This window comes from Magnolia sinica, chromosome 17 (genome assembly GCF_029962835.1).
Source record: "Magnolia sinica isolate HGM2019 chromosome 17, MsV1, whole genome shotgun sequence".
NCBI lineage: Eukaryota > Viridiplantae > Streptophyta > Magnoliopsida > Magnoliales > Magnoliaceae > Magnolia > Magnolia sinica.
In genome coordinates this window covers 24,713,519-24,857,697 of record NC_080589.1, presented here as the reverse complement: position 1 = coordinate 24,857,697, position 144,179 = coordinate 24,713,519, and the positions used below count along the sequence as shown (strand labels likewise).

Genomic DNA, 144,179 nt, shown 5'->3' with positions numbered 1-144,179 from the left:
TTGCATGGATGGCATGTAGTGTTGACTTAGATGTAAAAATGCATACAAGTTAGAGTCGCTACTAGCCAATGAAACTTAGAATCTATGGCCAGCTAAAAACTATAAAATTGCTTCAAGGGTTGAGAAATTGCAACTTCCCAACTTAACTGACTCTTGCATTAGTCTATGGCTTGAGATTTTAAAGGCCAGGCGATGGAAAAGTAAGGGCTTAAGCACAATTTTTCTACTCGCACAGCATATGATCTCTACTTTATAAGGTTTTATGAATATATATATATATATACAGTATTTGACCAAGTAATATATTTACATTGGGATTGTGGCTGCCAAGTCGATAAGCTCAACGTCAGCCCAAGTCTCAAAGATTAAAAAGAAAAAACTAAAATGAAACCAATGCGAAGATGCCTGCACTCAACATGATTGAGGGTAACTAATGTAAGAAATTTAAAAGGCAAATAAGAAAAATCGGCTGTAATTGGATTTCCTCTAGTGGCATTTCGAGTTTTTTTTTTTCATAAATGATAAGAGCAATTTTAGATGATAAGTATACTTTTTGGCGCCGATAGGAATTTTATTCCTCCCAGCGCATTGTTCAGTGAGCATCTTCGGCAAAATACCCGTATCTCTCTCATTAAAGATCTATTTTTGGTGATCTTAGGCTCATCGGAAAGATAAATACGATAAGCTTTCCTATGAGACTAAAATTACCAAATTTGAGGTCATTTGATCATTGAGAAGTGGGGCCAAAGTCTTTGATGGTGTGACATGTTGTATGCAAAGTCAACTTCAGTAACTTTGACTGGATTTATTTTGATACTCGCCGGAGCTAAGTGATCTTGGGCTCGTTGGAAATATAATTTGATGATCCTTTCAATGAGACATAAATCACCTTACTTAGAGACTGTTTGATCTGCCACACTACCTTGAGAAGATTGAATAGTAAGGAGAGCGGGTCCTGGGACAACTTGGATTGGGTTGGGGAGTTTCTTGTAGATTTTTAGGAATTCAGATTCCCAAGGTATTCAGTTTCAGGTTCTAAAGCTTTTAGTGTTTAGGGTTTCACATTTTAGGGGAATTTTGGCTCTATGGTTCCTAGGGTTAAGGTTTTAAGGGAATTTGGGCTATAAGATTCCTATGCTAGTCACTCAGTTTTGGGGAGGTGTCTAAACTATGAATGGAGAAATAAGAAGTGAATCGAGCAGTTGCCGTGTTGAATGACAAAAGCTCCGGGGAGGATATTATCCATGCATAGAGCATGATATGGTCTTGAGGTGGTGAATCGTGTGGTTAAGAGGAAGGAGGAAAGGAAAGAAAAGGGTGGTTTGGCTTTAAGAAAGAGAGATAATATAGATGGCCCAAGTAAGGTTGTAGGCAAAGGGGATGAGGAAGAGGAAAGCCATAGATTCTACTGGGAAGCCATAGCTCCACATTAAATTGTGGAGCTTTTTAAAATATATATATATATATATATATATATATGAATTCTTATTTTTGACAGGTCGAAACACTAAATTAATATATGACTTATTTGGAATGTTTTAATGGATGGTTTCAATCATGTTAGTTTATGTGTACTGTGGAAGGATGGTTAGAAATCAAAATATCTTTTTCATTGGTCTACAGAATCAAATGCCACTTTTCTAATGTGATTCCACGTTCAAGAAAGATGACAAGATCATAAATTATTACAAGATCCTTAAATGTTTTTTAAGAAAAAATTCTTGAAAGATTAAAAAAGAAAAAGAAAAAAGAAAGATACGAATCCTTTAACACTATCATGGCATGCATTTCTCAGTCTATATTGATGGCAAAAGGATGATTGTTAAGTTTTTAGTTTTTATTTATATTTTTCATATTTTTAATAAAATCATAAAAAATACTTATGATTTACTATACGATTTGTGATTCTATACGCCGTTATTATGATTTGCAATATCATACAATTTCATACGATTTTGACAACATTGCCCATAGCGCAGAGGTAGGTAGAGAGAGAGGGATGAAATGTACAGCACGTGTTGCTACAACTAGTAAGATCGGCGGTATTGGGGATGGGCTTTGGGCCACGTGAACATGGTTCGGAGAGGGTAGGTGGAGAGGAGTTTGAGGTGTAAGCATGAGCGTATCCCTCTCTATGCGAAAATATCAAGTTAAGCTTTTATGGGATTATCATTTTACATTCACACATGCGGAAAATATCAAGTTAAGCTCTCATGGGATTATCATTTTACATTCACACATGCAAGGAGTGGAAGAAGCTACGATGTGTCTTCGATGGTGCTTAAGGTGTTAGCCTCGCACATAAGCTTATCCCGATCTGTGTGAAAATATTTGGTTGAGGTGCTCGTGGGATTGTCATTTTATATTCACGGGTTCAAGGAGTAAACTCTATTTATCACTCATTTATTAAACATATTGATATTCGTCATCATTTTATCCAATAGGTGGTTGAAGAATGATGCGTGACTTTTAAGAAAATCCACACAAGTGTGAATTTGGCTAACACTTTTGAAGGCGGTTCATGTAGAGAAGTTTAAGTTTTGTGGGACTTCTCTAGGTCCGGCAAAGATAGAGTGAAGACGAAGTGTGCACAAGAAGCGATAATTATAGAGATTTTATGGAGACGAAGTAGAGATGAAGGATTGAGCAAGACAAATGAGCAATAGAGTGTGAAGATTGAAGACATGGTGGAGATTCTTGTCTAATATCTTAAATTTGTCTGTAATAGAGTCTGTCGATGACATCGACAGATCACTTGATTCCATTGATAGATGATTGATTTATCGAGAAAATTAAAAAAAAAAAAAAAAAATCTTTGTTGATTGTTGGATAGTTTTGGAGGTTGCTACTTGATGGCATTGAAGGTTCTTCGATGTTATCGATTGGTCCTTAATGGTTGTCGATGCCATTGAAGGTACCATCGAATGCGCGCGCAGAACTGCATAAGTGCACGATTTGTTTCCTATTCCGGTTATAGTAACATATATAAGATGTAATCGAGATTAGGGCAAGAATAAGGGTTCTCGAAGATGTGCTTAAGGGTTTGAGAGGGTTTTGAATGACAAAGGCTAGAGATTTTCCTCTCGGAGCTTTGATCGGTAAGGTTTCTTCTCTTGTTATTTTGTTTTTCATAGTGCATTCTTGCTTTTTGCCGTGGTTTTTTCTCACGATGGTTTTTCCACGTAAATTCAGATTTCAGATTGTTCTCTGATTGGATTTTCTTGTGCGATTATAATTGCTTTGTTTGGTTCATCTCTGTGTGCTTCCACGAGTCCCAATAAGTGCTATCAGAGCTAACATTGGGAAGTAGATTGAATATAAAGACAATGTATCTATAGCGTCTAACATGAAGTTCAATGTAAAAAAATATTCTGGGAAAAACAATTTTGAACTATGGAAGGTGAATATGAAATGAATCATATTTTAGCAAGGATTTGAAAATGCACTCCTTGAAAAGCAATCGGAAACTATGAAAGAAGAAGAGTAGAACAGGTTAGATCAGAAGGCCAATATCTCAATCCACTTATGTTTAACGGATGAAGTCCTCTACAATGTTACAAGAGAGAAGATTGTGGCCGATATATGGAGTAAGTTAGAGAACATCTATGCGAAGAAGTCTCTTGAAAATCTTTTGTATGCGAAGCTATAATTGTTCATTCTGAAGATAATTGAGGGGGCTGACATTGAGGCCCACATCAATAACTTTAATAGGCTTGTTTACAAATTTTTATATCACACCTCAAACTCGTGAACCGGGCTCACAAAATTTCCAGTCGCCGAATCCGGTGCGAACAGCCTCCGTAGTACCCCATTCTCGGCTCCTAGCTCCCATGCACCGGGTTCAGATCCCAGGATCATACAAGGAGGTTTTTCAGGGTGATTCTTTTTTGTAAAGGAACATAACCACAAGTGTACTCAAGTCACAAAACATCATCACCACATATCCACTAATATAATCTTGAGTACAATGCTAAAAGAAAAATACATGATATAACAAAACTTCAAAAGATCGAGCACATGCTCTTGCCTCAATAATGTTGCGGTCTAGGATAACTTGTATATAACGAATGTAAATAAGCTTACTATGGAGCTTAGAGAGTGCATGTGTGTGTGCACAATGCATGTGCTAAGCATACAAATGTCAGAGTAAACGGAAATGATGGAAGGTTAAACTGGCAAGTCCATAAATGATGTTAGTCATACCAAGGCTATGCAATGCAAGGCCTATATGGCCGAATGTCATATGATAAAGATGCGATGCAAGCATGCTAATCCTCAACTAGTCCATATATCAGAATAGTTCGTCGTTGAAAATATCACCGGGGTCTAGTACACTCTAACACTGGCTGCCGCCCCATCGCATGCATGACCAAGTGAGTGGAAGAGACATTATTATCCGCCTTGCTAGTGATATGTCAATGCCCACCCGTCTCGTCGATAGCGGACTCATTTACAAGCGGGTTAAACTCAACCTAGCTTACAGCCCCGTACCCTTGGGCGGATAAGGTCACACCTCTTTTCAACCGACCACGACACAGTGGGAGACGCGGTCTGCTATTATTTGGCACTCGGGTGCTTATGTTATCAAATTGGTCTCGACATTGAAGCATCCTACTAGTACCGCAAGGGTTTAGGGACTTTCATCCAAAGACATCCATAACGCCCTAATGGTAAAACTAGGGTTGAAAGTCGGGCGAGTTGGGTTGGGTTGGTGCTCAACCCTAGCCCAACCCAAGGTTCTTGTACCTCAACCCCAACTCAACCCAACCCAACCCAACCTCGGGTTGGGAATTCTCAACCCAAGCCCAACCCAAGTGGGTTCGGTCAGGTTAGTCAGGTTGATCAGGTAGATACATGCTAATATTTTAATGATTCCATTAGTTTATTATATTTCAATACAAGTTTTATTTTTTATATCTATAATTTTATTAATCATATACGTACTTATTTATCATAAAGAACTTCATTTATTCTAAACAAACAAGCTAAAATAAATGACAACTACGTATTTAAAAGCCGTGTTGTGTAACACACAATCTATTTGCGAGAGAGAAATCCAGCATTTCTTGTTAGCTTGAGTCATCGGAAATGATGTGGACCAGTGAGACCCGACAGCACTGAAATTTCTTATGTCTTCAACGCATACAATCCACACTCAATTATAATCTATAAGTAACTTCTATATTAATCGGGTTCAGGTTGGGTCGGGCAACCTAAGACCTCAACTCGAGCCCGACCCAAGTTTTATCGGGTTGGTGTTTGTATAGCCCAAGGCTAAGATCGGACTCTATACATCCTGCCCAAGCCCAACCCAATGTCGGGTCGGTCATGGGTCGGTCGGGTTCAACCCACCCAACTTTCAGCCCTAGGTAGAACAGATATTTTCGGTATCCAATCTGGTCATCCATGATATGCCTGTGGAGGCCATAACCCTGATGTCATTAGGTCATAAAGTGATCATGACATATAATATGCAAAATGCATGAATTATACCATCCAAGTTATGCATCAAACATTCGCGTACCGCGTGATCATGTGGGGCAACCTTATCTCATGTGGTCCCCTGAGTATCTCAGCCCAAAGGCATATGCTATGATCAATTATCATCCACAAAATGCATACAAATGATGCGTATGGGTATATAACTACGCCTGATATCTTTATACCAAGCATGTTCTTAGTGTGTCCTATCAGGCCAATTACACTAGTGTATTATCAGACATATTAAGCAATAATCGACCTTAATTGCCACATCATATACAGAGTGGGAACTGAATGATAAGCCCCACTAGAAATATAGAAGTCTATGCAGTTTGGCCCACGTTAGACTAACATCGGCTCCTCATGTATCCTGCAAGGCCTGAATAAAATATATATAACAAGGCGGGGTCCGCTGGGAGTGACCCAGATGGACACTCACATGTACAACACGTGTGTTACCAGGCTACCAATCTATTTGGGCACATGACCTACTAATGATGTCCTAAAATAATCAAATTATCAATGGCATTATTATAATTACTTTAGTAGGATGATCTACACCGTCCGATCATTACTAACGTAAATCGATGGTTATAAATTAGTGGTTAGTTATTAGAATGTGATCCTATGCTCATGGCCCATTTAAGTATTGGATTTCATCATTTCAAGAAAAGTATATCCACCAATGGACTAATACAACCATAGTGTCAACATTACAAGTGTACACTAATTATGAAAATTTAAATTGATTTACTAATCAATTCCAAATTATGTACATAAGCATTGTTTTAACTTAGTATAATAGGGAACCTAAATCTAAGATGTCAAACATGGCCAAGGTGGTCCCACGAGTGTGGCCTAAGTGCTGCCAAATTGGCAACACTACCTGAATCACGAAATAGGTTAGTTATTTCATCGATTCTTCTACTTGGATACCTAAAACAGGTTAGGGTTAGGATTTCTTACCTAAAAACGGAATCGAAATCGCTGGTATAGCGATGCAGGCAGGATGATTGGGCACGTGGAGTGGCGGGAACGAATCCTAGCAACTATCTCTCACTCTCTTTCTCTTCTCCTCACTCTTTCCTTCTCTTTTTCTCTCTTCTCTCTCTTAGGGTTTGGAAATTCGTATGGAATGAGAGGGGGGTGGGTTAAGGCCCTTATACAGGCCCAGAACTGATGTCATTGGCCCCAGGGCCATGGTATACTTAGGTTATAGCCAAAAGTTATCTGTTTCGCGCTAACGGAGCTCATCTGGAGGTCCGTTTCCTATATGCGGTGCGAAAAAAGTTCGCTGGCAATGGATCTATGCTAGGTTAAAGTTTCGGTCCGATCGGATTTGTAAATCGACCGTGGAGGACTAGTTTCAGTTCAACAGCCATCGTCACTCGATCAGGGCCACAAGTACACTGACATGTGTAGGAAAATTTTTCTAATCTAAGGGTGTAGTTGGGTCAAAATCTGACGATCTGAAACCTTAAATTTGGCCTACAAGCGAATGACCCAATTCACTTAAGTTTAAGTCTATTTTCTAAAGATATTCGCGTTTCTCACACACTTCGCTCAAGGCTCAAGTTGTGCGTTTCTGGATACTATTTGGACTTAATTCCTGAGACGGTAGTCAAGCCTAGTAAGGCGGTCATAATCGTATAGTTTCACGGTAATCGGACTATTGACGCACGGTCTAGGTCCAATACGGAGTTTCAATGTGCTCCCGAGAGCAACTAGGTTTTGAGATTGATCCTAGGTTTTTATGTAATGTAGAGTTAGCGATTCTACTGGTTTTAGGTCTTGCAATTCGTATAGAAAGCAGTTTAAGATAATATATTAATTAATTCAGTTTAATACTTAATTAATTTTCGTCTAATTTCTAAAGGATTCGGTCCTTAGTGATTGCTGCCTGAGGTGGTACTCGGGTCTTTGTACGGATTTTTTCGAGACGTTATAAAGGTGGGATCCGTTGGGAGTGACCCAGATGGACACCCACATGTACAACACGTGTGTTACTATGCTACCAATCTATTTGGGCACATGACCTACTAATGATGTCCCAAAATAATCAAATTATCAATGACATTATTATATATAATTACTTTAGTAGGATGATCTACACCATCCGATCATTACTAACATAAATCGATAGTTATAAATTAGTGGTTAGTTATTAGAATATGATCCTATGCTCATGGCCCATTTAAGTATTGGATTTCTTCATTTCAGGAAAAGTTTATCCACCAATGGACTAATACAACTATAGTATCAACATTACAACCATAGTGTCAACATTACAAGTGTACACTAATTATGAAAATTTAAATTGATTTACTAATTAATTCCAAATTATGTACATACACATTGTTTTAACTTAGTATAATAGGGAACCTAAATCCAGGATGTCAAACATGGCCAAGGTGGTCCCACGAGTGTGGCCTAAGTGCTTTCAGTGGACGGTGCAGATTCAGTGTAAACATCATAATGGGTCCCACTTGTGAAACCTAAAATTCCCCTTATCGCCGACCTTAATGGCATTTATAATTATTATTTTCTTTTATTTGTTTTATATTATGTATACACTATTAAGGTGGGCCCTAAGTGGATGATCTAATCCATCCACCATCTTGGCCAGCTCGAGTGGGGTTCAATAGACTGTGAATTGGGCTATATGGATGATCAAGAACTCCAAAACATGCTCTAGAAGGTTTCAACAAATGGGCATTGTTCCCCTTAGTAAGGCCTACTTGAGACTCAAATCTGTCTCAAAATTTGGTCCATGACCTAAAATTATCTAGAGGAAATGGTGGACGGTGTGGATTAGACAGATATATCATGGTGGGTCCGACGGATGGGGTAGCCCAAGGAGGCTTCTGCCCATCACGTAGCAGGGCAGCAATGCTCAGCATAACCTCTTCCTTTTTCTTTTTTTCTTTTTCGGGTGGAGTGGGTCCACGAGTAGATGATCCACTCCATCCAACTTATCAGCCAACTCTCTTGACCGAAACAGTCCAAGATGGAGCAGGTTCGCACACAAACATAACAGTAGGCCTTGGGAAGTTTCAACAATAACACCATCACCACCACTGTTTTCTATGGTGTCACCCAATCGAAATCAGGTTCCGGCTCAGATTTGGGCCCGAGCCCTAAAATGTCTGAAGAAGGGGATGGACGGCCTGGATAAGATAAATACATCACGATGAGCCCACAATAAATTGTCAACAGTGAGTTCAATCCCCACTGTTATCATATGATGTGGCCCACGTAAGACTTGGATCAGCTTGATTTTTTATTTTTTATTTTTTTATTTTTGGGTCCCTCGCTTAAAATGAACTAGGACACAACACGGATGGCTTGGATACGACGTACGCATCATGGTAGGACCTGTGATGAGCCCCACCTCCTTGGCCCCTCGTTGATGACAGCAGTGTTGTATATATTCATGTGGTGTGTGGGGTCTAACCAAACCCAGTGAGATCCACACAAGGGACAATCGGATCACGTACAGGTCACAGTGGGTCCATGGCATGTCCCACAGGTCTTTGATCAGGCTTACATTTGTATGGTCCCTCCATCCATATCTTTGGGACCTTATGAACAGGTTGAAATGGAAATAAACATCAAGGTGGGCCACACAAGGTGGTCCACGCTGTGATAGTGTGTGGGGCATGCTCTCCAACAGCGTGGCCCACTTGTGGGCCCCACAACACCATGAATTTAAAAAGAGAAAAGAAGGAAATGAAAGCAAGGAAAGGATCCGGCCAACGGGGTGGGCCCCTGCCACTATGGGGTCCATCATACACACCATACATAATCAGGGTGGGTCCCACCCTTGTGGGCCCACCAACATGGAAAATCATAAAGGAAAATGGATGATTTTGATCCTCCCATGCACTCATAACAATGGATGATCGGTTGAATCATCAGATCGGCGATCGGATGGCCCACCAAGCTCCTCTTCACTCCTAATATTTTTTAATCTCACTTTTCTCTTTCACTTACTCTCTTGATCCTTCATAAGCCTCTCTCAAGCTCTCTTTCTAATCTCTCTTAAACACTATCTCTTTTCTCTTAATCTCTCTCTACTCTTTCTTTCTGTAACGCCTTGAAAATCAAGGGTCGAGCATATGCTCAACTCCCGAGTTCCAACGCATCACATATGCAACATAAATAATGATGATTAAATGTTGTCCATATTTGTGCATTAAACATGAGTGAGATTATACCAAATTAATATATTATACTCTAGAGGCGATTAAATTAAGTAAGCGGAAGACTGTGATAGATATATAAAGTATATAAGTGGATATAAACCCCAGAATATGATCATGTCACCAAGCTGAATAATTACATGTATAGTTCCAAAATATTCAAAATGATAAAGTCTAATGTCATCTAATTCATATCCCTGTAACCCCGATGATGCAACTCCATGTCTACATAGACCCGCCAGAGAGTTGCAGGTAGAAGAACTCCTCCTCGTCATCGTAGAAGATCGGCTCCAACTCATAAGCCTCGTCATGATCTGAAACTACAACAGAGTCTGGTTGGTGTTTTAAAACACCATCCCGGAGCGGGAGTGAGTGATCAACTCAGTGGAGCTATAAGACAAAGGTTAACATGTTATCAATTCAGTCAAGCAGTAATGATAAAGCAATACAACAAGCATTCCTAAGTACTCTGGTTAATGTAAGGATGATATGTATTAATTATGTATGCCCTCGCCTGCACTCCCTCTGCGATATCATCTCACGGTCGCTAAACTCCCACTGTGCTCAACACCCACGCCAAAGGCACAAGCAATGCGGTGTATGGTCGTGTTAGCCAAGTTCTTAATTAGACTTATTCATATAGCAGATTTGGGAAGCTAAGGTACCTCTTTTTATATCATTTACCGAAAGAATGATCTATCTAGGGTCGTCAATCCTAGTTAATCACATACGATAGGCAAGTTCGCGAGTTTACATTATAGGTTGCTACGGGAGGCTTAATTCACACTCGAGGTCACTACGAGAGGCTCATTACCTGATCGTAGGCCTATTTTATACTCGAGGTCACTACGGGAAACGTTCGTCACCTTAGCGTACGCCGACAGATCGAATAGTGTCCCATACCACTGTATTCGGCTCACGAGTTTAGGTTGCTCACTGGTCACTATGGGAAGGCTCGTCACCCTAGTGTAGGCCGACAGCTTGACCACAATGTCCCATACCACCATGTCCGGCGTATGAGCCTTAGCGGATCGTGGTACCAAGGTTGAAACGGGTTTTACATTGGTAAGTGGTACCTTAGATTCAAGCAGTAGCGTCCATACACGGTAAACATACATTAGGTCAATCGGGTTACTTGACAAGCTCGACTGGTATGAGCGCACGTTGAATTAATCGACATAGAGCGCATGCGCACTCCTTGTGGCCTAACCACTGTCGATAATCACCGAATGACTTGGATTCATCAAACGTATCCGTCATGGCGAAACTAGTTCGGCCACTGATCGTAAACCATTACCGATTGTCTGGACTATATATTAGTCTCAATCATACTCAAACATAATAAGCATTCATATGTGATAGTCCAAGCAGCATGTGACAACCAATTTAAACATAAATCTCATTTGAGCATTTTAACAAACCCATAGTATACATGTTATCATACATAGGCATTTCATTCATAAATCACGTAGAAGTAAGATAGGTTACATAAAGGAAACTATAACTATAGATAAGGGAATTGAGAATCCTATCTCAACACCCTCATTAAATACATTTCAACAAGCATTTTCTCATTCAGGCATTTTATCAAACACTTTGACTACACATATCACATACATGTAATAAATTAGTCAAAACATATATTATAGCAAATTCCTCCCACATAGGAGTTGTCACACCTACAACAATCATGTATTCTCAATCAACAATCATGGCAAGCACAAATCATAATTTCATATTCATACAAACATTTCAACAAACACATGTAATGCATTATTTTCAACATATTTCATATATATGTGTAATACGCGGAAACATCGTATCTAAGCATATTTGATAGCAATCAAGTCAGTCATAAATCATTAACTGACATTGAAAGCCTTGAAAACCATAACCTAAACATTTGTAGTCCGCACCTTTCGTCGATAAACTCGTATCGAACTTAGTTCGAATACTACGCCTTTGTCTACGGCACAACGGCTACCTAAATCATGAAATAAGTTAGCTATTTCACCGATCTACTTATTTGGATACCAAAAACAGATTAGGGTTAGGATTTCTTACCCAAAAATAGTTTCGGATTCGACGGTGTAGCGATACAGGAGAGATGATTCGGCACGTGGAGCGGTGGGAACGAATCCCAGCAACTATCTCTCACTCTCTCTCTCTCTTCTCCTCACTTTCTCCTTCTCTTCTCTCTCTTCTCTCTCCTAGGGTTAGGAATTTCGTATGGAATGAGAGAGGGGTGGGTTTAGGGTCTTATATAGGCCCAGAAGTGGTTCAAATGGCCCCAGGGCCATGGTATACTTAGGTTATAACCAAAGGGCATCTGTTTTAGGCCAACGGAGCTCATCTGGAGGTCCATTTCCTGCATACGGTTCGGAGAAAGTTCTCTAGCAATGGATCTATGCCAGGTTAAAGTTTCGGTTCGATCGGGTTTGTAGATCGACTGCAGAGGACCAGTTTCAGTTCAACGGTCATCGTCACTCGATCAGGGCTACAAGTACACTGACATGTGTAGAGAATTTTCCTTGATCCAAGGGTGTACAGAATTTGATGGTCTGAAACCTTAAATTTGACCTGCAAGCGAACAACCCAATTCACTTAAGTTCGAGTTCATTTTCTAATGATATTCACGTTTCTCACACACTTCCCTCCAAGCTCAATTTGTGCGTTTCTAGATACTATTTGAACTTAATTTCTGAGATAGTTGTCAAGCCTAGTAAAGCGGTCATAACTGTATAGTTTCGCGTTAATCGGACTTTCGATGCGCGATCCAGGTCCGATACGGAGTTTTAAGATGCTCCCGTGAGCAACTGGGTTTTGAAATTGATCCTATATTTTTAGGAAATGTAGAGTTAGAGATTCTACTAGTTTTGGGTCTTGCAGTTCGTATAGAAAGTGCTTCGAGCTAATTCGCCGAGTAATTCAGTTTAGTACTTAATTAATTTTCATTTAATTTCTAAAGAATTTGATCCTTAATGATTTCTGCCTGAGGTGGTACTCAGGTCTTTGTGTGGATTTTTTCGAGACGTTACAATCTACCTCCCTTAAAGAAAAATTTCATCCTCTAAATTAGTACATTTTCGTACTCCTCGAGAATCTGAGGGCAGTTCTTTCGGACCTCGGCTTCTGTTTCCCAAGTAGCCTCTTCCTTAGTGTGGTGCGTCCACAGTACCTTCACAAGCGGGATAACCTTGTTATGCAGCACCTGCTCCTTCCTGTTTAGGATACGCGTCGGTCGCAGTACATAAGTGGCATCCTCACTTAACTGTACATGCTCCCATTTGATAATGTGGGACGGATCAAGAACGTATTTCTTCAGCATTGATACATGAAATACGTTGTGTACGCCGGCGAGTGGCGTGGGCAAAGCAGGGTAGTACGCTACCATACCCACTCGGTCTAGTATCTGGAATGGGCCAATGAATCTCGGCGTGATCTTTCCCTTCTTGCTAAACCGAAGGACTCCCTTCATTGGGGAAACCTTAAGAAACGCATGGTCCCCAACCTCAAACTCTAGCGGTCGTCGCCTCGTATCGGCATAATTCTTCTATCTGCTCTTTGCTGCCAAGAGTCGACGCCTGATAATGTCGATCTTCTCTGAGGTCTCCTCTACTAACTTGGGGCCAATCAAACTCTTCTCGCCAACCTCTGCCCAGCAATGCAGTGCTCTACACGGACACCCATACAGTGCTTCGTAGGGAGGCCATGTCAATACTCGCCTGAAAGCTGTTGTTATAAATGAACTCAGCATAGGGAAGACGTTCATCCCCACTGTCCTTGAAATTAAGTACACAAGCTCGCAACATATCCTCTAACACCTGATTCACCCGTTCCGTCTGCCCATCCATCTGTGGGTGGAACGTGGTACTGAACTTTAGTTTCACACCCATTGCTTCCTGGATACGAGTCCAGAAAATAGATGTGAATCACGTGTCTCGATCCGACACGATCTCCATAGGCACTCCATACAAACGTACTATCTCCTTGATGTACAGCCTAACTAACTCGTCTGCGGAGTCTGAGACTTTAATCGGGAGGAAATGAGCCAATTTCGTCAATCGGTCCACGATCACCCAAATGGAGTCATGCCCCTTCCTCATCTTTGGTAACCCTGAGATGAAGTTTATAGAAATGAAATCTCATTTCCATTCTGCTATGGGCATGGGCTGAAGCAGTCCAGGAGGTCGGCGGTGTTCGGCCTTGACCTGCTGGCACGTGAGACAACAAGATACATAGTCTGCTATGTGGGCCTTTATATTGTCCTACCAATACAAGCGCTTCATGTCTCGATATATCTTCGTCTTACCAAGATGCATCGCCATCTTCGAATTGTGAGTAGCCTTGAGAACTTCCCTTCTCAAGTTATAAAGATTTGGGACGCATAAGCAGCCACAATAACGTAAACCCCCATCCATACCAACTCTCCATTCCGAGTCTTCACTTTCACTCACCTGCTCTCTCATCATGGCCAATAGTTCATTGTCTTTCTAAGCTGCAATAATCCTGTCATCAATGAGTGGTTGCACACGAACGTGTGCGACGCTCTCGAACGGCTCCTCTACCGTAAGCTTCTGCTCGAAGTCTCACACAAATTCTACCATGTTCCACTCGTTTATCATCAACAGAGCCGCAAATGTTATCATCTTCTTGCGGCTCAACACATCTGCCACAAGAATAGCCTTGCCATGATGGTAGGAGACCTCGCACTTGAAGTCCTTCAAGGTTTCCATCCATTGTCGCTGCCTCATATTCAGGTCCCTCTGCGTAAATATGTACCTAAGGCTCTTGTGGTCACAAAAGAGCTCGAACCCCTTTCTATAGAGGTAATGTCTTCAGAGCTTCAATGCAAAGATGACGGCTGCCAACTCTAGGTCATGTGTAAGGTAGTTTTCCTCATGTTTCCTCAACTGTCGCGATGCATAGACAATAACCCTGTCCTTCTGCATCAGAATGCAACCCAAACCAACACGAGACGCGTCAGTGTATATTGTGTATTTGACCCCCTTGCTTTGGCAATACTAGCAAGGGGCGAACGTCAGCTTGTCCTTCAATTCCTGAAAAGCTGCTTCTGCCTTCTCATTCCAGGCAAACTTAAGGTCCTTCCGAGTCAGCTGAGACAACGGTTTGGTTATCTTGAAATAGTCCCTAATGAATCGACGGTAGTAACCTACCAGGCCAAGAAAACTCCTCACTTCAGTAATTGAACCGGCCTGCTCCTAGTCCTGAACTGTGGTCGCCTTAGTAAGGTCCATAGTTATTCCTTCCTTGGACACCACATGTCCCAAGAACTTGACCTCTTCCTTTTAAAAGTCATACTTCTTGTACTGGGCAAACAACTAGTTCTTCCTGAGCGTATCGAAGACTGCTCGCAGGTGTTCCTCTTGATCTACCCGACTCTTAGAGTATATCAGGATGTCATCTATAAATACGATGATGAATCGGAACAGAAAACACCTGGTTCATCAGATCCATGAACACGGCTGGTGCATTCGTGAGTCCAAATGACATCACCAGAAATTTGTAGTGCCCAAAACTGGTTCTGAACGCTGTCTTTTGCACATCTTCCTTCCTGACACGCAACTGGTGATACCCTGATTGTAAGTCGATCTTTGAAAAATATTGTGCCCCTTTCAACTGATCGAATAGATCATCTATCCTGGGCAAAGGATACTTGTTTTTCACTATCACATGGTTCAACCTGCGATAATCAATACACAATCGCAGTGATCCATCTTTCTTCTTCACAAACAACACAGGTGCTCCCCAAGGAGATACACTCGGTCGTATGAAGCCTGCAACCAATAAATCATCGATCTGTCTCCTCAGTTCCTCCATTTCACAGGGAGGCATGCGATACGTCGGTAGGAAAATGGGCGTCGCATCAGGCACAAGGTCGATGGTAAAATCGATCTCGCGTTGAGGAGGTAATCCAGGTATCGTCCTGAACACATCCGTGAAATATCGAACTACAGGTGTGTTCCCTAGTGTCGGACCATCAACATTCTCCAGTAAGGAAGTGTAACAACTCATGTGGCAGGGCAAATTAACCTGAACTGAAAAGGTAAAGGCCATGCCCTCAGGTGCACGGGTTGTCCCCACTCTGGTATCACAATCAATCTCTGCCTTCATCTCGATGAGTCAATCCATACCGAGGATAACATCGGAATGGTATAATGGGGCAACGATCAGGTCAACGAGTACCGTCCTGCTTCCTAAGTCTATCGAACAATCCTTACAAATCTTGGTAACGTCTGAAAAGGTCCCTGTGGCAGTAAGGATTCTCACCCAAACCATAGGACTGGTTTCCAACTCTAGTCGCTTGACCGTCGCGGATGATATGATAGAGATAATGGACCTGGTGTCCACCAATAAGAAGACTGGTGTAACTTGGATATGTGTCGTGACTTCAAAAGCCAATGGTGTTGTAGTGGCTGCCTCGGATGCCTCAGCTGCAAGTGAGTGTACTCGAGCTTGTTGAGAACAGTTTGGCTGCGGTACTATGGGCCGTTGAGGTGGCCTAAATCGAGGTGCAGGTGGCCTGTAGGAAGGCTGTGCAGGGGGTGCTGATCGTAGAGGTGGAGCCGAGATAGCTGGCGGCATCTGACAATTAATCTTTTGAGGGGGCATGAAGCTGTTGTCCCTCATCCTGGTGAAGCAGTAAGTGTCAGAATAGCCTAACCTTTTGCAGTAGGTGCACGATACATCAAGTCGCCTCGGCTGTGTCGATGGAGCCATAAGCCGAGGAGGAGAATTTGCACGTGGCCTCTTGCCGAGGAACGGTCTACTCGGTAAGTCTGGTCGAGGCCTAAGAGTCATAAGTAACGTGTACGGGATAACCTATCCCCATCCTACTCAGCTTGTAGGGACATGCTCACTAGCTCAGCATAGTTGTTAATGCTAGCGCAACACATCTTCGAGCGGATCTCGGGCCGCAAACCCTCAGAAAATCGCCGCATCCTCATCGGCTCATTCGCTAGGATCAAAGGGACGTATCTGGCCAGCTTCATGAACCTATTCTCCGCTACAGTCATCCCTCCCTATCGGAGGTGAAGGAACTCTCCCTCCTTCTCATTACGATAGGTGAGAGGGAAATACTTCTCGTGAAAGCGTGTCTCAAAAGCCTCCCATTATCTTACGTAACAAGTCACAATTGTCTGCAGGATGCTGTCCCCCTAGAGACTAGCCTCCTTCTCGAACATGTAAGTGACCAACTCAACTTGCTCTACCTCAGTGCAGTGCAGCGGCTTCAGCATCTTAGAAATGTGGTCAAGTCAAATACTCGGCCTCCTCGAGTCTGTGAGTACCCGCAAACGTGGGAGGCCGAAAGTGCTGAAATCATTCAAATAAGCCGCTGGCACTCATATTCCCAGCAGAGTGCATAGGTGATGCAGGCAGAACCACACTCATATTTTGGGCAAGGGCCCCTGCTATGGTGGTCCAAATCTGCTGCTGCTGCTGCATAAGGAACATCATCTGCTCCAACCTGTCAGGAGGAGGAGCCTGACGCATGTGGGGCATCGACGTGGATGCACGGTTCTTCTCCGGAACCGGTGGTGCAACAAGTGTTGGCCCATTAGTGGGGCCAGTGGCCGACTGAGAATCCGGCATAGTTTCGTGATTCAGGCCCAAACTGGGGTCCGTATGGCTATCGCTTAGGGGAGGTGCCCCGTTAATCGAGTTACCAAGTGTAAGACGTGCCGTACTCCATGTGGTCTTAGGTGGCATTCCTTATACACAACATAGGGTGCAACCCGTGTAAGATTTAGCATAAGATACACTCATCCACACATCATTCACATTCCAACTCAAAGAAGCTTCATACATTTCATTTACCAAAATTTGTCACAATACATGAGATATAGTTTTACATAAGTCATGACAGAAGATGCATGTGGTCTACTTTAAACAAGCTTTAACTACTAAACATACTAACAACCAAACAAGCCTACTAAGGCTAGTACAAAGGAGGACTAACAGCAAAGCAAACTAAAAGATGACTACACATGTGACTAGTCATCTGAATCTGGTGATGGAGGAGGGGCGCCCTTATCCTGCATACAGCACATGATAGCCTTCAAGGTGCGAGACACCTTCTTGAATTTCTGTTTCATGAAGGTCCTATTCTCTTTAAGCTTGGCCTAGGTCTCACTGACCTCCTATCGCAGGGCAACCTGGTCGTCCTCGATTTGAGCCAAGCGGTCTTCTACAGCAGCTCGATCACAGTGGTGCTCATGTGTGGCAGGAGGAGAGCCCCCATCAGAGTCTTGGGCCTCCTCTTCTTCCTCTTCCTCGCTTTCTTCCTCTATCTCATCTCCGCCTTCTTCATCACTCTCTTCCTCTTCACTTCCCGTCTCATCCTCACTCTCATTGTGTCGGGCTTGACGTTGTCGTGGCCTAATATTCATGTTGTTGAGAGTAGTGTCATTGATGAAATAGATCAGCGCAAGCCTTTTTGAGCCAAGTGTATAGTCGAATTCACGAGCAAGCTTGCATATAAGTCGGCCGAATGGGAGTGAAATATCTGTCCTAGGAGAGCGTGCGGTCTGAATTATCTGTAGTAGTATATACATGGGCAGGCACAGCTTGTCTCCTTACCCAGCTCGATAGAGGAAGTCTACCATTAAACACGTGCATTCGAAGCGATTGCTCCATCTAGGATACACATTGTGCGTGAATATGTGGTAGAGTAGGCGGAAGTCATGAGTCATCTTGGTTGCTAGGAGGCAGTTGCCTTGACTCCAATGGACCAGTCGGCTACAAAGAAATCATGTACGGCGATCTCTTTCATGCACGCTCCTGAGATTTCTCTCGCTGGCATGTACCTCACCAAGTGGCATCCCCATGATTCGGGCTATCAAGTCCACATTGACAATGGCTTCCCGTCTTCTCACGGGGATAGAGAACTGTAAAGGCTCCGGCAGTGGGTCTCGTATATGTGCGTAGAAGGCTCAGATAGTGCCCTCATTCGCACGAGACTTGACCTCAAATATGGGATCCCACCCGGTGTCTAGTAAGAGATCCATCGCCGGATAAAACCTAAATAGTTTCTCATCCACATGTGCTTCAAAGAGGACCCTACGGCCTTGAAACCTTCTATGTGTCATATCCGCTGGGGATCGAGATCCCGCTTCGTCCTTAGCTCCCAGTCAACGCTTGTGCTAGCCTCGGCGCCTTTCTACCGCCTTGAACGGCTAGGGCAGCTAAGCCCGGCTTCATCCGTGGAAGCCCTCTTCTTTCCCATGAGAGAAACAAGTGTGGAAAGGGAAAAAATAGTGGCCACAAGCTCAAAAAGAGCCATGAGAGTGAAATAAAATGGAGGGATAGGATGGGTTGTTGGACCTTGAGATTTTTAAGACACAAAGGAGGGTTTGTGTGCTCAAATGAGAGGAAATGAGAGAGGTAGGAGATGGGTTTGAAGGATATGATGGAGAATGAGTATGTAGTGAAGAAGAAGAAGATAGTATGAGAATAGAGGGATGATTTGAGAGAGAAAAATGAAAATTTTGGAGGTTTGGAGAGCTTGAAGGGGTGGAAATGAAGGAAAGGGAGCAAATGGGGAGGAAAAGGGGGTCCCCACACGATTTTGTGGGCCCCACACACGTGTACACTGGCTGGCTCGACTGGCCCGTTGCGGCCCGATAAGCCCGGACGAACCGGACCGTGAGGCCTCGCAGTTGGGGCGATGCCATCGCAGTGTGCTGGACAGGTGGGCGATGGCTCGCCCCAAGGTTGATGGTATCCCCCTCCCGAGGTGCCAGAAATGCGCGAGGTCCACCTTGGTTCCCCCCGATTTATACCATTTAGGCCTCCAAGTCCGTTTGAGCCGTTTTCAGAGTCCATCTCGCGTATATTCACATGTTCCGGTCATTTAAGTGTGGAATATGCTGAATCCTCATCTAAACCCATCGATTGACGGTCTAGAAAAGAACTGGGATCATCTTGCATGATCACAGATGCATATGGGTCCCGTTTCAACGGTTAGTTTCGCCTGTCGGCGAAAGTTGGAATCCTACGACTGTTTCTACATTTTATTGCCCCCTCCTAAGTCGAAGCACGTCAGTGTACATCGTGTTACCATAACCCATGTCCAGTTTAATCCAAATCATGCTTTGATACCAACTTGTAACGCCCTGAAAATCAAGGGTCGAGCAGGTGCTCAACTCCTGAGTTCCAACGCATCAATTATGCAACATAGATAATGATGATTAAATGTTGTCTGTATTTGTGCATTATACATGAGTGGGATTATACCAAATCAATATATCATACTCCATAGGCGATTAAATTAAGTAAGCGGAAGACTGTAATAAATATATAAAGTGTGTAAGTGGATATAACCCCCAGAGTATGATCATGTCACCAGGCTGAATAATTACATGTATAGTTCCAAAATATACAAAATGATAAAGTGTAATGTCATCTAATACATATCCCTGTAGCCCCGGTGATGCAACTCCAAGTCTACATAGACCCGCCAGAGAATTGTAGGTAGAGAACTCGTCATCGTAGAAGATCGGATCCAACTCGTAAGCCTCGTCATGATCTGAAACTACAACAAAGTCTGGTTGGTGTTTTAAAACACCGTCCCAGAGTGGGAGTGAGTGATCAACTCAGTAGAGCTATAAGGTAAAGGTTAACATGTTATCAATTCAGTCAAGCAGTTATGATAAAGCATTACAACAAGCATTCCTAAGTACTCTGGTTAATGCAAGGATGATATGTATTAATGATATATGCCCTTGCCTGCACTCTCTCTATGACATCATCTCACGGTCGCGCATGCTAAACTCCCAATGTGCTCAACACCCACGCCAAAGGCACATACAATGTGGTGCATGGTCATGTTAACCAAGTTCTTAATTAGACCTATTTATACAGTAGATTCAGAAAGCTAAGGTACCTCCCTTTATATTATTTACCCAAACAATGATCCATCTAGGATCGTCAATCCTAGTTAATCACATACAATAGGCAAGTTCACAAGTTTACACTATAGATTGTTATGGGAGGCTCGTCACCTCACTGTAGGCTTAATTCACATTCGAGGTCACTACGAGAGGCTCGTCACCTGATCGTAGGCCTATTTTATACTCGAGGTCACTACGGGAAAGGCTCGTCATCTTAGCGTAGGCCGACAGCTCGAATACAGTGTCCTATACTACCGTATTCAGCTCACGAGTTTGGGTTGCTCACTGGTCACTATGGGGAGGCTCGTCACCCCAGCGTAGGCCAACAGCTCGACCACGGTATCCCATACCACCATGCCCGACTCATAAGTCTTAGCGGATTGTGGTACCAAGGTTGAAACGGGTTTTACATTGGTTAGTGGTACCTTAGATTCAAGCAGTAGTGTCCATACACGGTAAACATACATTTGGTCAATCGGGTTACTTGACAAGCTCGACTAGTATGAGCGTATGTTGAATTAATCGACATGGAGCGCATGCGCACTCTTTGTAGCCTAACCACTGTCGATAATCACCATACGACTCAGATTCATCGAACATATCCGTCGTGGCGAAACTAGTTCGGCCACTGATCGTAAACTATTACCGATTGCCTGGACTACATATATGTCCCAATCATACATAAACATAATAAGCATTCATATGTGATAGTCCAAGCAGCATGTGACAACCAATTTAAATATAAATCTCATTTGAGCATTTTAACAAACACATAGTGCACATGTTATCATACATTGGCATTTCATTCATAAATCATGTAGTAATAAGATAGGTTACATAAAGGAAACTGTAACTATAAATAAGGGAATTGAGAATCCTATCTCAACACCCTCATTAAATACATTTCAACAAGCATTTTCTTATTCAGGCATTTTATCAAACACTTTGACTACACATATCACATACATGTAATAAATTAGTAACATATATTATAGTAAATTCCTCCCACATAGGCGTTGCCACACCTACATCAATCATGTATTCCCAATCAACAATCATGGCAAGCACAAATCACAATTCCATATTCATACAAACATTTCAACAAACACATTGAATGCATTATTTTCAACATAGTTCATATATATGTGTAATATGCAGAAACATCGTATCTAAGCATATGTGATAGCAATCAAGTTAGTCATAAATCATTAATTGACATTGAAAGCCTTAAAAACCATAACCTAAACGTTTATAGTATGCACCTGTCGTTGGTAAACTCGTATCAAACTCAGTTCAAACACTACGCCTTTGTCTACTGCACAACGGCTACCTAAATCATGAAATAGGTTAGCTATTTCACCAATCTACTTATTTGGATACCTAAAAAAGTTTAGGGTTAGGATTTCTTACCTAAAAATGGTTTCGGATTTGACGGTGTAGCGATACAGGAGGGATAATTCAGCACGTGGAGCGGTGGGAACGAATCCCAGCAACTATCTCTCACTCTCTCTCTCACTCTCTCTCTCTCTCTCTTTCTCTCTCTCTTCTCCTCACTTTCTCCTTCTCTTTTCTCTTCTCTCTCCTAGGGTTGGAAATTTTGTATGGAATGAGAGAAAGGTGGGTTTAGGGTCTTATATAGGCTCAGAAGTGGTTCAAATGGCCCTAGGGCCATGGTATACTTATAACCAAAGGGCATCTGTTTTAGGCCAACGGAGCTCATCTGGAGGTCCATTTCCTGCATATGGTCTGGAGAAAGTTCCCTGGGAATGGATCTATACTAGGTTAAAGTTTCGGTCTAATCAGGTTTGTAGATTGACCGCGGAGGACCAGTTTCAGTTCAACGGCCATCGTCACTCGTTCAGGGCCACAAGTACACTGACATGTGTAGGAAATTTTTCCTAATCCAAGGGTGTAGTTGGGTCAGAATCTGACGGTCTAAAACTTTAAATTTGGCCTGCAAGCGAACGATCTAATTCACTTAAGTTCGAGTTCATTTTCTAAAGATATTCACATTTCTCACACACTTCACTCAGGGCTCAAGTTATGCATTTCTAGATACTATTTGGACTTGATTTTCGAGATGGTTGTCAAGCCCATTAAGGCGGTCATAACTGTATAATTTCGCATTAATCAAACTTTCAACACATGGTCTAGGTCCGATATGGAGTTTCAAGATGCTCCCGTGAGCAACTGGGTTTTGAGATTGATCATAAGTTTTTAGGAAATGTAGAGTTAGCAATTCTGTTGGTTTTGGGTCTTGCAGTTTGTATAGAAAGTGATTCGAGAAAATTTGCCGAGTAATTCAGTTTAGTACTTAATTAATTTTCATCTAATTTCTAAAGAATTTGATCCTTAATGATTTTTGCCTGAGGTGGTACTCGAGTCTTTGTACGGATTTTTTCGAGGCATTACACTTTCTCTCGTAATCTCTTCCTAATCTTTATAATATTTTTCTCTCTCTCTTAATCCCTCTCTATTCTTGTTATAAAATGCTAGAAATGAGAGAAAGTTAGGAAGTTTTTGTGGTAGAGATTTTTTTATAGGGAGGGAATAAGGAGAAGATGGAGGGGTAAAATGGAGAGAAAAAAATAAAAGAATGATGGCTAGCATAGGTAGGGGTATGGGTTGCATGAGAAAAGCATGAGCTTGTTTGACTAATGGGGAGAGAGTGACATGAGTGATGGATGGGTTGATTGATAGATGGATTGATAGATTGATGGATTGATTGATTGATGGATTAATTGATTTGACAACATATGGATTTTTGCAAGTGAGGCCCGCGTGCATTGCGCGGCCCATCTCAGATTGTGCCAAAATTATAACTTCTAATCTAAGAGTCGAATGGGACGTGCCGCATGACGTTGGAATTGTAATGCCCGCACGGTCGCTAGGGTACAAGTCTTAGGGTATTGTGGTACAAAAATAGGGTAATGATCAAAACTTGTCGATTTGGTTCACATGGCACATGTCGTTGTTTAAGTAGAAGTGTACGACAGGTCTCGCGAAGTTATGGGTCTTATATGTTGCATGTGGATGAGATAATGAAAGATGAAAACCAAGCATGTATCCTGTTGAATTCTCTTACAGAATCATACGAGTTGTTCAAAGACTCTTTGTACACCGGTAGGACAACCATTAGCATTGATATCATTATCTCAACCCTTCAGTAAAAGGCGGTGAGAAAGAAAAGCGATTACATGGGCACTTTTACAGATGCACTGGTTACAAGGGAGAGACATTCTGAGAGGGATAGTGGATCTTCACGATCGAGATCTAAATTCAAGGGCAAAGGCAAAGGTAAGCTAAAGTGTTGGAATTGTGGCATGACAGGGGACATGAAGGATTGTCAAAATCCTAAGTCTAAGAAGGAGAAATTAGAGGGCTCTTTCAAGGAGGTTAATGTTATGAATACAGTGAGGAGGCGAGTGGTAGTGACATATTGACCGCATTAAAATTTGGAAATTTAAAGATGAATAGATTTTGAATATCGGGGCTTCGTATCACATGACCCCTCATAGGAGTTGGTTAATCAGCTATAGTGAGTGTGATGGTGGCTATGTGTTTATGGGCAATGACAATGCCTGTACCGTGGTTGGTGTTGGATTGGTGTGGATCAATATGTTTGATGGCATGGAGCATATCTTAACCAATGTGAGACATGTTCCTGAGTTGAGGAAGAGTTTGGTATCTCTGGGTGCACTCGAGCCACTTAGGTGCGAATTCATTGGATTCAACCGTGTCCTTAAAGTTTCAAAGGAGGCACTTATAAGCATGAAAACATAGATGAATAATAACCTTTACAGGTTGATCGGGAGCACTTCATCACGTGGAGTTGCAACGGCTGTAGTAGATTTCACATCTGCCCACATGTGGCACACGCGCCTAGGCCACATGAGTGAGTGGGGTATGAAGGTACTTTCTGACCATTATTTGATTCCAGATTTTAAAAGTATTGATTTTAGTATATGCAAGTATTGTATATATGGTAAACAGTCATGGTTGTCTTTAAGTTTTGAAAACACGTTTGTAATGTGATTGTGGATTATGTGCATTCTGATGTATGGAGTTTGCCACACATGGTTTCTGGTGGATGGTCGTCATGGTTCATTACGTTCATTGATAACTATTCCAGAAAGGTGTGGTCCAAGGTTTTCACCAACTTCAAATAGTGGAAGGCAATTGTGGAAAAACAGTCAGGACAATAGGTGAAAGTGTTGAGAATAATGGCGTAGAAAATTCACTGATGGGGAATTCAATTGTTTTTATAAAGATAAAGGAACCGTGAGGCATGTGTTCACAACCCCAAGTTTAGGGTTGCGATGTAGTAATAATCTCGGTAAGACCAAGGTCGAATCCACAAGGATTGAAACTTGTACGTTTCTAAAATTAACTAGAAGAAGATGTGAAACTAATTTTGAAGTATTTGAGAGAGTAATTGTGAATAGAGTAATTATAACTAAGAATTTAAAGGTGGCAACTAGGGTGCCAAGGATCCACTTGTAGTGATCAGGGAGCCCTCTTTCTTAATTTAAGTAACACAATTAGAATTTGAGTATTACCCTATCCAATTGGAAAATATATCTATAAAACCAAATTTGAACTTCCATTGACCTAATTCTCAATGAAGGAAAACTATGATAATTGGCAAGGATTCCATCACCAAACTATATCAAGGAGACAATGGTAAACAACAGGATTTACCAATCTCATAATCTCAAAGTAGGAGAATTGTGAAGATTAGGAAGGATTACATCACCACACCATGCTCAAGGGTCAATGGTGAATAACAAGACTTACTAATTTCACAATCTCAAATCAGGAAAAGAAGATACTCAAAGCTATTGCAGATCTACTGTAATTTGAGTCACAATAAACCATTGAAAACTGAAAGTATTCATTAAATATTAAATTAAAATCCATGGAGTTCAACATAAACATGAATCTAAGCAATAGAAACATCCCATCATGCTACAAACTTCACCTCTTAGCCCTAGTTAAGAGGTTTAGTCAACCATAGGCATGATTGGATCTAAAACTCTAGAAGAAATCATGAAAACAATTAAAGAAGAAGAAGAAAAACTCCTGGCGACGGCTTCTCCACTCTTTTGCTATACTCCTTAAACCTTAGAAGATACCTAGGAACATCCTAGGGAGTCCTATTTATAGTTGTGGAACTCCAACTTTCGCACCTAGTTGGAAAACTCTAGAAACCGTATCAAATTTACGTAGTTTGCTAAAATAGACTTCACTCTGTGTAGTTTTCCAAAATAAACTTCACTCTACGCAATTTCACAGAATGACTCAGAGTTTTAGAATATGATTTTTCATGATGATTTCAAGATTCTTTTTCTTCACTTCAAATCTTTGATTCTTTTCATTCCTCACTTGGTTTTCTTAGATCTTTGGCATGTGAATTTTTCAATCTTAGTCTTCTAAGATTTATCTCTTACCTTGGTGATTCTTGAGCATCAAATCTATGTTTTCAGCACCGTTTTTAATCCAAACTCTTCAATTCACTTTGCAACACAAACATAAGTAAAATAGAACATTAAGCATTATCATGTTCATAAAACCAAGATAAAATGGGGGATAATATGTAATATTTGACCCTCAAAACAATCCCTAACCAGCATTTTGCTAGTCCCGAGGAAAGTATACGAAAAATATTTCGAGAACCACAGGATAATTTCTATAAGCTCAATTGGTTTTTTTTTTTTTAAATCTAGATAATAGAATTCTAAAATACATCAATGTTGTGCATTACCTTCTCCTGAACTCTAGCACTCGGTAAGTTTCATAATCAAGTTCAAAGTATTAATCCTCCAATTAGATCAATTCTAAACATTGAGTTTCATGAGTGTATAATGAAGTCTAGACTTATCACAATCAAAGGTTCAATTCTTCACTTTCATAATAACATTAATAATTAAAAGAGCATTCAGGACAACTAAAATCTAAACTGAAACTTGCCTTATAGTTCATCTTTTAATTCCCTCTTTTATTCTTCCAGCTTTTTATTTTTCCATCGATGGCTTTCACGTTATCTCAACCTTTTTAAAGATCTTTAATAGGTAGCCTTTTTCGACGACAACTATTTTTTATCTGAGTATTTTCTTTTTTCTTTCTTTTCAATTCTTCCCATTGAACATGATGGACAAATTTCCCAGGTTGGTTCCTTCCATGCTTAACAATCATCAAGTTAACAATTTAATATCAAACTGATACTTTAATGTGTAAGTTAGATGTGACATGTGAAATCATGACTCAATCAATGTTTAAAACTTCTAATCGAGGATCAATGACTTAATTTTGAGATCTCCCAAGTGACTAAAATTCAAGAGACATAAGGCATCAACATTAAGTATCTTATAATTCTAATTCATGGATTAACTTCGAGGTCACTTAAATTTACAGAAATTTCAAAAAAAATTCTCAATTTTTCACAACTTTGCCCAAAGACTAAGAAAACAACTGATTAGCCTGCCTAATACATACATCCCAACCTAAAATCTACATTGTCTTCAATGTAAAAGAGGTAAGCATTCAATGTAAATGAGGCAACGAAAAGAAAAGGGAAGTGGTGGAAAGGTAGTACCTAAAGGAGGAATTCTGTGGGTTTTTTTTCAAAATATCTCAATGTGAAGATGGGTTAGCACAAAAAAAAACCATCAGAAAGCAAACTTTCCTAAATAGCAAAAAGCAAACTATCCTAAACGGCGAAAAGAAAACTATCTTAATTCTAAATTCTTTGAAAGCAATAAACCTATCAAGGAAAACAGGGGAAAGTTACTTAGTCATGCCGCAAGTTTCCTCCTCCGGCCAGTATCTTGATAAATTTCTCATTAGGTTTCATAACAAGATCATCTAAAAGACTTTTTTTGCAATAGGCTTGAATGCCCTGTGAAAGTGCCCTGGTTTGTCAATTAGCATGAGCATTGAGTCAGATAGACAAAGGAGCCCTCATAGGAAGATTGATTAAGCGTCTACCTCAACAGGATGTGTGCCCGAACTCATCACAGGTAAATCTTAGCCTCACATCCCATGTCCCAAAACACCAGGTAATTAAAACCTTTAAAATTGCATAGAACATCCTAAGGTTTTTAGTTAGAAAACTTCTTTTCAAACTCAAGAAAATCCATAAGTTTTCTACCTTTCTTGATTTATCGATACATGTCTTGATAAAATCGAACCCTGTTATCAATGTCCTTGAAGTCACTCGATATTATCGAAATGAGGACTTAAGATGTCCGGCAACCATAAAGATCTCTGGACTAAATTATCGATACATCGATGGACCTCTCGATATCATCGAATTTTGAATCTCGAGTCCATTGAGTCGACTCGATAAAATCGACATCTGGACAGTTGTGTCCAAATTTCCACTAAGGCAAGTTAAGTGATTCTCGATAAATCGAAGGGCTCCTCGATATCCTTGGAATTTAAATCTCGATGATATCGTTAGACCTTCGATGATATTGGATTGGGACACAAATCTATCCAATAAGTTTTCAAGTTATTTTTTTTATCGAGAGTTACTCGATAAAATCGATATTCAAATATCGATCATATCGAGGCAAGGTCGATGTCATCGAAAGTGGACATAAACTGTCCAGCAAGCTCGTAGGAAAATTCCTTGGAATTATCGATGAATTGACACTGTCATCGATATCATCAACATTCAAATTCCGATGATATCGAGTGATGTTCGATCATATCTTACCTGAAATGTTTCAGAGGCAAGTGCTCTCACATTTTCAAATGTCGAGGAATCGAACCTCATGTCGATGAAATCGGAGTTCGAAATTTGATTACGTCGACGCATGTTCAATTTCCTCGACCAGTTGGCAAAAGGTTTCAAACGCGTTTAACAGTTGAGTTTGTACCATCAAGCGGCCAGTCGATGCTATCGAGAGTATACGCTCGATGATATCGAACTCTGTAAAAAATATGACCATTTTATATCTGTTGGAACCTTTTGCCTATTTAATGAGAGCTTGACCTTGGTTGTTGGTAGAGAAAAAAGAGAGTGCTTTTGAGTGTTTAACCCCAGATCATATACCTTAAGACTTTTCTCTCATGGAAGTTCATCCTCCAATCCACCCTCGTCATTGACATTCAATAGAGTGGATTGGGGAATGAATTTTCGCATTCAAGGATCCCATAGCTACCATCTTAATGACAAATCATCAAGCTGAGATACCTTGAATGCATAGATGATTAGAATCACTCTATCTCCTTTAGAGGAAAACATTTAATAGAGTAGGATTCCATCATAACCTTAACCCAACATGCCGCCTTACATTGGTAAATCATCTGAGTTGTCGTTCAAGGGAGCTGAAGATTCTTCATCATCAAAGGAGGAGATCTTCATCAACATGCTGAATGGGGCTCATCTGCTTATCTGTAAGTCATTAGAGTCCAGAGAACCCTTGTAATCATTCCTTCTGTAGGATTGAGTCTAAGGTGTTTCTCACCCCTTTCAAGTCCTCATAGGAGGCCTCCGACAGGAGTGTACGTGGTGGGTGCTTTGTGTTGACCCTTACTCTGTGGAGAGCATAAACTCTTAGGTCCTTGTGTAGGTCTTTGGCCTATGTGGTCTAAAATTTGGGTGTTGTGTGTTGACCCTTGCTCATGAGAGCATAAACTGGTAAAGTTCCTTGTGTGGATCCTTGGCCTGTGTGGCCTAAAACTCGGGTGCTGTGTGTTGACCCTTGCTCCTATGTGGGGCATAAACTTGTGTCGTGTAGACACGTCAGAGTCAGCCTAGTATAGGTTGTACTGGTTTAAGGTGAACCTGATTTGAAACTTTCGCTTTGAGGTGAACCTATTGTGAAACCTCCATTAGTGAGATCTGGTACACTCAAGGGTTGAGTGCGTCTGCCAGAAGTGGAGTAGACAAGTAGTCAAACCACTATAAAAATGACTGTGTTTGAGATTGCTATTGTCTTCTATTGCTTGTGTGATTTTCTTAAATGTTTTCATATTTGATTATCTAAGATCACACCTCACACACAGTCACGTCCATCATAAACTATGATTTACATCTTGTTTATCTTTCAAATAGTTTTATGGCTGGATCCTCTATTTGGCTTAGAAGCCATTAGAGTTACTTTGAAGATATCTTGATACATGCATATTTTCTCAGGATAAGATTGATAGGATTTTAAACTTAGCATAAAATACTAAAAAGTCCTATTCCCCCCCCCCCCCCCCCCAAGGACATATTGGCATATTCCCACTTCAACTAAAGCGGTTATTACGGTAATTTCAATTGGTATCAAAGCGGGTCTCTCTTAAGGGCTTCACCACTTAGAGAGTGATCTTGACTGAAGTTGGTAATATGGCCAAAGGAGAGGGCTCATCGGTCACTAGACCTGCAGTATTTGATGAATCAAATTATGCAGAGTGGAAGGCTAGAATGCACTACTTCCTGAGATCTTTGGATCATGATGTTTGAGATATTGTGGAAAGAGGATATGTGCCACCAACTGATCAAGTAGTACTTGAAAATGGCACAACTATCACTAAACCAAAATCCGAAGATATGTGGACAGCATTCGATAAAGAAAAACAAACCTCTAAAGCTAAAGCTATGAATGGTATCTACTATGTTGTGTCCCAAGAAGTTTTCAATCAAATCAGTATGTGTGGGACAGTCAAAGAAGCATGGGACTTGTTGGAAACAACCCATGAGGGAACAAGCACAGTGCAAAGATCCAAATTACAGCTCCTAACATCACAATTTGAAAGTCTTAGAATGGAAGAGGATGAGACCTTTATGGAGTTTTTTACAAAACTGAATATCATTTGTAACTCCATGGGTGGATTAGGAGAAAAAGTTCCGGTCCCAAAAATTTGTAAGAAAATACTAAGATCATTACCGGAATGGTTTAATCCCAAAGTAACAACCATTAAAGAGTGTAAAAACATAAATGAAATGAAAGTAGAAGAACTAGTAGGTTCCCTACAAACATTTGAACTACACTTCAAACAAACCCCTAAATCCAAAACTACTGTCCTCAAAACTACAAAGAATATAACAAATGAGGACATTGAAAGTGAAAGAGAGAATGAAGATGAGGAAATGGCCTTGTTGGCACCATGATTCAGAAAGTTCTTTCAGAAAAATTGTAGCTGTCCATTTAAAGGAAGACAGGTGGACAACAAACATTCTACAAGTAAAAGTGGTAAAAAGTCTAAGGAACCACAGTACTATACCTATCGAAAGTTTGGACACCTGTCCACCAAATGGCCAAATAGGAAAACCAAAGAAAAAGCGATGGCAGCCACATGAGATGACACGGAAGAGGCAAACTCAGAATGTAGTGACTCAGAAAGTGATGGAGACCAGAAATTTCTGAAAATTCTTATGGTCTCTACTGCCTCAAACATTCCCATCGAAACTGAGAACATTGAAGAACCGCAGGCCACTGAATCATTTCCATCAGATAATGAGGAAACTGAGAAAGAAGAAGAAGAAAAGGATAAACTACAGGATGCTTACAATCAACTCTACATTCATAGTATCAATATCCTTAAAAGACTTGGAATAATTAAAAACAAAAGTAAATTGTTGTAAAAAGATTTTGATAAAACATTGGAAATCAATACACATCTAATTAATGATCTACAACAATACCATTCAGAAAATGACAGGCTCGAAAGAATCAATACTTTTCTTAAATCTGAGTCTGAAAAATAAAGTAAACAGAATGAACTATTAAAAGATAAAAACATGTATCTTCAAAATGAAAATCACACACTTCTGTTTGATTTAGAGAAAGCCAGAAAGTCTGTTGAACTAAACTATAAATTTTCCCAGAGTGGTGAAAAATTAGAAAAACTGTTAGGGATGGGAAGACAAGGAAAAGACAAGAGTGGCTTAGGATACGATAAGTTTAAAACAAATGCAGCATCAGTAGTTGAAAAATCTACTGCTTAAGGAAGTAAAACAAAGATTACTCCTATTTGTCATTTGTGTGGTAATTTTGGTCATTATAAGTTTGAATGCATATTTCCTAGGAGGACACAACCCAACTCTAGTCAAAAGCATGCAGGTAAATTCAGACCAACCAGAAAGACAATACAAGAGGTCAGGTGTCCACCTAGGAATATGGATAAAGGAAATACACATCCATCACCACCCAGAATGACTAACAGAATGAAGGAGTTATTAAATCAAGTGGCTGAATTAAACAAGAAAACTAATGAATTCGTGAGACAAGGAAACATGATTTAGTTACCCAACTTGATTAAAGAAATAAAAACTACCATAATAAAAAATCCTGTCACAAAATGGGTAGCGAAAGGAAAGAATAATTGCCTTGTTACTCACTCAAATCATATAACAGGAAATGATGTTAAATGGTACCTGGATAGCGGATGCTCAAGACATGTCACGGGTGACAAATCCCTTCTCTCAAATTATTCTGATCTTAATGATGGGATAGTCACCTATGGAGATGGAAGCACTGCTAAGGTAATTGGACAGGGAGTTATCAAAGGAATAAATATGCTCAAAAATGAGAATGCCTTTTGTATTAAAGGATTGACGCATAATCTTCTGAGCATTTCTCAAATATGTGACAATGAGCATGTGGTTACATTCAACAAGCAGGAATGCGAGATCCTAGATCTGTCAGGTAAACCAGTAATGAAAGGTTGTCGCACAAATAACCACTGCTATATCATTAAAGGCAAAGGAAGGGCTGATCCATATGCCTAGAAACATTTAAGCATGAAAAAACATGTCTAGGTCATGCATCTAGATCTGGATAGTTGTTGAAAAGATGCAATTTTTGATGAACTTTTAAATGATATATCTAAGGTTCCTCACCTCAATCTTTTTGTATATAAACATCCTGATGTTTATAATTTTGGATTGTACAATTTTGTACAAATTTCGATGTGTATATTGTTCGATATGAAGATATACTACGTTATACAAACATGAAAGATTGTCGAAATGCTGAAAATTTGAAAGATATACATCTTCGATATGTATGTTGATGAATCGTGAGGATTCTCGATTAAATCGACTTAAATCGATATCATCGATGCCCCTTTGGAATCAGAAGAGTCACATAATCGAGATTGTTCTCGAGGACTTCTTCGATAACATCGAATGGGGTCTATCGATATCATCGAAACCATGTTCGATGATATCGAAGTTTGCTGCTCAATAAAAGGCGGACAAGCAGAAAAATTTCATTTCACTTTCAAAAGTCATTTTCTCTCATCTGCCCGTGTCTCTCAGTCGTTCTACATGAAGCTTCATCTGAGAGTCCTATAAGGTCATCTAAATCTGGTAATACCCCTTCTATTTCCTCCTTTCCTCAAGATTACATCTTGTGTTTTTTAGGTATTTTTAGACTTTCGAGAGAAGTTCTGTCTGCAAAACCCTAAATTCATCAAATCTCTCTTTATGAGTACTGGTAAATGGGTAGGGACAAGGGCAAAATGTCCGGATCTGGAGAATTTTTGAGATCCTCCAGGCAAAAGGTCCTTGTTCCAAAGGAAAGGGCAAGGGCGCCTGAACATGGGACTCCTACTCGCCATTGAATAAGACAGACATCACGTGGCAAGTCCCAACTTGAAGCACCGGCACCTCCTCCTACTAGGGCGAATCTGGCACTGGCCAAATACACTGGGAGAAAGCTAGTCCATAAAAGGAAGATAGACAGGGAGTGTCTAAAACTATACAATCTGGAATCCCTATTAGCCGCAATTGACTGGCTGCCCCTCCTCGACTTTGGCAGCCCGTTTCACTATGAACGAACCTACAACTTCTTTGCTTCCAGTCACTCTCCAGTGGTTGAACCCCCTTCTATCACTGTTTCTGTTGAGGGCGACGATGTAGAGATTACTCCTGAATCTATTGCACAAATCTTTGGCCTCACTCTGTCTCCCATCGGTCTCCCTGACATGGACCTTGAGAATGTTGAAACTCGATGCATGGTCACAAAATTTCTCTGCCATGGTCGTGATATTCCCTAGCATCAAGGCAATGCACTAAAAGAAAAATTCATGGAATTGAGGTATCGTATTCTACATGGCATCTTCGCCTCCAACGTATATCCTCGGAGTACCAATCGTGCCGACCTTACAGGATTCATGGCCATGGTAGTATATTCTGTCATAACTGGGATCAAAATCTGTCTTCCTACTCTAATTGTTCATCAGTGAGTGTATGCGATTCACACTTCTCGAGATGTCCATTTACCCTATCCTTGGATTATTCACACTGTGTGCAATGCGATCGGTCTTCCGACAACAAACGATCTGGAACTTCCTCTTCACCACTTCAACAAGAACAACATTAGAAGGATGGATTTAAAGTTCCACCGATTTCCTGAAGACCTACCTGAGGAAGGGATTCACGAAGAAGGTGAATGTGGTGAAGGGGCTACACAAGCCGAAGGCACCAGAATGGCCGAAGGTGACCCTCTCGCATCCCAACAAGCTCCGTCTCCATCCGACCCCGGGCATGCAAAAAGGTTCAAGCTACATCAGGATCGGATTGGAGCGACACTGTAAGAAGTCACTCAGCTGAAGGAGTCAATCAATGCCAGGTTCACTGTCCTGGAGTGTTTGGTGCACGGGGTGCAGTAGTCGGTACAGCAATTGGTGGATTTGATCACCTGCTGACGCGACGATACAGCACCATCTTCCTCTGCACCTCCACTATAGTTTAGACAATCTGTGTGCTGTCATATACACCCTATTCTCATCTTAGCGTATGGGCATGGGTATCTTTTTGAATGCCCTACGATTGTATGCGTGTATGTGATGGATTACTAACCTGCATAGTCTGACAAGTTCTTTTTTAGATACTTATATGCCTATGGCTGGGCTAGATACTTGTGTTTGGTTGCCCATGGATGGGCTATTTTTTTTTTGTTTGGGATGGATGTTATACTACTGCCAACCTTGGGCAGTACATATTTTGTATAATTTGTTTCATGGTTGTTTATAACTTCATATATATTTACTTCCATGTTTATCTTGGTCGCTTCACATGAGTTTCTCTCTGTTTCCCTGTTTTATCTGGTTTATATTAACTGAGAATGCCTCCTCCTGCATATTCCTTACCTGGTTTGTGATGTTTGATCTTTATCTTCATACTATTAGTCATCACACTCTTCTTTGAACTGGTATGCATACATGAGATGTCCTTTTACATCAATCTACTCTGCTTATGCTATCTGAATTTTGGTTCTCCCAATTGCTTCAACTTCAGTCAATATCCACTGTTATATTTCCCTTTGCCAATGACTGACAAAAAGGGGGAGAACAAATCCACACCCCGAAGAGAAAATTGTGTGTTTGTGTTTGTGAATGATGGTACAGGTGTTAGGGGGAGCAGCTGTAAGAAGAAAGGGGGAGATTGGTGTTAGAGCATATCAGCTGCTAAATGAAATAGTCATCTATGTGTGTGAACTAGATAGCTCTGTAAAATTGTGTAAAGTTCATGTACACACAATTTAGGGTGTTAGTCTAGAAGTTGTTTTAGGGTGTTTTGGTGTTTTGTCACGTAATCGACAAAGGGAGAGATTAAAAGTGCCCTGGTTTGTCAATTTGCATGAGCATTGAGTCAGCTAAACAAAGGAGCCCCCATAGGAAGATTGATCAAGCGTCCGCCTCAACAGGATGTGTGCCTAAACTCGTCACAGGTAAATCTTAGCCTCACATCCCATATCCCAAAACACCAGGTAATTAAAACCCTTAAAATTGCATAGAACATCCTAAGGTTTTTGGTAGAAAACTTCTTTTCAAACTCAGGAAAATCCTTAAGTTTTCTATCTTTCTCGATTTATCGATACATGTCTCGATGAAATCAAACCCTGCTATCGATGTCCTCGAAGCTCACTCGATATTATCGAAATGAGGACTTAAGATGTCCAACAACCATAAAGATCTCTGGACTGAATTATTGATACATCGATGGACCTCTCGATATCATTGAATTTTGAATCTCGAGTCCATCGAGTTGACTCGATAAAATTGACATCTGGTCAGTTGTGTCCAAATTGCTACTAAGGCAAGTCATGTGATTCTCAATATATCAAAGGGCTCCTCGAAATCCTCGGAATTCAAATCTCGATGATATCGGTAGACCTTCGATGATATCGGATTGGGACACAAATCTATCCAGCAAGTTTTCAGGTTATTTTTTTTGATCGAGAGTCACTCGATAAAATCGATGTTCAAATATCGATCATATCGAGGCAAGGTCGATGTCATCAAAAGTAGACATAAACTGTCCAGCAAGCTTATAGGAAAATTTCTTAGAATTATCAATGAATTGACACTGTCATCGATATCATCGACATTCAAATTCTGATGATATCGAGTGATGCTCGATCATATCTTACCTGAAATGTTTCAGAGGCAAGTGCTCTCACATTTTCAAATGTCGAGGAATCGAACCTCGTGTCGATGAGCTTGGAGTTCGAAATCCGATGACATCGACGCATGTTCGATTTCCTCGACCAGTTGGCAAAAGGTTTTAAAAGCGTTTGACAGTTGAGTCCGTACCATCGAAAGGTCAACTGATGCTATCAAGAGTATACACTCGATGATATTGAACTCTGTAAAAAATGTAACCGTTTTATATCCGTTGGAACCTTTTGCCTATTTAATGAGAGCTTGCCCTTAGTTGTTGGTAGAGAAAAAAGAGAGTGCATTTTTATGTTTAACCTTAGATCACATACCTTAAGCCTTTTCTCTCATGGAAGTTCATCCTCCAATTCACCCTCATTATTGACATTCAATAGAGTGGATTGGGGAATGAACTTCCGCATTCAAAGATCCTGCAGCTACCATCTTAATGGTAAATCATCAAGCTAAGTTGCCTTGAATGCATAGATGATTGGAATCACTCTATCTCCTTTAGAGGAAAACATTTAATAGAGTAGGATTCCATCGTAACCTTAACCCAACCTGCCGCCTTACATTGGTAAATCATCTGAGTTGCCGTTCAAGGGAGCTGAAGATTCTTTGTCATCAAAGGAGGAGATCTTCATCAACGTGCTGAATGGGGCTCATCTACTTATCTGTAAGTCATTAGAGTCCAGAGGACCCTTGTGATCATTCCTTCTGTAGGATTGGGTCTAAGGTATTTCTCACCCCTTTCAAGTCCTCATAGGAGGCCTCCGACGAGAGTGTATGTAGTGGGTGCTTTGTGTTGACCCTTGATCTGTAGAGAGCATAAACTCTTAGGTCCTTGTGTAGGTCCTTGACCTATGTGGTCTAAATGTTGGGTGCTCATGGGAGCATAAACTGGTGAGGTTCCTTATGTAGATCCTTGGCCTATGTGACCTAAAACTCGGGTGTTGTGTGTTGACCCTTGCTCCTGTGTGGGGCATAAACTTGTGTCGTGTAGACACGTTAGAGTCAGCCTAGTGTAGGTTGTACTGGTTTGAGGTGAACCTGATTTGAAACCTCCGATTTGAGGTGAAACTGTTGTGAAACCTCCATTAGTGAGATCCGGTAAACTCAAGGGTTGAGTGCGTCCATCGAAAGTGAAGTAGACAAGTAGTAGAACCACTATAAAAATAACTGTATTTGAGATTGCTATTATCTTCTATTGCTTGTGTGATTTACTTAAATGTTTTCATATTTGATTATCTGAGATCATACCTCACACACAGTCATGTCCATCATAAACTATGATTTGCATCTTGTTTATCTTTCCAATAGTTTTATGACTGGATCCTCTATTTGGCTTGGAAGCCATTAGAGTTACTTTGAAGATATCTTGATACATGCATATTTTATCAGAATAAGATTGATAGGATTTTAAATTTAACATAAAATACTAAAAAGTCCTATTCACCCCCCTCTAGGGCATATTGGCATATTTCCACTTCAACTAAAGCAGTCATTACCGCAATTTCACCCTGGAGTATGATTTTCCAGAGAAATTTGTGGACCTCAGCATAAAGTTTCCTTTTAATCTCCTAAGGTGTCCAAAGTACATATGATTCACTTAAGACAGAGAAAGTTTTAGAGTTAGTGCAACATAGTGAATCAGAGACTACAAGTAGATAAAATTCAGAGAAAATCTCAGTAGGTGATGTAGTCTCAACATATTCCGAAGTTTCAGGCTTCGGTTCAACTTTCAGCTCATCCTCCCTTAATGGTAAACATTCAAGATCTGTGGAAGGATGGGCTTCAGAATAAGGGTTCTCTCAGTCAATAACAACCACCAAGGTATTGTTTTGCAAGGCATCCATTATTTCTTTTATCATGGGATCATTTGAATCTATAAAATATGTCAAGCGATCTTTCAGAGAGTTGAGATAGTCAGTTGAGAGATGCTCATTTTTTACATTAAGGTATGTGCTTGTAAGACCCGTACCCTAGACCGTATTGTTCTGTAGGCTTCTACGGTCCTCCCAGTCGAATTCTGGCGACCCGCAACCTGTAATCAGCGATTGCTCACGACCCTAAGTCGCATCCTATATATCTATGTCGACTCGACTCGAAACTTGTATCCTAGTGATCGCACTGTCGCCACAATTCAAACATCGCGTCTCACGCACCAATGCAATACCTAGGCCAAGAGTTGTGGGCCCGCATTTATTTTAAGAAAAACGCCGCATGTTGCAAATTCAAATAGAATCTCTACAACCCATCACATCAATCAATCACTTCAAGTCAAGTACACATCCCATCATTCCCCTTACCACACCCATACCCTACCCACCTCTCTCCCATTCCCAAAGTCAACTCTCTTTCTCTCCACCCATCTCTTTCTTACAACACTATCCCTCTCTCACATACATCACTCCATCCCATCCCATTCTTCACCAAATCCCAAGCCTCATGAGAGAAAATTTCCAAGGAGAGAAAGTTATTGTGTAGCCCACTTCCTACCCCCTCATCTCACCATCCGACCCTTCAAACTTCATCATCCACCCTTAAAGAGAGAGCTTAGGAGCTCAAGAGATCAAGGAACCAAGAAGATCCAATGGTGGGTGATCTAGAATTCCTACCATTAATCTTGATGATTTGAGGGCCCGCAGGTGGTGGGACCCATTTGATTTATGTATGTTTGATATATATATATATATATATATATATATATATCTATATGTATGTGGTGGGCCCCATGTAGGACCCACCTATCTGAGATGCAGATTGGCTGGAGTACCCACACCAGCTAAATAACCAATGTGGTGATGTCAGCAAGTTCTGTGGGACCCACCTTGATGTTGTGTAACACCCACCATGATGTATATTTTATATCTGTACCGTCCGTCTGAACGGTGCTGTGCAGCGTACACCATGATGAATGTGCTACATGGGCCCTCCCCGATGTATGTGTTGTGTATGCACACCGTCGATCTGGACGGCCCTGCATAGGCCACCCCGTGATGTATTTGTGGCCCATCCATGAGGCCCACCTTGATGTATATGAGGCCCATTGGCGCAGCCCATTGATGCGACCCACTTGATGTATATGAGACCCATTAGCGCGGCCCACTGATGCGGCCCACTTTGATATATTTTGTGGCCCATCTGTGAGGCCCACTTTGAGATATTTGTGGCCCATCCGTGAGGCCCATTTTGATGCATTTGAGGCCCATGAGTGAGGCTAGACATGATGTATATGTGGCCCTTGAGTAAGGCCCATCGTGGTGTACATTAGACTCTTTATGTAAGGCCCATTATGTTGTGTATGAGGCCCTGCGTGAGGCCGTGGGCCCACCATGTGCTTGGCTCTATGTGGGCCACCCCTTGGGAGCAATATTGGCTAAAGGACCACATTGATGGGCAATGATGGTTGAATGTCCACGTTGTGACCTTCCCTTAGGCCTTGATAGGCCCATTCTCATTATTCTCTTAGTGGATTAACCCAAATCTTTGCACTCCATTGATGTTGCATGATTCATCCTCATCGTAGACTCCGTGCTACCAAAATTGATATATTCACGGTCGAGAGTTAATTTTCATATTGTGGTTTAGATCAGCTGTTCATCTATGGACCCCACCTTGCATGTAGGCCAATTGTCGATGCCGATTATCGCTGTCGGTTATCGATACCGATTATGAGTATGCTTAGCATATCATCATGATACATACCCATACACATCATCTGTATGCTTGATATGAGATGTGGTTGACCATTATATATGTCATTGGGTAGGTTATTATGGGACTCCCTGATAAGCGGAGATTGTTTCATATGAGTGCACGATATGCGCAAGATTTATACATGACTGGATTGTATGACTCATGCATCTTGCATTGTGTGTTGTGATTACTATACGCCCTAGCGACATCAGGGCCATAGCCTCCACAGGCATATCGTGGATGGTAGAATTGAATACCGAAAATACTGTTATTAGCATCGGAGCGTCATAGATGTCCCTGGGTGAAAATCCTTAAACTTGACGGTACCGGAAGATGCTATAACATCGAGACTGTGGATACATGAGCTTCCGAGGGTCGAATATCAGGAGGCCGCATCTTCCACTGTATCGTGGTTGGTTGGAAAGGGGTGTAGCCTTACCCGCCCGAGGGTATAGGGCATTGCTAGGCTGAGTATGACTAGCTCATAAATAGGTCTGCTATCGACATGCCGGATAGGTATTGGCAGGCTATTGGTTAGGAAGATAATGAGGTTTCTTACGCTCATTTGGACTGCGCACCTGAGAAAGGGGCAGTGTCATTTAGAGTTTACTAAACTCAGACAATTATCCACTGAGAACTGTATTGATATATGATGATCCAGAGATGAGCTAGATTGATATGTCGATTGATATGCTTGAGCTACATCTTGCACATGATATTGGCTATGTAGGTCTTGTATCGTATGGCTATGGTGTGGCCGATAGCATTCATATCTTGCATCGCATAGCCTTGGTACGGCTGATTGCATTCAAGGAGTCATCAGCATGATTCCGCATTACTCTGATATTGCATTCTGAGTACGCTCATATTGCACACACACTTACACCACCCTCTAAGCTTTCTATAAGCTTATGTACGATTGATGCGTGCAGGTAACGCCAGGACACAGCCGTAGCTTAGTCGTGGCAAGAGCGTGTAGTCGAGCTTCAGGAGTTTTTGTTATTATTATCATTGTATTTCCCTTTATACACATTGTACCTTAAAGTTTTTTAATCATAGTGGATTTTGTGATTGTGTCTTGGTTATTGTTCGTAGATTATGCTTATGGTTTTGCTTATTACAAATTAAATTCATGTTAAAAATCCTCCTCGTATGATCCCAAGATTAGAACCTGGTTTATGGGTGTCGGGAGCTGAGAATGGGGTACTATGGAGGTTGTTGGCGCTGAATTCTGCGATCGAAAATTTTGTGAGCCCAGTTTCTGAGTTTGGGGCATGACAATGATGATATGCCCAATGATTCCTTCGTCTTCTCTTAGAATAGAGGAAAACATGATCTCCTGCTCTTCACCTTGGTGAGAGTCAATTGTCACTGGATACATCTTACCCTGCCTTGCATAGACAAGTTGTGGATCAGTAGGCGCATTGATATGAAGACTCTGTTCATTGTTACTACTCAGTAGAGGCATTATATCGTCAAGTGTTGACGGCTCAAAAGGTGGCCTTAACTGAGTGGTTTCAAATTCCAAAGTCATCTCGGGCAACTTGTCCATCTCCCTAATCATATTATAATTTAAATCAGGGGAGTAGTCTGCACACGCCTCAAAAGAGTCATGCGGTTCACTTGAAAGGGATTCTTCCTCCACATGTAATTCAAACGTGTTAGATGGGTGGAGTAGATCATTATGGTTGACAATGTCCTATATCTCGTGATCATTTTCCTGAACCATAATTGAAATCGATTCCAGTGAATCTTAGACTGTAAACTCATGATTCTCATCCCAATACTTATTATCTTCCAATTTAGTACAGTTCACAAGTGAGATGAGATCACTTTCTTCACACTGTTTTCCTAAGTTGAGTTTAGGCTCGAATAAACTAGCCTCTTCCTCCTCATTGAAGTTAAGTGTGTCATATGATTGGAGAGTGTCAGTATCATTATATTTGAAAGACACCCATGTCTTTTGATCATTCCTTTGGATAGTCATCGAGATCGACTTTTCGAGAAATTGAGCCGTATACTCGTTAACACAATCCAACTCTTCATTTTTAATTTCAGTACTCTCCACAAGCGAGTTAGGATCACTTTCCTCGCATTGTGTTTCTAGATTAGGTCAATATTGTGATAACCTAGCCTCTTTAACCTTATCAAGGCGTAATTCAATTGCTTCCAATGATTTCATCATGCCTGCGATAAATTGGTTGAACTATTCTTGATAATCCGTGAAATTCAAATGTGAATCCTCTTGGATCGTTGCTGGTTGGATTTCAAAGGTAGAGGATCCAAGAGAATAGTCACTATAATCAATTGTTAGTTCATTTCTCCAATGTTGATGTTTCCACTAATCATAATCGTACGGGTCTAGGTGGGAGAGTCTGATGGTTGTTGGTACATATTATAACCCATAATATAATCTCTCATTGTTTTCTTCTTGTCTGATGGGTGATAATAGTTCTCACTCCCATAATTATAATAACTTCACTAATCACATACTGTTTTCTTAATCCATGGGGTGTAATTATTTTCCTGTCTATGATCATGTAAGGAGTTCTTAACTGGTGGAGCATTGTATTCTGGTTGATTCTCGATGATGGTTTCAGAAAAATTTTGAGACATAGGTTGTTTCCTAACATAATCATTTGACAACCCTTCACAATTTCTCGCATTCTCTAAAACTAGCTCAGCATATTGACGTTTCCACTCTTGCATATACATGGTGAAACCCTAATCCGGAACCTAATCCTAAAATATAATAAAAGAAAAATCCTACAGCAATATGGAAAGTATGTAGAGGAGAAGTCAGAAGGAGTTTACTAGTTTAGAGAGTTCTATGTTAGGATCGTACAAAACGGAAAACAATGTTAGTTTCTAAAAATAAATCAGGAAAAAAAAAATGGTAATCTAAAAACAAAACAAAAAGTTAGTCCTAAAAATAAAAATAAAAAAATAAGAAAGTTTTTAAATCTAGAAATAAAAAGAAAAGTTAGTTTCTAAAAACAAATTAGGAAAGTTTCTAAATATGAAAATAGAAAGAAAAGTTAGTTTCTAAAAACAAATTAAGAAGATTTCTAAATATGAAAATAGAAAGAAAAGTTAGTTTCTAAAAATAAATTAAGAAAGTTTCTATAAAAGCAACCTAGTTTCTAAAAACGAAAAAGGAAAATTTCTAAAAACAAATTAGGAAAGTTTCTAAACCTATAAAAAGGAAAGTGAGTTAGCTTTTTAAATTTTTTTTTTTTAAAAAGAACTAAGAAAGCAACCTAATTTCTACAAAAAGGAAAAAAAAATGAAAGTTTCTAAAAATAGAAAGTAAGTTTCTAAAAAAAAAAGAAAAAGGAAAGTAAACTAGTTTCTAAAAAAGAAAAAGAAAAAGAAATTAGTTTCTAAAAATAGATTAAGAAAGTTTTGTAAAAACAAATTATGAAAGTTTCTGTCCTAAAATTAGAAAGTAAATTAGTTTCTAAAAATAGAAAAGGAAAGTTTTTAAACCTAGAAATAAAAAGCTAAATTAATTTATAAAATAATTCAGAAAAAATCCTAACCTAAAAATAGAAAGTAGAAAAACAATAATCTTAAACTAATTACAAAACTAGTTAATCTCAAAAAAACACAACCGTTAGTCCCCTACAATGACGCCAAAAACTTATTCACAACTCCAAGTATAGGGTCGCGATGTAGTAATAATCTCGGTAAAAGCGAGGTCGAATCCACAGGGACTGAAACTTGTACATTTTTTAAATTAACTAGAAGTAGAACTAGAAGAAGATGTGAAATTAATTCTAAAGTATTTGAGAGAGTAATTGTGAATAGAGTAATTAAACCTAAGAATTTAAATGTGGGAACTAGGGTGCCAAGGATCCACTCGCAGTGATTAGGGAGCCCTCTTGCTTGATTCAAGTAATACAATTAGAATTGGAGTCATATCCTATCCAATTAGAAAATATATCAATAAAACCAAATATAAACTTCCATTGACCTAATTCTCAATGAAGGAGAACTATGATAATTGGCAGTGATTCCATCACCAAACCATGCCCAGGAGACAATGGCAAACAACAAGATTTACCAATCCCATAATCTCAAAGCAGGAGAATTGTAAAGATTAGGAAGGATTCCATCACCCTGCCATGCCCAAGGGACAATGGTGAACAATAAGACTTATTAATTTCACAATCTCAAATCAGGAAAAGAAAATACTCAAAGCTATTACAGATCTACTGTAATTTGAGTCACAATAAACCATTAAAAACTGAAAGTATTCCTTAAATATCAAATTAAAATCCATAGAGTTCAACATAAACATGAATCGAAGCAATAGAAACATCCCATCATACTACAAGTTTCACCTTTTAGCCCTAGTTAAGAGGTTTAGCCAACCATAGACATGATTGGATTTAAAACTCTAGAAGAAAGCATGAAAACAACTAAGAAAAAAGAAGAAAAACTCTTAGCGACAGCTTCTCCATGATTTTGCTCTACTTCTTAAACCTTAGAAGATGCCTAGGAACATTCTAGGGAGTCCTATTAATAGTTATAGAACTCCAACTTTCACACCTAGTTAGAAAACTCTAGAAACTGCATCAAATTTATACAGTTTGCTAAAATAGACTTCAGTCTGCACAATTTCCTAAAATAGACTTCATTCTATGCAATTTCACAAAATGACCCAGAGTTTTAGAATATGCTTTTTTAGGACAATTTTAGGATTCCTTTTCTTCACTTCAAATATTTGATTCTCTTCATTCCTCACTTGATTTTTTTGGATCTTTGGCATTTGAATTCTTCAATCTTGGTCTCCTAAGATCCATCCCTTGCCTTGGTGATTCTTGAGCATCAAATCCATGCTTTTAGCACCCTTTTTAATATAAGCCCTTAAATTCACCTTATAACACAAACATGAGTAAAATAGAATATTAAGCATTATCACGTTCATAAAACCAAGATATAAATGGAGGATAATATGCAATATTTGACCCTCAACAGCATGACATTATGCGTCACACATCAGGGCCCGATGCATTATGAGTAATGTTGGGTTGGGTAAGGAATGTGAACTAAGGCCATTAACACGGCTTGCTATTTGGTGAATCAGTCACATTCTACGACTATTGATTTTAAAATTTTGGAGGTGTGGACTGGTTAACAGATAAACTACTCGGGACTACAAGTATTTAGTTACGATGCTTATATCACATACCGTCAGTTAAGAGAGATAAGTTGGACCAAAAGGGTTAAAATATATAATTTTATCGACTATGGTGGTGGTGCAAAGGGGTACTGGCTATATGATCGGGTCACATAGAAAGTTATCCTTAATCGTGATGTCAAATTCGACGAGGGATCCTTATTTCATAAGGATGAGCAGAAGTGGAAAAGTCAATTATGAACGTTCAGATAAATAGAGATGAGACACGGGCTGATATTGAGATGCAGATAAAGGTACATGAGCAGGTGGATCAATCACCCGTGAGAAGAAATCCACCAAGGGATCATAGGTTACCAGAGAGAAACAGGGATAACTCAAATATTACATTTGCCCTCATTACGGATGAGGGGGATCCGTCTACTTTTCAGGAGGCTCTTGAAGATGTAGATGCTAAAAAATGAAAAATAATGCATGACGAGATGAACTCTTTGTACAAGAATGAGATGTGGGGTCTGGTAGATCTTCCCGTCAGGTGTAAAGCGATTAGGTGTAAGTGTATCTTTACTTTAGGAAAAAACATGATAAGTATAAAGCATGGTTGGTAGCAAAGGGATATGCTCATAGATGTGTCGATTTCACTAAAATTTTCGCGCATGTGATGAAGCAAGTATCTATCACATTTGTATTGGCGTTGATTGCCCAATACAATCTCGAGCTAGAACAGATGGATGTGAAAACTACTTTCTTGCATGGGAAATTGGAGGAGCAGATTTACTTAAAGCAATCAGAAGGTTTCAAAATATAAGGGATAAAGAACAAGGTTTACAGGTTAAAAAGGTCATTGTACAGCCTGAAACAGTCACTTAGGTAGTAGTACAAGAAATTTGATTCTTTCAAAATGAGTCAGAGATTTACCAGGAGTGAGTATAATCATTGTGTCTATTTTAAGATACCGAATGATGGGAAGTTCATTATCTTTGTATTGTATGTTGATGACAAGCTCATTACCAATCATAGCATATCTGAGATCGACATACTAAAGGCTCATCTATTAGGGACATTCGAGATGAAAGATATGAGGGTCGCAAAAAGAGTTTTTGGCATTGACATATATAAAGATAGGAAGAAGAGTAGGCTATGGTTATCTCAGGCGGAATAACTTAGGAAGGTATTGGTGAAGTATGTGATGGACAAGGAAAAGTCGGTCAGCATTCCTCGCGTGGCTCATTTTAGGCTTTCTTCTTAGCAGTATCCTAAAACAGATGAAGAAAAACAGGTTATGTCTCGTGTGTCTTATTTGAGTGTGGTTGGTAGCTTGATGTATGCCATGATCTGTAAAAGATCGAATATTTCATATACGGTGGGTGTTATTAGTAAATACATGGTTAACCCCGGCAACTAACACTGGGAGGCAGTGAAATGGCTACTTTGATACATTTAAAGTACGCAGGACTATGTCTTGACATTTGGAAAACATGAGATAAATTAATAAGCTATGTGGATTAAGATTACGTGGGCAGTGTGGATAATAGAAGATCGACTTTCGATTACTCGTTTGTGTTAGAGGGTAGAGCGATCAGTTAGATGTCGAAGTTTTAATTTATGGTGGCTCTTTCCATAACTGATGCTAAGTATATAGCAGTGACATAAGCATTCAAGGAAGCGATTTGGTTTAAGGGAATGATAAATCAGTTGGGGCTTTAGCAGGAGACCGTGACAATTAATTGTGACAACGAAAGCACGATTAATTTGACAAAGAACTCCGTTTATCACTCGTGTACTAAACATATTGATGTTCATCATCATTTTACCCGACATGTGCTTGAGGAATGAGGTGTGACTCTTGAGAAAATTCACACAAGTGTGAATACAACAGACATGCTTACAAAGGTGGTTCCTGTAGAAAAGTTTAAGTTCTATGCGACTTCTTTACATCTAACAAAGATAGAGTGAAGATGGAGTGTGTACGAGAAGTGATAATTGTGGAGCTATGATGGAGATGAAGTAGAGATGAAGGATCGAATACGGCAAAGGAGCAATGGAGTGTGAAGATTGAAGACATGGTGGAGATTGTCGCCCTGTGTCTTAAATCTGTCTGTAATAGAGTATGTTGATATAAAATCTGTCAATGACATTAACAGACCCTCGATTCCATTGAGAAGCTGTCGAATACATCAATGGATGCTCAATCCCATCGAGAAAATTTGAAAAAATCCATGTTGATTGCTGAACAGTTTTGGAGGTTGCTACTCAATGGCATTGAAGGTTCTTCGATGTCATCGATTGGTCCTCGATGGTTGTCGATGCTATTAAAGGTCCCATCGAAGGCACACGCAGAACTGCGTAAGTGCGTGATTTGTTTCCTATTCCAGTTGCAGTAGTATATATATCAAGTGTAATCAAGATTAGGGCAAGAATAGGGGTTCTCTAAGACGTGCTTAAGGGTTTGAGAGGGTTTTGAAGGGCAAAGGCTAGGGATTTTCCTCTTAGGGCTTTGATCGGTAAGGTTTTATTTCTTGTTACTTCATTTTTCATTAAGGTATTCTTCCTTTGTACAATGATTTTTTCCCGTAAGGGTTTTTCTACGTAAATTCGAATTATTCTCTACTTGAATTTGCTTGCGCGATTGTAATTACTTTGTTTGATTCTTTATCTGTGTGCTTTCGTGAGTCCCAACAATCTTAATTGTTCGATAAATGGCTAGAAAAATGATTCGTCCAAATTGATCATATAAGAAAATTGGCTGATCACTAATGTATTATCCATCATGTGGGACCAACTACTTGCACCTCTCAAGAATTACATTCATCAGATGACCTTCACAAGTTCATCAAATGCTAATTAAACGAATGTTCAAGATCAACTACATTATGTGGGTCCACCTTGATTGAGGATGACTTTCAAGCATCACTTTGACTAGACGATTCAGCCATCCGATCAATGGAGCTACCCTGTCTGCTCTCCTTTTCTGTGATTCTCTGTACCTCAGATGCATTGGTGATCCGGGCCGTCCAATCAGTTGGATGTACTGTAGATTGGCCTTGGCCAAAATTATCCCGATTAGTGCATTCAAACAACCGTTCAAATCCATTCATTCAATACCGTTGATCATCTACAATGTAAATTTGAGCCCACGATCCATCCATGATGGTCCACGGGATGAACGCTTTGGATCACACATGAATGAGCAAAAATTGCTTCCGAAATTAATCCTTTTTGTAGCTATACTCGGCATAGAGTTGTACACGAACCGAGTTAGCTTGGTTAGCTTGCTCGACTCAACTCGAAAAAGCTCGATTCGACTTGGTTCGAAACTGAGTTCGAGCCAAGTCGAGTTGATTTTTTTAGCTCGAAAAAATTTCAAACTAAGTTCGAGCTTGCCTGAGCTCGACTCGACTCGAATCGAACCCCAACTCGAATCGAACTCGATTGAACCAGTTCAATGACTCGGTTACTTTGACATTGATGTTGCTCACCAAGTGTTTAATGAAATGACTCAATGAACTGTGGGTTGGTGGCAAGGAAGGTACGTATATGAAACAAATACCATTCTTTCTTGATTTTGAAGTTGCCTATAGGGTGTTTGATGAAATACGTGTAACCAGCAGCTGCTGGTGTTTTACATATAGTAAGAAATTGAAAGTGGACTCCATGTGTTAGTGAAAATGTTGCACAAGCTCGTTCTTGGCTCAAACTCGGCTTGAACTACCTAAGTTGCTGACCAAACTGAGTCAAGCTGGCCAGTTAGGCTCGAGGTCGGAGTTGAGCCAAGCTGAGCCGACTTCGAGCTTGGGCATCAATTCGGCTCGGTGTACACCCCTAACTCCACGGATGATGATTAGAGTCCCGCCGAAGTTGTAAGATCAGGATCCAACTCGTCGCAACATGGGTGAGATTTAGTACGTCATCGGGTAGGTCTTCTTATCGGTTTGGACATGCACGGAAAACATATCAATGGTCCACATTCATTTTACAACCACGCTCAACAGTCAACGGTACTGAACGATTATACCTTTGGACGGATGGGATGAAATACGTGGGAGGCGTGAATGAAAATATACTATTTATAAGTACAATTTATAGGTATAACAACAACCGTCGATATGTCCGAGTGGTTAAGGAGACAGACTTGAAATCTGTTGGGCTTCGCCCGCGCAGGTTCGAACCCTGCTGTCGACGATTCTTTTTTCTCTCTTTCTTTTTTTTCCTTTTTTTCTGCGTTTCGGGGCACCCTTGATGATGGATGTTACCCTGACCGTGTGGGGCCCGCCATCATCTGTTTTTCCAGCTTTTTGTAAGGACGCGAGCCCAAAATTTAAGCAGAACCAAATCTCAGGTGGACCACACCACTGGAAATGGTGATGAACGACCATTAAAAACTTTTTGTGGGCCACGAAAGTCTTGCATCAGGTTGATCTTTGTATTTTCCATTCATCCAGGTCCTCTTGACCTTATCAACAGGTTGGATGGTAAATAAACATTAGGGTGGGCCCTAGGAAGTTTTTTAATGGTAAGGCGTCCAATCACCACTATTTCATGTGGTGTGGTCCATCTGATATCTGGATTTGCTTGATTTTTTGGACTACGTTCTAAAATGGGCTGCAAAAACAGATGGAAGCGTGGATATACAGCACATCATCAAGGTGGGCCCCACGGTAATGGTAACACTCCACTCCCGTCCATCAAGTGGTAGCTCTCACGTTACCCGTACATACAAAAGATATTCCTGATAAAATAAAAGCCTTAAACGGACCACACCAGTGGGAAAAATGTAAAATTTCACCCGTACACCTGTAAGTTTGGGACTAGGCTGATTTTTCTATCTTATCTTCACCCTAATGGGTCACACCTGTTGAATGGACTTGATGAAAGATAAACATCATGTTGGCCCACACAAAAACCTATGGTTGGTATTCCATAGTCAATTTTCCATTCGGTTTGACCAATCTGCTTCTTTTTTTCTTTTTCTTTTTCTTTTTTTTTTTGCATTTGGCTGATTTTTTGTCACAGGATCTAAATTATAAGTGTGAACCTGATGGGCGGTGTGGATTTCACATGTACAATATGGTGGCCCAAGGATAATGTGCGTTTTAGGCACTGCCTAAAATATGGGTTGCAGAGGATTCCCATCCATGTGGATGACAGTGACCATGGAGATCTAACCTGCTGGGATTTGATTAGGCCACGTTTTGCTGTAAGAAATGCGCTGTGTTTGAAAGTTGTTAGGTTATCACTGAAATGACCCCTTTTTAGTACGGCTGAAAGTCAGGTGGGTTGGGACGCACCTGGTTGGTGCTCAACGCTACGTCCAACCCAAGGTTCCTAACTTCCCATACCTCAATCCTAACCTAATTTTGGGTGGGGAATTCTCAACCCAAGTACAACCGAATAGGGCTTCCCCGTGTTGGTGGGGTGGATATATGCTAATATTTTCGCTATTACATTAGTCTATTATATTTTCAATACACATCTTACTTTTTAACTTATAATTTTATTAATTATATATGTAGTTATTTATAGTAGAGAAGTTCATTTTTTCTAAACAAACAAATTAAAATATAACACTCTTTTAAAAGTCGAGTTGTGTAGCACACAGAGAGAAATCTGGCGTATTTTCTCTGGCATATCTTGCTAACTTTAGTCATCTAAAATGATGTGGACCAATAAAACCCAATGGCATTGGAATTCCCCGTGCCTTCAACATATATGCTCCGCACTCAATTATAATTTATAAGAAACTTGTATATTGATTAGGTTCAGGTTGGGTCAGGCAACCTGAGCCCGATCCAAATTTTATCGGGTTGGTGTTTGTATAGCCTAAGCTCGAGACTGAACCTGATACATCCTGCCCAAGCCCAATCCAATGTCGGGTCGATCATAGGTCGGTCGGATTAAACCCACCTGACTTTCAGTCCTACTTTTTGGCAGCTCGTGGCCTCATCAAATTTTACCATGTCAGGACACCCTGCAATCTGCCCAATGTTCAGATGATCCCAATTAGGGATGACATGGGTCGGGTCAATTAGCCCGGTCGGCCCCACTTCAAAGACAAGTTTGGCCAAGCTAAATGGCTAATGTGCCAGATTCAACTCAGGTAAAGTGGTTCATTTGAGTAAATGGAGTCAAGTAAATGTTTTACCTCCGTTGGAAGTCCGGACCCTCAACATGTGTCTCCCTGCTGGGGTGCACATGCTGAGATGGTTCCATAATTTAAACAGTCCATCTATAAGCACACTTCACTGAAGATCTTAACCTTTGATTTCTTAAGTTGAATGTGACCACTGAAAATATTCTTTCTTAATTTAAAATTCATCTCACCACGAAGTAATTGTCACATCATCCGTTCAGCCATACACTTCCTACAACCATCTCCGAAACATAGAATCTACAATATGGATGGTTGTGGTCTTATCATCTCAGAATGTGGGCTCGATTGGGAGACATGCTGCGATACTAAATCACAACGAAGGTTTAAATTATAGTCAGTAATTGGCACATACCAGATATGAACTGGCTTTGACCATAAACAACATGGATGTATTGGCATGATATGGGCCCAAAATGTGGAGATGTGACCCGAATGGTGAATAATGGGGAACATAACAACCAATTTTCCATCCTTGGCCAAATGGAACTAACTCAATTGAAATCTCCTTCTCCTTGTGGGTTTTGATAGAATGCTGACCTCTTATTATATATTTATATTACATGAAAGAGAACTTGATTCTACGGCCACAAGCCGTCGTCTTTATGCAAAATTGCAACCATGCTGTCAAACTCATTTGTTGTTCACTCAACCATTGAGACATTCACCAATGATCAAATTGATAGAAGGTGCAGAAAAGTGAGCCCTCAAGATTTAATGGTCAACAGGATACGAAACCTTTACAAAACTGAAGATGAAAGGTCCAGATCTAGCGGTCCGCCTAACCACTTTCGGAGCGGTCTAATCACCCCTCTGATTCTACAGTATAGATGGTCCCGGATTATGATCTATGGCATAGATCGTACAAAGGACAAGCTAAATGGATAAATTTCTATGTATCATTATTCTTCTTTTTACTCTCATTATTTCTCATATCTTTTCACGAGAGAGCCTTATTCTATTTATAGGAAAGAATGGGAGTTTGGATGGGACCAAAAATTATTCGATCTTATCACCATCTTCCCATCTAAATCCAAATTCAAACTTGAATTTGAAATCTATCTGCTAACGGAAGAAGCCTAAACTCATGGGACCCACCCACTAATGATTGCCCACTAGTCGGCCCCACTGTCCTATTTCCAATATCTCCCACCCAATCATATTATGGGATAGGTACAAAAATTTGTCCATCTAACTCGCCTAATAACAATCAAAAACCAAACATCGTGATCAAAAAAATCAGAGTCGTGGGACCAGCTGGATCACCGTAATCTTCTCACATGTGTTAAAGTACCAAAACGACCACCTAACTAGTACTCAATAACCCAAGCTTTGCAATACCTGTCCTAGTTCGCATGACTACACCGGATAGAGTTAACTCTCGATCTGGAGTACTCGGCCAACATACACACTTATCTAACTTATCGAGTTATTCTGAAAACTCTATTTTTCACAAACTTCGACTAAAATCAATTTAAAGTAATACACACACACACACACACACACTTGTAAGAAAGAATATTATTTGCAAAAGTGTAATAAAAACAACTTGATACTGCCAGCGGATAAGTCTTCAAGTGCATATTTATAGTTTTAGAAACTTAGTGTAGCTGTCACGAGATCTTTCCCACGCAGATGTGTAATTTAGAATCAATCAAGCTGCTTTCCTAACGTAACTGAGTCTGGCTAAACGAGGACCTTTCGTCATAGTACACTAAAGTAGCAACACTCAATCTCATCCTCTTATATACAAGAGGATGGTAGTTAAGGACACAAAGAGTCACCTACGGGACTGGCTATTCGCACATTACAATGATTAGATCGAATCAAAGCAATCTGTAGGTAAAAGGTCCCAGCACATGGCTACAATCCACGTTGTAGAGTAGACAATACTAGGTATATATCGGGTCTATAATACGCGGGTTATTATACATGAGGTATGACTCATTTCATAACCTCACAACCTGGCTATTAATTCAGGCTATAACATTGATCGCATGAAAATGAATGGTACGATTATGTTATTCGACTTGATCAATCTCATCTTCAATCTTAAAAGATTGTAGGTGGATACGACTCACTCATATCATTATCCTTTATTATTCACAATAAAGAGAAGTTCATACCTCAGTGTATGAACATCGTCCCAAATGTACCTCTCTTGTACATTCAAGGTTGGTCAACCTGTATGAGTGAGTGACCAGCCTGCCGACAAAAAAATAGAAATCCTACATGATTTCATGAAAAATGTTGATGATCTACTTACCTAGTTTATATTAGTACTTAATACTGAATAAATGGAATGCGTTATTCATTAATGAAAGATCAAAGGTACTAAATACTAGCATATTACTTAAGCTTTCCTCAATCTCATCTGTCTGACGTGAACCTGAAATAGATCTCTAGCTATAGGTTTCATCATGAGATCAACCATCATTTCTTTTGTAGAAATGTAGCTGAGGGTGACCTTCTTATCTCTCACTTGATTACGGACGTAATGATACTTGATCTCAATGTACTTGGACTTCTAGTAGTGTTTAGGGTCCTTTGCCAAGTCAATGGTAGAAGTATTGTCTATCTTCAACGATATAGGTTAACAAACGCTTGGTACAACACCCAGACCTAGTAAAAATCTGCGAACCCATACACACTTCTAAACTGCAGCACAACATGCAATGTACTTGGCCTCCATAGATGAAAGAGTTGCGGATGTTTGTTTCTTACTGGATCATAAGATAGCTCTCCCTCCGAGTAAGAAGATATATCTTGAAGTAGACTTTCCTTCATCGACGTCATTACCCCAAGCAGCATTAGAATATCTGTAACGCCCTGAAATTCGAGGGTCCAACATAACTCAGCTCCCGAGTTTCAAAACATCACTTATGCAACATATTGAATGATGGATGTATGTTGTCTGTATGAGTGCATAAAATATGGAATAGATTAAGCCAAACTGCAAACATAATTCAGGGATAAGTGAAAGACGCAAGCGGAAGACTTAAAGAAACATATGTGTACATGTGCAAGTCCCTGAAATACGTATACTCTGTCAGGTCATAATTACAAGTGTTGTTTCAAAACATATGTATCAAAATGACATCATCTATTATAATTACAAAGAAAACCCAGAATCCCCGCATATCAGGACATAGCTCACATGAACCCATCTGAGAACTGCATAAAAGAAAACGCGTCCTCATCATCCTCATACTCCTGCTCTGCCTCAGGGGTCGCGTCATCATCTGCATCTAAGATAGAGTCTGGTTGGTGCTGAAACATCGTCCCAGAATGTGGGAGTGAGTGATCAACTCAGTGAAACTATATAGTAAAAGTTAACATGTTATCAAAACAATCAAGCAGTAATGATAAGGCAATATAATCAAACACATCCTAACTACTCTTGTTAATGCAAGGATGTATGTAGAAATGATGCATGCTCTTGTCTGTACTCCCTCAGCGTCTTCATCTTACGGTACACATGACAACCTTTCGCAGTGCCAACAACTCCAATGCACATGCAATGCGGTGCATGAACATGATTACCAAGTTGTTATTAGTTCTTTTCATACAACAGGATTGGGAAGCTAAGGTACCTTCCTCATATCACTTTCTAAACAGTGATCCATTATAGGGTCATCAGTCCTAGACAATCTCATACGATCATAGGGTTTTAGGTCGCTGCAAAGGGCTCGTCACCAATCAATGCATGCCTATCATACCTTAGTTACTATCCTAAGGCTCGTCGCCTCAATGCAGTAGCGAGGTATGCTCGAGGTCACTACAAAGGGGTCTTCACTAATCAATGTAGGTCGACAGCACGAATATAGTGTCGCATACCACCATAATCGGCTCACGAGTCTGGTGTGCTCACTGGTCACTACGAGGAGGCTCGTCACCCCAGCGTAGGCCGGCAGCTCGACCACGGTGTCCCATATCATCATGTCCGGATCATGAGTCTTAGCGGATCAAGGTACAATGGTTAACGGAATTGCATTGGTAAGTTTGGTACCCTAGATTCAAGCAATAACGTTCATACATGGTGTACATCCACCGGGACAATCAGGTTACTTAATGAACTCGACTAGCATGAGCGCACGTTGAGTTGAACGACATAGAGTGCGCAAACACTCCGTGTGCCCAAACCACTGCCGACAACCCTAATACGACTCGGGTTAGTCAAATACGTCTTACGTGGCGAAAACAACCTCGGCCACGAACTCAAGGTTTGTTACCGATTTCCTGGACTATTTCATAGTCCCAAACATCTTCAATTATAACGGATATTCATATCAACAATTTGGAACAGTAATGGAACAACAATTCTAATCATACAATCTTAAAGCATGTGATGAATATCAACTTAACATGGATTTACACATAAGTAGTACTTGAAGTTAAACTACAACGAATGTAAATAACATGTAAGAAATCATACACATCAATAGGGTAGTTGAGAATCTCTTCTCAACGTCTATAAAGAGGTTAATGTAATACACACTTAACTATTCAGACATTTCTACAAATACTTAGACTACATAGTCCAACATACATGACGTATGTTGGTGATAACACACATTTGGACAATTCCTTTCGCCAAGGAGTTGACACACATACAACTAGCACAAGTACACGACAATTAATCATGGCAAGCACATGTTCATATTTTATACGTATACGATACTTCCTACATATACATAAAATACACAAATCTCAATATAACTCATATATATCAGGAACGCAAAATAAATATCACAGTTGGCATGTGAAATTGCATCCACAACAATAATAAACCATTACCCAACATTGAAAGCCTTGAAAACTATAACCTATACGAATATAGTCCGCACCTTAAACCAGAAAAACACAATAGATCTGATTCAGACGATAAGTCTTCGTCAACGGCGACTAGAAAACCTAAGGCAAGAATAGAAATGAGCTACAACAACACTTAGACAAGTCTAAGCTCTAAAACAGGTTAGGGTTTGATTGACTTACCCAAGAATAAACTTAGAATCGCCGGAATAACGATTCAAAAGTGACGGTTTAGGTATGCAGAATAGCAGGAAAGAATCTCAAGATGATTCACCAGCTTCTCTCTCACTTTCTCTCTCTTTTCTTCTCTCTTTCTTAACAACGGTCTGGATACCGAACCATGGGTCCCACTTGCCAGAATTGAAAACCCTTGCGTACTGTGCCAATACGCGTACGTGCAGCCACCTCGCACATGTGTGGGCATCCAAGCTACTCATCGGGCTAGCCCACTACCTTGTAGATGAACTGCCTCAAATACAGCGCTAGTTGGCTCATGAGGTGGGCATACGTGCAAAAATTGATGGACGGATTAAAAGAAGTCAACTGCTGTCCACATCCAATGGAAGCGAATTGGGTCCTACCCCCGCCTGGACGGAATCGGTCTAGGCAGGGCTCTGTGGGGCCCACCCTGATGTATGAGTTTTATTCAAACCATTCATTCATTTTTCTGTATCATTTTAGGGTGTGAGCTAAAAAATGAGGCAAATCCAAGGCTCAAGTTAGCATGTTCATGCAATGAACACCTACTACCCGTTTCATAAGTTGAATGGCGTGATTTCTAGGCCAGCCATCCGCAAAGTGGGGTCCACCATAATATATATATACACACACACATAAATGTAGTGTGCAGAGGTGTACACGAACAGAGCTATCTCGGTTAGCTCGCTCGACTTGACTCGAAAAAGCTCGATTCAACTCGGTTCGAAGCTGAGTTCGAGCTGATTTTTTGAGCTCGAGCTGGCCACAGCTTGACTCGACTTGAATCGAACCCAACTCGAATCGAACTCGGATCGAACCAGTTTGCTGACTCGGTTACTTTGATATTGATGTTGCTGAAATGACTCAAAGAAGTGTGGCGAGTGGTAAGGAAGGTATGTATATGAAACCAACACCCTTTTTTTATTGACTTTTATATTGCTTAGAAGTTGTTTGATAAATTACCTGTAAAACCATTGTTGTTGTCTCAAATACAGTGAGATTTTGAAGGTGCAGTCCAGGTATTTGTGAAAATGCTGCAATGATAAACTCGGCTCGACCTGGCCCGATCTACTGACTAAATCGAGCCGAGCTGGCCAGCCAGGCTTGAGGACCGAGCCTAGCCAAGTTCGAGCTAAGGTCAGCTAGGTTCAACTCAATGTACACCCCTAATCATTACCAATGTTGCTTCCTATGGTGTGGTCCACTTAAGACTTGCATCTGCCTAATTTTTAGTAATTTTGTTTTAAAATTATATGAAAAAAATGGATGTATGGTGTTGATAAATCCGGAGGCAATACCTAATCCACATCGGGATGATACACGGTTTTGCTGGTGACCTCAACAGCAATGTTAAAACTCTGTGAGTCCCACCATGATGTAAATGTTTTATCCACACCATCCATCATTTTTTTCCAAATCATTTTACGGCATAAAATCAAAATTGAGGCAGATCCAAATCTCGGGTGGACCACACCACAGGAAATCAATTTTAAGGGTAAGTTCACAATTAAAAACTTCTTAGGGCTAACTGTAATATTTATGTTCCATCCTACTTATTGACAAGGTTAATCAGACTTGGATGAAAGGAAAAAAATAAATATTAGCTTGACCCAAAACTTCCTCCTGAAACATTTTCAACCACAAGCATTCAATCCTCACTCTTTCCTACGGTGTGGTCCACATGAAATTTCTATATATCTCAAATCTGGGATCAGGACATGCATGAACAGGGTGGATAAAACGTATGCATCATGGTATAGGCCACATAGCTTGGCCAGCAGTTAGCTGCATGCTGTTGGCGTCACCAGCCAAACCGCGTCCGACTGGGCAGGCAGAACGGGGCGCGGTTTGGCTCGTGAAGCTGCCACAGCTAGTGGCTATTGGTAGGTGATATGAGGGCCCTACCAAGATGTATGTGGATTATCCACACCGTCCATTCATTTTGAAAGATAATTTTACTTTCTGATATGCAAAACGAAGTAGATATAAATCTTAGGTGGATGACACCATGGAAAACAGTAGTGATTGAATGTCCACCGTTAAAAACCTCCCAAGGCCCACTTTAATGGTTATTTGACATCTAACCTGTTGATAGGTAATAAATACGCGGATGATGAGAAAAAATATATATTAGATTGATCCAAAACTTTTGTTGCCCCAAGAAGTTTTTAATGGTGGGCGTTCAGTAAATATTGTGCGGTCCACTTGAGATTTGGATCAACCTCATTTTTGGACTCATACCATAAAATGATCTGGAAGAATGGTTGGACGGCATGGATGAAACACATACATCATGGTGGGGCCCACAGAGCACCTCCCACTAGCCATGCTAGTGGCAGAGGGAGTAGCCAATCCCTTTCCGGCGAAACGAAGTCGGGAAAGAAAACGGTACTCAAAAGTCTCAAACAGCAGCTTCATTCATTTCATTCCTTCTATTTCTCGCTCCCTCCTCTCTATTCTCTCCCTTCATAAGGCCCTTGATTTTGTGTGCGCGGTGGGGCTCCACCATGGCCCACCATGAGAGCTTCGTGGTGGTCCACAACATAGCGAAGAGGCACAACATCGGAACCATGGCCCGCAGCGCCACGGCTTTCGGTGTCTCCGAACTCATCCTTGTCGGGCGAAGAGACTTCAATGCGTTCGGCAGCCATGGCTCCACCTCTCATCTCCGCTTCCGCCACTTCCATTCCCTCTGCGACGCTCGTCTCTACCTCACCAACGTCTGTTTCCATCTCTCTCTCTCTCTCTCTCTCTCTCTCTCTCTGTTAAATTACATTTCAATTGAAGGAAATCTCATTTGGGTCCCTTTTTTTCAGGAGAGAGATTGTGATATCTGCGGCGTTGAGATCGCTGATGGAGCTGTTGCTGTGAGTAAGCATCCTTTTAGGAGGAGCACTGCTTTCCTTCTTGGAAATGAGGTAAAAGTTAAAACTCCACATATGTTCGATGAAATGACTGTGAGAAACTTTGTTTGAACATTATTCATAAGTAATACGATGAAGGAAAAAAATACAAGGAATACTAAGTGAGCTTCTATCCCCCCATCCAATAACTTCTACTGTTTAAAAAAGTGTCTTTGTATACAAAATATCATAAGAGAATTGAATTTTAAGCACAATCTGTTACATTTAGTTTCCTTATTTGATCCAGTCGCTACTCCAAATTGGATGCAAATATGAGGCAAACTGAAAGATGTAAAGAAAGAAACTCATAAAACAACTGTAACTCTAAACAATCATGCGTATGAAAGCTATGTATGTACAACTACTCAAAATTGAAGCTATTGCCATGTGTGATTAAGTTGGATCCCATTTGGCTCTCTTCTTGTATACATGATAGGAAAGGTAGCAGATTTATAATTGAAGCAGTGGATTGTAGTGACTCTTAACTTTCCCTGGGGTGTCGGAGGCATTCTCTTTGATGAAGCGGGTAACATAAAGTCCACATTTTCAGGTTCAGCTAGAGCTGAATCTTGGTCTGGGGCAGTTGTTTTTGCTATCAGGGAGGCAGTGCGCATCATTCACAACTAGTTCGGTCAGATGTTCACCGTTATAGAAGTGCCAGATAGAGCTGCTTGTTGCTGGGCAAAGGGGTCAAGGACCATCCTTGGAGTCTAGATTATATTGTAAAAGAGCTTAGATTGTTGGTTGGGGCGCTCAAAATTGTCTACTCCTTCAGTCAAAGAGTCTAACTAGGTGGTGCTTGATTTAGCATTCTCTGGGCTATTGCGTCCCTTTATCTGTATTGGGAATTCTTTACCTTTTTTACTTTTTTTTTTTTTTTTGAATGATGAAGCAATTTATTAGGCAAAGCCAAAGAAGACAAACAAGAAAGAAAGCAAAAATAAACAGAAAACAAAAGAAAGGCTAAACAAAAGCTACAAATCTAAAAAACAAAAAGTAACAAAACAAACTAAAAACTATAAAGAAGAAGAAGAAAAAAACTAAAAATACAACATCCTGGCTCAACTCGGGGACCCCAAAAACCCAAAAAGACACTGAAAATCATGGGGCCTGATCTCTGAAATACAAAAGAATCCTACCGACTGAAGACCTCGTGAAGGAACCCCTGAAATTCTGAAAGCAATGGTTGTTCCTCTCAGCCCAGATTACCTGTAGGATGGCCAGAAACAAATACTCCACTTTTTCTTGCTCACCACCCCTCCTGCATCTGCATGCCATAAATGGAAAAGACTCAATCGTGGGGGACATAACCCAAGAACTTTCACCATAGTGAAAGCCCACCGCTAGATCTTAAAGGTGAAGGAACAGGTGGTCCACAGTTTCAGCACCGCAAAGGCATAAGAGACAAACATTAGGAAGGAGCATGCCTCTCTTCCTCAGATTATCTATCTTCAGAACCCGTTTCCTCCCAACTAACCACACAAATGCATTGATTTTATTTATTTATTTATTTATTTTTTTGGGAGGGGGGAACATCATAAGACCAGACTGCACCTGTATGATATTCACTCAAAGGAGGAGATGAGGAAGCAAGAAGATGGTAGAAGGATCGCACCGAGAAGTGCCCTGAACTAGCTAGATTCTAGATCAGAGAGTCTTCTCAATTCAGGGAAGGAGAGAAACCCTGCAAGCGAGAAAAAAGATTCATAAAGTGAATAAAAAAAGGTTCCTTCTCAGCGAAGGGAGTCAGACTCCACCAATGCTTTCACCCGAGAAACATTATGTCACTGAGATGTCCAAATTAGGACTGATAGCAGCCAAATAAGGGAAAACAAAAGAGAGAGAAAGAGGGAGTACCACACCATGGATCCAACCAGAATCTAATCCTTGAACTGTCACCCAAAGCAAAGCTCAATTCCAAAAGAACTTTAGGGGCCATTCTGGCTATACCTTTTCATAAGAAGGAAGCACGATGCAAAGAGGAAGATTTAGTCCACCACCCTTGGGGTTAAGACCATATTTAGCAGAAATAATTGAATATCAAAGACTATAATGCTTTATTGACCAAACCTCCAAGCCCCTTTACCCAATAACGCTTTGTTGACCAAATTCAACCATTTAATACCAGCTCCACCATCTGAAAAGGAGGAGTAAACTTCTTTCCAATTGAAAAAGGGAAAACTTCCTAGAATAAGATCCCCCTTGCTAGAGAAAATCCGTGTGGAAATTATCAATAGGGTAAAGGACCGACTTTGGGCAACAAAACAAAGACGTATAATAGACAGGAAGGTTGGAAAGGGAAGCTGTGATAAGGGTGATCTTCCCCCCAAAGAGAGATGCTAACTCTTACATCGAGATAGTTTTCTCTCCACCTGTTCAATGATTTTATCCCATAGATGAAGTGGAGGCTTACCAATACTAAGTGGAAGGCCAAGATAAATTGTAGGGAGAGATCCCACACTATAACCAAAAGTTTCAGCCATGCGGGAAATAGCCTCATAGGGTAAATTTATCCCAAAGAAAACACACTTGGATAAGTTTTCTTTTAAACCAGAGATCACCTCAAACTAACATATAGACATTACTTAGAAAGTCCATCACCGACTCATCAGCTTCACAAAATAACATGGTATTGTCAGCAATCTGTAAATGACAAATAGGAGTGGGGAAATTTTCAACCCAAAAGCCCTTAAACAGACCTACTTCCCGCCCCCTTGAAAACAAGCAACTGAGAGCTTCAGAAATAATAACAAATAAAAACGGGGATAGAGGATCCCCTTGACGAAGACCACGGGAGGCCCTAAGAAATCTAAGTGGCGATCCATTAACAAGGACCAAGAATATAACAAAGGAAATACAAGATTGAATCCAAGACCTCTATTTATCTCCAAAGCCCATTCTAATCAACATGTAATCTAAAAATTGCTAGTCTACATGATCATAAAGCCTTTTCCAAATCAAGCTTACAAAGGATCCTTGGCCTACCCGTCCTATGGTAGGAATAAAGGCATTCGTGCGCAATAATGACAGAGGATCCCTCGGCCTACCTCTTACTTTGGATCTACATTGGATCTCACCTGAATTGCCCCATCTATCCTCCTGTGGAGAAGTTTGGTTTCAAACTCTGGTTCGAACAAGAGGAGTGCGACTTAGTTTTTAATAAATCTCATTAATCTCAAGAAAAAGAAGGAAAAGAAGAATAATAAGAAAGTGGGTTGGGGTGTGATTGCATCGAATCCCCCATCTTAAAAGGACTCGACTTCATCCAGTTTGTGGTGATGCACTCTTTGTAAAGTTCCAGTTTGATGTGTTTAGTTGTCCGTAGAAATCCATGTGCCAATTTGGTTTCGGGTTGTGAAACATTCATGTTATGTCTCACCATTAGGTCGTAAAACTTCCACTTGCACTCCTTGATAGTCAAATTCTCTTGTTGTAGGCTAAGAAGTTCTTAGAATGCCTTAGCCTCATAATTTAATGGCAAAACCATTTTTCAACTTGCCTATATCTCATCCCAAATCAAGATGGGTGGAAGGCGAAAACGTCGCAAATCTCTCACAACCATATGGCAGCAATTGATTTTTGTAGGCTCTCGGCCAGTCATGAAAAGCACCGGGTTCCAAATTACCCATAAAATCTACAACTCTGCTTTCATCCTTTTGGTTGGGTCTTCTATGTGATGAGGTTGAACTAGCTCTACATAATCACGATAACTATGACGAGGGGCTATGGGTTCCCATTGTCTGGGATACCCAAGGTAGGTCTGTGCTCATATCTGTGGTTCTCATCATCTTTGCTCAGTGTCTAGAACCCGACTTGCATATGAGGATGATTTCCCGACTCTATATATAATCTTTCGGGTCATATGATCATGGTGTGCTGTAAAGGCTGTTATGGGGCTGTAAAGGCCTTTTCGTAAACGTAATGGTGGCAACCGTTATATGTTACGGGTCATAAAGGCCGTAACAACCGTTACAGCAAAAAAAAACCGTAACACCCCCCCAAAGCCGTAAAGGTCTGTTACTGGCCCGATACAGGTTTTTCAGAATTTTTGTCAATAAAAAAAAAGACTGTAACGGTTGTTACGACACCCGTAATGGCCGTTGCACCTCGTATCATAAAGGTAACAGTGGTAGCTGTTACGCCCACCATTATTGTTACCAGTGTTTTAAATATCAACGATATCGGCTGATATATCCCACGATATATCTTGTATTTCACCTGTGTGATACGAAATGCATAGGTAGTGCCGATATATCCCACCTATTCGATCCGGTGAGCAATTTTTTTATTTTTGATCCATTTTCGTTGTTGTAAGTCACGTTAAATCCGTGTCAAATTGTTACAAATCTATGATTTTTCATGTTTTTCATGAAAATCATGGATTTGGTGCTTCAATTTCAAGATTTAGGGGATATGGGGAAAGTTGCGGAAAATTGGGAAAAATCAAAATTTGTCTATTTCTCACAAATCAGTTGTAATCTTTGTATCCAAACACAAAATCAAACATGTAACTTGATATAGTGATTTTCTTTTGCTTTTGAATGTATTGCTTGTGTTTCCATACATGTCTTCTTACGCTTATAAATTCTATGAATAGACTTTAAATATACTTGCATTAGTTCAGTTGGACAATGCATGTATTAGGACCCCATACAAAGGAAACCCCTATTATGTGTACCTTTTTTTTTTTTTGTAATGTTTTGATTTTTAAGTGTGTATTGATGTTTTTTTCAACAATCCTTGAAGTTTCCTTGAAAAATTCGATCAATTTCCTAATGTTCCCATGTTTCCCAACAACAACGATACACTACGTGATACAACTGATATATCCCATGCGAGAACCAATATATATCCATATCCCAAGGGTGCATTACATTACGCGATAACGATATTTAAAACATTGACTGTTATGGAATACCTTGCATTGGATGCATGTAGCTAAAATGAGGACATTGAGATGGATGAGTGGCAAGATGAGGAATGATAAAATTAGAAATAAATGCATTTGAGGGAACTTACGAGTAGCACCAATAGGTAATAAGATGAGGGAAAGTAGTCACATTGTTTGAATTATCTTTGATATTATTGAAATATCTTCGATATTATCGTTATCTCCAGCTTGGCGATATCGATAACTGTTCACAACCCCAAGTGTAGGGTCGCGATGTAGTAATAACTCGTGAGAACGAGGTCGAATCCACATGGACTAAACTTGTACGTATTCTGAAAAGAACTATAACTAGAAGAAGATCTAAATCTGAATTCTGGAATAAAAGAGAGTAATTGTGAATAATGTTTAAAATATCAATTAAAGGTGGGAACTAGGGTGCCAAGGGTCCACTTGTAGCTATCAAGATGCTACCTTACTTGATTCAAGGAACACAATTGGAATTGGAGTCCTATCCTATCCAATTGGAAGATAAAACAAATTAAATCAAATCTGAACTTTTCATTGATTTAATTCTCAATGGAGGAGAATTGTGAAGATTGGAAGGGATTCCATCACCCTACCATGCCTAGGAGATGATGGTGAACAACAGAATTTACCAATCTCACAATCTCAAAAACAGAAAAAGAAGATATTCAAAGCTATCACAACATCTATTGTAATTTGAGTCACAATATATCATAGAAAACTGAAAATATTCCTTTAATATCAAACTAAAAATCAATAAGGTTCAATAAGAACAAGAATCAAAGCAAAATAAACATCCAAACATGTTACAAGCTTCACCTCTTAGCCCTAGCTAAGAGGTTTAGCCAACCATAGATATGATTGAAACCAAATCTCTTAAACAAAGCATGAAAAATAAACTAAGGAAGAAGAAAACTATATGGCGGCTGCTCCACCCTTGTGCTATGCTCCTTGAGACCTTTTCAAACCTTAGAATGTGCTTTGGAGCATCCTAGGGAGTCCTGTTTATAGTTGTGGAACTCCAACTTTCGCACCAAGTTGGAAAAATCTAGAAACCGCCTCAAATTTACGCACTCTGCGCAATTTTTCAAAAATATGCTCGGAGTTTAAACCGCCTCAAATTTAGCACTCTGTGCAGTTTCTGAAAATATACTCGGAGTTTTAGAATATGCTTTTTCAGGGCAATTTTAGGAATATGTTTGTTTTCAGGACAATTTCAGGATTCCTTTTCTTCACTTCAAATCTTTGATTCTCTTCATTCCTCACTTGGTTTTCTTGGATCTTCGGCATGTGAATTCTTCATTAATGACTTCCAAATCTCCAAATCTTCATTTAGTAATCTTTTGAGCATAAATATTCCTTTTAGCATTAATTTCACCTTTAAGCTCTCGAAATCACCTTGCACATGACAACATGCATAATTAAATCAATTAAGCACTATCATGTTTATAAAACCAAGGTATAAATAGGGAGAAATATGCAATATTTCACACTCAACAATAACACCGGTAGCAATATCGATAACACTGGTAGTATTAGAAATTCCAAGCATTAACAATGTATTGCTAAGTACCGCCAACGAATTGATATTGCCAATATTTTCAAATGTGTAAATTCCAAGCATCGCTTGTATTGCTAATGTATTGATATCGCCAATATTTTTGACTATGTAAATTTTAGGTGATGCTTGCATCACAAGTGCATCGGCGATAATTCAATAATATCACCAACGTAGAGATATCACAGAAAGTTTGTTTATTTAAAAAATTCTATTTCAAATTTTTTTATAAGTGCATTGTTGTATGCAGTTTTCAATTTGTCGTTGCTAATATTGATAATATCTCAATACTGTCATTATCGCAACATGCGCGATATCAAGGTCATAATCTTTTGTTTCCTTTCCTGTTGTTGATGATTTCTTTGCAAAATATCATGAGTTGTCGATATTCTGCAATATCGATGGATGTTTGGATGGATGATCGGATGGTTAAATGGAAGTAGACTATTTCTTACGACGACACATGCTTTTAAGCCCCCATTAAATGGAAACCTATTGCGTATACATTCTTTTTGCAAATTTTTTATTCCTAAATATGCAAATATGTGTATTTTAGCATCTCCTGAAGTTTCATTGAAAATTCTACCATTTTCCCCATGTTTTCTCACATTTCTGGCTATCAACAATATTATCGGTGATTTCGATATTGTTTCCGTATCCCCGACCAATGAAACTTACAGCAATACCGATACTTCGAACACTTGGATGATTTGGTCATGTGCAACAAGGACCAAGAACCGTGCCAGTTAGGAGTGAGTTGATACACATTGAAGGCTCTAAAAGGGCAAGGGGAAGGTCCAAAAGGATGTGGATGGAGGTAGTAAGAAAAGACTTGATGACCTATGGTCTAACCGAAGGTCTTGTTCTTTACAGAGTGGAATAAGGGAACAAGATTTATGTAGTTGACCCCAATTAATTGGGAAGGCTTAGTTGATGATGATGTTAGCCCGTGCCTTAGTTGAATTTTTCCTACCATCCTCTTCTCGGGCAATCATCCCCCTGTTCACAATGCCTATTTCATTTGAAACCTGCCCCCTACCATGGTTCAAAATCGGCATATTGGGTATCGTATCGTTCACCACTAATACAGTCCTGAATTCCCCCATATCGGGCCATTTCCGACCAATACTGGCTGATACAGCTGTATTATCTTTCACAGACAATGCCAGTACATATTGAGTGATATGTACTGGTTTCAAACAATACTTTAGACCTTGCTCCATTCCCTCCATCCTCTCTGAAAGTTGCTGAAACATCACATCAATCTGATTTTCTCCTGCCTTCATAGGGCTGTACGACGTCTTGCTTCTTTCTTGAATTGGTTGGGTTAGAAGTTAGAACAATCAGGTACTCTCATGACACTGGGTGTAGGCACACTCAGGCTAAATCAGTTGTATTGGGTTCATTAGTTTGGAGAATTGAGAGTAATGGGATTGGTTATAGGCTGATTTATTTATTTATTTTTTATTTTTTGAGAACAGGGTTAGAAAACAATTTGGGGCAGAAAGAGGGGTGAATATGGGGCTGCTTTGGATGCAGTCTATGGACAGGTTGGCAGCAGGTTTAAAGGAGTGTTTATGGAAAACAGGTTAAGGTGGACTGATTAAACGCAGAAACGGGTTAGGTATAGGAGCAATTGCTGCGCAGATTTCAGATGCTATTTGGCTCGAATCTTTGCTGACATTGGGGCTAGGCTGGTTGCAGAAAATACTGAGAACAGTTTTATGGACAGATTCTTAGATGGTTTATGTGACTGTGTAGGGGCTGGAATTTGACTAATTGGGTCTCAGGTATGCCAGAAAGTTTGTACAGATTATTGGACCGCAGTTTGATGGTGATTTTGGGTTTATGGTTAGAAACAAGGATGTATGTGGGTTAGGATTTAGGCTGGAGTGGGTTTGAAGGGCTGTGATGTATTTATGTTGCATGGAGGATACGATCAGTAGGTTTTGGGGTGTAGTGGTTTCCGTTTGGGTTTTGGTTGTGAAGAGGGCTATTAGGGTTGGGAAAATGAGTTCTGGTCTGGGTTAGGCTAGGGACTAGGTCGAGAAGAGAAAATTTGAAAAGACAAACAGATAGGATCTGAATTTGCTCTGATACCAAATAATGCATCAGACTGAAATAGCAGTGGACTGAGAGACAACTTACCAGATCTGGGAATATTGTCCGGAAAAAGAAGAAGAAGAAAGCTTAGAGAATGCCATCACATGCAGGATGAATAGATCCACGGTAGTCTAGCCATATGCTCGAGTTCACTTCAATCCCCCCTCCAATAATTTCTACTTTTAGAGAAAACACTTAGCAACTTTTTATTCAAATTTCTTAAGAGAAGTGAATTTTATGTATGCCATGTGTCCTTATTAATAGGCCCTTACACATGGAGTTTTCTTATTTGATCCAATCTCTACTCCTAATTGGATTCAAATATGGACTTTATGGACAAACTGAAAGAGATAAGAAAGGAATCTCTTAAAACAACTATAACTCTAAACAACTGTGTATGACAGCTACACGTGCGATTACTCAAAATAGAAGCAATTTCCATGTGTGATTAAGTGGGGGCATAATCTGGCGCTCTTCTTATACACATGTTGAATGTGCATGTGTGGGATGGGGTGTGACTGCCTCAGTTCATGTGAGATCCATACCATTCGTCATGTGGTGCGCTCTGTCAACATTCTTAACAGGTGGGCCACACCCATGGTATTAGAAATTTGTTATGTTATGGCCAACGTAAAGGGCATTAATGGTTACCCTTGTTACACAATAGGGGGGTGAATACGTCCGTTGTGGACAAAAAAAAGGGCTGTATAGGTCTGTATCAGCCAATATGCCCTGCATGGCACCGTTACGGAGCTATTATACCTTTACAGGCCGATACGACCATAAATGGGCCATTAAAAAAATTATTTTCAAATTTTCTCTCATTTTCCACTTCTTTATTCATGTCAAACATTAAAGTAAGCTTAGAAACTAAGTTTATACATGATGTAGGATTATTTTGAGAATCAAAACAAAAATTGTGTGGGATTCATCTTTCATAAAAAATAAAAAATGTATGGGATTCGATGGATTGAAGTTGCGCGGACCATGTTAGGAAATATCGAAAGTGGTAACTATCACTTCCTTTTTCATCTTCTTTTTGTTGCACTTATATGTAATGGGTCCTAATCCACCAAATCATGCTCGGTGTGTGTTTGGAGCATAAATAGTGATTATGTAACGGCCTATAATTGTATGATCAACTCATCATTACTCATATCATATGTAGACATAAGCTTAATAATATATTGATATTAGATTTTAGAAGCCTAAATATGGGTGTTTTACTATTTTAGAATCAGCCTCAAGTTAATAGTATCAAACAGCCTTGGACAACGTTCTCACTAAAGAATGGCCTGTTACACCACCAAATACTTATTCAAAACTAGGAAAAAAAAAACATATTTCGGAATCTCATATTTTTCTAAAATTTTCCAATATCCTTATACCTTTTTTCCTTCAAAAAATAAAAATAAAAATCGACAGTTATAGGGCTGTAATGGCTGTTATGAGGGCTGTAATGACCATTATGGTCCGCATCATAATGGTAAGATGGCCGGCCATTACACCAGCAGTTTTCCGTTAGCGAATTTCTTGGCTACACCTGTATGAGAAGAATGAATGGTTAATTATAAATTGACTCGCAGCTTATACTCAAGTCACACATGTTGCCTCTCTAATGAGTGACGAGCATGCCACACTTGAAGTGAACACCTTATTTGAAGTTTTGGGTTTTGATGATGCATCAATGCTAGAACTTTGAACTTCTAGTTGAATCACACCACCAATGGGAGTATCACACCCCCTAATTGATCCAACTTAGGATTAAAAGAGAAGGATAAAGAAAACTTTATTTTCATTCATTAATGCCAAGCCACATGGCATATATAGATTTTAGATAATAGCTAAAGAAGACCCTAAACCTACATATGGCCCTACTGGCCTAGAGTAGTAGCTCCACATATTGTTCCATACTAGCCTAAGTAATTTGCTTAAGCCACATAAGCAAACCCAATTAGAGTTTGACGCCTAAACTTTGTTCCACATAACCAATGGAAGACATCAAAATGCTCCTAAGAAAAGAACTAAGTCTCCTTTGTTCAAATTCCAATTTAATGGGCGCCTGTGCTCTATGTCCATTGTCAGGGGACCAGTCAGTTTTGTCCATGTCCAAATAGGTACATGTGAGGGGGTCCATGTCCAAATGTATCATTTCTATTCAACATACATTTGTCAAGTTCCGAAAATCCTCAACCTTGAATAAGCTGAAAATCCTTGCTGGATGCGATAAAAAATGTGAGCTTGAGAAGAATTGAACGGTAAGAGCAATTTTAAAGTTGAGCTGGTTTTTTCCGATACATGGATTTGATGCCTCATACTGAACAATTAAGCCTGCGAACCTAGCGTTGGCATTCATTCAATGAAATGGAGGCAGGCTGAATGAAATGTGAATCAGATTCAATAGGAGCTGCACAAATTAGAGAATGTGGAACATGAATTGAACCCATCTGTGAACCTAGCAACTCTGATTTGAATTTCCCATCTTGATAGTTTGGTGTTTGGTGCCTGCTTCTCTCTAGAAAAAAACGTGAGGAAAATGTGAATAATCCAATTGTGAAGGAATCTTATATTTTGAAGGGCTATTTGAATAAACCCCTTCCATATTTACTCACTCGTTTCATACAACTACCTCTTTCTCCATTATGATTATGTTTTTTTTTTTCCCGGCAATATCAAATTGAATGAATTCTTATTCATTTCTGTTTGTAGGGAACTGGCCTTTCAGCTAAGGAATCTGAAATATGTGATTTCTTTGTTTACATTCCACAATATGGCTGTGGCACTGCATCGTTGAATGTAACAGTTGCAGCTTCAATTGTCCTACACCATTTCGGAGGTATTATTCATACACTTAATGCAATATTATCAAATTATAAGCAGATGTAATACGTCCTTTTGGTTTCTATCTTACACTTAAATCTTGAGCACATTTATGACTGCACCTCAGGTTTAAGGGTCTGTTGTTGACCTCCCACTTCCTGCTCAAGATTCACATGGGGCAAATATGACATATCCAATCAAATCACAAATGCCCTTCTCTCTTTTCGCTAAAGTCTGCCAGTATTTCAATAACATGGAAATCATTGATGGACCTACCTCTCTCTGCCGTTCGCATGGCATAATGATGCATGAATCGGGTCTGTTCATCTAGTGGGACCTACCCATGGATGGCCCATGGCTAAAAAACCACTCCCATGGGATGATCCTTGCCATTACTTTTTTGCTTTATGAGGAAGGAGTTCACTGAAATTTCCATTGCTGACCTTAAGAGAGATGAGGGACACTAATCCATAGCAAAGTTTAAAAAAGCATCAAGAGACCCGTTATAATAAGAATGACCACTCTCTGTTGTGTTATCAATGAAAAGCACCAATGAAACAAGTAAATGGTCATCTTTTTTCCTTCAAAATAATGGCCATCATTTTCTGGTGTAGCTAATGAACGAGAATCGTTAACTGTATGCAATTATATAAAACCCTAGGACCAAATCATGCCCAAACAAGAATAGAGATTCTTCTAGTTGAAAAGAAAGGAAAATCAATTCAATAACCAGCGAATAATCGAAGCTCTCACCAGTTTTGATGGCCTAGATCATGCGCCCCACATGTGCAAACATGCAATTGTGGCTTGTAGAGAAGATTAAAAAAGTCCCAAAAACTGCTGGACATTTCTGTTTATTGAGCTTTTGTATGAAGGAAAATAAAAGAGAAGCCCTAACACTAATTTGAGCCTTCCATAAAGCAAAAACTATGGGCTGGACGCTAGAATTTCATCCCTACAATCTTATTTTAATGAAAAAGACTAAAATATCGCTATATACTTAGAAGTGTTTAAATCTAGGTGGTAGCTCAATACAATGGGCGTTGTCGTTAATCTGCTTCAAGTTCGTGCATGGGCCAATCTTTTTCAGCTTTAACTTGTTGTAATTGCCCACCGCAAACCTTTCTTTCCACATGTAGACCCACACTAGAACACCTTTTTTGAAATTCACCTTCCGATGTTGTCTATTTGCCGCAAATCTTGCAAAGGACAGAAGGCTAACATCCTGTGGTTGCAAGTTTTGCCCGGAGCCTCTATCATGGGTTTTAATACTATTTTCTGATTATCTTTCATGAAGGTGTGTGTATATTTCCAACCATTGTGAATGGTCTACCGATCATACTGGCATAGTCAACCTAATAATATGTGGCGCACATCCATCCCTTGGACCACGTTGCATCACACATTGTTATGATATGTTTTACTGATTGTGAAAGACACTAAACAACGACGAGAAACCTTTGCCTCACTCTCTTGCTTAAACCAAGCAAGTTTATATGGAACTGGATGCATCTACATCTTCAACAAGAGCTTTTCTATTGCCTCTTTAGAGATGACATTTTCGCAGTTGCCACTGTCGATGATCATCCCCACAGACTTTGCCATTCATTGTGCAACTCATGTAGAAGATATTAATCCGCAACCATTCATCTTAGGCGATTTGGGTGCAAGAAGAGCCTTTTAGATCACCAATGTCTCTGAACCATCACCAAATATTCTGTCGTCTCCACCATCATTATCATAATGTGCACCATGTGTTCTCTCCGTGATTTCATCCTCATTGTCAATTGACCTTTTCTCCACAACTGCTTTGGAGCTACTGGCCAAATTGACTTGTCGCTTCCTGCATTCGGAGGAAATATGCCCAATGCCGTTGCATTTGTAATACCAGATGTTATTCTGATATGTTCGTCTTGCTGCCTCATCGTTCAAAAATCGTGACCTCGACTATGGAGTTGCATTTTTGGCCTGAATCGAATCTCAAGCAGGCTTACTACTGCTACCCGGAATACCCGTGGATCGATTAAAACTTCTATGCGACTATGCCTGGTTTTGTTCCTCTTTTCAACCAAGGTGGCTCAACCTGCATGCTTCTGCGACAGTAAACACTAGCTGAATTCACAAATAATTTGTAGTAGTGGGCTGCAACTCATCCATGAAACGAGCATTCAACTGCTCTTCTGTCTTGGATAAATTATTATGAGCCACCAGATGATGGAACTCTTCCGTGTACCCTTCTACGGTCATTACCTTTGTTGGATATGCTGTAATCGTTGAAAAAGAGACTGCACATAGTCGATAGGTAGAAAGGCCCTCCATGAGAGACTTCATCTTCTCCTACGTTTACATCTTGGACTTTCCACGCCTTTCTGAGGTGGCTTTAACCTGTCCCACCACGCTGAAGCTCTACCTTTCAACTTCATGGCAATTATTTTTCTTTTGTTGCTTTGTCCACATCTTTGTAATCAAATATTCTGTCCACTGCATCAATTTAATCCAGAAAATCGTCCTTGCGTATACTACCGTGATATTCATGGACTTTTGCCTGCACTTCTAACTACCTATTCCGATCACAATAATCCCCCATTCCCGCTTGTCGCGGCTCTACAAATGGAGCTTCACAATGGAACAGGTTAATGTCATTCCCACTAGACTCAATTGTCATTGTCTTCTTTATTCGTTGCTAATAGTGTAGTGAGTTGTTGAGAGATGGCTTGCATTTGCTCTTTAACATGGCAAATCTCTCTTCTACTGGATCCGCATCTTCCTCATCCTTTCTTTGTTCACCATGACCTCTATCTCTATGCGGTATCCTTGTAGGATAAGGAGCACATGCAACCGAAACAATAATGGAAGTGTAGGCTTTGATACCAAATTTGGTATAGCTAACGAATGAGAATTGTTAACTACATGCAGTTATTTCAAACCCTATAACCAAATCATGCCCAAGCAAGTATAAAGATTCTTCCACTTGTTAAGAAAGGAGCATCAATGTAATAACCAGTGAATAATCGAAGCTCTCACCAATTTTGATGGCCTAGATCATGCGCTTCACTTGTAAAAACACGCAATTGCGCAAATCCTAGTCCAAGGCTTGTAGAGAAGATTAAAAAAAGTCCTAAAAGCTGCTAGACATTTTATGTTTATTGAGCTAAATAAAAGAGAAGCCCTAACACTAATCCAAGCCTTCCCTCAAGCAAAAACTACTGGCTGGATGTTATAATCTCAGTCCTACGATCTTATGTTAAAGGAAAAAGACTAAAATACCCCTATTTGTAAGTGCATTGGATTGTCAATTGGCGTAAAGTCAGTGTCGTCAAGTCAGATGAGCCCCAATCGAGTTGAAGATATCAAGAGTTGAAAACCAAAAGCTTGCTAAGTGAAGATTCAAAGCTTTATGAATGTGCCTTGATAAGTCTTCACTTAGACTATTAGGATCTCAAAACCTTTTGTTAGGTGGTCTAAACGTTTATAGACATTCCTCAAACCATCTAACCAAAGTGTCTATTAGATCAGGATGAACCTTGTGGAAGGAAGTGCAAAAGAACCAAATTTGAAAAGACCATCAAAATGCACAAAGTATGTTGCTGTCAACCCATGGACAACTTTCTCGACCGGTCGACAAGTCAGGTCGATAGGTTGAAAGCCATGGTCGATAGGTGAAAACAGCCAAAATCAGGACAAAGAAAACATATGATCCTGAAAATTTTGACCCCATGGATGGACTATTTCAACAGGTCAAAGGTCAACTTCGATCAGTCGAAAATGAGGGTCAACATGTTGAAAGTGGCAAAAATTGGACAACAAGAAATACCTTGTGCCACTGAATATTTCGACAGGTCAAAGGCTCGGGTCGACAGGTCGAAGGACCATTTCGATCGGTCAAAGCCTCGGGTCGATAGGTTGACAATTAGCCAGTGTGTTACCGTTTTTCACCTATTGCAACGCATTTATAAATATTTCTTTGACGGGCTTTTAGGGGAGAGGGAGTAGCACCCAATAAAGCACATAGAGTGTTTTCCACTTCGATCTTCACCTCTTTGCTCTTTATTCCCTTGAGTTTAATGGCACATCATTGAGTATTCAAAACTCGAATTGAAGAATGAACTCAGGCTTGCATTAATGGCTAACATAAGCTCAATAGACAAATCGTTTGGTCATATATAGCCATTTAATGCTTAGATTTGGTGATACCAACATTAGAACCATGAACCTTAAATACCTTTAGAGGAACACCATTACTTCTCCCAAATATTCGGCACACTATACGCACATCTTCTTCTTGGTAGTTGATCTTGGGAGCATGGAGAAGCGCATGTAGAGGAGTTGAAGCTACACCATCCGGTGTTGAATCGGGGCTCATCCAACTAGTAAGTGTCTAATTTTTTTGGAGTCCACTGTTGATCCTCTTTGAAGATTGGGGTCGAGAAATTGTGACCCAATCTTGAGTGTAATTGATGGGGACATCAGAGGACCTACTTGAGTGTACTCGAGATGGAGGCGACCACCTACATCAGCGCAATTCTCTGTGGATGGGAGTCGAGTTCTAGATGGGGCTCGCCAGGCCATTTTGAAGACCCCACATGCATTGGATGTGCATCAGGAAGACTCCACTTTGGGATGATGCATGTGGGCTGTTTAGGAGATCGTTTTAGTCATAGGGTTTTTATTTTATGTCGATCAGACCGTTGGATCTTGTCGATTAAGTCATCAGATCTGGGCCCGTTGGGAGAAGCTTAGGAGAAGCTCTCTTGTGTGAATGAATCTTTTTCCTTGTGTTTTAGGGTTTGTGAGAAGCCTTCCATTCCAATTGAATTGTGGAAGGGTAGAGGCTTGTTTGGTGGTGGATTCCTCAAGGTGCATTCTCTCTCTCTTCTCCAATAAGGTATTCTTCTTCTTCTCTTGTCTTCCTCCTTCCCCTTTCCTTACAACCTTCTCAACCCATCAAAACCCTATCCAATCCACTCTCTCTCTCTCTCTCTCTCTCTCTCTCTCTCTCTCTCTCTCTCCCCTTTAACCTAGCCACGTGTGGACCCGCACGTGTGTTGGCAGCCACGTGTGGGCCCTCGTTTAGCGTTTTCCCTATTTGATTTCCCTCCAAACCTACTTAATCGCTAGGTCTTTTAAATCCCTAGAAACCTAATTCCCTAAACCTCTATCCATGAATTCAAAAACCTAATGAGAATCTAATTTATTTTGTGAAACTTTTCCTAAACCAAAATTTTTCTTGCATCATTGTCTATCCACATGGTTATTGCACTACCCACGCTAGATTGGAAGTCCCTACTTCCAAGTGGGCCACTATTGAATTATTTTATATTTTCGTGCACCACATATGTGATAACTTACGATATTCATGTTATAAATATGAATTTCTGAATCTATTATGTGGATATGTTTGATTTTACTTGATTGCTGAAATTAATATGTAATTGATCTCTCATCTTGCATCCTATGATAGTTTCCAATTCCATCATCTTACATTAAATTTGGTATTAGAGCTTAGGTCTAGCGTAGGGCAGGTGTTTGACAAAATTCCTATACCCAAACTAAAGCATAGATTGCACATTGAATTTTATGATTTGGCTTGCTGAATTTTTTGATTGGGTATTTTGAAAGTCCTATATTGTTGGAATTTTCAAATTTAGTGACTTTAAGGCACCTAGTTGCTGAATTTTCAGTTTTAGCCTTATTAGAATCATTCTAGGGCTATCCATATGGTTTTAGGTACTAAGGGTCATCATACATAAGATATATGTGAATTATATACTATTAAATCGAGCGTAATCAACTCTTATTTTTGTACCGCATTCATCATATAGTACACATACAACTAGGGTTTCTCTCATTTGGGTCGCTTAGCGTATGTAAACGCGAACATATCGCGGTTTTGGTCTATTCCACACCACGAACCCAGATCAGATTGTCGAGGCTCTCGGAAAGATTAATTGCTGTTTGACAACCATTGAGATGCATAATAGGACCAATGTTGCGCAATTCACTGCCAGCAACCAACGTGTCACGCGGCTAGAGGTTGCCTCTTAAGGTACCCCCGTCACCGGGAAAGACAACCATTCTTAGGCCGGAGAGCCAATGGATGAGGACCTAGTTGAGCAGGGTCCAGTCATAGTAGAACCCATTAAAGGTCGTAATAGAAACCTTGGTCAAGGAGTAGGTCATGTAGGACCACGTGCCTTGTACAGAGTCGCGGGATCGTTACGACCCCGAGGAACGAGTTATGAAGAGCGTTAAAGTCGATGCTCCTAATTTCAATGGTCACTTGAACGCGAAGTATTTTCTTGACTGGCTAGCTGACACGGACCACTTCTTCAAGTGGCATGACTTGTCAGATCGTCGTTGAGTGAGGTTCTCTAAGATGAAGTTGATGGGTCAAGTTAGGTTGTTTTGGACCAATACAAAGTGGAAGGCAGAGCAGCGTGGAGATGAACCCATTACATCATGGGTTGAGAGATGAAAGAACTTCTGAAAGAAAAATACGGTCCACTCTCCTATCGTGATCGCCCTTTGGATCAGTGACAGTCTTTGAGGCAGGGGTCGATGCCTGTATCGGATTACATCGAGAGATTCGAGGAGTACATGATTCGATGTGATGTCGATGAGTCCCCTATTGTGACCTTGTCTCGTTTAGGACGGGCCTGCACCTTGAGATTAGGCGTGAGCTCATCCCTCATGATGTTGGTACACTAGAGGAGGCCTACCTTAGGGTAGAGGAGCTTGAACGATATCTAGTGCAACCAACCATGAAGCAGTTTGGGTTTTGTGATTCTAGTGGCAGGGTTGCTCTTCAGGGAGCCAAACCTAACCCTGGGAACTAGACCAAAGCCCTAACTAGTGCTCCCACCTATAACAGAGATGTTAAATGTAAGGGTCTAGTCAGCACTGGTTCGAAGGGAAGCGAGAACATGCAGTGTTACCATTGCAATGGTTTTGGTCACCTCGCAAAGGAATGCCCGAACAAAGAGAGAGGTAAAAGCTCTTATGATAGATGAGGCAAATGAGGATGTCAGGATAATTGCGACGTAGAGGAACATGAGCCAAATACTGGTGCTAGTGATGAGGAGTTTGATGAGCAGGAGACTCTCACAGTAGTTAGATGCGCTTATGCCCAAGCTAAAGAAAATGATGATTGGCGTAGAAACACTATCCTTTACACTTATACAAAGTGTGGGGAAAAGAATTGTAAAGTGATCGTGGATAGTGGCAACTGTGCCAACGCGATCTCTACTAGCACCGTGAGTCGACTGGGCTTGAAAGCCGAGTCTCACCCTCAACCCTACAGAGTGTTGTGGGTTGATGAGTCCTCCATTCCGATCTAACACCGATGTTGTATCCCCATCCAGTTTGGGTCCTATAATGATTCTCTGTGGTGCGATGTGGTTCCCATGGATGTCGGCCACTTCATCTTGGGTAGGCCCTGGTTATTGGACTTGGACATTACAATATTCAGTCACTCGAATATTTGTACATTCATGTTTAAGAGCAAGAAAATTAGATTGAGTCCTCTTCCACCCAAGAGTATACCGGAAAAGGAGATCACCAGAAGGGTGATTCTAGAACTTTGAGGAAGTCCAAACCTAAGTCTTTTCACACCATTAATGCAAAAGAATTTGAAAGAGAGACAGGGAGGATTCAGAGGTGTATCCCCTCGTGACCAGAGAGGTTACCCCCCAGGTTAGTGTAGGGTTGCCTAGTGAGGTGATTTTGGTAATGGATAAGTTCAGTGATGTCTTTCTTGACCTCCCGGATGAGCTTCCACTTATGAGGGACATCCAGCATGCCATTGAACTTGTCCCCCAGTCGACTCTCCCAAATCTTCCTCATTACAGAATGAACCCCATGGAGTCTACGGAACTCGAGAAGTAAGTTGATGAGCTTCTTAGGAAAGGGTTCATTTTGGATAGCATGAGTCCAGTTGCCGTGCTCACCCTTTAGGTGCCCAAGAAGGATGACATGTGGTGTATGTGTGTGGATAACAGAGTCATCAACAAGATTACCGTTAAGTACCGATTTCCTATACCGTGTCTTGATGATATGTTGGACATGATGGCTAACGCCACAATTTTCTCCAAAATAGACCTCAAGAGCGGGTATCACCAGATCCGTATTCGCCCAGGTGATGAGTGGAAAACGGCATTCAAGACGAAGGATGGACTGTACGAGTGGCTAGTCATGCCTTTTGGGCTGACCAATGCCCTAAGTACATTTTATGCGGGTAATGACCCAAGTGTTGAGACCCTTTATGGGGAAGTTCCTAGTTGTGTACTTTGATAACATCTTTATTTATAGCATGACTAAGGCATAACACCTCTACCATTTAAGGCAAGCGTGTGGGATCCATGGGTAGAGAAGTTATATGCCAACCTCAAGAAGTGTTCGTTTTTGTCTAGTAGTGTCATCTTCTTAGGTTTTATCGTGTCATCTGAGGGTATGTTTGCGGATCCCGAGAAAGTCAAAGCCATAGTCAGTTGGCCTAAGCCATGTAATATTCATGAGGTGCGTAGCTTCCACGGCGTAGCCACCTTTTATATGGCTCATTAGAGGGTTTAGTTCCATCATGGTTCCCATTACCAATTGCATTAAAAAAGGGGAGTTTTAATAGGCTAAAGCAGCCTCTAGGGCGTTCAAGGAGATTAAGGTCAAGATGACCAAAGCTTCTGTAATGCGACTTTCAGATTTTTCCAAGGCGGTTGAGGTCGCTTGTGCTGCGTCTGGTGTAGGTATAGGTGGAGTGCTTAGTCAGGAAGGGCACCCTGTCTATTTTTTTTAGCAAAAAACTGAATAAAGTGAAGCAAAAGTATTCTGCATATGACAATGAATTCTATGTGGTAGTGTAGTCATTACGCCATTGACGACATTATTTATTATCGAAGGAGTTTGTCTTATTCTTTGACCATGAGGCTTTGTGCTATCTCAACTTGCAAAAGAAGTTGAACCCGAGGCATGCCAAGTGGGTCCAATTTCTCTAGGAGTATGGTTTTGTGTTGAAGCACAAGGCCAGGTTGAGAATAAATTTGCTGATGCGTTGAGTCGCATTACTCCACTCCATAAGCGTCGAAGTCACTAGGTTTGAGCGTTTACACGAAGATTATCCTAGTTGCCTAGATTTTGGAGAGGTGTACGTATTGTTGTTAGATGGTCAACTTATGGGTAGTAGTGAGTTCGTCCTAGTCAGTGAGCTTTTGTTTAGAGGTGATAGATTGTGTATATCTCGTATGTTCCTCCGTGACTTTCTTGTTTGGGAGCTTCATGCTGGTCATCTTGGAAGTGATAAGGCTATTGCCCTTGTAGAGGAGCACTTTTATTGGCTAAGTCTCAAGTGAGATGTGGCTAACATTATAGGGCAATGTAGGACTTGTCACCTAGTAAAGCAGAGGAAGCAGAACACTGGTTTGTATGCACCTTTGCCAGTCCCTCGCGCCCCATGGGTTGATATTAGCATGTATTTCATGCTCGGGCTAACCGAGATGATTAAAAAGTACGATTGCTTTTTTATAGTTGTGGACCGTTTTTTGAAAATGGCTCACTTTCTCCCATGCCACTAACGTGGCTAAGATATTATTTGGGGAGGTAGTTCGTTTGTATGGTTTGCCGAAGACCATTGTGTTAGATCGAGATTTGTGGTTTATGAGTTATTTTTGGAAAACTCTATAGCACATGATGGGAACTAAGTTGTAGTTCTCTTCTGCATACCGTCCTCAGACTGATGGTCAGACAGAGGTTGTCAATTGAAACTTAGGGAATCTGCTACAATATCTGGTGGGATTCCATATTAGTACTTAGGATGCGGTTTTGCTCGTTGTTGAGTTTGCATACAACAATTTCATCAATAGGTCCATAGGAATGAGTCCATTTGAGATAGTATTTGGGTACAAACCTAGAACGCCTATAGATCTTATACCCATGTCTGTTTCACATAGGTTATCTGAGTCCGCAGAAGCATTTGCATGACATATTCATGACTTGCATAGTGAGATCAAGAAGTGCATTAATGCTAGTAATCAATATTATAAAATTTTTGTAGATACATATCATAGGTTTAAAGAGTTTCAGGTGGGTGACTACGCCATGGTTTGCATTAGGCCCGAACGATTCCCATAGGGAACCATGAGGAAATTGCTTGCTTGCAGTGCAGGTCCATTTACAATTTTGACTAGAGTTGGCCCTAATGCGTATGTGGTGGATCCTCCATCTGACATGACATTAGTACAACATTCAATGTAGAGGATCTTGACAAACCCATATATCCATCTTCTAGCTCTCCTGCAAAACTTTCTCCTATCCTAGATGATGGTGTCCTTGACCTCGTCTCGAGCCCATGACCTTTACCAGACTTTACTTCCCACCCATTGCCTTATCTTCCATCATTACCTGGTCGGAAAGAAGAGATCGAGGATATTCTGGACCACTAAGTGGTCTTTACCGTCTTTGAGGATATCCAAAATTACTTGCAAAGTGGAAGAACAGGCGGAGTCAGACACCACCTGGATTACAGAGGCAGAGTTCCAGCGCATTGATCCTGACCCCCTCGAGCATTATCATAGCTCTACTTTGCCAGTGGCGAATTTCTTCTCAGCCGGGGATAATTGATGGGGACATCAGAGGACCTACTCGGGTGTACCGGAGACGGAGGTGACCACCTACATCAGCGCAACTCTCTTTATGGATGGGAGACGAGTTTCAGACGGGGCTCGCCGGACCATTTTGAAGACCCCACATGCATTGGGCGTGCATCAGGAAGACCCTACTTTGGGATGATGCATGTGGGCTGCTTAGGAAACCGTTTTAGTTATAGGGTTTTTATTTCATGTCGATCTGACCGTTGGATCTTGTTAATCAGTCCATCGGGCCACTAGATCTGGGCTCTTGGACCTTTTGTTAATTTTACGATTTAAGTGCTTTAGTTTTCTTATTTTAGATGATGGGCCATTTAACTTGAGTGACATAGTTGTAATTATTTTGAAATTTCATTACAGAAGCACGTGGGGGTGACGTCCAACCTTAGTGGAGTTATCGAGAAGAAAAAAAGAGAGAATTCCAATTGAATTGTGGAAGGGTAGAGGTCTTGGTAGTGGATTCCTCAAGATGCATTCTTCATTTTTCTCTTCTCCAACAAGGTATTTTTCATCTTCTCGTCTTCCTCCTTTTCCTTCTCTTACAACCTTCTCAACCCATCAAAATCCTATCCAATCCACTCTCTCTCTCTCTCTCTCTCTCTCTCTCTCTCTCTCTCTCTCTTTCCTTTTACCTAGCCACGTGTGCACGTGAGCCCATATGGGCAGCCACATGTGGCCCTCGTTTGGCATTTTCCTCTTTGATTTCCCTCCAAACCTACTTAATCCCTATGTCTTTTAAATCCCCAGTAATCCAATTCCCCAAACCTCCATCCATGAATCCAAAACCTTAATGAGAATCTGATTTATTTTTTTTTGGTGAAACTTTCCCCAAACCAGAATTTTGCTTACATCATTGTCTATCCACGTGGTTGTTGCACCGCCCACGCTAGATTGGAAGTCCCTACTTTCAAGTGGGCCATTGTTGAATTTCCGAATCTATTATGTGGATATGTTTGATTTTACATGATGATTGTTGAAATTAATGTGTAATTGATATCTCATCTTGCATCATAGGGTAGTTTCTATCATCCTACAATAGTAAGCCCTTGTGTGTGCCTCCAACAGGAGCGTACACAGCTGGTTCTTGGATTAGAATCAATGTGAATTTGAGGTCCAAACTCCGAAAGCCCCTAGAGAGGGCCATTGGCGAGTGGTATACGTGTGTCCTATGATTAGGATGTGAGGGTTGGTGGTGAACCCAATTTAAAACCACAGAGATAATGAAATCCGGTGCACTCATGGAGAGAGTGGAAACTGGGAGTGGAGTACAATATTTTGCCGTGAAATCGTCGACAACTGGAAGTAAAACAAAAGACTGTGGTCTTGATATCGTCATCTTGCGATAACGATAATATCGCGATATGATCGATATTATTGTTGGCAATTTGAACACTGCAAACAACCAATGTTTTAAATATTGACGATATCAGTCGATATATCTTGTATCCCACCTATGTGATACGAAACGCACAGGTAATGCTGATATATCCCACTTGTTCGATTTAGTTAACATTTTCAATTTAGGATCCATTAAATTTTTTTTTTTTTGGTTGAAAGTATGTTAAATCAGCGTCAAATGGTTATAAATCCATTAGTTCTTCATGTTTTGGATGAAAAATCAGTTGGAGCTTTGATTTTGATATCCATTGGTTCTTCGTATTCTCCATGTTTTTTTTTCTTTCGAAAAATGTCCTTCAACCAGTTGTCAATTGAGACTAATTTCGAAGTATTTATGATTATTTGATGAAATGATCATCAAATACACTCTAATTTCGAAATTTGAGTGTAGGTGGTTTGATTTGGGGAAAATTTTGAAATTTCCCCAATTTCTCCCAAATTGCTTGCAATGTTGCACTTCGAACATGAAATCAAGCATGTATGAGGTCCGATCTACTGATTTGTTAAGTCCTTGTCAATTTTCAAAAAATAAAAATCATTTTTAATTAAAAATTAATAAAAAATATATATTTTAAATTTCCCTTCAACTAGCTGTCAATTGAGACTAATTTCGAATAATTTCGGAATGTTTGATGAAATGATCATCACATACACTCTAAATGTTATGCACTTAATTTGAATATATTGGCATTAGTTCAGTCAAATAGTGCATAACTTATGACCCTATACAAAGGAAACCTATTATGTGCACTTTTGTTTTGAGATGTTATGATTTAAAAGTCTGTATTAAGGTCTTTTTTAACAATTCTTGAAGTTTCATTGAAAAATTCAACCACTTTCCCAATGTTTCCCCATGTTTCCCAAAAAGTGCAATAAATTACCTGATACAAATGATATATCCTGTGCGATAACTGATACATATCTATATCCCAAGGATGTGATATGTAACGCAATACCGATATTTTGAACATTGCATGCAACCGTACACCCAGGAAAAAATTCAAAATGATTTTTTTTTTTTTTTAATAAAGATACACTGGAAAAATATCAATGATATATTGGCGAAATATCATTGATACCAGTGACAAATGGAATTTACATAGTTGAAAATATTGGCAATATAAGCAACACCTGAAATTTGCACAATCGAAATTATTAGTGTTACATTGGCGATGTTATCGAAATATCACTGTTACACTGGCGATACCAGTAACACTTGAAATTTACATAGTCGAAAATATTGGCGATATTGATACACTGGTGATATAAGTGACACCTAAAATTTACACAGTAAAAAATATTAGTGTTACATTGGTGATATCGATACATTGCCAATTCCTGGAATATTTGAGATCACCAATGTTATCGGTATCACTACCGGTGTTATCGGTATCGCTAAGTTGGAGATACAGATAATATCGAGGATACTCCAAACAATGGTGATAACTTTATAGGCACGGGGTAATGGTGTAAAGTTATTTCATGTTGAGGTCAATTGTCCATATGTAAAAAAATGGATTGTGAAGCAGGTCAATGTCTCGCTCATCTATCTTGGGTCAAGTCTTCCTGAAGCACTATCATAAGCATGGTGGATTTTTATGGTGATGACAAGTTACGTTATCACATGCATGGGGATTTATAATGTGTGCAAGGAGAGGATTTAGAGTGGTCAGCTAGCAACTTCTGATCAAGCAAGAAGGCCACCCTAAAGGGGGAGATAGGTTATAGGAGCAAGCATAAAAGATTGTGTGGTGATAACTTTATAGGCACGGGGTAATAGTGTGAAGTTATTCCATGTAGAGGTCAATTGTCCACATTTGAAAAGTGGATTGTGAAGAAGGTACATGTCTTGCTCTTGTCTATCTTGTGTCAATACTTCTTGAAGCACTATCATAAGCATGGTGGATCTATATGGCAATGACAAGTTACACTATCATATGCATGGTGGATTTATAGTGTGTGTGCGAGGAGAGGATTGAGAGTGGTCAGCTAGCAACTTCTGATCAAGCAAGAAGGGCACCCCAAAGGGTAAGATAGGTTATCGGAACAAGCATAAAAGATAGCGTGGTGATAACTTTATAGGCATGGGGTAAGAGGGTAAAGTTATTTCATGTAGAGGTCAAGGTATCCCGTATCGGTATCGGTTGGTGTAACGGTGCCCACCGATACTGATACGGATACGGGGGTGTATCGATGATACGGGGGCGTAACGGCCCGTAACGGTGCAATTTTTTTTTTTGGCCAAAAACAATGAAAAAATATGGATTAAATCCGGAATATTCTAAGCATTCCAAATATGCATTCATTTATAAATTGGAACATGTTTATGGTGGTGTAACGGTCCACTCGTTGGTGAGAAGCTGTATCGGACTATCTGATGAATTTATGAACCAAACAACCTGGTATTGGCTATAGATATTTTATATTTAATTATTAACTATATAATATCAATATGAATTAATTAAAATGAAGCTAATACCAAAATATCTCATATTTGTAGGTTTGGTGTATTACATACCTTGTGACTTGTGTACCTTTTATTTCAACATACAATCTAGGGACTTTTATGTCCAATTATATAATTCATATATCTAACAAATTAATATAATTTTTCCCAATAAATCTTAAGAAAAAATTTAAAATTATATTCAAGTAAATAGTGTTGTTGATTTAGAACTGATTTGGTGGACCATTTGATGCCCCAAATCAATGTTAAATTCATGCAATCTATTGGCACTTATCTCACTAATGGATTGGTGGATATTTATTGAACAGTGATAAATGAAAAATATCAAATGATCCTATTTCAGCAAAACAAGTGTTTGCAAATTAACGGTGAAAATCATTTAAATAATTTAATTTTGGAATTGTGACATGGCAACAATAGTGCCATAATTTAATTTATTAATTTTGAGATAATGTATGCCTCATGGACAATTTTTACGGCCATGTACATAGGGCCCACCATGATGTATGTATTGTATATCAATGACATCCATCCGTTTTATCAAATCATTTTAAGGCATGGTCCAAAAATGAGGTAGATCCATATCTAAGGTGGACCACACAGTAGGGATTGAATTCCCACAATTAAAACTTTTATTATTATTATATATATATATATATATATATATATATATATATATATATTAAAATATATTTTAATCAAAGTTTTTCCACAACAATACATGTAATATATGTCACGGGTGGAGCTTACAAGGTTCTATAAAAGGTAATTTAAGTTACTATTTGAAATGTATGTGGTCCACTTGAGATCTGGATCTGCGTCATTTTAGGGACCATGCCTTGCAATGATCAGGAAAAACTGATGGGTAGCATGGATTGGCTGGTGTACCTCACCTATATACCTGCTGTATTGACGTCAGCAAGTTCTGTGGGTCTGATCATGAGGTATGTGTTATATCCAAACCGTGCATCCATTATGCGAGCTCCTCTTAAGGCTTGAGACGAAAAAAAGACAGATCTAACTATTAAGTGGACCACACTGCAAAAACTAGTGGGGAATTGAACGTCTACCATTGAAACCTTTTTTGGGGTCACAAAAGTTTTGGATCAATGTGAAAAATAAAATAAAATTCCTCTTCATACAGGTCTTTGTGACCTTATGAATAGATTGGATTGAAAATAAACGTTATGGTGGGCCCTACGAATTGTTTAATGGTGAAAATCATTATTTCTGTTGCTATTTGTGGTGTGGTCCACCTGATCTTTGGATATGATTCATTTTTCGGATAATGATCTAAAATGATCTCTAAAAATAGATTAACGGTTTAGATATAATAAATACATCACTATGGGGCCCATGTAACTTTGATCTCCTTTGAACCGTTCGTATAGCTCGGAGCGTCAGTGCTTGTCTTCGCACGACACGTACCTACAACAGCTATATAGCTGCTGTGTGGTACACCAGCCCATCCGCTTCTAGCGTCAGTGCTCGTCTTCGCACGACACGTACCTACAACAGTCATATAGCTGGTGTGTGGTACACCAGCCAATCCGCTTCCATTCTTTTCCTGACCGAGAGAGAGGGAGAGTGAAACGAGAGGGAAAAAGAAAAAATGAGAGGGAAAGAAAGGGAAATAGAGAGAGAAGAAAACGAGAGGGAAAGAAAGAGAAAATGAGAGAGAAGGGGAAAACAAGAGCTGCAACTGCAGCCAGAGAAGAAGAAGAAGAAGAAGGAGAAGAAGAAGAAGGAGAAAACGAGAGGGGGGGCCGCAGTCGTAGCAGGGCCGCAGCCGAAGCCGCAGCTGCAGCCCAAGAAGAAGAAGAAGAAGAAGAAGAAGGAGAAAACTTCAGTGATTGTTATTTATTATTATTATTTTTTACCCTATTTCCGTAACAGTCGTTACGGGTCCGTAACGGCCGTTATGGTCTGTAACGGCCACAGAATCGCATGCTTGCCCGTTTCAACCCTGTATCGCGTAACGGCCGATACGGCCGTATCGTAACGGATACGGGACGCCTTGGTAGAGGTCAATTGTCCATGTTTAAAAAATGGACTGTGAAGAAGGTACATGTCTCGCTCTTGTCTATCTTGGGTCAAGTCTTCCTGAAGCACAATCATATGCATGGTGGATTTATATGGTGGTGACAAGTTACACTCGTGACCCATGCAGAGATTCATAGAGAGTCTGTAGCAGGGTGTGCCAAATCGGTTACGTATCGGCCGTATCGGCCAATACGTAACGGTAACGGTGCGAACCGTTACCCGTTTCGGGGCCGTATCGGCCGATACGATTTTTTGTACCCGTATCGGCCGATACGGGCCCGTTACGGGGTGTAACGGCCGTAACGGGCCCGTAACGGTAACTTTTTTTTTTTTTCATTTTTAGCTCATTTTTTGCTGTTTTTTTTAAACCTCTTGCTTCCAAACTGTTTTTCACTCCTTCTACTACTAATTTCGACCAACCTTAGCTAGGTATTTGAGATAAAAACACATTATATCACAGATTTTTTTGAATCAAAGCTCGGTGGGCCATTTTTCAGAAATTCGTCAAAAATAGGTATTTATACTTTTTTTAATATGTTTTGCTGTTTTAATCATGTCATATGATGTGTTAATCATAGTAGAACATGTTAATGTACATTTTACAGATTTGGGGTGCCATTTAATAATTTTTTAATATTTTTTTTTTATTTACGCATGAATTTTGGCCCCTTTTTTTAAAATTCGAAAAATCAAATTTTAATGGTTGTTTTGCTGTTTTAATCATGCCATTTGATGTGTTAATCATAGTAGAACATGTTAATGTGCATTTTACAGATTTGGGGTGCCATTTTATATTTTTTTAATATTTTTTTCTATTTACGCACTTATTTTGGCCCTTTTTTTGAAAATTCGAAAAATCATTTTTTAATGATTCTTTTGCTGTTTTAATGACATCATATGATGTGTTAATCATAGTAGAACATGTTAATGTGCATTTTATAGATTTGGGGTTCCATTTTATATATTTTTTATATTTTTTTCTATTTACGCATTTATTTTGGCCCTTTTTTTTGAAAATTCGAAAAATCATTTTTTAATGATTCTTTTGCTGTTTTAATGATGCCATATGATGTGTTAATCATAGTAGAACATGTTAATGTGCATTTTACAGATTTGGGGTGCCATTTTATATTTTTTTTATATTTTTTTCTATTTACGCATTTATTTCGGCCCTTTTTTTGAAAATTCGAAAAATCATTTTTTAATGATTCTTTTGCTGTTTTAATGATGTCATATGATGTGTTGATCATAGTAGAACATGTTAATGTGCATTTTACATATTTGGGGTGCCATTTTATATTTTTTTTATATTTTTTTCTATTTACGCATTTATTTCGGCCCTTTTTTTGAAAATTCGAAAAATCATTTTTTAATGATTCTTTTGCTGTTTTAATGATGTCATATGATGTGTTAATCATAGTAGAACATGTTAATGTGCATTTTACATATTTGGGGTACCATTTTATATTTTTTTTATATATTTTTTTCTATTTACACATGAATTTTGGCCCTCAAAAATAATTGCAAACACCTAAATGTAAGATATTTTCATATTACATTCATTCTAATATATCTATCATTGATAGTAGATAGTTAGAAAATTAAATATATGAATTTTGTAGTCAAATTCAGATTATCTGGTTCATAAATTCATCAGACAGTCCGATACAACTTCTCACCAAAGAGTGGACCGTTACACCACCATAAACATGTTCCAATTTATAAATGAATGCATATTTGGAATGCTTAGAATATTCCGGATTTAATCCATATTTTTTCATATTTTTTTGACAAAAAAAAAATTTTGCGCCGTTACGCCCCCGTATCACCGTTACGCCCCCGTATCCGTATCGGTTTTGGAGGACACCGTTACGCCAACCGATACCGATACGGGATACCTTGGTCTGTAGCAGTGTTGTGGAGCACTCATCTTCATGGAAAATGGCATAAAGACGGATGTCAAAGTAGTTTGATTTCATAGGTTAAGATTATAATCATATGCTATTATTTGGACCTTGAATATATCTTTATGGGTACTCTATGAGGCACAATTTAGTTTTTGCTTCTTATTTGGATTAGTGTTTTAAGTATCGCCGATATCGGTTGATATATCCCACGATATATCTCGTATCCCACCTTTGCGACACAAAACGCATAAGTAGTGGGATAGATCCCATTTGTTCGATCCGGTGAGCATTTTCGATTTTCGATCCTTTTTTTTTTTTTGTAAATCATGTTAAATCAATGTCAAATTGTTACAAATCCATAATTTTTCATGTTTTGCATGAAAAATCATGGATTGAGAGCTTCTATTTCAAGATTTGGAGGAGATGGGCTGAGTTGCGGAAAATTGGAAAAATCAAAATTTGCTAATTTCTTGCAAATCGGTTGCAATCTTTGTGTCCAAACATAAAATCAAACATGGACGTAACCTGATCTAGTGATTCTTCTTTTGCTTTTGAAAGTATTGCTTGTGTTTCTACATATCTTCTTACATTTATGAATTATATGAATAGACTTTGAATATACCTGCGTCAATTTGGTTAGACAATGCATGGATTAGGATCCCAAAGAAAGAAAACCTAATATGTTCACTTGCTTTTTGTAACGTTTTGATTTATAAGTGTGTATTGTTCTTTTTAACAATCACCGAAGTTTCATTGAAAAATTCAATCAATTTCCCAATGTTTCCCCATGTTTCCAACAACAATGATACATTATGCGATACAACCAATATATCTCATATGATAACTGATATGTATCCCTATCCCAAGGGTGTGATACGTACCGCAATACCGATATTTCGAACACTGGTTTGGATGGATTCAGTTCGAGATCTATATCAGTCAAACACAGACTTCTTGTACATTCAATTTATAGATTCTTTGTTTGTGAGGGATGTTGATGCTGTTAACTAATGCTTGGTTAAGGAGAATTCCTCTATCATAGGCATTTATTGAATTTGCTTATGGAGAATGGAAGGGCTTGTGATGAATGTCATTCTAAGCCCTAAGTTTCCTTATACTCTGCAGTTTACATTGACTACATTGTGCGCAAGTAAATGAGAGTGAGAAGGTTAGGTGCGACTAAGAGTTTAAGGCCTCTTAGAAGTGATACCTAAAGAGATTTGTTGTCTGTTCCTTCATTTTTTTGGAATGATGACATGTGCTTTGTCACTTTCAACAATGACTATTATCATTGTGGATGACTACACTTGATTAACTGGATGGCCTGGACATGTCGTTAGATCTTGCCATGGTATTAAATTCTATGAAGGTATGACGAGTTCAGCCCCCTTCCCTTTCATGAGATACTTGAAGGGTTGAGGCATCTTCACTCAGTCTACAATGTCTGGATATCATAATAAAGTGGTGCCTCAAAGGGTCACAGTATAAATCCTTAATTAGTCCTGAGGAGGGGCCATTGGGATGACCCCTTTTTACTAACTTGGAGAAAACCTAGTATCAGGGCCTATTTGGATGCACCCTTAAAAGGGGTGTTTGACGCTTAACCACACATTGAACCAAACCCTAGTTTGCATTGTGTGTTTTTATGCACTTTAGCAGACCTCGTCTCATCCCCTGCTCAGCAAAATAGGCACTAAAAGGCAACTCAACAAACGCCAATCGGATTGGTTATCGTTGAGTCGGTGGAAAAAAGAGCATGGAAACCCCTTTTGCAGAAGTGCATCCAAATGGGCCCTTGGGCACTTCTGTGTGTGCGGTTTTCCTATAAAGGCCAGGCTCCACATTTCACAAATCCCAGGACTGTCAGTTGCTTCATTATAAGCTTCTTGAAAAACTGAGAGGATTTTGATTTATTTCCATTGTATTACTCAAGTATGTTGGAAACTGGGATACTGGATTCCAGGAAGAAGATAAAAACAATGTGAGTGAAAAACCTAGGAATTTATGTTTGAGGAATAGGAACTGACTGTTCATTCCATGACGTGACAAGTTTACCTGTCATTTGGTAGGAAAATTGACATGTTTCATCATGAGGTTCCTTAATGTATACCATTATATAAGAACCGCCATATTTGGATGATGTGTGTTTGATGCCATGTAAGAGGATTTGAAGATCATGATGGGTCGCAATGTTTGGAATCTCGTTGAGTAAGCTGACTGGTTGTAAGTGGGTGGTTAAGAACACCCGGGACTGCAAGGTAATATCGGGAGACATAATGCTAGATCCGTTGCCAAGGGCTTTTACGTAGGTGGAAGGCATCAACTGTATAGAGACCTATTTGATTCCAAAGAATGATTCTTTTAGGATCATTATGGTACTTCTAACTTATTATGGTCTTGAGTTACAACAATGGACATATATTTGGCTGCCGAAAGGTACTGTGACCAAGGTTCATAAGGTTCATATGTTAATTAAATAAGTCCAATATGTTGTTGGAATACCATGTTGATCAATGTATCAATGCTAAGGTTAGTGGGAGTAAGATCAGATTCTTAGTAGTGCATCTATGATGGGTGCTTGAAATTGTGCCCTGTAATGACCTTTTAGGTTTAGGCAATAAATTTAACCAGTTTCAGAACCCAAGGAATCATGTACAGTGATATGGAATATTGGTCTTATATTATTCTCTGGTTTGTACTTGTCTAGACATTGTGTAACGTTGGAAGGTTGTGGAGGTGCTCACCAGTCACAACAAATGGACTTATGCTCACAGATCATTTGGAGTCTATTGGATATTCAGATTTAGATTATGTTGACTGCCTCAACAGTTAGAATTCTATTTTAGTTTGAGTTTCCATATATGGCCGTGAGAGCTGTATTAAGGAAATTGTCAGTGGACACTGATGGCTTCATCAACCTTGGAAACAAGGTTCCCCTCCTACTACGACGAGGCCATGAGTTCGGTGATGCAGATGCAGCATTTTGTCTTAGGACTTTGGTTTATTATTGTGTTGCCACTGAAATAATTCAACTGCAGTATTTCATTCCAACAATAGCAAGGTCCAGCCAGGTCAAAGTTTAGACCTTTAAATCGTTGTTGTGAAGGGGAGGAAGTATAGGGAGGGCATAGCATAGGGAGAGGAGGATCTCCACATGGTCTTTATTGAAAAGAGAAGGCATATGATAGGCCCCCTCGAGAGTTAATTTGGTAGGTGTTGGGAAAGAAAGGAGTTTTAAGAGGATATATGGACATGATTAAGGATATGTATGAGGGAGCAGTAACAAATGTGAGGACCACTGGTGGAGAGACAAGTGAGTAGCCAATTACTGTAGCCTTGCACTGGGGGTAGGCATTGGGCTTGTACCTTTTCGCATTCGTTATGGACTTGTTAACAAGGCATTTGCAAGAAAAGATGGTGTATGTTGTTTGCGAATCACATTGTTTTTTGATGGACAAGATGAGGGAGAGCATAAAAGCAAAGCTAGAATTTTGTTTTTTTTAAAGGGGGGTGCTTTAGAATCTAAAGGATTTAAAGTTATTGGCCTAAAACAAAGTATATGGAATGCAATTTTAGTAACAATAGGAGTGAAAAAGCTTGTTGATCAAGAAGTTTCCCGGAATGACCATTGATCACTTTTGATTCCTTGGGTCGATAATTTATGTGAGTGGAGAGATTAAGTATGGATGTTGCCCATAAAATTTAAAGCTGGGTGGAAGAAATGGGAATGTGCCTTCGGAGTTTTATGTGATCGTCGTGTACCACTCAAACTGAGAGGAAAATTTTATAGGATAGTTATATGACCAACCATGCTTTATGGGAACAAAATGTTGGACAATTAAGGAACGGCATGTTCATAGGATGAGTAGCTGAAATGTGGACGTTGAGATGGTATGAATGGCATGGTGAAGAACGATAGAATTGAAAATAAATGCATTCGAGAAAACTTAGGAGTAACACCAATAGGTGATAAGATGAGGGAAGGTAGACTTAGATGTTCGGTCATGTGCAATGTATTCAAAATCGGTTACATAATGGTAACGGTCATAACCATTACGCGTTACAGGGTCGAAACGGCCGTAATGGCCGTTACAGACAAAATAGGCCGTAATGGACCATAATGGCCCTGTAACGGTCCTGTAACAGTTATTTATTTATTTATTTTTATATAAAAAAAAAAAAATGGTCGATATGGGGGCCGTAATGGCCGTTATGGCTCGTATCATAATGGTAACGGTGGTGGCCAATTGCAGCCAACATTACCATTTTGGAACATCTTGGTCATGTGCAACGGTGACTATGAACTGCGCTGGTTCAAAGGAGTGAGTTGGTACAAGTTGAAGGCTCTAAAGGACCAGGGGAAAGGTTCTAAAGGGCCCAAAAGGATGTTGATGGAGGTGGTAAGAAAATACTTGATGACCTATGGTTTAACTGAAGGCATGGCCCTTCATAGAGTGGAATGGCAGAACATGATTCATGTAGCCTACCCCAACCAATCGGGATAAGCCTTAGATTTGATGATGATGATGATGATGAAGGGGAGGAAACAAAATCATCCAGTGTATGTAATGCATGTTAGCACAAAGATGACAATTGTAGATTCCCTAATGAAGGGCTTCCTAGGTCATTTAAGAAGCTTGTGACTTGTAAATAGTAGGAACTCACTGCATGCAAATACTCGTGATGATCACAACCAGTATTTATTGATGATTTTGTTATAAAGGTTAATTTCGGCTTCTCAATTTATGTGTACACATATTTGTATGAATAGGCAGAATAATTCGGGTCTCAGTTGGAGACTTAAGTCTCTTGACAGGGATGTCAGGACTGCTCAGCAATAGACATGTATGATTATATTTGACATTTAATTTTCATACTACCACACTCGATATCTATGTTGTTGGGACTTTAGGGGATCCCCACTTTGATAAATGTCATGATGACTACCATGATCCAATATTAGTAGTCTATATGAATCATATTTTTGGGTTATTGTTCATTATTATGGGAACAATTATTTTTTAAAATCTTAGTGAGTGCATTAGGTGTTTCAAACGTATTCATTAGGTAATTTAAGAATTCAAATGTATTCGTTAAGTGAAAATGTTTCCAAATAAAACTGTTTCAAAATTAAAATGTGGATCCATGTAGCTCAATTGGCAGAATGGAAGACTTTCCTGTTAAGTAGGCCATCAATGACCAACTGTCCTGATCATACCAGGTTGAGTCCAGCCGGTAGGGCCCACTTATGATGTGATCATATCCTACATGACATGGGACCACACACTATCCACTTGATCATATGGTGGAACTCCAGTAAGCGTGGACTTACGATGAGTGTGGAGACTTGAGTGCCAAGGACTTGATGGGTTTGGGGTAATTTTGAGCTCTCTCTATATATAGAAGTTGCCCCAAGCCTATCTCACATTCTACACTTCTTCCCTATCTTGAGAGTGCCCTCGAGAGAGAATGAGAAAAAAAATTAAGTTCTTGAAGTCCTCAATGATGGGGGTTGCTACATGCTTAGTTTGTGAAAACTCCATGATTTAGATGCATAGAGATCTTGGGAAATTGGAAATCCTGATCACAAAATATGCCCATTATTTCCTGTGGCCCAGATTCTTTTCCATTTTCCCATTTTACTGGTTTCCCGTTTCATGACGGATGTTACTAATCAGCCGTTATGGGGTCATTAAACTGTTTTCTATCCTTGATCTTTGGTCATCAGTTTAAGGCCAACTCAATGATGGTGTGGATTTGCCCACCTCAAAGTTGTTGGAAGCATAATTACGACAGGTCATCCTTTGGGAACCTGGGTCCTTAAATGCATTGTGGATATCATTCATGATGATGAAGATGATATTCTGAAAACCTTTGCTGGCCCAGTGAGTGAGGAGAATTCTATCATGGCAGAGGGAAAAGCTTTAAGGGAATGCCTTTGGAATTTGTTTTCTTTCTTTTCTGGGGGTATAGTAGTTGAGGGGTTTTTGTAGACCCCTAGTTGTGGGGTCTAGAAATTTCTATATTTATGAATAAAAACTTTTTAAGCACATTATGTCCAAAAGGGGGCTACAACTCCCCAATATAAAGATTGGCTTTCAAGTTTCAACACACCCTCTTGTAAGAGAAACTGCAATGACATTAACATCTCTACCCCCACATGGTTGGAGGATCTTTAACTAGGGAGAGACTAAATATCATTAACAAAAAAGAAAAAGAAAAAAGAAAAATAGAATGAGATCTCCCACAGTTCAGAATTGCCAACCCCATTGTAGAGATATTGATCTCATGGCTAGGATTGCCTGGTCAGTGTGCTTTATGAACCATGGATCAGCCATGATAGGGTCCAGTAGATGGTAGGTCTCAATTCATACATACCCATATCATGTGTATGGTGGAGAGGGGATTCCATCATATACGGATTGAACATCTCTACCACATTGTTTCCCCCTAACCTCTTGAAAGCAACCTATTCGCCTTTAAGTTTAATAGCTGTTTGTTGCAATCTTCTGTTGAATAAGCTTCTCTAAACTTCAACACATGATCTTCAGTTTGGGCAGGCTTTGCGGAAAGAAGCCGCGACAGAAACAAGTTCATCGTGGCTGAGAGACCCATAAAACAGGTGAGAAGAAATTACTGTGCAGAAACAGCTGAATCTGTTGTTGAGGAGCGGAAATCTAGAAGGGAAAACTCACATGATTTTTTTGATGAGAGTAGAACTGATGATTCACAGTCATCAAACCTGTTGGATGTGTTGTTCACTGACTAGATATGCAAAGTTATAATTTATATTTATATTTATTTTTGGGTTTAAACTCTCCTCTTTATAAAACTAAGTTGCCCAAATGTAACATGCGGTGGGGGCCATGGGCTGCATTCCATGACTGCAATCCAAGGAGCTTGCCGTCCTCGTGTCATTTAGTAACAACAGATGGAGCCGCCACGTTGTCTACTCACGAGGTTTTTAACAGTACAGCCTGAGAACCTTTCGCTGCAATGTTTTCTTCATTAAATTAACTTGCATTGATAGCTTGATTAGGATTTGAGTTTAGCAGGGTAATCTTAATTAAGATATATTTCACTAGGAGAAGGCTGATGCATTCCAACTGGACTACCAACAAATACAATAATAATATGAGAATGTTATCTCCACTCCTTGATGTTGGTACCAATGTTTTAAAAACCAGACAGGATGTCGACCGTTCTTTTCGGTGGTCTGGTCCAATTAGCGGTCTGTTCAGTAGTTCCAACCTGGGGGCATTTGCCTAGAAATGCGATGAATAAAATAAAACAAGCAAATGAATTAAACATCTAAAATGCCTCTGGGATTGTGGATAATGCATTTGGCATTTGATGGGAGATCACAGGTTTGGGTTTAAAATGAATCTGATTGGTCTGACCATCTGGTCTGGTTTTTAAACCATTTGTTGTGAGAGTACCATAAGGCAATATGGTTATAATAAAACTTCTCTATGAGCATTTCCATCAACGCCATTGGTGGCAACATTATCCTTGTGAAGGATCCAACTAATAGACATTGCGGCCAAGCTTCATCGTAAATTACCTAAATGCTCATTCAATTGCTTAAAAACCCTTCTATTGTCCTTTATATTACATGGTTTAACTATTTAATGACTAATTGCCTCCTTGTTTCTGTTGCATATGCAAATGCTTCACGCTAAAAAGTATCTTCATATGTAAATATTTGCATGTTAATAGTTTTTTTTTTTCATACAAGTATTTTACCTTCTTTGCTATTTTGGTGTATGTTTCCTATGTAAGTTATTTTTCCAAGTGTGGGACCTACTGGACGGGTCTAGAAAATGGATGTAAAAAGTTTGATAAATGGTTATGAAAATGGATGATCCATATTAATTATACTAAAATAGTTCTAATTATTAGTATGGATTGTTCATTATTTCAAGCCCAACCTTGTTTACACCTTCCTCTTAAATCACTTTGATTAGATGAAGCATCTGATCAATAACTATGGAAATGAATGACCCATATTAATAATGCTAGAAGGGTTTGATTATTGATATGGATCATCCGTCATTTGGGCCAAACCTTGATGGCCCATCCCATTCCAATCCATCCCATTCCAATTGTTTTGATCGTAAACATCTGATCAATGACTAGAGAAACGGATGGTCGATATTGATTGTACTACAAAATTTTCGATCCTTATTATGGATTGTCTATCATATGGGGCTTGCCCTTGATGGTCCATCCGACTCAAATAACTTTGATTGGATCATTTAACCATTTGATCAATGGCTATGAAAATGATTGATTTGCATTGATCATACTAGATCTGATCATTGACATGGACTGTCCATCATTGCGTGGCCCGCCCTTGATGGCCTATTCCTCTTGAATCACTTTGATAAGATGGTTCTAACCATCTAGTTAATGGTTGGAAAATGGATGGTCCATATTGAGTATATTAGAAAGGTCCAAGCAATGCTAGAAAGGTTTGTTCATTGATATGACCATCCATAATTTTGGCCCACCCTTGATGGCCTATCGCTTTTGAATCCCTTTGATCATATGATCGTAACAATCCAACTAATGGCTATGGACATGGATGATCAATGTTGATTATAATAGAAAAGGTTTGATTCTTGATATGGACTATCTATCATATGGCGCCGGCCCTTGATGTTACATCCCTCTCAAATCACTATGATAAGATTATCTAACCGGCTATGGAAATGACTGATCCATATTGATTATACTAGAAAACATCTGATCACTGATATGGACTGTCCATCATGTGTGGCCTGCCCTTGATGGCCTATCCCTCTAGAATCACTTTGGTCAGATGATCTAACCATTCAATTAGTGGTTGGAAAATGGATGGTCCATATTGAGTGTATAACAAAGGTCTAAGCGTGGGCAGGTAGAATGGGCATTTGTATGGGAGAAGTGATAAAGATTTATTATTTTTATTTATTTATTTTTAATTTTTACACATGCTCACACCACATAGGCATTCGATCCCATGATCTCAATGTTGAAACAGAATCTGTCTACGTTAAGCCACGTAGTAGGATCCATTTAAATAAAGATTTTATACACCCAAACTTTCAAATAAATATATCCTATATTAAGGTGGAACTTGGGTTCGAATAAACTCAAACCTGATGTAACAGGAGTTCATGTCAGATAGGTTGTTAGTGTCCTTAGGTTGGGTTAGGGTTGAAAAACTCCAATCCTATTTGAAATTGGGTTGGGTAAACTCGGGTCAGGTTCGGGTGAGTTGGTATTAAAAGGGTTGAGTGTAGAGGAATTTGGGTCAGGAACATCGGATTGGAAATCCGGTTGCAGGTTGGGTCTTCTTGGGATTGGTTGGGCTCATGTTGACTAGCAGCCCGACCCAAACTGCCCGCAGTTGCATCCCGTACCCTGTATGTAGTAGAGATTATATATTAAATTGATGAAAGATAGTGCAATTGATTAACCAAAAAATGAAGTAAACAAATGAGACTCTAATGCCTAAATGGTACGACCTTTTTATACTTGAATGAAGCCCCTCTTTGAGAATGGACTATAGCTCAAAAATCCAGTTGGTTTGATGATCCCATCTCTTCAATTAATGGACTTTTGATAGTTGAATGTCCAATGCTGCTACTCATTTTTGTTTTGCAAATCTGTCTTATTAGCTTGGTTGTTAGCCTTTGTTCCATCTATTCAGTGGACCACAATCTGGACGGTCTGCAAAGAAGTAAATGCGGCCACATTGAAAAAGATCTCCTCAACTTATCAAATGTTAAGTCATGATATTTACCAAAATTGATCACTTATAGCCTGCTGCACGGTAATTAAGTCTGCAACATTATTTTTTTCCAGCAATTTATCACGTGCACAGGACATCCGAGCCATGCAAAACAGTGACCTACATTAAGAACACCTGTAAAATAAAAATAAATAAATAAATAAAAATAAAATCCATTCAGTCCACTCATTAGGCAGGCCATTTCCATGTTCTGATTTTAAGATGTACGCATGGTCGGGTCTCATTGCATAATTCAGTGGTAGATTTATTGCGTTTTAATATTAAGATCCTTAGTTTGAATGCCATATGAAGTGTGAGAATAGATGAGTGTGTTAAAGACAGAAAGAAAGAAAGAAAGAAAGAAGATAACCCATTAGACATGTATTGGGTTGTGAAGCCCCATGCACGGCAGGCCAATCAACACTCGCCACGTCATTTCACCACCACTAGAGGTGTGTGGGCTTCACTACCCAATCCACGTCCCAGACCATCAAATGAGTGGATCGGCCTCTTAGTTGAGACAGGTGATATTGATTGTGAGGCCCACTTGTTGTATGCCATGTTAGTAAAGAAAACGGGGCTGTATTTGAAGTTAGCATGCAGTAGCGTGTAGGTGATCAGTTACCTATAGCAAGATGAGGGCCATTTTGGTCACATTAGGAATTATCTATTATATCGATCTATAACCATGCATTTCCAAGCACGTATTAAAAACAAAGCCACGTCACAACGTATACACCTCTCTCTCTCTCTCTCTCTCTCTCTCATCCCTTGATCTTGACCAGTTCTTTCTATTGCAACCCAACTTAGGTTTAGAAAGAAAGCGATATGGTTTTGCTCAGTAGGAGGATTTTTACATGGCTTTTTTGGCTATCTTCTTCACTACTGTGGCCATTTCCACCACCCATACAAGCCTTCTACCTTCCTGGCAGTTATCCCCACAGCTTCTTGACGGGAGAACAGCTTGTTGTCAAGGTGAATTCCCTGACGTCCATCGAGACCGAGATGCCTTTCGGCTACTACACCCTCCCCTTCTGCAAGCCCATCGATGGAATCAAGGACATCCGCGAGAGTCTCGGCGAGCTCTTGATGGGTGATCGCATTGAGAACTCCCCATACCAATTCAAGACTAACGTCAATGAGACCGACATCTTCCTATGCTCCACTAATCCTCTAACGGCAGAAGAAGTGAAGATCTTGAAGCGTCGGATCGACGAACTCTATCAGGTGAACCTAATTCTCGATAATCTACCGGCAATCAGATACACCGACAAGGATGGTTTCACCCTACGGTGGAACGGTTACCCAGTGGGCCTCAACATTGACAATGTACATTATATTTTTAATCATCTTAAGTTCAGTGTTTTGATTCATAAGTATGAAGCTCCAAGCATGGCCAGTGTTGTGGGTGGGACTGGAGATGCTGTGGAGATGATCCCTAGATCGGAGATTACCAAAAACTCGATTCCTGGGTATATCATTGTGGGATTTCAGGTGAATCCATGCAGTTACCGGCACGATGTTGAGAGGGCAAAGGATCTTCGAAAGTATGATCGATTCCCATTGCCCATCAACTGCGATCCCATGTCGCTTGCAATGCCTGTGAAGGAAGGGGAGCCGATTGTATTTTCTTACGAAGTGTCGTTTGAGGAAAGCGACATACATTGGCCGTCGAGATGGGATGCGTATTTGAAGATGGGTGGGGCACGGGTCCATTGGTTCTCAATCCTCAATTCACTAATGGTTGTTGCTTTTCTGGCCGGAATCGTCCTTGTGATCTTCCTCAGGACGGTCCGCCGTGATCTCACCTATTACAAGGAGCTCGATGAGGAAGCGCAGGCCCAGCTGAACGAAGAGCTCTCAGGATGGAAGCTTGTTGTGGGGGATGTCTTCCGGCCCCCGCCGAACCCGGACCTCCTCTGCATATTGGTTGGCGATGGTGTCCAGATCTTGGGTATGGGAGTGGTGACCATTGTCTTCGCAGCCTTAGGTTTCATGTCGCCCGCTTCCCGCGGCACCTTGATCACCAGCATGTTGTTCTTTTACCTCTTCCTGGGGATCGCGGCTGGGTATGTGGCTGTCAGGCTGTGGAGTACCATCAATCAGGGCGGTCACGAAAGGTGGATGTCCATCTCCTGGCGGGTCGCATGTTTCTTCCCTGGCATCACATTCCTAATCCTGACCACACTGAATTTCCTACTGTGGGGCAGCCACAGCACTGGTGCAATCCCCATCTCTCTGTATGTCGTTCTGCTTTTGCTCTGGTTCTGCATTTCTGTCCCCCTCACGTTGGTTGGTGGATACTTTGGAATGAAATCTTCCATGATCGAATGCCCCATTAGGACCAATCAGATCGCCCGAGAGATCCCCGTGCAGAAATACCCATCATGGCTGTTAGTTCTTGGGGCTGGGACTCTCCCTTTTGGTACCCTCTTCATTGAGCTCTTCTTTATCATGTCTAGTTTATGGCTAGGCCAGGTCTATTATGTTTTTGGGTTCCTTCTCATCGTACTAATTCTTCTCGTGGTGGTTTGTGCCGAGGTCTCTCTTGTTCTTACTTACATGCACCTTTGCGTCGAGGACTGGCAATGGTGGTGGAAATCATTCTTCGCATCTGGATCAGTCTCAATCTACATATTTCTCTACTCCATAAACTACCTCATATTCGATCTTCAGAGCCTGAGCGGGCCTGTTTCCGCCACTCTCTATATGGGCTATTCTCTTCTTATGGCCTTTTCAGTTATGCTTGCAACTGGGAGCATCGGATTCCTCTCTTCATTTTCGTTTGTTCACTTCCTGTTTTTGTCTGTTAAACTTGACTAAAATTAGCTACTTGTTGGATTTTGTATCTTAGATAGATTGACGGCCCGCTGATCATGTGCTTTATCCATTCCGGTGGACGGTTTGAGTTCTTCTGATTTGTCACGGAATCGGGTAGCAATATTTCACCATTTTTGTGCTGATTTTTCATGCAGTTCATAAGTAGTTGATGGAATTCTTATTTCTTGATAACTGAGATTTGTTTTATGAAGACAATAAGTTGCGATCACCTGCTGACGGTTAGCGCTCTTGAAATCAGAATCGGCGTGTTTGGATGCGTTATTGTAATGAATTGCAAATAACCAATTTGTGATTTCCTCTGATTCATATTGTGCACTCGGGCTACAAATTGCAATCACTTAACTTTCAAGTTCAACCGAGAGAGAAACGTAACTACAATTTGATACTTGGTCATTTCCAACACTAGGAAACATCGTTAGCTTTTACTGCATCTGCTATGGAACTGAACGTTCAAAATTCATTTCATTTGTACATCCAAATGCAGCCTTAAGGAAAGATGGGTACTGTTTATTTCTTTACATGTTATCATCCCCAACCATTAGTTATCTTGCCCAGTCTCTGATTCACAATCCATGTATGTCAACCGAGATTGTCGAAATCATGGCATGCTGCAGATGGTAAACAATTTCCTTTAATTTCAAGCTTTTCGATACAACAATCACATTGGGATTGATATGGTTTTTACAGGTTAAGAATACAACTGTATACTAATAACTTCTGGTTGGAGATAACAATGTAGTTAGAGAAGATTTCTCTATGTAATCTTGGAAGATAATTGAATTATTCATAATTATCCTATCATGCACCCTCAAGTTGCAAAGTCTAAGTAGATGTTCGTCCCTTGATGAATATGTCGGCGACTTGATCAAGAGATGAGATAAACTGAAGATTATTATCTCCACAAATCTATTTCTTAATCCTCAATTTACATTGAAGAGAATGATTTTGGATTCTTTATTCAACCTGATCCTAGATTTTCATTAAGCATTACAATGGAATTGGTTTAAGGAGATTGATCAATGTCAATTACCGTTGAAACAAATTGTCGCACTTTAAATGTCTTTTATTTGATTGCTGCATAATAGTTATTTGCAATTGCTAATTCATCATTGTTGACCATACTCTCTACTCTGCATATGCCAAAATGCCATTTCATTAGTGCAACAATCACTAACTTTGTATTAGTGAAAACTGTTTCCACATTTTCCATTAGGCCCTGTTTGGTTGCCACCTAAAAATGAATTAATCTCATCCTAAAATATACATATATGATGCCAATAGCTTTGGATCTATTTACCCTTACAATTAGTCTTCACAACATTGGTTAAGAGAGTAAATTCATCACAAAAATGTAGTTGCTTGGCTTGAGAAGGTTGAGATTTCACCACACAATGGACGGCATACATTGCGTCTGATTACTTGCACTTCTTTTAATATGTGTAGATCAACATTTCTATGTAAGTGCTAGCACCCTCATGAAACCTTTAATCAAGGAGACAGTGTGATAAAGGCTTTTTGGGGCCCACCCAATTACTATGTGACATCTACTACATACATCTTTTACAAAGGCTGCGGATTTACTGTGGGCCACAATACCGAAAACGGTGAGATGGGTTGGCTACCATTCCCATCCTATAAATGTAGCATGGACCTGCATATAGCCTCTACATTTCCCTCAGCCTTTCTTCCTTCCCTCTCTATCCCCTCGCTCCACGTGCATCATATGCGTTGTACCCTCTAGTTTTCGTTAACAGTAATTATAGATTGGAGATTTTGGTAAGGACTAAAAGAAATTTTATTACCCATAATTTATAAATTATGATTTTTAATACATAATTAATTTTAACTAAAATGAGATGAACTAATTTTAAGTGATAACCAAATAAAGTCTTGGATTTTGGCATCCACATTCTATTGTCTAAGGCATTGGTGTGTTTGGATGGACTGTAGAATAGAAATAGTTGAATCATTGGTTGATAATCAAGGTAGGCAAAGGGTCATCACTGGCAAAAAAAAAAAAAAGACAAGAAGAAGAATAAGCATTGGTAGTTAAAAATGGGAGAGCCATTTAAAAGAGATGAAAATTTTCTATATGTTGGCCTCATCCATAGGAGAAAATGTACTCATTGCTACAAAGAGTGTCATCTACAAGGCAAGCTCCAACATTACTCTGGCCTAAAAATGTAGATGGATGTATGTGCACACCATGAGTGTAGTACATTTTAGAGCCTGTTTGGATTGGTGGAATCTGCTGTAAATTTATAAAATAAGGTAATGATGATGATCTGAGTTGAGTTCGAGTATGGCCTGGACTAATACGGACCAAGTCCGACCCGGTCATAGGTACCGAGTCGGGTTGAGTCAGCATCGAGTCAAGTCGGGTGCAAAAGGTAACCATAGGCTGAAATCACAACCCAAAACCTAGATGCACCTGCTGATTTGGGTTTTTCAATATATATGTACGAGCCGGGTTTTGGATCAAGTCGAGTTAGTACTAAGTTGGATTTCAGGTCGAGTCGGGTTGAGTTATTGGGTGACCTGAACTCGACTCGGTTTGAGTTCGGATTGGATAAAGTCTACTCGGTTCGGATTGACTCACCTACTTGGTTCGGATTGAGTCAAGTCTGAATGAGTCTGCCGAGTCAAGTTGTCCCGTGCCCAGTTCTAGTTTTCATGGATTTTATGGTGTTGTCGAGTACTTAGCCATATATATCTGCTTCAAAAATATCAAAGCATCAATAACAAAGCACCATACTCAATGGCTTCTACAAACCATTAAAACATCATATTAGGTCACAAATAAAACATGAATTATGGGACCAAAATTGCATTTCATATATAGAGGAGCTTAGGTGCTCGTTTTTCAAACTTGCTTACAATTCAGAAAAAGATGCTCACTAAATCTGAATTAGCAGTAGGTACGTGTGTCACCTAAAATACAAAACACATTTATTCCAGCAAATGTTATTACCTATTGTATCCTATGTTCCAAATAATCATAAAAATTGCAAATGACCTGCACTGCGTACATTTACCTTATGTACTGTATTCGGCTAACTTGCTCTCTACAATCAGGTTTGGAAATTATGAACCCTTTAACTACATGTTGGTAGATAAAGTTACAGAACAACATAAATACATATTCATACAATGTATTATAAAAATTAGATCAAATGAGAATGTTAGAGTTGGAGAATAAACCATTGTATAACAGACAAGTTAACAGTCTACCAGTACATTACTATCATAGAGCTTGGACCTTTGCAAATTGAACTTGCAAGTGGACCAACCACAATAGAATGCACAATATAGTAACACTGACACAAAAGTTACACTAGCTGCACACATGGACAATCACTTGGAAGATAAATCACTTGTAGACAAATTATGAAAATGAATAAAATAAGGAATTCCCACCATATAGGAAACATAAAAACCACTTGGTGTAAATTACACATTTATCAAATTCTATTACCAGACGATTGTGATTGCAATTTATATGGTAGTATAATCAATGCATGCATATAACTAAAATTCTTAAGAGAAATAGGACAAGATCACAACAATTAGAGAAAAGCATTAGTTATGTAAATTCCATATCAGTAATATTGTGATACGTGTAAGACTTGTATCCCCTGTAGGACTGATTGTATGCTTAATTTCCGGTGACAACACACCAAAGACTGATTGTATCGGCGAGCATCGATTGTGATGTTATTTTAGTACTGCAACGAACCGAGACCTATACTCTAGTGATCGACTACGCCTAATTTCGGTACCCGGTTTGAAAGATACATGAGTATGCATAAATCAATGTGGGGGCGCATTACGGTGTGCATACGTATGGCGGGTGGGGCCCACTTGTAAGAGGATAAGAATCTCGTAAAGGTAATAATTCTAAATACCTATACCGCCTCATAACCTGTTTTCTACCCACCACACCAACCTTAAGCCAAAAGACCTATACTGCTCCTACAAAGGACATATCTACCCCTAAACATCCCCAAAAATGCCCCTGCCCCCATGCAGTTTCTCACCCAAGGTCAACACAACCCACGGCAGCCCCCTATCATCCCTTTCCCTCTCCCCATCCTACCCCTTACATCTTTCCCTCCCCTCCCTCTCCCAATTTTCTCTATAAACACACCCCAAGCCCTATAACCCCATACGGAAGGACTAATTGTAGCTAGAGAGAGAGAGTATTTAGGAGAGAAGAAGAGGCGATCCTAGCCATTCGTGAGCACCCCACCTCCGATCCAACCGTTGATGTGAGTGTACCGGTTGATTCACCTAATGATTTGCTTAATGATGAGTCATCCATGTGGGGCCCATCTTGATGTATGCTGTATATTTATATCGTCCCTCCATTTTGTAAGGATAAGACCCACTTGGATGCATGCATTGTAAATTGACGTGGGCCCTCTAGTGGCGGGGGCCTATCATGTGCACATCCCCCCTCGTCCCTTTTCCTCTTTATTTTTAGTCCAAACAGCATTTTATAAGATCACATATACTTAGATGAAGAGAAAATATAAGATCAAATTGATCTAAAGCTCTTTGGGTCCATCATGAGCTGGCCAAACTGACGGGAGAATTGGATGTTGGAAGCAAACCCAACAGTATGAGAAAAAAATAAAAATAAATAAAGAAACGAAATGAAATGAAAAATAAAAGAAGCAGTAGCTGCTGCCACTGGATGGCCACAACGTCCACTGACGCTGCAACACCAGCGTCAGCAGCATGCGCTGCATGCTTCAATGGGACGCGGGTTGCATCCTACCGTTAATCCGTCTGGACAGGGATCCGTGGGGTCCACCATGATGTATGTATTTTATCGACGCTGTTCATCGCTTTTATCAGATCATTTTAACATATAGTAGAAAAATTGAAGCACATCCACAGCTCCAGTGGACCATATCAAAGGAAGCTGCAGTGATAATGACACTCACCGTTGAAACCTTTGTAAGGGCTACCTTGATGTTTTTTTTTTTTTTTAAATTTTAATACCATCCAACCTTTTAATAAGGCCATTCATACGTGGATGAAGTGAAAACACAAATATCAGCTTGATCTGAAACTTCTACAGCTCCTAAGAAGTTTTTAAGGGTGAACGTTAAGTCCCCACTTTGTGGTCCACTTAAGCCCTGGACCTGCCTTCTTTTTGGATGATACATTAAAATGATCTAATAAAAAATATGAACGGCGTGGATAAAACACTTACATCACGGTGGGCCCCACAGAGCCCTGCCCGGACGGTATTACTGTCCAGGCGGGGCTAGGACGCAATCACGCGCCCAGTCTCCAGCTGGGATTGGGCAGGATCTTTACTGGCCATCGTGATATATGGGTCTTATCCACACCGTCCATCCATTTTTTTGGTATCATTTTAAATTATATTCTCAAAATAAGGCAAATCCAAAGCTCAAGTGGACTACACAATGGGGATTAAACTCTTAACGTTGAAAACTTCTTATGGGCCACAGAAGTTTTGGATGGAGTTGATATTTGTTTTTTCTCTTCATCCACGTCTATTTAACTTTATGAATAGTTTGGATGGAAAATAAAAATCACGGGGGGTGGGGGCTATAAAATTTTCAACGGTGAGAATTATTATCACAGCTGCTTCCTGGGGTGTGGTCCAATTGAGCCTTGATTCTGTCTCATTTTTGGGCCTATCCCCTAAAATGATACGAAAAAATGGATCTGTGGATAAGACCCATTCATCACGATGGCCAGTCAAAGCTCCTGCCCGTTCCCAGCTAGAGACTGGCGGGGGTAGGAGGCAATCCGCGTCCACTTCAATGAGGGTCATGAGGCAGGGCTCACTGCTGGCCCCACCATGATGTATGTGATACATCCACACCATCCATCTGCTTTACTAGATCATCTTAGCGCCCCCCCCCCCACCCCCCCCCCCAAACAAGACAGGTATAAATTTCAGATGGACCGCACCTCAGGAAACAATGGCCATTGAAGTCCATTGTTGAAACCTCCCTGGGACCCACCTGCAGCGTTTATTAGTCATCTAATCCGTGCATAAGGTCATGCAGGCCTGGCTGAAGGGAAATCACAAATATCAGCTTAATCTAAAACTTTTAGGGCCACTAAAGTGGACCACGCTGCAGACAACATACAATTGCACGCCGTAATGTATATGCTTTTATCCAGCCCTCCATCCTACTTGCAATATCAGTTTAGGCCATGGCCCAAAAATGAGATAAATTCGAATCTCAGGTAGACCACACTACAGTAAACAATGGGCATTGATAACCACCCTTGAAATCTCCTTGAGCCCACTGTAATGTTTGTTTTCTAACCCATCCAAGGGTCGTGGGGCCCACTGTAGAGTCCCACCATATATCGACATGAAATGAGTAAGATTCTAAGGCTCATGTGGACCATGTACGTGGGTGGGCCCATTGTAATGTTTGTTTACCGTCCAATTTAGATGAAGTGGGGCCCCTGTAGACTCACACCATGACGTAAGTAAGGTGTCTAGGTGGTCCACCCGTTTTGACAACCCGATCAGGCAACGTGCCTTGTTGGGCCGTTCGAAAATCAAATAGATCCAAAGTTATGGTGGCCTGCACTGCGGTCCAGCATGTAGTTCACGCTGTGGAGTCCCTCTTGGGTTCCTACCTCAATGTATGTGTTGTATTTCCTGCCGTCCATCTAAGCAGGGGTGTGGGGCCTAGTTTTGGGTGGGCCATGCTCCGGAAATAGTGACGATTGCACACATACCATTAAACCTTCCTAGCACCTACAATGATATTTATTTTCACCCAACCTGTTGTGGGGTCCATCTTGGGTCTCACCTTGATGTGTGGTTGTGTATCCACATTGTCCCTATGTTTTTGCCAGCTCACTGGGATCGTGGGCCCAATCCGAGGTGGATCACACCATGTTAAGTAGTGGTGATTGATGACCACCACTAGAACCCTTCTATTAGGGGTGCACACGGGTCGGTTCGGTCCGGTTTCAATCGGTCCGGTTCTGGGGTGAAACCGGAACTGAACCGTTCCTAATGGTTCTAGGAGAATCGGAAATAGTGACGATTGCACACATACCATTAAACCTTCCTAGCACCTACAATGATATTTATTTTCACCCAACCTGTTGTGGGGTCCATCTTGGGTCTCACCTTGATGTGTGGTTGTGTATCCACATTGTCCCTATGTTTTTGCCAGCTCACTGGGATCGTGGGCCCAATCCGAGGTGGATCACACCATGTTAAGTAGTGGTGATTGATGACCACCACTAGAACCCTTCTATTAGGGGTGCACACGGGTCGGTTCGGTCCGGTTTCAATCGGTCCGGTTCTGGGGTGAAACCGGAACTGAACCGTTCCTAATGGTTCTAGGAGAATCGGAACCAGAACCGAACCGTTCCTAATGGTTCTAGGAGAATCGGAACCGGAACCAGACCATTAGCATCCTAGAACCGGACCAGAACCGGACCGTTAAAACCGGTTCAGTTCAGGATCGGTTCCACGGTTCTGGCCTTGAGAGAGAGAGAGAGAGAGAGAGAGAGAGAGGAATGGATGAGGATTTGGGGGCAGCTGCAGCAGGGGCGGCATGAAGAGTGAAGCGAAGGGAATGAACTTGGAGTTTTTTTTTGAAATATATGGTTCGGTTCCACAGTTCGGTTCTACGAATTAGTTCACGGTTCGGTTCGGTTCTACATGCCCCCAAACTGTGAACCGAACCGAACCGAACTAATCGGTTCTTTGATTTTTGGAACCAGGACTGGTGCACTCTAGAATCGGACCAAACCGTACAGTCTGGTCAGTTTCGATCCGGTTCCACGGTTCTACCGGCTCCATGTACGCCCCTACTTCTATAGTCCAGTGTAATATTTATTCGTCTTTCAATTGGGGCGCGACGTCTGCTGTGGACCCTACCTAATGCACCCACGTCATCCATCAAGTAGGATGGGCTCATGTTAGAGCATGGTCTTGAAAATGAGGCAGATCTTTAGGTCAGGAAGGTTGCCTGCTGGACAGTGGGCATGACCCCCATCTGTCCAGTAGGTGGGCCCCTTTTGGGCAGAGGATAGGGGGCTAGGGCTTACTTTCAAGTGGGGTGCACCATATGAAGTTGTAGTGATTGAATGTCCACCATTGAAACTTTCCTTGGACCCTCGTAATGTTTGTTTGTCATCCAACCTAGATGTGGGGCCCACTTTGGACCCCACATTGATGTATATGTTATATCTACACCGATCATCCATCTTACTAGCCCATTTTAGTGTACGAGCCCCAATGGGGTAGATTAAAATCCATAGTGGGTCAGGTCATATAAAAGTGGGCCACACTATGTATTGTGAGGTTGATAATGCCCGCTAGTGGAACCTTTTCTAGGGCCTATTATGATGTGTGCTTGCCTTCTTACCGTTTTGGGCCTATCAAATTGTGTGGACCATAGTGATGTTTATTTGCGATCCGACTTGGTTGTGGGCTCAACCTTGTTGTATGTATCGTATCCACATCGTAAGGCCTGTTTTTATGTGAAGTTTACTTTATGTGGCTATAGTATGACTACCTTATACTTGTTGTGCCATTATGATTACATTAACGAGGGTTTACATTTGTATTGCTATAGCACTTTTTTTAAGATAATGTGATACTTACTTTATACTAGATGTAGCATTGCTCTTACATTCGATTTATAATTACTTTATATTTATTTAACACTACTTTTATACTTGATGTAGTATTTTACACCTTATGCATACTGATTATCTGATTGTACATTATCATATCTCATTTGCATCACGTGTGCTTGACTTAGATGATGGCTTGTTCATGATTAAGTACAACCAGATTTTGGGACGCTATCCAGCTGGTGGCACCCTTTCTAGCTAGTGGACCATGGTTGGTACTCATGTCCCATTTTGACTTACCTACATGCAACAAGGCTACTTTGATGAGCATATAGTTTAGGGCTTTTCACGGGACACATATGAGATAAAGCCGTCTTGCATTTATGCATAGTTTGCATGACATGCTTGCATGACTCAGATTATGGACTCATACATTCACGGATTTAAATGAGACACTTGCATCTACATATTGCAGCATCGGGGTTGTAACATACACCATAGCGACATTAGGGTTGTAACTTATGTGGCTTTGCCGTGGCTGACATATATAGGTATGGATACCGAAAAGTTGTTCTAGCATATTGGGTACATAGGATGTCTCTGGGGCGAAATTCCCTAAACCATGTGTCCATAGGATGCTCCAACGTCGGGACCGAGTAGATAACATGAGCTCTTGAGTGTCGAATACCAGTAGGCTGTATCTTTCACTATGTCGGGGTTGGTTGGAAGGAGGTATGACCTTATCCACCTGGGTGGAGGGGGCTACATACTAGGTTGAGTTTGACCAGTTCGTGAAATGGATCCTCTATTGGCGAGCTGGGTGAGCATTGGAATAGCATTAACGATGCATATAGTAAGGTCTCTTTCACTCGCTTAGTCATCCGTGTGATGGGTGGTGGGCCAGTGGAGGAGTGTACTAGACCCCGATGATGTTTCAATTGAGAACCGTACTGAGATGTGGATTAGACATCAGGATTGGCATGCTCGCATCGCAAGGTTGCATATGACATTTGACGCAGTTGGCCTATGCACAACATATATATGCATAGCCTTGGTATAACTGGTTGCACTCATAGACATTGGCATGTTTGGCCCTCCATCTCAATTGCATACCCTGATATTGATATTAACATTGACATTAATGTGATATATCTATCATATGCATTGCGAGCATACACATGCGCTCTATTGAGCTTTGTAAAAAGCTTATGCGCGTTTGTTTACGTTGCAGGTTAAGTAGGAACGTATTAGTAGTATTGAGGTTGGAGTGCGCGCTTAATCTTTTAGATTTTTGTTATATCATGTATTTATTTTATCAACATTGTACATTGAACCATTTTTTAATGGATATATATATATATATATATTGTAGAGTTCTTTGGGTTACTTTTAGTTTCATAGTTTCTCCTAAATCCTTCTCGTGGAATCCTGCTTTCAAAACTTAGCGTATGAGCGTTAGGAGCCAAAATCGGGGTACTATGGATGCTGTCACTTTTGAATTCGAGTTACAGTGAATAGGCATCAGAAACTAAATTTGGGGAGTGACAATACATTTGTCTGATTTAATAATACTATTAAAAACCAATAACAACACATTTAACACAAACTATTTAGTCCAAAAGAAAGCCCCATAAAATAAACACAACAGTTGAGTACATCGCCTTCATATGGCTACACACAAGTAAAGAATGCCCACACACACGTAAAGAAATACACAAGATTAGAGCATCTACTATTTAAGACTTCAATTCCTACAAGGAAAAAATTATGTACAAATGTAGATATTAAGCAGTACTGAACTAAACAGTCACAACATATGTATAGACTGAGAGGGAATAGATGTTCCAAATCCATATAAAATGTAATATAAAATAAACCACTAAGAAGATGACATTCGTAAACTATCTAATGAAACCTAATATAAAAAATCATTTCCACGAAAAACAGATTCAGCATAAGCTGAGAGCAAACATAGTAATATGACATATGTCTAGTGAGACGTAACTAATATGTGCAACCAATCTAATAATTGGTGTCCGACTAAATTGAGGAAAAGCATTGCATACTACTCATCATTTGACAGGATGTTGCTTGCAAACAAAAACTTATATTTACTTATGCCTTCCACCCATTCCAACTTTGACATTACCTTTTTCTTCATTGATATATCATTGTTCTCATAAATTTTTAATGCCAAGTTTTGACGACATCCATCACATAGTTTATGATGACCTAAGTGTGTTATAAGGATAACCAATTCTTCTTCTTGAAATTTATAGTATTATAGAAATGTTGGAAGTATTATACGTGGGTGCCAGACTATGGAAACATCATTTGAGACCATTTTGAGAGTCATATGACCAACAAATCTTTGCCTTTATATCATTAAAATATTTGGACGATAGTGTTTTCCACGTATTGTGCTGAGTCCATGGTGGAATTTTCTGCATCCTTGGCTTGGCGATATCTAGCTAAGGGTACACATTTTTAATATGAGAATTTTAACTGGTTGTTTGCTTATTCCTTATTATGAAAGTGAGATCACCGTATCGACGGATTGACTTTTATTTGCAAATGGGTGTGACTATTCATGTGATCATTTATGAGTAATTTGTTCAATTGTCCCTTGGAGACATGATCGACAAGTGCCCCCATGTCCTTGGGTACAAGGGTATAGCTTCAAAGGGGCCTTCGGAGGCCCCTCTCCCACCATCGGAGCTCCCCAGCTCAGAGTCCTCATCATATTCCCGCACGGTCTTGAGATCGGACAACATTAGGAAAAGAGGTAAAAGGAACGATGAGGGAAACTCACTAGATAGTCACCGAAAATCGACTTCACCGGAAATGCTTGATCGGCCGGAACACCGAAAATGCTTGATTGGTCGGAATCGCCTACTGGAAATTTCTAGTCGACCAAAATCGCCTTCGCCAGAAATCACCTTCTCCGGTACGCACTCAAACTCAAAATGCCCGTGGAAGGAGCAGGTCCAAAAGAGACTTATATAAGTTATAGAGAATCTCTGCATTAATGGCAGGGAGTAATGGCCGTAGACGAATCATCACGAACTGATTCCCGAGCACACGTGGTTGTCCGTCATTAGCCAAACCCCTATCAGGTAGTACGCCTCTGTCATTGAGTAACGTACTCCAATATGCGAAACGGCGCCCAAGCAGGTGGAACTGGCGCAAGGACTATTCCTTGGGCTTACATGGCGATCCCTTATAGGCTGGTGATTATTCGGAGTCATAACCGTCACCACGCGTTCGCTAAAAAGTAGTTCGCAAGTGTGAAATCTAGAGATATGACGCTTCAAATTCGTAAATCATGATCACACCAGCGAGAACGGGAGATCTTCTACGTGTTTACTCTCCGAGTCTACAGATGAATTCGAAGAGTAGGGGGCTTCTGTTATAGGAAGATCCGAGTCTAATTCAACCAAGTACATGAACAATCGAGGCGATGCCCATCTGACCTGATACGATCGTCCCAAGAGAAGCCGCACGCTATGAATAAAGGTGCCCTTACTTCAGGCTGCCGATCGGAGTGACTTCGATACCCCGGCCAGAAGCAATAAGCTGTCTGCAAAACGTTTAATAGGAGACGAACAATCCATCCATCGACATCAATGACAGGAAATACGACCCGACGAGACCAGTCCCCCTCCTCGTCCCGGACATCAAGAAGGTTTACGGAGCACACGACAAGCAAGAGATCGAGTCCGTTAGCGTGGATCGGAGCTCGGCACGGACTATGAGAGCGTCCCTATTCAACAAATGTTGGTTAGCATCACGTCAACTAAACGAGCCGAGGCAATACGCTAGGACGTGCGCTTTGTCTGCCAGATTCAGAAACTACCATATACAAACGTGGCCGATCATGTCGCTCTCAGATACGCATTATCCGCCCGATGCGATACACGATCCATGGATTGCGTATAATATCTCCACGATCTGGGAATCCCACTGATTGAGTAAATCGTGCCGACAATGGCAGACCCAGACCATCCAACATTCAGGTATAAATACATTGAGACCCCACTGCTACGGAGGAAAAAAAAGATCTGGCACTCTACTACTCTTAAAATTTAGATCCCGATTCCCTTGACCTGACTTAGGCATCGGAGGGTCCCCCGGCTTAGCCAGGGTCTCCTTTGCTCACCCTTTGTGCAGGATTAGGGTCTATTCGAGGAGCATCACGAGGAGTGGAGGGTGATCCAGATTTTGACCTTAACAATTATTTTAATCCCTAAAATGACATATGCCTCTCCAAGGTCTTTTATGTCAAAGTGAGAAGATATAAAATATTTTGTTTCATTAATTATTTCAATATTTATACAAAATATCAAAAGATCATTTCCATACAAACATACCATAATTCCAGATTTATCAGACATCTTATTATTTCTCACCTTCATTGAACATAAATCCATTAGACATCATCACATGGTCAAATTTTTCATGCCACCGCCTAGGAGCATGTTTTAGTTCAAATAAAGACTTTAAAAGTTTGCACATTTTATATTCTTGACCTCATTCAACAAATCCTTCAGGTTGCTCCATATATATTTCCTCTTCCAATTCACTATTTAGGAATGTTATTTTAGCATCAATTTGGTGAATTAAAAGATTATTTAATAATGCAATGGCAATTAAAATTCAAATTGATGATATTTTTGAAACTAGGGAATAAGTGTCAAAATAGTCAACACATTCCCTTTGTTTAAACACCTTGGGCTACTAATCTAGCCTTATATTTATCAATTGCACCCTTATTTTCTTTTTAAATATTCATTTACAGCCTAAGGTTTTTACCCCAGGTGGTAAGTCAACTAATTTCTAAGTGATATTACATCTGATAGAATTTATTTCATCTTTGATAGCTTCCTTCCAAAAGGTAGCATCATGAGAGGTCATCACCTCTCTGAATGTTACTGGATCATCTTTTAGTTGAGTTAAAAACACTTCAAAATCAGGACCAAAGTCCCTAGCAATCTTGGCTGTTTACTTTTTCTTATCTTAGGTTCAGACTCAAGTTCTTCTAAGTCTTTAGGGTGAGAGGAAAAAGGTTCATCTATGTTTACAGAGGTGGAACCCCCACTGGTTTGACCCCCACTCTTTTGACCCGCACTGTTCTTTAATTTATATGAAAAGATACTTTCATGAAATTCTACATCTCTAGATTCAATAATAATATTTTCACTGATATCTATGAATATATTAGCTTTACTATGAGATGCATACTTAACAAGTACACACTTGGAAGTTCTAGGTTCTAATTTAAGTCTTTTGGGATTAGTAAGCCTAACATACACAAGGCAGCCCCAAACTCCAAGATAGTTTAGATTTGGTTTTCTGCCCTTTAATATCTCATATAGTATTATTTTAGATTTAGTTGTGGGTACTTTGTTTAGTATATAATAGGCTGAATATAAGGTTTTTACCCAAAGACATAAAGGAAGACCTTAACTCAACAGTATAGTGTTCACCATATTAATAAGAGTCATATTTTTATGTTTTACTATCCCATTCTGTTGTGGAGAATATGGAGCAGTAATTTCATGAATTATTCCATTAGATTCATATAAATAATTGAAATTTCTTAATATGTATTCTCTACCTCTATTACTCATAAGGGTTTTGATTTTCCTGTTAAATTGATTCTCTATTTCATTTTTGAAAATAATAAATTTTAAAATTACTTTATCATTTGACCTTAACAGATATACATAACTGTATTTGGAATGATTATATATAAAGTAATAAAATATTTCTTACATCCTCTAGTAAGATTCTCTTTAAGATCTCAAATATCAGAATTATCAAACCTAAGAAGCTTGAATTTCTTTCAATACTAGGAAGTGATTTCCTCATTACCTTTGACTGAGAACAAGATTCATAAATTTCAAATTTACTATTTTCTAAATGAGATATTACACCACTAGCAGATACTTTTGTAATGAACTTAGCATTCACATTTCCTAGTCTACCATGCCATAATAAAACGGTGCACAACATGTAAGTAGAAATAATACATTTATTGGATTCAACATTCAATTTAAACATACCATGATCATGATTAGCATAGCCTTTACCAATTAAAAAGCCATTTTTTGTTATTATAATTTGGTCAGACTCAATGACCTGCCTCAAACCAGTTTTGTTTAAAAGGTAACCTAAAACAAGGTTTTTGCACATGCACGTGAAGAACATTAGCCAGTGTAATGGTATTCCCAGAAGTGAACACTAGTTCAACATTTCCTTGTCCAATAACTTTTGCTATGACAGAATTCCTTATTTGGGCTTTTATATCAGAAAGAACCTGCTCATATTTCTTGAATCAGGTGCAATCATAACACACATATGTGCTAGCACCTGTGTCGATCGATTAATTGTCAGATGGATCTATGCGAACCATGTTGACTTCTGTGAGCATAACCACAATTTCAGGTTCTTCCGTCACATTTGCTTAAGTTGTAGGAGCCAACTTCATTTTTCACTCATAACACTCTCTTGTTAAGTGATCTGGTTTGCTACACACATAGTAGCCAGATGATTTTTCTTGGTCATTATTTTTCGGATTTTTAGTCTTAGGATGGGCTTCTTTTTGAACAGTTTTTTGTTTGGTTTTAGGTTATTGGATTTATGCTTTCTTTTCTGTTGATTCTAGTTATGCTTTTCATTAACTATTAAAACTTTGAATGCATCAAATTTCTTCTGTTCTATAGGGTCCTGGAGTCTTGATTCTTTCTTTATTCGAAGACGAACGATTAACTATTCAGTCGACAATTCTTTAGTTTATGTCAAACGAAATTTTTAAAGTTTCTCTGTGTGGGTGACGGTTTTTTAATAACAACAACCACCTGAAATCCTAACCATAGTCCCTCATTTTAAAGCCTTGAAGCCATGTATCAAAAAAGACTTGTTACGGAGAACCAATGGTGATATTTTATATGCTCGAATGACAAAGGGACATTTCGCACTATGAAAAGACCTTTGTTGAAATACACGCAGTAATACCTAATTATGTTGCAATTACATTTAGGCCTCAAGTGGTCCCACCTATGATCATGGTCGTCTATGTGATTGAACAAATATCACTTTGATCGGGTGATCACAGCCACTCAAATATAGGGTGTGCAAAACGGTGTTATATTTTTGTTCTTACCTAGCTGATGTAGACTTTAGTTGTTCCCCTCGTGAATGTTTGTGGGTCATGCGACCGGAAGTCTACAAAACACCCAAGCTCTGGGGGGCCCACCATGTTTTATATTTAAATCAACTCCGCTCATTATTTGAACCGTACATACAAACCCTGATAGGAAAAAAAGAAAAAAAAACCTCAGATGGGCCACGGAACTGGTAACATGTAAAATCGCTTCTAAAACCTCTGAGTTCACGCAGTATGGCCCGTCTGAGTTCTGCATCAGGCTGATTTTTTGTATTTTTTCTTCATCCTGTTGATTTACAACCAATTAACGGGTTTGATGGAAGATACACAACATAATGGCTTCACAGACAAATCTATTGTTGGCATCTCACTCCCATTCTTCCCTATGGTGTGGTCCACCTGAGCTGTAGATCTGGCTGATTTTTCCCCTCAGATTCTAGAATCAAGGATAGAACTTGATGAACAGGTGGATTTTATATATACAAGTGGTAAGCACCCACGGAGGTTGTGCGACTGTCGGACAAGTATTGTAGAGGATTCCGGTCCGTGTATCATGTGCAATCTACGGTGGATTCCTCCAACGTTAGGTGGACTGACGTGGGCCCCACAGGGAGAGAAAGAACAAAGGGCCAAAGCCCACATGACTCCAGGCCATATTTACAGAGAGGAAATTATGGCACTTAGCTCTCTAATCTCTGAACTGGGCCCACTTCCTAAACTGCATTCATTTGTCTCCTTACATGGAAAACTCCAGCCAAATCCAGCCATGCACTAGTAAGCCCCGACCCGATTCCTCTACAATACTCGTTGTAGGTAGAGCGTACTACACCCGAGCTCTGTGGTCCCCACCTTAATGTATATGTTACATCCACTCCGTCCATCATCTGTGCCACCTCATTTTCACTGTACATAAAAAAAATAAGAGGGACAAAGAAAAACAGGACGAGAACAATGTAAAATCACACATGAAAACTCTAAATTCACCTGATGTGGCCCACTCGAGATTTGGATCAGGATGATATTTGGTTTTATTTTTCTTCTTCCTAGTGGGAATCATCCGATGAACGGGTTGGATGGTAAACGAGTAGCATAGTTGTCCCAGGAAGGTTTCTATTGGGGCATCAACATACCACCGTCGGTTGGGTGGGACGATCTGAGTGTTGGATCGGCCTGACATTTGCAGTCACGCCCTAAGATGAGGTGTTTCGACTGATGGACGGAATGGATGCAACATATACATGAAAGTGGGCCAAAAGAGTTTAGGTGTTGCATGCAACAGGTGTTGTAGAGGATTCGGATGCAACAAACCCCACCTAATATGTTTAAATAAATCAAAGCCTTTCATTTTCTAAATGTGTAATACACCACGTTCGTCAACCATTTGACGTCCACCCCACCCATGTTTTTAGTACACTAATGTCAGCATCCATACCTGTTCCCTCGAATTTCCCAATATACCCCTGTGCGTGCTCCCACCCGTGAGGTTTGCAACATGGCACGTGTAGGACATACGATCCGTCTACGTAGAGAGGCCTGAGTTTTTGGTCAAGTGATCTTAATTGTGGGTCCCACCCGATACATGGTTTTGATATCTAAACACAAGTTCAAATGCGTAGAGAGGCCCATCTGTTTAATGGTTTTAAGATCAATGGCTACGCGTGTACGGGACTGGAAGCTTCAGCAAAATGTGCATTTTCTAATGCTCGGGATATCAAATGCCCATGTGTGGTATAGCTCATATTACGTTGTTGAGCGGGTCGCGGATAATTTCATTGCCATGATGGACTAGAAAAGGTGAGACGAAGTAATTCAGAGAGATCGAACGGATGTATTTGTAAATTGGATTAAGTTATTAGACGTGTCATATATGAATTTGGATAAGACTAAGCTACTTTGTTCACCCTGTCTGCTAAGTCAGGTTAGCCACGCTAAATTTGAAAAACATTAAGGGTTGAATTCTTGTTTTAATTTTGTTACAGCTCTTCAACGATTTGGGCTTTAACAGTTGTGCCCTACTTGAAAATTGCTCTTTGGATCGTTATAATTTGGCCAAATAGAATACTTACAACTTTCAAAAAATTTAGTCATATTATAATTCCCAATTATCTTCTCATAGTTAATTTTATTATTTAAAAAGTCACAAACTTTTTTTTCATCGTCAATTAAATTATTATAAATTTTATTAGAATTATTTTCTATTTTCTGGTGAACACGAAATATCTACGTGAAGAGTGAGAACAGTTTTGCTAGATTCGAGGTATCCCTGAATAACAGAGAAAAGTTGCATGGATTCGACCTCTAGACGTCATCCCCTGCATCAGATTAAACCGTCCAGGTTGTGGGACCCACTTCATCTAGTTTAAATAATAAAGCTTTTCATCTGAAAACGATAGTTAGGCATCGAAAAAATAATCAATGGCCTGAATTCAGATAACAAGTGTTTACTAATCCGAGGTTCGGATTGTTCAATCAAATCCGAATTGGATGGTTTGATTTTAGTTACATGTACGCCATGTGTACAGTTTTGAGTCCATGCGTATGAATGTTAACACCCTGCCCGAGTATCAATTAACTCCCCTACTTCAGATAGCGTAGCCCATGATTAGAACGGTCCAAATCACCACGAATTTTGGTCTAAGAGCCATGCATGGCATGCACCATTAGATGAACGGTATGGATCATTGTACACACGTGCCACGTGTACAGTGGACTTTCGGCCATTTAATAACATGAGGAGGATGAGCGAGGGAACAGGAATACAGGGGCATTTTTGGTATTATTCCTGCAATGATGCGATCATATATTAAAATAGGAACTGAGATAAGATGGTTGAGCCAACTGTGGAGTCCTGATTGTGGGGCCCACGCAGCCGTGGATGCGTTCCACGTGTCGTTTTGGTTACGCACTCTAAAACAAGAATCCTGGTTGCATGGATGGGAGTAGTTGGGTCTTGGGTATCTTTGAAAAGCGCTCGACGACATCTCCCTACTCGCCAATGGACGGCTAATGTTCAAAGAGCAGTTACATCTCTCTATCTCTCTCTCATGCTCCGCGGGAGTACAGTACACCATGGAGATATCCATACCGTACAAGGGGCATGCAAGTACATCGATCCACACAGATTAAATTTTGGGGACCACTGTCGATAGAATATAGGCGAAAATTCATACTGATCGGACCATCCTAACCGTCTGATGGGTGGCCATTGCATGTTAAGATGAAAAGTAGGCAACGTGCCAAAATTTTAACAGGCAAATGACCGTCTGATGCATACTATGCATCTCACATAAATAATCCAGTGATCCCAGTTTGTGGGGCCCACTGTGGAGTGGACATGACCGAAAAGATCTGACTGATCAGATGATCTTGACCACCCAATCAATGGCCATTGAATGCACAGTACTAGGCAACCGTGCAGATCTTTAAGAGAAAGTGGGACCCACAAATATTGCTGTCTGGATTGATGAACGCGTATGCCACGTGACGATGGATCCGTGCACGGTTGGCGGACGCGAGTTGCCTGTGCCCCCAGCCACAGGAACTTCAATGTGGTCGGAAACTGTGTGGGGCCCACAGAGATGTCCATTATAAATACACTCCGTCCATCGATTTCTAAACATCACAATAAGACAGGAATTTAAAAAATAAGGCACATCCAAAACTCAGGTGGGCCACACTACACTAAACAATTACAACGGAAGCGAACACCGTTAAAACCTTCCTGGAGCCGACCATGATGTTCATATGCCATCCAAACCGTTCAAATGGTTATTACCCCTCAGACAAGCTGCAGGAACAAATATCATTCTTATACAACACTTCCTTGGTCCCCACAAAGTTTCCAATGATGGGCGTTCAATCCCTGCTGTTTCGTGTGGAATGGTCCACCTGAGTTTTGGATCTTCCCCCTGTCTTGTTTGTCTTGTGATGCTTATAAACTGATGGACGGAGTGGATTTGTCACGCGCATCTCTGTAGGCCCACACAGCTTCCAAGCACAGGAACTTCTCATGGCCGGCGGCACAGTCGATTCGCGTCCACGGATGGCTACGATCACCACCTAATTCTTCCTCCCCAATGGGCCCCACCACCCATCTCACCTCCTTGAATGCCACGTGTCAGTCTCTCAATTTGTCAAATGCCTACGTTCTCTTCCAACCAATGCCCAACTAAATAAATCAGTTAAAAGATAATATCATTTAAAAAAAAAAAAAATCAAACAGAAAAACAGAGTCGGAGTAGGATTGCTAACCAACACCACCATTACAAACCATTTTCATCTCCTTTTCTTCTCACCAAACACAATTCAATCAGTTTCCTGCAATGCTCAGAATCCTCAACCGGAAGCTCTGGCACCTCTACTCCAATCTCCGGTGGCGCATACGCCGTCCCGCGAAGACCAAGATCGTCATCCGTCGATTCGGTCAGCCCACCTCAAAAACTCACCTGAAAGTAGAATCCAACGGCTCACATCACGACATGAATCCCAAACCAATTAGAATAGCCACCTTCAACGCCGCCATGTTCTCCATGGCCCCCGCCATACCCAAATCCGACGAAGAGTGCTATCCGAATTCTTCTAGAAATGGGGTGGAGTTGGATATCCGAAGCAAGTCAGCAAACAATCGCCCGAAGAGTATACTCAAGCGTTCTTCGACGTATTCGTATTCGACAGGTAATTCTGTTGACAATCTCTCTAAGCAACAGCGATTTGGAAAATCGAAATTGCGGGTGTCAATCAATCTCCCCGATAATGAGATTTCATTGGAGCGTACCAGACAGTTGAATTTCACGGAAGATGATAAAGCAGTGCCGTCGATCATGGATAGAAATTGGAAAGGGAAAGCTCCTATGAAATCCAGTTGGAGCTTTAATGCTCGAAAGGGGATGAATGGCCACAGCGAGAGCTCGAGAAGCAATAGGACGGTTCTTGATGTTTTGAAAGAGGTGAATCCAGATATCTTGGCTTTGCAAGATGTGAAGGCGGACGAAGAGAAAGGAATGAGTCCGTTGTCCGATTTGGCGGATGCGTTGGGGATGAAGTATGTGTTCGGGGAGAGCTGGGCTCCTGAGTATGGCAATGCGGTTCTTTCAAAGTGGCCGATAAAGAGATGGAAAGTTCAGAAAATCATTGATGATACTGACTTCAGGTGCACACCCACTTCTCTGTTTTAGCTCGTTTGGGCTTACAAAATCTGTTTTTAATCCATAATGGTTTTAATACAGTGAGAGCTAGTGGTTTAGGTAGAAAATATAAACAACCAGGACTACTTGGGCTGTGTTTGGATGCTCAATTGAATAGAATTGTACAATTCAATTTAGTAGAGCGGAACTAATGAAGGGTGCATTTGGATGCGTTATTGAATTAAATTTGCTATTTTCAGTCCAATAAAATAGAAATTTCCAAGTTGGACTTTCTCTACTAAGCATTCAAAGCGATGGTCTGAGCTAATGAAGGGTGCGTTTGGATGCGTTATTGAATTAAATTGCTATTTTCAGTCCAATAAAATGGAAATTTCCAAGTTGGACTTTCTCTACTTAGCATTCATTGTGATGGTCTGAGCTTAAGATTGCAATTGAATAGAATTACATAATTCGATTCAGTAGAGCGGAACTAATGAAGGGTGTGTTTGGATGTGTTATTGAATTAAATTGCTATTTTCAGACCAATAAAATGGAAATTTCCAAGTTGGACTTTCTCTACTTAGCATTCATAGCGATTGTCAGAGCTTAAAATTGCAATTACATCACTTTTAAGTTAGATTCGGAAGAAATCTAACTGAAGTTTGAGAGCTGCTTTGCTCACTATGAATACTGGGAAACACAATTCATATGTATCATTTCGTCTTGATTTTAATTGAATGTTTGAATTCAATTCACTTGGACATCCAAACGCAGCCCAAAGAGGAGTTAGCTCCATTCCATTCATAATAACAAACTAACCTCCAAATTGAAAATTGGTAATTCCAACTTGAAATTCATGGAATTGCAATAAGGAGTTGGGTGGTCATAATGAAATATGAATTAAAATGGTGCCGCTCCGTTTGGTTGTCTATTCTTTATTAGACTTGGATTATTGCAATTCAGTTCAATGAAGTACTGAAACACAACCCCAGCGATTGTGGTTTTTTTTTTTTTTTTTTGTGAGATGCCTTTTTGATTGAGTTGTCAATCTGTATTTTTGGGGATTTGGGGATTTGGGGATGGTAGGTGTATTCATCAATCTAGTCCCTTGAAAACCCAAACAAGGGATTCGAATCAAATTCCTGGATTGGCCAATCCATGATTGACCAATGCAAGGATACAAGTGGGCCCTCTCCACCATGAAATGAGTAGGCTGAGATTGGATGCACTTACAAAATAGGTTGCAAACATTCTATTTATTCAAGAAGAAAAGAACAGAAGTCATAGATTTCATCTAATATTTATATAAATAGCTCTAAAATTGCAGTTACATTTCTTCGAAGTCCAAATCAAAGCAACACAGTTGCAATTTGGATCGCAGATCTTTAGTACAAGCACTACGGATGTCAGAATTTTCTTATTTTCCACTTTAGCAGACAAGTAATTGCAATTCAAAATTTTATAGTGCATCCAGATTTGCAATGCACTTTGCCGAAATAAGTAATCTGACAAAGGAATATAAGTGCAAGTTCTGGGCTATACTTCCTGACCATGAATATTAGGAAATGCCGGAATTTTTGTCATAAATTCTTCCTCTGAATAATTTGAATATTCACAATTCAATTCTCTTGTGCACCCAAACACGGCCTCAAGGGAATGAGTGTTGATCCCTGGAAATAACCTGTTACCATTGTCCACAGGAATGGCAGTTTCTGCAGTCTTGCTTTAGTTTGTTATACTCCCATAGAAATCAGTTTATATAGATCTCGAAATTTAGATCCTTGACTATCATCACGTGTAGGCATAAATACTCAAATCCTATAAATGACCTGTCACCCCCACAATTTTAGTTCTATATCCTACTTTCTTCATTGCACAAGTCAGCAGACTTTCTGTTCTTGACAATTATGGTGCGTTTGGATGCTCAATCAATGAGTTTCAATAATCCAATTCACTGTAGAAGAACTGGCCAAAGTGGGGTGGTGCCACCAGAACTCAGATGCCGACCAAACCCAAAACTTCAATTTCAATTTGGACATCCAAGTTCAGCCCATGTATCAAACTATTGCACAAACACAAAAAAAAAAAAAAAAAAAAAAAAAAAAACTCAATTGTATCTAAGGCCTTTCTCATACGTCTCTGTCTTTGCCATAGATTTTTGAGTTTTCGGTCGTGTACTCAGGTCTTATAAAAAATTAAGTTGTGACATAGTCAAAGAGGACATCCACAACAGTTTTTCTTAGAAATGTTAGCTGTCTCGATATATTACAATTTAACTCAATTGCACATCCAAACAAAGGCATAATCAGTAAAGGCCATTTCATCACTAAAATTTCTATTTGCTTTACAAGTTACTGTTTAAGAGAGACTACTCTAGGACTTGTATGTTGCGAAGTATGCATGATTGGCCCACTCCCCTTGATGGATGGACTTCCATGAAAGTTAATCAATTGAAATTTGAAAGTGCAGATTGTATTCTTTTAACTGGTGTATTTGGATGGTCTTAAGAGAAAATACGCCAATAAGGAACTAAACCAAACAATTACAGATCATTTGTACATCTACAGATAAATGCTGAAATGATTCATCTCACAAATGCCAAGGTGGCATGTATGCTTGGAATCTAGGCCGCTTAGGTGGAGGCCATCACAATCATTCCATAGCTTAAAAAATCAAGGTCCACTCATCAGTTGGCCCACGTGTGTGTTGAATTGAGACCGTTGGTTGTCTTTCTTTTCTTCTTCTTCTTTTTTTTTTTTTTGTCTGTTTTTATCAAATGGATGTGGCCCACCTTATGAAGGAACTGGCATGATTTTTGGGTAGGGCTCATGTGCAAAACTGACTGTTGGCCTTCTGTGTCCCATCGAGAATGGACCATGACCTAAATATCTTCCAGATTAGAAGATCCACAAGTCAATCTTGGCTCTTTTTCTTCAATTGAACATTGGCCTTTGCTGTATTTTTCTTCAATATGTGGAACTGATTTTAATGTTATTGTGGGGCCCAGGAATGTGCTGAAAGCTACGATTGATGTCCCCCAAGTAGGGGAAGTGAACTTCCACTGCACCCACCTCGACCATCTGGACGAGAACTGGAGAATGAAGCAGATAAGTGCGATAATTCAATCTGAGGAAGTCCCCCACATACTAGCTGGAGGTCTCAATTCTCTTGATGAGATGGACTATTCAGCTGAGCGATGGATAGATATCGTAAAAGTAAATCCAACGTCTTTCTTTCTTCTCTTCTCTTGATGAGTTCTTGGAAAGAAGAGATTTAAAGAATGTGGTGTTTTTCAGTACTATGAGGAGATTGGAAAACCGACTCCGAAGGTGGAGGTGATGAGGTTCTTGAAGGGGAAGAAGTACCAAGATGCCAAGAACTTCTCTGGGGAATGCGAACCTGTAGTTATGATCGCCAAAGGGCAAGGTACCATGCATACAGATATTGATTTTTATCAGGGATGATCTGTCGCCGAACACCCACAGCCAAAGTTTTCTGTCAGCGATCGAGATTGTGGGTGATGGGACATGGACCCCACTTGATACAAACAAGTGAGACCTACTTCCCATAGCCATCCCTGTCTTGATTAGCAGTGGTAAAAATCACCACAAGCTGACCTGTGAGTGTTTTACAACAGATCATATTGAGGTGGTTGTGTGTGTGGGAGGTGGGAATCATTTGATTGTGGCTACCCATATTGAAGCTTTGTTATTGGTGGATTTTAGAAGTGGCCAAATCAAGATCAGTGGGCCCCACTTGTTTCATTTGATGGGAATAAGATCTGATCATATTGGATGTTCCATACTGGATTCTTTCACTACTATCTAAATTCAAACGCCACGCCGAAAAGGTTTATCTTGGCTAAACCATATGATAACCGATCAGCGATCAAATGCTACTAAATAGTGGTGACCAGTTGATGATTGAGTGGGGCCCACTTCTACAATCAACACACCAAAATTAAATTGTGGGTGTTTCAAATTGGTTGTTTCTTCATTAGCAAAATTCTGTTTGGTGTGTGGCACAGCTGTTCAAGGGACTTGCAAGTATGGAACGCGAGTGGACTACATACTAGCATCGCCCAATTCACCATACCATTTTGTGCCCAATTCATACACTGTCATGTCGTCCAAAGGGACGTCCGATCACCACATTGTGAAGGTCGACATTATGTTCGGTAAAGCAATGGACGGCAACGATAGCATTGGACGTAGACGGCAACACAAGAAAAGGGTTGTGAAGATGACAAATCCTTCTTCATCAAGAGGTATATGGGGAACAAATTCATGACACAAACTGATGCTTTTGACCTTTTTTTTTTTTTTTTTTTTTTCCCTCTTTAATCATCGGTTTTGCCGATTAATCACATGGTTTTTTTTTTTTTTTTTCTCTAATTTGGTTTTTGGTTTTTCTAATTTTATTTTGGGGAGAGTGTGTTTGTTTATAAGGCTTGTTCCCCACATTGAATTGTGTGTGTGTGTGTGTGTAAAATGGTTTGAAATTAGTGGAACTAATGAAAAAGAAAAGGAGAGATTTGTGAAGAGTTACTCTTGCTTATACATATAATGAGAGAAGTGATACTGTTTTGATCAATGGTTTAAAAGTTGGACCGGACCTGACCCGTTTTTGTAGGCAGTTCATCATCCGGAGTTCCAATTGCTGAGATCCACGAGGAGAATTAACAGCATATTGGAGCTTTTTTTTGTTCTTTATATGATGACTTGGAACATTTTTAGCTGGTTCCGGTCCAAGCGGTCCAACCGCCTGGTCTAGTCCATGTTTTCAAACATTAATTTGATGATTTAGAGAATATATTACAATTGGAAGGGCTGGGACTAGAGCTGGGCACAGGACGACTCGATTTGACTTGTCTAACTCATTCAGGCCTGGCCCGATCCGAACCGAATGGGTGAGTCATCCGAACCAAGTAGACTTTGTCCAATCTAAACTCAAATCGAGTTGAGTTTGGGTCACCCAGTAACTCAACTAGAAATCCAAATTGGTACTGACTCAACTCGATCCGAAACCCAACTCGTGTGTGTGTGTGTGTGTGTGTGTGTGTAACCCGATCGGTAGGTGCATCTAGGTTTTGGGTTGTGATTTTAGCCCATGGTTACCCATTGCACCCAACCCGACTCGGAACCTATGACTAGGTCGGACTTGGTCCAGATTAGAACAAGCCAGACTCATACTCGTATCAGGTCAGGCATGCTGGACTCGGTATCGAGTTCGGTCGAGTTCGGGTCAGGTCTATTTCATAACCGGATCGAGTCAGGTCAGCCCTAACTCAGTCCAACTTTACTCAATGCCCAGCTCTAGTTGGGACAATACAAATTCCTGTAAGGGGTTGTTAGGCAGCAGTATTCTGTCTTAACAAAGATACAGTTATCCAAGGTTAAGTTCCAATATTCTGTTTAGCCCTTCGTTGTGTTGTGGGGCCATGTGTTGTGGACAGTCAAAGTTGATGGTTGGGCCTTTTCCAATATACAGTTTGCCTTTTCCAATATACAGTTTATCTGGACCATCCACTTTCCCACCCACTAATCAGATGGTTGGAATTGTTTGATCAAAGTGATTCTTGAGAGTCATGGGCAGTTAAGGTGAACCCCATATGATGGACAATTCGAATCGATGAGTACGATGATTGTGCTCATCCATCTTTTGTTTTTGATCCTATGGCTAAGATTATCCCATTAATCCTTGTGAATCACAGATGGAAGGTCAAGATCATTGATCAAATATTTTCCGACATAATGAATCTGGATTCCCCACTTTCCTGGCCATTGAATGGGTGGTATGGATCAATTGGTCACTGGCAACGGAAGGTGTGGCCCATATGATGGACTATCCAAATCAATCATCAGACAACCAATTAGGAACTTCCATTTTCTTGGACATTGATCGAATATTGATTGGAATATCTAATTGAAGTGATGGACAACCCCAAATTGATTAACATATTTTCATATAGTAAAATCGATCTGGACTGTCCTTCTTCTTATTTTTGACCAAATGGTTATGATCATTTAAAGAAAGTAATTATTCAGAGACACATGCAGTCAGAGGTAAGCACCATATGTGGATGGTTCAAATCAATGGTTGATCCTTTTCCATTTTCATAAATCTAGAACCTTCATTTTCCCCATCATTAGTTGGATAGTTGGGATCATCCATTCATAGTAAATTTGAGAAATGGGCAATCGAATATCAGACCGACACAATGGACGGTCTGGATCAGTGATTAGACCTTTTCCAATATAAGTGGTGATTGAACTCCCACCATTAAAAATAAAAAATAAATAATCCTATGGTCCACTGTAATGTTTATTTTCCATTCAACCTTTTGATAAGTTCAAACAGATCTGGATGAAAGAAAAACACAATTATCAGCTTGATACAAAACTTTTGTGGCCCACAAGAAGGATTTTATGGTCAATGACCACTGTTTACTGTGGTGTGGTCCACCTGAGATTTGGATCTGTTCATTATTTCGGGACATGGCATAAAATGAGCTTGAAAAACTGATGGATGGAGTGGATATTCAACGCCCACGTTCAGTGACTCACCCACTAAGCTGTAACACGGACTCACCAAATCCGCGCCCCTCACGGCCGTCTATCTGATAATTCGGTAGTGAATCCCGTAGCACAAGGCAGCCCCTTTACACACTAATATATGTATTACTATCACGCATGTCAAAGATCCAACCCGTCCATCTGTTGTGTCCCACCTTGTAGATACTCTTGCATAATGTTTAAGCTGATCCGCGAATCAGGTAGTCTAAAATGCACGAAAATAGATAGATGCGTACAATGAGTGGGAGAGATTATTTTCACCAGTCAAATCACCTTCAATTCGGCATACCTAAGCTTAAATTTTCAAATACGATGGCTAGAAGGACAGATCCAATTCATGAACTGTTTTGATTCTGTACACTTGTGTCACATTACCACATGTGCCGTGAACTGAGTACATAGTGAAGTACTCCTGCGAAGAGAAAAGGGAAACGAATTGCCTGTGACTCCCAGCATAGAGATATACCTGTGCCCCGGGGTTGTGTGGGTCCCACAGGGATGTCTTGACAAATCCACTCCGTCCATATGTTTTCAAATACTACAATAGGTTAGGAAAAGAAAAATCAGGCAAATCCAAAACTCAGGAGGGCCACACCAATGAAACAGTGGGAACGGAAACGTCCACCGTTGAAACTGTTCTGGAGCTGACCATGATGTTTATATGCCATCCAAACTGTTCATAGGTTTATTAACACTCAGATAAACTGTAGACATAAATATCATCCTGATATAAAACTTTTGTCACCCTAGGCATTCAATCCCCACTGTTTCGTCTGGGATGCCCCACATGAGTTTTTGGGTCTTCCTGATTTTTATATTGGTATACTATCATGGTCTTTCAAAACAGATGGACAGAATGGATTTGTGATGCATATCTCTGTAGGCCCCACACAGCCCTGGGCACAGTAATATCTCTGTGCCCTGGGTCACGGGCAAACCGCTTCAAAGAAAAGCCCAGGCTAGATCTCGTGATTGTTCACCACCATTTTCAAATGTTTGGTGACTCATTCTCCTAAAAAGCAGTCATGTATGGCCATCTAGACCATTCAAATTGTGGGGCACATTAGATGGACCATCTTTAATATCACAATGATCAGAACATCCTAACCATCCAATTTATTATTATCAAAGGGGTGGTTAAAACTAAGATAGTGAGCAATCCAAAATCTAAGGATCAAATTAGATGGAAATTCCACAGTGATGTTTTTGGGTTTTTATCTCCACACTTGATTTAGCGACTTAAACGGTCTGGATTACTACAAAACTGTGCTCATGTGCAGTGGACGGATTGAAGAGTTATCATCATTTTAAAAATGGCTGGAACTTTCATGGCCACAAAACCATGCAATGTGCATGCTCCATCCGCAATCTTCTCCATCTGATTTTAGAAATCTTACTCTCGGAAGATGCTTACGGTTTCAGAAAAGAACAGCTCAGAAGAAAAATGGCTATTAGTTTGATTTAAATCTAATTAGATAATTGGAAATTGAGCACTTTGCATGTATGCAATTGTGTTAATAGCATATATCAGAGTGCTATGCTTTCATATATAGTTTTTTTTTTTTTTTTTTTTTTCAAATATGGACGTCCATAAAAAAATTTTAAGAAAAAATTGTAAAATAGGTAATTTACATTTTCAGATAAAACCAATTTTTGAAAACTGATTTTCAAAATTATCATTTATATTAAAACTTGTGCTCCCGAAATATATTTTATGACTGTCATCTAAACAGGCTTTAAAATTTTATTTTAATTTCTCAAGTTTTCTATTCTCCTGGTGAAAGCTTAAGTTTTTCTTTTCTCTTCTTCTTCTTCTTTTTTTTTTTTTGGAAAAAAGCTATACAATAGAGTTCATGAGAAAAGTAACCAATTAAAAAGAGGGGACAGAAATACATATATCGAACAGTGGTCCATTAGATGAATCACCCTAGATCTAACCTTTGGGCCTGATTAAAAATTTAATAGGTCATAACAAGTTTCAACACTTGAGGTCTTGGTATCGATCCCTGGCGGGGGTGGCTAACATGGAGTGTGTGTACTAACAAGCTAAGAGTACGGCGGTTTCCACTTTTCTACGGGCCACAAGATTTTTGTATTGGGCCAAAAAGTTTGCTCAAGGGGTTTTATGAAGTGACTCATCTAGTAAACTGGTCGGATTTTGTGCTCACATCACATATAAAATAATCTCATGATAATCGGTTCCAAGAGAGGATTTTCTGTGTGTGTGTGTGTGTATATTCAAGGAATTACAAATCCTTATAAAAAATTTTCAACCAAACCCTTGTTAAGTAGGGGCAGCAGTGAGCTAAGTTTGGGTCAAGCTAGAATAGGCAAGGCTTGGGCCGAGCCCTATACTTAAAATGTAAGGCCTGAGCCTGACCCAACTCCAATTTGCAGGTTTGTCAACAGGCTGGGCTTGAGGTTGGCTTCAACTCTGATTTTTAACTGTTTGGTGGGCCTACTCAAAATTTTGATTTTGTCTAGCCCGAGCTCAGCCCATTGACGGCCTATTGATTTGAGCCTAGCACAGCAAGCTCAGCCCTAAACTTGAAAAATTGGCTGGGCTAGGCTAGACCCAACTCAACCCATCAGGCAGAAAATTAATAAAATCTCTATTTCCTACTTGAATGTTCCTAATCTATTTCCTACTTGAATGTTCCTAATCTATCTGTTGATCAAATGAGATGCATGCACATAAACCATAGAAATTTTAGGGGAATTAGACCAGAAATCTATTTTCAAACTGAATGGATTGCTAACTAAGGATTGAAATGACATATATGTATGACATAAAACATGTATATATAAAGTAGGGTCGGTCTTAAATAACTTGAACCCAAGCCTAACCTGAAAATTAGTCGAGCCATGCATACAAGGCCCAACCCAGTCTACCCGCAATGCTAATCGGTTCAAGCTTGGCCCAAAGCACAGTTGGGCTCGTCAGGTCAGGAGGCTGCACACCCATTTCCACCCTTAACATATCAATATTATAAAGCTACCTTTCACTTTTCACGTATAAGAAGCTTCTAATTAGAGAGACTATGCGACAAAAGCTTATTAGGTCAACTTATGTTAGGATGTCAACCTAAATGTTTGGCCGACGAGGACTCAAGTGGGCCACAACAAGGAAATGGTGATGATGGTCGCCCACCTTGCCCTTTTTTCCTTTTTGTGTGAAGCACGAGCTTATACGTAGCGGGCCACAACAAGGAAATGGTGATGATGGTCGCCCACCTTGCCCTTTTTTCCTTTTTGTGTGAAGCACGAGCTTATACGTAGCCCCCACCATTTACTCTCTCTCTCTCTCTCTCTCTCTCTCTCTCTCTCTCTCGAATTATATCCTTTTTCTCTCTCTATCCCATGCTCCATATGGATGCATGTGTCGTTCCCCTGGGTACTGTAATAGTAGGAAGTGTTATTTTGGACTAAGTTCATTCTGATTTTGGTATAGCCTTATTTTTGGTGGTCCATGTATAAAAGGTCGGCTGAGTCAACTTCTGGATGTTTCAGACCTAATCCATCTGATAATTAGGGTGATGTTGAGGATGTGGACCACCCAATGAGTCTCAATCAGATGCAACGACCCATTGGGTTGACTTGACCCCTTTTGCCCCCTAAGCACACATGATCGGATCAACGATCCTAAACACTTAATCAACATATGCTTGTTGAATTTGAATAATTTAGTTTTTTTTTTTTTTTTTTAAATAAACTTTTAATTTAAGCCCGATTAGAAGCCTATTCACCCCAAACTTGCCCAACCATCTCATGACCCAACTAAAAGTGGGATAAGGGCCCTGTAAATCCACTGAAACTCAAATAAAAAAGGTTAAAGTGTAACATTCTATCTGGGTAGCAATCAAATTGTCGCCCACACCTTATTTGGCCAATCCAAGCCTACCAAATATAATCATAGACTTACAAACATGATCAGAATACAAATTTGTGAAGGGGCGGCAATCCAATTGCCACCTAATGTCAACATCACTCCGCACTCTGTGTATAGATTGTCATGCCCCAAAATTCATGTATAGAATGTGCGCCCTCATACCCGAGTTTCGGTTTGTAACTCGTACACAAAATGTACTAACTTCATCTGTTGATCAGTTTAATCAGAGGTGAAAATTATATTCATTCTAAGTTCCACCCAATTTCATGAAAATTCAATCATGCATACACAACTTTTAGCACAAATCAATGCTCCTCATTGGTATTTGAGTCTGCAATACCGTCCTCAGATGCATCTCATGCTCTTCACCGGTTTTCGAGTAAATCAGAATGTCACCGATGAACATGATGATAAAGTTATCTAGATAAGGCTGGAACACCCTATTCATCAGGTCCATAAATACTTTAGGTGCGTTGGTCAACCCAAACGGCATGACCAAGAATTCCATAACACATTCTGAAAACAGTTTTGTAGATATCCTCTTCCTTAATATGCAGCTGGGGATAACCTAATCTCAAATCGATCTTGGAAAAATATCGAGCTATTTTCAACTGATCAAACAAATCTTCTATACGGGGTAATGGATACTTATTTTTAATTGACAATAATCAATACGCAATTGTCGAGTGTCATCATTCTTCTTTACAAAAAGTACTGGCGCACCCCATGGAGAGGTACTTGGTCGAATAAATCTTCGAGATCTCAATTCTTCTAATTGCTCCTTCAGTTCCTTCAGTTCAACATGTGTCATTCGATATGGGGACATAGATATTGGTGTAGACCCTGGCAGGAGATCAATACTGAAATCCACTTCTCACCGAGGTGGTAATCTTGATATATCTTGAAAACTTCAGGATATTCTTGCGCAACTAGAATCAAATCCACTGTCGTTTCCTACTTCTCATCACCAATCAATATTATGACTTGCTTGATCTTCTCATACTTCTTCATCCCTTGAATCGTAAGTGGCTCTCTTCCTGACACTACGAAGGTAATTGTTTTCGCATAATAATCCAACATCACATGATTTGGAGTAAGCCAATCCATTCTGAGATAACATCGTAACCCGCCATTCTCATTTCTACTAAATTAGCTAATATAGGAATACTGCCTATCATAAGGGGAATGAATTTACATATTTTGTCTAAAATAAATGATTTGCCTATGGGGGATTCTACCGAAATTTTTTATCAAGGACTTTTGACTTCAATCTTAACCAAGATACTAACGATAATGAAATAAAAATTCAAGTTACTCTAGAATTAAATAACTCGGAAATCAGAATACCATGTGTTTCGATCATACCTTCAACAATGTTATTATTTTCTTTTATATTCTCCTTAGATGTAATAGAATAAACCCGTGCATGCGGTGACTATTGCCTAATGGGTTGACTCCCTTGACCTTGAGGAATTGATGGAGAGGGTCGATTCTATTGATTCTGTTACGGTCGGGGCGATAGGGTACATGACATTTGCGATGTTTGGCGCAATTGTTCAGATGATGTTGGAAGTTACAGTCGCGGTGGTATCTGTTGAAGAGACATTATACTCATATCTCTCCTCTTAATTCTATACACCTGAGCCATGTGACCATACTTACTATAATACACACAATTTCCTGAAAAATGTTGTTTTTGGGTTCCCGGTTTTGATAACTGAATTTTCATTATGGGTTTATTCTCTAATTGTTGGTGCTGGGTAGGTGCCGACCTATTTTTCTGTCTCGTTTTATTTAAGTGTACATGAGCTTTGAGAAACCGCTCTGTATCTTATTCTGCTCGTAAGACTTTATCAACTACTTGTGAGTATTTCTTCACATCCATGCAATAAAACTTCGTTATGATATTATGTCTTAACCATTCTTCAAATTTTGTGATCTTATAATCCTCATTTTTCATTATCTTTGGCACATAAGTTGATAATTCAATGAATTTTGCTTTATATTGGGCTACTGTCATGGAACCCTGTTCTATCGTTGAAAATTCTACCATCTTTTGGATGCAGTACGCTTTAGGAAAATATTTCTCACAAAACTTTCCCTAAAATTCATTCTAGGTCCACACATGGTCTGTTAGAACCATTCTCTTCGCCGCTCTCCACTATACATCGGCTTCACCCTAAAGAGTAAAAGACGTCAGTCTAAGCTTATGATCATCAGGGCAGTTCATTGCTTCTAGTACTTTCTCAATTTGCTTCAACCAATCTTCTGCTATTGATGGGTCAAGTGCACCCTTGAATACTGATGATCGCAACTTTGTAAACCTTTCAAGTAAATTTACCTCACAAGGTTGATCAAACCTTAGTGGTGACATGTTCCGGATATGTTGGGATGTCTGGTTCAAGTTGGCTAACATGTCCTACTGAATGAGAAATTGATCCTACTGTTGTTTTAGCATTGTCGCTATCTGTTCTACCAACCCAAAGGCAGCGTCCCACAGTGGAACATTTGGTCATGCGAGGTTAGCTTGAATGGTGGTCGGGGATAATGGGAGTTGCGTGCTTGGTCCAACACCTGCCGTATTAACTGGAGGAGGTGGAGGACCTTACGCTACTTCATTGACTTCATTCTCATCTTAATCATTAGGAATCGTTCCAGATTCTTTAGGAATGGGAGGATTCGGTAAAGGAGTATCTGGTAAAGGTGTACTTGCATAGGGTATTAAGTCACGAATGCTACGCGTCATCTTAAGGGTCACGGTTCCTATAAGAGGGATTATTAATAATTTAGTAGAATTCATAGGTTATTTAACTCAGATTTAATATTATTGAAGTACCTTAGTGCTAATAACAAAGAAAATTCTACAAGGCATTGACATATCAAGTTAGTAGTGCTTCATTGTGGACAAACCAGCTCACTTTTGCTGACTATTGTTCCAATCATTGGTTTACATGCTTAAAGTTTTCGAATATATCTTAAAAATTTTATGGAGGTTTTTATATAAGTATATAACATTTTCATAAATTTTCAGCTCAATCAGGAAACCACAAAAATTTCACAAATTCCCGCAATCAGACTTATCCAGATCTGGATGATTTCTAACTAGTATGTACTAATTCTCAGAATTAGTATAGTATCTCTCCGATTTGAATTTTCTAATTATTTTTTATTTAATCTAGAATTCTCAATCTACGATTAGGATTGAATCACCTTGATCGGAGCTATATTTATATAATTACAATTTTTTAAAGTTAGGTAATTTCTATTGTCCTTTGTTGTCCAGTGAAACATCACAACTTAAATTACTTTAAAATTCGTTCGAAGGTACATTTTATGTCTCTAAGAAATGTAATCACATGAATAAGTTTGATTTTTACTCCAGCTAATGATAAAGGAATTATAAATTATATTTGTAAGGTTTTTTTTTTAATCATATTTAAACATCATGCAGGGAAGTTCAAAGTTTAGGTATCTAATTCCAGGGACCTACACATTATGCACGTATGAGATTCATAACATACAGGTCACCTATGGTATTAATTTAACTCTTTGATATCAAACTGTCACGCCCCAAAATCAGGGTAAAGAGTGTGCACCGTCAGACCTGAGTTTCAGTTTGTAACTCATACACAAAGTGTATCAAATTCATCTGTTGATCAGTTTAATCAGAGGTGAGAATTACATTCATTCTAAGTTCTACCCAATTTTATCAAATTCCAATCACGCATGTACAACATTTAGCACCAATCAACTAGGCATATATAAATCTTCATGACCATTCAAATAACATATATATTAACCATTATTCATTTGTTATATTATCTTACTACAAATATATTTATTCTAGACTTACGTTATCTCAATCAAATAAATCTAAACATTTGGTTAAAACCTCACAATCAATCCCAATATGCATTATATGCCAATCTAACTATTCTAGTAAATAAATTAAATATTCAGGAATGGTCTAATACTACCAATTCATCTTCAGACAAGTATGACTACATTTCACATGGGTTGTGTTCAGGTTCAGTCACTCGTTCCGATTCATGCGCTACATTATCTACGAACGGCTCATCTGCATGATTTTTCTATCAATAAAAAGGCAAGCTGGTGAGGCTTAGTGAAATACCAAGCATGGTTGGTAATCATAGCAATTAAAATAGTATAAAGCACTAAATGCAAAAATATATGCATATGATGTATGAATGCATTAGATGGGGTGGTCATTCATCTGCTTAGGTTGGAGATCGTCAACCTGCATCCACCTGTTGGGTAGGCTTCCATCTTTCAGTAAGGATGGTCATAGCCTACATTTGGTAACACTCTACCAATATCAACATTTCTTCCAAGGAGGGCTCCAATGATCAGCCATGTATTATGTGAATACAATGAATGATGTATAAATTTATTATTTTCATATTTGTTCATATATACTTGTTTAAATCAAAATGTAAGTTTGTGATTTCAAATCATATTTCTAAAATTTAAATATAAGAATATAAATCAACATGTGACAGAGTTTCATACATACCATCATTAGTCAAAATAATACTTCAAACTAGTAATACATCAGTCAAACCACACATATAAATCGATCAACACATCAACCAATTCTATTTTAATTTCTATGAACATGAGACATGTTGGGTTACTCACATGAGTCTAATAGTATAGAATCCACAAGGTAATCAGGCTAGTTTGAATTCATAAATGCTATCAATTATATCTACGACATGGTTATTCACCAGATTATATTACACGGTGGGGCCCACCTTTGATTGATATCCTATGTGGCTAAATTCTAAATGACCAAATAATTGAGATTTTCATATATAATATGTTCATTAAATTTAACTATCAAAATTTAGTTTTTTTTTTTTTTTTAAAGATTCTGTTCAGACAACTATCTATTGATGTCATCGAATTGAGAAAATACATTTTATGGTACACAGATCGTTGGAAGAAATTTAAAACCTCGATCAATTGATTGAAGATCGATCGACGGTAGTCAGATTAAATTGATTAAATTATTTTGGAGATTTTCTTTGGTTAGGAGTCTTAGGTCTATTTAACCATTTAAACAGGTTTACACCCATAATTCCTCACTCCTTAGTCAAACATCAGAGAAGACCCATTGATTTGCTAATATAAACCATTCATATGCTTATTTACATTTATATTCTGAAATTAAAAATGATTGATTAAGGTGGCCCACTAGATGATTGGAACATCCAAATTCTTAAGGTCTTGATATATTTTGCCTATACATCTTAGATGAATGGTGCCCATTCGATAGTCAGATCAATTTAAAAGTTAGGGCCCTTGTATATTTTAGCCTTACGGATCATATGATCCATACAAATCTAATCTAATTCAATCATATGCACGCAAATCAATCTCTACAATAAGAAACTTCACATAGAATCTTAGCTTTTCATCGTCTTTACATCATATCTACCCATGTATCAATGTAATGAACGTGTTGCCAATCTACAATATTCATTGCATAAATTGATTCAAATTACATTAAATACACAAAAAATAATGAAAGAATGATAACAAACTTATCGGATCTAAGCTATCCAAAATCCCCCCTCTCTTTCTCAGTTGTACGTAGGGTGCCTTTTGATTAATATCTAAATTGGAGTAGAACTCTTCTTACAACACCTTCATTAAAAGGAAATGTGCATTTGGGAGGTTGAGAGATATGAGGAGAGTCAGAGAGATAAAAGGGAGAAGGATTAGGGATAAAGATAAGATATGAGAATAGGATTAGGTTTGTATAAGAGAGAGAGAAGAGATACGAAATCTCTCTCTTAAATTTAATTTATTTTCACAAGCATTACATAGATCCCTAAGATCTCTAAGATGGTTAAAAGAGAGATTCAGTGGCTATGTGGCATTTCAATTGCCACTAAAGGGTAAAGCAGTCAATTTTTCTCTTAATGTACTGAAATTACAAACTTTACCACTTATTTAACTAAATTAAAAATGCCACATGTCCTCCAACTGTGAATGCCCTCTCACATGTGTGCAGAAAAAATCCTCACTTTCTCAGATTTCGCAGACTGCTTGTTTCGGTTTGATTTAATTGAGTGTGGGGTTAGCCTAGAGGTTAAAATGCATTTGACATAGAGTTTCCATTAGCCAAGATGCAGCTTCAGAATCAACAATTAGCTAGAGCCTTTAGAATCAAATAGAGGATGAGAAATTACAAGATTCCTCAACTCGATTACTCACATGTTGGTCTACACTATAGATTTTAGGTAAGAGCCTCAATTACAAAAAATAAAGGGGTTAGCTATTATTTTCTGCATGTGCGATGCACAGTCTCTACTTTATGAGACTATATGGTTTTTAGGGGATTTAAGGGAACTGCTAATGTTATTGAGCTAAATCATTGGGCTCTAGGGGCCTGGTTAAGTGAATAAAAAGGGAAGGCAAAAGAATAAAGAGTATACTGCGTTAAGCATACTACACTAGGTTTTAGGACCCTAGGGTAGTTGGAAAAAAAAAAGGAAGTAGAAGATGAATGTGTGTGTAGATGTTTTTTATGTTCAAGATATGTACAGAGTGGAATACAAATTGATTCAGGATGTGAGAAGAAAATGGAAAAATCATACATCCTTTTAAAACAAGGGAGGGGGGCATCCCGAATTTCGACACTAATTGTTGACTTCAGTATCTTCATCGGTTTTGAACTTCTATCGGATAAAGAAGCCTTATAGAGAGAAATCTTTAAAGATGGAAGAAGACAAGGCAAGTTTGAACAAGTATAGCTTTAGGATAAGGGAGAGTACACAATGGCCGGAATTGACTTCGAGGTTCGGTTGAGCCATTCTTCTGTGACGATCTCATTCTTCCATAGTCTCTGCCTTCTCTGGTTTTCTCTCCCTTATTTTATTCGTAGTGAGCTGCTTAAATAATCGTGAGTTTTGATAACTACCTTTCAAGGGCCATTTTTAGGCGAATAATTCTGCAACCAACCAACCACATTGTAACGTGAATTAGGAGCAAGGCATGTAGAGAATTTAGGGGTTCTGATCGGGCCATATTGATAACGCCTAAATATTGCATATTTATCCTCTCAATCGCACTAGTTTTGAATGCATTTAAGTACTAAATTAATTCAATATCATATGTTTTCTACGTGTTAGGTAATTCGAAAGTCTAAGATGAATACACGCTTAAAGGAGGATTTAAAGCTCAAAAGTTATCAAGCTTGAAGATGATAAAGACTTAAATATTTTGAGGATATTATTGAAGAATTCAAGTGCCAAATATCTAAGAATTAAACATAAAGGATGGAAAAAAGACTAGAAAAATCATGCAATGCATTAACAGAAATAACAGACTGTTCGATCCTACTTAAGGTTAGTTTAGTCTGACCGAAAGTGCCCAGAATAGTCCAACAAGAAATCGTGATTTTTAGAGTTAATTCAGTTCGAAGTTAGGTCCAACCGAAGTTAGGTTCAGTGCTACCGAATGAGGGTTTGGTCCAATTCAAGGGAGACAAAGACTTCAGAAGAAATTTGAGAAAATTTAGCTACAACTGAGAGACTAGTTCGGTGCGACTGAAGTAATGTTTGGTGTGACTAAAGGCTATAGTCGGTGCAATCGAAGCATAATAAAATGCAAAAATCTAAAGTCGATGTAAAGTCGGTACAAATTTTCTCTATTTAAAGGGGTGTTCTGAGATATTCTAAATAGGAATTAGGGCTTAGGAGAGACTTATGGGTGGCGGAGCTTCAATGTCACGTCCCAAACTCGGAAAACGGGCTCACAAAATTCCCGATCGCCGAATCTAGTGCCGATAGCCTCCGTAGTGTCCCATTCTCGGATTCCGGCACTCTCATGCCAGATTCTGATCCTGGGATCCTACAAGGAGGATTTTCAGTAAAAATTTTTTTTTGTAATAGAGCATAACCATAAGCATAACCAAGTCACAAAACAACATCACCACATATCCACTATATCGAAAACTTTTAAGTACAATGCAGAAAGGGAAATACAGGATGATCAAAAGCTTCAAAATAAACTCCTGCCTCAGCGCTGCTGCTGTCCAACACTACCTGCACGCAACGGTCGTGCATAAGCTTACAAAAGCTTAGAGGGTACCGTAAGTGTGTGTGCAAGGCCAACGCCAAGTGTACAATATCAGAGTAATGCGGAAATATGCGATAAGTCCATGAATGCTATCAGCTGTACCAACGCTATATGATGCAAGACATGAATGCTATCGGCCATACCAAGGCCATGCGATGCGAGGCCTATGTAGCCAAATGTCATATGCGAGATGCAAAGCAAGCATGTCAGTCCTCATCAAGTACACATATCAGTACAGTTCCTCTCTGGATATCACCGGGGTCTAATACACTCCACATAGACTGTCACCTCCCTAGCCACATAGCCCAGCGAGCTGAAGAGACCACACTATCCGCCTAACCAGTAGTCTGCCACTACCTACTCAGCTCATCGATAGCAGACTCATTTACGAGGTCAAACTCAGCCTAGCTTATAACCCCTCACTCGGGCGGATAAGGCCACACCCCCTTCCAACCGACCACGACACAGTGGGAGACGCGGCCTACTGGTATTCGGCACTCGGGCGCTCATGTATCCACTCGGTCTAGACGTTGGAGCATCTCCTGGTACCAAAAAGGTTCTGGGACTTTCACCCAAGGACATCCTAAGTGCCCATAGTGCTAGAACCAAGCATTTCCGGTATCCGATACGGCCATCCACGATGTGTCTGTGGAGGCACGGTCCTGATGTTGCTAGGGCGTGCAGTGATCAAGTCACACATATGCAAGATGCATGAGTCACACCGTACAATCATGCAGCAATCTCACGCGTACCACGCAATCATGTGGGGCACTCCGTCTCATAAGGAGTCCCGTAAATGTCTCAGTCCAACGGCTTATGCTATGATCAAACATTCCTCATATCAAGCATACAAATGATGCGTATGGGTATGAATCATGGGGCTATACTAAGCATGTTATAAAGTGGTGAACTATCAACAAATGTGGGCCTACTAATGGGCCCTAGGGAGAGTTATAATGCGGACATTTAACCAACATTATTCTTACAACGTGGACGTCAAACCAACATTTCTCCCAAGGCATAACCTGTCATCAAACATTATTACACCCACTATGGGGGAATCCCTCATTGCAATGGACCCTAAGGACATCCTGTTGGGCCTCGACCCATGGGCCTTATATTCATCAAATGGGCCGCATCATATGGGCCTTTTATAAATCAAGTGGGCCACATCGAAGGGGCCTTGTGTACATTGCAATGGGCCATATCCCATGGGCCTTTGAATGCATCACAATGGGCCTTGTAACATGGGCCTCAAATACATTGAATGGGCCCCATCACATGGGCCTTACATGTATACCAAGGTGGGCCACACCAAAATACAAGTGATGATGATGATTTCCACCATTAAAATCCCTAAGGCCCACCAACAAATATATATTATATAATATAATATATAATATATACAATATAACATATATAATATAATATATATATATATATAAATATATATATATATATATATATACATATACATATTATGATATATATATATATATATATATATATATATATATATATATATATATATATAGATAATAATATATATATTTATATACACACACCACACGCACGCACGCACACAGCACGCACGCACACACACGCGCACAGGGGGGGTCCCACCGTCCAGGGAGGACGGTGCGGACGAACACATACAACAAGGTAGGCCCACCGTCCGTCTGGACGGTGGGCAGCAACACATACATTTCTGTGGGTCCCATGTGGGGCCCACCATAACGTTTGCTTTCCATCCAACCTATTGAGGAGGTCACGCAGACCTGGGTTGAAGTGGAAAAACAAATTTCATATTGATCCTAAACTTCTGTGGGCCCAAAAATGGTTTCAATGGTAGAGAGTTCAATCCCACTGTTTCCTTTGGTGTGGGCCAACTGAGTCTTGGAAGAGGCTGAAATTTTGAGGGGGGCTACTTCGAGCAGGGTCCCACCTAATGGACGGATTGGATGGAAAGTATACATCACTGTGGGGCCCCCGGCTGGAGCCGTGGGTCTCTGCTGGCCGCCCGTCAAAGAACGCAGCAGCGTGCTGCTGCTGCTGTTGTGTCAGTGGCAGCAGGCGCTGCCCCTTATATTATGTATATTTTTTTTTTTGGAAAAACTGGTATTTCCATGGTTTTTCACGTGTGGGGCCCGCTTTAAGGTAATCCACTCTAACCATCAGATTTTATAGCCCACAACAAGTTCATCAAGCCCAATATCGGACCTGTTTCAGCGTGTAGAAAAATCCAGAGAACTTTAAACGGTGGAGATCACTGTTTTGAAAGGTATGGCCCGCCAGAAGCTTGGATCAGTTTCATCTTCTGGCTCAACGCCTAAAATGGTTTGGAAAATGGAATGGACGGTGTGGATTAACCCCATACATCAAGGTGGGGCCTACATGGGCAAACCCCTTCCAAAACTCATGAACCAAGCTCATATTTGTGTTTTCATTTCAGTCCAGGGACGTCCCTGGACAGGGACGGCCTATGCATATTGCATGCACAAGGTGGGCCTTGCTCCTGTGGGCCACCAAATGGATGAACGGTAAGGATAAAACATACCTTAAGGTGGGGCCCATCCAAGTGGGTCACATGGCCACCCCATCACACACAAAGATAAATAAAGAAATAAATAAAAGAGAAGGAGAGAGAGATAGAGAGAGAAATGGGACACGCATGATGGAGGGCTCCGCCACTATGAGCCCTCCCTTACAAGCAATCATACATCGAGTGGGTCCCATTGCATGTGGGCCCACCAAATCAAGGATCAACGGTGGAGATCCCTTCTCCACCAAAATGAAAGGTCTAGATGACCCTTTTCAAGCTAGAAAATAAACATCATGATGGGGTTCATAGAGAATGGCCCCATCACGGAATGATCATGAAGATCAAGGTGGGCCATCGACCACATCTTAAGGTCCCAAGTGAGATCCATACCATTGATCGGTAGGCCTCACTTGGTCCATCATCAAAACATGAAAAACCTATCCTATAAGGCACCCACCGTCCGATCTTCTTGGTCCGATGGAAAGCCGACCTCCTTGTGCTTCACTTTGATGGTGGGAGATGAAGATTCAAGGGCTAAGATGGAAGATTTTGGGATGGAAAGTGGGCCACACTACTCACTTCTCTTTTTCTCTCCTTGGAAAAATGTGGACGTGTGAGGCTTATGGGTTGCTTGGAATTGGTGTGAGAAAAGAGAAAGAGAGAGAGAGAGAGATAAGGAGAGGTGATGGGTGTGATGGGTGAGTGATGTGAGGTGAGGGATGGGTGAAGTGAGAGGTGGTTTGACTTTGGTGAGAAAAAGCATGGGTTGCTTTACTTGTGGAGAAAGGTGATGTGTACTTGACATGAGGTGATGGATGGGATTGATTG

At 39.9% G+C, this 144,179-nt stretch overlaps 3 protein-coding genes and 1 non-coding gene across 4 annotated transcripts; all 4 read left to right on the top strand.

Annotated features, from left to right (window-relative positions):
- The first annotated feature begins 48,919 nt into the window (after positions 1-48,919).
- TRNAS-UGA (transfer RNA serine (anticodon UGA)) lies at positions 48,920-49,001 on the top strand. The gene has a single exon. It is a non-coding gene; the product is annotated as a tRNA-Ser (tRNA).
- A 9,347-nt stretch (positions 49,002-58,348) lies between these two features.
- Positions 58,349-95,700, top strand: LOC131230988 (uncharacterized). The gene is made up of 4 exons (XM_058227031.1): positions 58,349-58,697; positions 58,794-58,895; positions 70,166-70,292; positions 95,277-95,700. Exons 1-4 carry the CDS (start codon positions 58,485-58,487, stop codon positions 95,492-95,494), a joined length of 660 nt encoding a protein of 219 aa, XP_058083014.1. The 5' UTR covers positions 58,349-58,484; the 3' UTR covers positions 95,495-95,700.
- A 3,598-nt stretch (positions 95,701-99,298) lies between these two features.
- On the top strand, positions 99,299-102,144 carry LOC131231033 (transmembrane 9 superfamily member 11-like). The gene has a single exon (XM_058227110.1). It carries the CDS (start codon positions 99,332-99,334, stop codon positions 101,324-101,326), a length of 1,995 nt encoding a protein of 664 aa, XP_058083093.1. The 5' UTR covers positions 99,299-99,331; the 3' UTR covers positions 101,327-102,144.
- Positions 102,145-121,295: 19,151 nt separating this feature from the next.
- Positions 121,296-126,777, top strand: LOC131231526 (uncharacterized). The gene is made up of 4 exons (XM_058227744.1): positions 121,296-122,262; positions 125,244-125,451; positions 125,533-125,662; positions 126,264-126,777. The coding sequence occupies exons 1-4, from the start codon at positions 121,436-121,438 to the stop codon at positions 126,524-126,526; spliced, it is 1,428 nt and encodes a 475-aa protein (XP_058083727.1). The 5' UTR covers positions 121,296-121,435; the 3' UTR covers positions 126,527-126,777.
- Positions 126,778-144,179: the final 17,402 nt, after the last annotated feature.

Excerpts from the sequence above, each read along its gene's own strand:
- LOC131231526 (XM_058227744.1), top strand. The coding sequence starts at position 121,436 with ATGCTCAGAATCCTCAACCGGAAGCTCTGGCACCTCTACTCCAATCTC. Across the intron at positions 122,263-125,243 it reads ATTGATGATACTGACTTCAG|GAATGTGCTGAAAGCTACGA; the intron begins GTGCACACCCAC and ends TGTGGGGCCCAG. Across the intron at positions 125,452-125,532 it reads GATGGATAGATATCGTAAAA|TACTATGAGGAGATTGGAAA; the intron begins GTAAATCCAACG and ends GGTGTTTTTCAG.
- LOC131230988 (XM_058227031.1), top strand. The coding sequence starts at position 58,485 with ATGGCCCACCATGAGAGCTTCGTGGTGGTCCACAACATAGCGAAGAGG. Across the intron at positions 58,698-58,793 it reads CTCGTCTCTACCTCACCAAC|GAGAGAGATTGTGATATCTG; the intron begins GTCTGTTTCCAT and ends CCTTTTTTTCAG. Across the intron at positions 58,896-70,165 it reads CTTTCCTTCTTGGAAATGAG|GGAACTGGCCTTTCAGCTAA; the intron begins GTAAAAGTTAAA and ends TTCTGTTTGTAG.
- LOC131231033 (XM_058227110.1), top strand. The coding sequence starts at position 99,332 with ATGGTTTTGCTCAGTAGGAGGATTTTTACATGGCTTTTTTGGCTATCT.